The 122428-nt window shown below is 41.4% G+C and overlaps 5 protein-coding genes across 16 annotated transcripts in view; all 5 read right to left on the bottom strand.

Annotated features, from left to right (window-relative positions):
* Positions 1–2175: 2175 nt before the first annotated feature.
* ccdc120 (coiled-coil domain containing 120) lies at positions 2176–31437 on the bottom strand. Of its 6 annotated transcripts, XM_036950668.1 has the most exons (13): positions 31284–31437; positions 19554–19642; positions 18762–18894; positions 14141–14305; positions 13951–14056; positions 12750–12868; positions 10194–10298; positions 9979–10099; positions 8123–8182; positions 6315–6465; positions 3906–4007; positions 2513–3529; positions 2176–2393 (listed from the first exon to the last, which is right to left on the bottom strand). In XM_036950668.1, exons 5-13 carry the CDS (start codon positions 13997–13999, stop codon positions 2297–2299), a joined length of 1821 nt encoding a protein of 606 aa, XP_036806563.1. In that variant the 5' UTR covers positions 14000–14056; positions 14141–14305; positions 18762–18894; positions 19554–19642; positions 31284–31437; the 3' UTR covers positions 2176–2296. The 6 variants fall into 6 exon arrangements, with proteins under 6 accessions (XP_036806563.1, XP_036806565.1, XP_036806568.1 ...); XM_036950670.1 differs by lacking the exon at positions 18762–18894; XM_036950673.1 differs by lacking the exons at positions 18762–18894; positions 31284–31437 and adding an exon at positions 28524–29736 and having other exon boundaries at positions 13951–14053.
* Positions 31438–31594: 157 nt separating this feature from the next.
* mbd1b (methyl-CpG binding domain protein 1b) lies at positions 31595–49096 on the bottom strand. 5 transcript variants are annotated; one of them, XM_021569753.2, is made up of 18 exons: positions 48943–49096; positions 47203–47878; positions 44864–45007; positions 44437–44572; positions 44055–44314; positions 40465–40547; positions 40252–40283; positions 39926–40066; positions 39323–39421; positions 36877–36930; positions 36616–36636; positions 36377–36475; positions 35962–36126; positions 35567–35773; positions 34057–34134; positions 33841–33927; positions 33471–33647; positions 31595–33226 (listed from the first exon to the last, which is right to left on the bottom strand). In XM_021569753.2, the coding sequence occupies exons 2-18, from the start codon at positions 47622–47624 to the stop codon at positions 32750–32752; spliced, it is 2682 nt and encodes an 893-aa protein (XP_021425428.1). In that variant the 5' UTR covers positions 47625–47878; positions 48943–49096; the 3' UTR covers positions 31595–32749. The 5 variants fall into 5 exon arrangements, with proteins under 5 accessions (XP_021425428.1, XP_021425431.1, XP_021425429.1 ...); XM_021569756.2 differs by having other exon boundaries at positions 35567–35752; XM_021569754.2 differs by having other exon boundaries at positions 39323–39418.
* Positions 49097–56188: 7092 nt separating this feature from the next.
* Positions 56189–62026, bottom strand: cxxc1b (CXXC finger protein 1b). Of its 2 annotated transcripts, none has more exons than XM_021569751.2 (14): positions 61876–62026; positions 60758–60870; positions 60540–60640; positions 60305–60447; positions 60032–60187; positions 59784–59930; positions 59490–59597; positions 59103–59281; positions 58824–59031; positions 58544–58654; positions 58112–58161; positions 57907–58003; positions 57631–57783; positions 56189–57323 (listed from the first exon to the last, which is right to left on the bottom strand). In XM_021569751.2, exons 1-14 carry the CDS (start codon positions 61876–61878, stop codon positions 57177–57179), a joined length of 1716 nt encoding a protein of 571 aa, XP_021425426.1. In that variant the 5' UTR covers positions 61879–62026; the 3' UTR covers positions 56189–57176. The 2 variants fall into 2 exon arrangements, with proteins under 2 accessions (XP_021425426.1, XP_021425427.1); XM_021569752.2 differs by lacking the exon at positions 61876–62026 and adding an exon at positions 61309–61846 and having other exon boundaries at positions 57168–57323.
* Positions 62027–71352: 9326 nt separating this feature from the next.
* Positions 71353–81530, bottom strand: LOC110494570 (transcription factor E3). Of its 2 annotated transcripts, none has more exons than XM_036950657.1 (8): positions 80847–81530; positions 78165–78377; positions 77793–78017; positions 74770–74881; positions 74499–74549; positions 74292–74367; positions 73959–74106; positions 71353–73860 (listed from the first exon to the last, which is right to left on the bottom strand). In XM_036950657.1, the coding sequence occupies exons 2-8, from the start codon at positions 78354–78356 to the stop codon at positions 73408–73410; spliced, it is 1257 nt and encodes a 418-aa protein (XP_036806552.1). In that variant the 5' UTR covers positions 78357–78377; positions 80847–81530; the 3' UTR covers positions 71353–73407. The 2 variants fall into 2 exon arrangements, with proteins under 2 accessions (XP_036806552.1, XP_021425424.2); XM_021569749.2 differs by having other exon boundaries at positions 74499–74555; positions 80847–81524.
* A 22800-nt stretch (positions 81531–104330) lies between these two features.
* Positions 104331–122428, bottom strand: part of gnl3l (guanine nucleotide binding protein-like 3 (nucleolar)-like) — an 18271-nt gene continuing 173 nt past the window's right edge. The window contains exons 1-15 of the mRNA XM_021569748.2: positions 122424–122428; positions 122283–122323; positions 121639–121743; positions 121395–121511; positions 121209–121292; positions 120867–121002; positions 120661–120764; positions 120336–120480; positions 114066–114153; positions 113805–113982; positions 113572–113714; positions 113336–113472; positions 113076–113242; positions 104617–104791; positions 104331–104419 (exon numbers count right to left, since the gene is read on the bottom strand). The exon at positions 122424–122428 is cut by the window's right edge and continues 173 nt beyond it. Coding sequence (XP_021425423.2) covers positions 104352–104419; positions 104617–104791; positions 113076–113242; positions 113336–113472; positions 113572–113714; positions 113805–113982; positions 114066–114153; positions 120336–120480; positions 120661–120764; positions 120867–121002; positions 121209–121292; positions 121395–121511; positions 121639–121743; positions 122283–122323; positions 122424–122428 — 1693 coding nt within the window. The 3' untranslated portion in view covers positions 104331–104351. The remainder of the gene's footprint in view (positions 104420–104616; positions 104792–113075; positions 113243–113335; positions 113473–113571; positions 113715–113804; positions 113983–114065; positions 114154–120335; positions 120481–120660; positions 120765–120866; positions 121003–121208; positions 121293–121394; positions 121512–121638; positions 121744–122282; positions 122324–122423) is intronic.

Below are 122428 nucleotides of genomic sequence, written 5' to 3'. Positions count from 1 at the left end.
CATCAATATAGTTTTTTTTAATGATTCCAGTCCAAGATTTACCATGATGATACTTTATTTAAAAAATATCAATGAATGTACCCCATCCTCCTCAAACATAAACTGTACAGTATTTCTCACCCCTTTGAAATATGGACATAGGATGAAAAAAATATCAGGAGAAAAACAGATAGGGATTTCAGTCAATATGTCACAAACAATTCCAGTCAATCAACATAACTCAATCTTCAAAAAGCTACAACTAATACACCTGTAACTGTTAGTTAACACCACACTTCTCTGGCTGGTGCTGAATGGGTTTTATGACAGTTTTAATGATGTATTTCACAAATAGATACAAAATGTTATAAGTTCATAAATATACAATATATATTCTGGATAAATTCCCTTCGAGCAAAATTTATATTCATTTATGTTTTACAGACATAAGTACATCACCTGAAAAATACATTTACGACCCCCAATGCACAGCAGTTTGGTCATCAGTTTCAGGTTTAGACTAGCTTGAAGAAATTCACACACAAACTATTGAATGTGAAAACACCAACATTTAAAACCAATATAACATTGCATTAAAGGTACTTGAGATAAAAGGAATAGCTTTACCTGTAAAACATGTCAATAGATGAAGCCATGACATTAATCAGTTAAAATGAAAGATCATTCTTAGCTACTCATATGTTTCTTTCCAGAGGTATTAATTTCCTACCATTCAGGTTGTTAGTGATGCCCTTTTATAACGGTATAATCATGAACTTAAGATACACAAGAACAAACAAGCACATGTCATGGGAAGCTTATAAAAGAGCCGTTCTTGAATTGCGGTGGTATATGGGAATGGCATTAATTACTTTAAATAATTTTACCATTATGATAACATTGTGCCACCAATAGGAGTAGCGTATTACATGATACATTGGAAACGTAATCTCATACTACCACATTTATGAGTTCTGACATAAGGCCTGCTCATGCCAACAGTCCCATCCCCTAGCCCTGTTCTAGTTAGACCCCTTTTCATTTCTCCACATTAAGTTGACATCAGTTTATAAAGGAATTTAGAATCAAATCTAGCTTATTATCATGATACATACAGATCCAAATATGCGGTTTATTGTTGATAATGTTGTTACAATCTTATAAATACATAATATTATACACGACATCACAAAACTTCCAACTTGACGTAGACTTGAACATGGTAACACTTTTCTTATTTGCTCAAAATTCATACGCTGTCAACCATTTTCTGGTTTTAGTGTGTTCTCTCTTGGGGTCAATTTCCCCATCCCACTACTGCAATTGGTTAAGGCTTTTGAAGTTCATAAAGTGCCCTGAAGGAAAACATGCTACACAACTGAATGAATAGAAATTAATAGAAAGTTCATTAAACGACTGTCATAGACCTCTAAAAGTCCTCAGGTTTTTATCTGAACTTGGCTATTATGTCCTTTCACCAGCTGGACTCTTAGGAAATGCAGAAAAAAAGAGCTTGCATGAAACAACAATTTGGCAACAACAGGAATTTCTTTCATTTGTTGATTGAAGACCAAGCTTTGAAAGGATTTGTGTTCGCTTGAAAAACATGAGAAATAGCAAGCACAGTTGAAATGCGTATGTTTGATGGACAGATGAAGAGATAAGACATATATATTAATGTTTACAAACAGGTTAATTTACACGTTCACTGGTGTGTTTAAATACTTTTTAGTTGATATGAGTTCATTATATATTTTTGTAAATCACAAGACACTAAATTACCTCTTTTATATAACTATTCTTTATATCTCAGAAGATACAAAATAGTAATTTAGAATACATATACTTTATTCTGTAAAAAATTATATATTGGGAGATTTGTTAGGTTAAACAACGAGGATGTTTGTTACATGTGGCTTGGGTCTGACCAACGATAGAATACAATACAGTAGCTACAGAATAACAATATATTCTGTGACTCCTGGGACAGCTCCAGTGCAAATCCATTTCTTGCTTTGTGATCTAGGGGTCAAAAGTTGGTGGGCTCATTTTCAACAGAGGGCATTCAGATCGGCTTTACAGTCTTTTTCTGCTGTGGTTGTAATGTTGTTTTTTTTAGCTTGTGAGGTCACCTTATATCAGCTCCTTTTACTGCCCGCCCGCCCGCCCGCCCGCCCGCCTGCCCGCCCGCCCGCCCGCCTGCCTGCCTGCCTGCCTTAGCTTGTGAGGTCACCTTATATCAGCTCCTTTTACTGCCTGCCTGCCTGCCTGCCTGTCTGTATGTGCACGTGTGTGTTTGAATATATATTCAGCTACATCAGACCAAAGTGCCAGGGTCAGCACTGGGCTCCTTTGTTGTCATGTCTTGCATCTGAGGATGAATGGGCTCTTGATAGAGTGAGAACTCCATTGACCTGCCATAGAGAGGGCACAAATCATTACAGTACTCAGCAAACAAACATGATCAAAAGTACTCTAATGCGCACCTGTGTGAATGTTACCAACAATCATTCCGAAGTAGAGAAATACTCACCTTCCATGCAGTGGGTGGCCATGGAAGCTGGCTGACTGAGACATCTGGGACCTATGGAGTGGATCACCTTGTATAGACTGAGCCTGGTGCACAAAAGGGTGGGGGTATGAGAGACGGGAGACCCCTGCATCATGCCCCTTCGATGTAGTGGTAGGGTAGCCGAGGGCGTTCCTCAGATACCAGTCTCTGAGACCCTCCAGCGCCAAGGCTTTATGCAGACTCCTCGTCGAGTCCTCAGGGGTGGGGAGAGAGAACTGGGGAGGCCTGCGATTGAATGATGGGCCGGACAGCTCAGTCTGGAAGGGGTGCAGGTTGGGAATGGAGGAGGTAGTGGAGCTTGGGGTAGGGTGGGGAGACTCATAGGCAGAGAGCAGGATGGCGTCCTGCTGCAGGGGGATGAAGGGTCCACAGGACTTGGTCCGGGTGACTTTGACTCTGCGAGGCTCTGCCTGGGAGCTATGGATCACTCTGGGACTGTAGGAAGGAGTAGCGCTGGGAAGATGCACCTGGGAGTGGGAGAAGCCATTGGCGTGAGGAGGCACTGCAGCAGTGGACGATCGAGGAGAGGAAATGTCCTGCCAGATTCTACCTGTTGATTGGTACAGCTGGTGTTGCACTTGCATCCTCTGTTGCTTTCCCCAGATGTAATCCATTAGGAGCTCGTTGTAACCCCCTCCTTCTGCTGCTTCTACTCTCCCACCCATGGACAGCCGCAGGTTGGCCTGCTCCTGTCTCTCAGGACTGCCCAGGTGGATGTGCCTCAGCTTGCCATCAGTGAGGGCCTCAGAACTTTTGTAAGGCCCTCCTCTGGGGGGCATCCCATTCCTGGGGGCTGGGTCCTCAGGGAGACTGGAGCGGTCAAGCAGGGCCTCAGAACTGTTGCTCCGCCGGGCACGGGAGCTGTAAGGGCAGCCTCTGCGCTCCGAGGAGGAGCCTTCCTGGGCCAGGGGCTCCATATGTGGTACATCCAGGCTGCCAGACCACTGCTTTAGTGAAATCCCACCAGAGTCATCTGATCTGAAAGAGCGATAGAGAGCAATGAGCATTTGATGGGCTTATTGTGATAGTGTGTTTACATTATGACAATAACCTATCTTTACATTTAGATTTTCAAATGATTGAATTTGTCATATCAAAGCTATGAATACAAAAATAAGTTTAAAAAAAGAGCATGAAATAAGTCAATATGACACTAAGCACCTGACTTCTCGCAAAATAAAATCATCTTGGGAGCCTTGACTGGCATCTTGAGAGCCATCACTGGCATGTTCTGTAGCCTAATTACCTGCTGCACTCATTGGTCAGTCGGTCAGCCTCTCTGTCATCATAGTGGGTGAGTAGCAGTGGATGTGCTGCATTAAGCAAAAGCACTGGACCAGAGGAGGAATATTACCTGACATGAACACTGATTGGGGCGGTTCGGGCGAGGAAGGGGGTAGCAGGAACACTTCTGCCTTCAACATTAGATGCACTCCTTGGTAGAGAATGACTAGGGCTAGGGAAAAACATCAAAACATAGCATTAGACACAAAAAGAAGGAGTGCTTTACACATATATACAGTGTCACGGCTCCTCCTCTGCAGTGCAGGGGCGGTTTCTCCTGCAGGCAGAGGAGGGTCATTAGTGATTGGAGTCACCTGGGCTCTAAGTATTTAAACTGTCACTAATCACTTCTCTCTCTCCGCTCCTCCAGGTATGAACCTGTTTTGTTTGTTCTTTTGTAGTTTTGCATAGTTTTCACGCAGTCATTCACACACAGATTCACGCATCCATGCACTTTACATACACCTTACATTATGATACTTCCACACCTCATTCATTTTTCTTAGTTTAAAGTTAATAGTTTTGTTTACAATAAAGAACATTTTTTAATTGGCCTATACCTGTTCGCGTCCCCTCATTTTTGCCACAGGCTATGAGCCGGCCTGTGACAAGTCTTGGCCAAAAGTTTTGAGAATGAGACAAATATAAATTTTCACAAAGTCTGCTGCCTCATTGTCTTTAGATATTTTTGTAAGATGTTACTATGGAATACTGAAGGATAATTACAAGCATTTCTGTCACGCTCTGACCATAGAGAGCTGTTTATTCTCTATGTTGGTTAGGTCGGGGTGTAATTAAGGGTGGGTTATCTAGGGGAATTATATACCTACGTTGGCCTGATTATGGTTCCCAATCAGAGGCAGCTGTTTATCGTTGTCTCTGATTGGGGATCATATTTAGGTAGCCATTTTCCCCATTGTGATTTGTGGGATCTTGACTATGTTTGTGTGTAGTTGCTTTCTGCACTGTATGTAGCGTCACGTTTAGTTTATTCGCTTTATTGTTTTGTGGTTTAAGTTCTCTTCCAAATAAAAGGATGGAAACATACCACGCTGCACCTTGGTCCACTCCTTATAATGATCGTGACAATTTCATAAGTGTCAAAGGCTTTTATTGACAATTACATGAAGTTGATGCAAATAGTCAATATTTGCAGTGTTGACCCAGCTTTTTCAAGACCTCTGCAATCCGCCCTGGTATGCTGTCAATTAACTTCTGGGCCACATCCTGACTGATGGCAGCCCATTCTTGCATAATCAATGCTTGGAGTTTGTCAGAATTAGTGGGTTTTTGTTTGTCCACCCGCCTCTTGAGGATTGACCACAAGTTCTCAATGGGATTAGGGTCTGGGGAGTTTCCTGGCCATGGATCCAAAATATCTATGTTTTGTTCCCCGAGCCACTTAGTTATCACTTTTGCCTTATGGCAAGGTGCTCCATCATGCTGGAAAAGGCATTGTTCGTCACCAAACTGTTCCTGGATGGTTGGGAGAAGTTGCTCTCGGAGGATGTGTTGGTACCATTCTTTATTCATGGCTGTGTTCTTAGATAAAATTATGAGTGAGCCCACACCCTTGGCTGAGAAGCAACCCCACACATGAATGGTCTCAGAATGCTTTACTGTTGGCATGACACAGGACTGATGGTAGCGCTCACCTTGTCTTCTCCGGACAAGCATTTTCCGGATACCCCAAACAATCAGAAAGGGTATTCATCAGAGAAAATGACTTTCAATCCCTGTACCTTTTGCAGAATATCAATCTGTCCCTGATGTTTTTCCTGGAGTGAAGTGGCTTATTTGCTGCCCTTCTTGACACCAGGCCATCCTCCAAGTCTTCGCCTCACTGTGCGTGCAGATGCACTCACAGCTGCCTGCTGCCATTCCTGAACAAGCGCTGTACTGGTGGTGCCCCGATCCCGCAGCTGAATCAACTTTAGGAGACGGTCCGGGCGCTTGCTGGACTTTCTTGGGCGCCCTGAAGCCTTCACATAAATGGTTGATTTAGGTGCAATCTTACTGGCAGCAATATCCTTGCCTGTGAAGCCCTTTTTGTGCAAAGCAGGTAACCATGGTTGACAGAGGAAGAACAATGATTCCAAGCACCACTCTCCTTTTGAAGCTTCCAGTCTGTTATTCGAACTCAAGCAGCATGACAGAGTGATCTCCAGCCTTGTCCTCGTCAACACTCACACCTGTGTTAACGAGAGAATCACTGACATGATGTCAGCTGGTCCTTTTGTGGCAGGGCTGAAATGCAGTGGAAATGTTTTTGGGGGATTCAGTTCATTTGCATGGCAAAGAGGGACTTGCAATTTATCTGATCACTCGTCATAACATTCTGGAGTATATGCAAATTGCCATCATACAAACTGAGGCAGCAGACTTTGAGAAAATGTATATTTGTGTCATTCTCAACTTTTGGCCACGACTGTACACACACACACACACACACACACACACACACACACAGTGACATTACCTGATAGAGCTGGTCACAGAGTTACGGCGTGTTCTCATTTCATAGTATATCTCCACTGGGGACAGTTTCCTACAGACCTGGTGGTCTGGGCTGCCCAGACGGTGCTGGGACATGGAGCAGTGGTCTTCTGCAACACTGGGAGAGGACTCCTCTGAGGGAGGGAGAATATGGGGTTTGGTCTTAACTAGAGTCACTAACTCACAATTGACACACAATTACAGTAAACAGGTCATTCTCTTTCATTAACATTATCAGGCAGCAGCCGTGTAACTCAGAATTTGACGATGAGAAATGTGATTCTTCGCCGCTCTCATTTTCACGATCTGTCATCCAGTAACTGATTTATAAACTGTGAATGTGAAGAGCACCAAATAATACAATCTCTCTTCTGTGGCATCACAGAATAATGTAATGATACTAACTCCGCCTAGACATTTTGAGAATATTTTGCACAACTGATATACACCTGAAGTCGGAAGTTTACATACACCACAGCCAAGTACATTTAAACTCAGTTTTTCACAATTCCTGACATTTAATCAGAGTAAAAATTCCCTGTTTTAGGTCAGTTAGGATCACCACTTTATTTTAAGAATGTGAAATGTCAGAATAATAGTAGAGAGAATGATTTATTTCAGCTTTTATTTATTTCTTCACATTCCCAGTGGGTCAGAAGTTTACATACACTCAATTAGTATTTGGTAGCATTGCCTTTAAATTGTTTGACTTTGGTCAAACTTTTTCTGGTAGCCTTCCACAAGCTTCCCACAATAAGTTGGGTGAATTTTGGCCCATTCCTTCTTACAGAGCTGGTGTAACCGAGTCAGGTTTGTAGGTCTCCTTGCTCGCACATGCTTTTCAGTTCTGCCCACATATTTTCCATGGGACTGAGGTTAGGGCTTGTGATGGCCACTCCAATACCTTGACTTTGTTTTCCTTAAGCCCTTTTGCCACAAATTTGGAAGTATTCTTAGGGTCATTGTCCATTTGGAAGACCCATTTGCGACCAAGCTTTAACTCCCTGACTGATGTCTTGAGATGCTTCAATATATCCACATCATTTTCCTCCCTCGTGATGCCATCTATTTTGTAAGGAGGAGCAAAGCTGCTTCACGGTGGGGATGGTGTTCTTCGACTTGCAAGCATCCCCCTTTTCCCTCCAAACATAACAATGGTCATTATGGCTAAACAGTTATATTTTTGTTTCATCAGACCAGAGGAAATTTCTCCAAAAAGTATGTTCTTTGTCCCCATGTGCAGCTGCAAACCATAGTCTGGATTTTTTATGGCAGTTTTGGAGCAGTGGCTTCTTCCTTGCTAAGCGGCCTTTCAGGTTATGTCGATATAGGACTTGTTTTACTGTGGAAATAGATACTTTTGTAACTGTTTCCTCCAGCATCTTCACAAGGTCCGTTGCTGTTGTTTTGGGATTGATTTGCACTTTTCGCACCAAAGTACGTTCATCTCTAGGAGACAGAACGCATCTCCTTCCTGAGCGGTATGACGGCTGCATGGTCTACATGGTGTTTATACTTGCGTACTATTGTTTGTACAGATAAACGCGGTACCTTCAGGCGTTTGGAAATAAATGTCCAAAGTAGATGTCCTAACCGACTTGCCAAAACTATAGTTTTTTAACAAGAAATTTGTGGAGTGGTTGAAAATCGAGTTTTAATTACTCTAATCTAAGTGTATGTAAACTTCAACTGTATTTGTAGAACAAACAAAGATAACTGTTCAATGATTTTACAGACCAGCTTTAACAGATTCAGTTGTTATTATTGCATTTGCAGCTCTGGCTGACTCACCATTGTCATGGCACGTTGAATCTGACATGGAGCTAGTACTCTCCGACATCACTGTGTCCTCTGGAAGATAAACAAACACAACCTGTCATCACAGGCAACAACAACCTCAGTAATACATAAATAAAGATGTTTTATTGTCACATATACTGGATAGGTACAGTGAAATGTGTTGTTTTACACAGTACAACACAGGCAGGAAGTGGAGACATTGAGGAATACACCACATCAGTCACTGGCTTTATCAATAAGTGCATTGAGGACGTCGTCCCCACAGTGACCGTACGTACATACCCCAACCAGAAGCCATGGATTACAGGCAACATTCACACTGAGCTAAAGGGTAGAGCCGCCGCTTTCAAGGTGCGGGACTCTAACCCGGAAGCTTACAAGAAATCCCGCTATGCCCTGCGACGAACCATCAAACAGGCAAAGCGCCAATACAGAGCTAAGATTGAATCATACTACACCGGCTCTGATGCTCGTCGGATGGGGCAGGGCTTGCAAACTATTACAGACTACAAAGGGAAGCACAGCCGCGAGCTTCCCAGTGACACGAGCCTATCAGACGAGCTAAATCATTTCTATGCTCGGGTGGTGCCAGAATAACAACCTATCCCTCAACGTAACCAAGACTAAGGAGATGATTGTGGACTACAGAAAAAGGAGCACCGAGCACGCCCCCATTCTCATCGACGGGGCTGTAGTGGAGCAGGTTGAGAGCTTCAAATTCCTTGGTGTCCACATCAACAACAAACTAGATTGGTCCAAACACACCAAGACAGTCGTGAAGAGGGCACGACAAAGCCTATTCCCCCTCAGGAAACTAAAAAGATTTGGCATGGGTCCTGAGATCCTCAAAAGTTTCTACAGCTGCAACATCGAAAGCATCCTGATCGGTTGCATCACTGCCTGGTACGGCAATTGCTCGGCCTCCGACCGCAAGGCACTTCAGAGGGTAGTGCGTACGGCCCAGTACATCACTGGGGTAAAGCTGCCTGCCATCCAGGACCTCTACACCAGGCGGTGTCAGAGGAAGGCCCTAAAAATTGTCAAAGACCCCAGCCACCCAAGTCATAGACTGTTCTCTCTACTACCGCATGGCGAGCGGTACCGTAGTGCCAAGTCTAGGACAAAAACGCTTCTCAACAGTTTTTTCCCCCAAGCCATAAGACTCCTGAACAGCTAACCAAATGGTTACCCGGACTATTTGCATTCTGTGCCTCCCCCCTCCTAACCCCTCTTTTACGCTGCTGCTACTCTCTGTTTATCTTATATGCATAGTCACTTTAACTTTACATTCATGTACATACTTCCTAAATGGCCCGACCAACCAGTGCTCCCGCACATTGGCTAACCGGGCTATCTGCATTGTCCCACCACCTGCCAACCCGTCTTTTTATGCTTCTGCTACTCTTTGTTCATCATATATGCATAGTCACTTTAACGATACCTACATGTACATACTACCCCAATAAGCCTGACTAACAGGTGTCTGTATATAGCTTGCTACTCTTTTGTCAAATGTCTTTTTACTGTTGTTTTATTTCTTTACCTACACACATACACCTTTTTTCCCCGGCACCATAGGTTAGAGCCTGTAAGTAAGCATTTCACTGTAAGGTACCTGTTGTATTCGGCGCACTTGACAAATAAACTTTGATTTGATTTGAGACCAAATACACAGGCCATCACAGCATCGGAAAGGAGAGGAAACTGCCTCATATAAAAGTTAAATCCTATGTGTGGTGAGAGGTTGTTCAGACTTTTCTCTGTGGATATCATGGTACTGTAACATTGTGCAATATCTTTATGTGTAGCTGTTAATGGAACTCTTGCTGTATGCAGCACTACCTTACCTGTGTGACATCCCCGGTGGACGGTCCTCCTGCTGTTGGGGACATTCCTGTCTGACTCTGAGTGTCTGTACAGAGCCCCACTGAAGAGTGTTTTCATCTGCCTTCGCTGACCTGACTCATCCTGCACAAAGCAATAACTTAGTCAGTGATGTGTTGTATTAACAGACATATAGGTCCTCTGTGACCAGTGTCATAGTCTCTGAATGTTCTCTGACCTCTCCCTTGGTGTTGTAATGTGCCAGTCCAGCCCTGCGCTGTACAACAGGAGCTCTCTCTCCTGTCTCCAGGGGAAAAGCATGTGGGACCATCCCGGTCAGCTCCTGCAGATATTTTCATACTTTTTTAACCACTATTTTCATACGGCCAATGCCAAGTCAAATTTCATACTGTCTGTTATTAAATATATCAAACAGCAATAGGAACAAACATAATAAACATTTGTATCATACACAGGCTGGAGAATAACAGTGTAAATTAAAATTAGCTAGAACTAATGCTACTGTGATCATATGAACATTGGTCAAGAATAGTATCATTTGAATGGTAGTGCATCAAACCACCACATCTAATGCACTAAACAGTATATAGAGAGCATTTCCATGCATGAATAATCTTAGTCTGGAGAGAAGCTGAGACACATCTGTGTTGAATTCTAAACCAAAAATCAGGGGAAATGTGTGAAACAGCTGTGAGTGAAAAGCTGGATTTGGTGCCTGGTAAAGTATTTTGGTCTCTGTCTCTGGAGAAATCAGTCTAACATTCATATGCTTTCGCTTCATATTCTTGACTGACACTGCTCTGTAAGGGTGACTGCACTTCCTGATTCTACCTCGTTTTAGATTTGGTTTATTAAGAAATGCTCACGGCCATGACTGAATTAGAACGTGAGTTGGTTTAGTTTTTTTATTTAACATTTATTTAAACTAGGCAAGTCAGTTAAGAACAAATTCTTATTTAAAATGAGGGCCTACCCCGGCCAAACCTGGTCCAATTGTGCGCCGCCATATAGGACTCCCAATCATGGCGGGATGTGATGCTGCCTGGATTCGAACCACAGTGATGCCTCTTGCACTGAGATGCAGTGCCTTAGACTGCTGCGCCACTAGGGAGCCTAGGTGTGTGTTTTGATGTGGGTGTCTCGTGTGTGTTCGCAGGTGGGAAGAGTTAGACAATTTATTTCGGCAATTAGCTTTAGCCGGCTTGTGTACAACTGGCAAAGTTGGTTTGACTTTGGATAGCCTCCGGGGCTAGTTAGGAGCTGTCAATAAATTACACATTGTAAATGAGACAATTATTTTGTTGCTCACCTTTTAGTTCTCATTAAATGCTTTCAATATTTGTATCCATTTCTACAATTTATCATTGGTTTGAGATTTTTAAGTAATTGAAATTTGGAACCATTGGAATTTTAACATATTGTTCCATGTACATTGTGTAATTTGCAGATGGTCCCTAACTAGCCCTATAGGGATTTCCAAAGGTAACCCAAATTTACCACAGTATTACAATTGGGTCATGAACAGCTGCACTCCGAAACGCTGATTACTTGTGTGCTGCCAGCATTGTGACGCAATTACGACCACAAGTCTCACAAAACTCTGTTTTTGACGAGAATGACTGACCAAAATTATCCTATTTACACTTTGCCAATTTTGACAGTAGAATAAATGTTTCTGACTCATTTCAATGCCACTTAGGCTGTTTTCTAAACAAGAAGTTGTTTTTTAAGGGCAGTTGCTCTTTAAACTTTGCTTTTTGAAATTATATAAAAAATAAAAAAGTTGCCAAAAATGGTTCATTCATCTGTGCAGACAAACTCATTGAGTCTGATTTATAATTTCAGGTGGTTGAGGTTTACAGGGGTTGAGAGCTTGTCTGTATTGAGTCAGAAACAGAAAACAAACCTGACGTTGGTTCTTGCTTTCCATTAATCTGATAAAGCACACATCTCGATAGCATGGAGCCATTCCCTCTAACATGCTTTGAGCCCTACAATAGTTAAAAGGTAGGGGAGAGGGCCTCCCGGGTGGCGCAGTGGTTAAGGGCGCTGTACTGCAGCGCCAGCTGTGCCCCCAGAGACTCTGGGTTCGCGCCCAGGCTCTGTCAAAACCGGCAGCGACCGGGAGGTCTGTGGGGCGACGCACAATTGGCATAGTGTCGTCCGTGTTAGGGAGGGTTTGGCCGGTAGGGAAATCCTTGTCTCATCGCGCACCAGCGACTCCTGTGGCGGGCCGGGCGCAGTGCGCGCTAGCCAAGGTTGCCAGGTGCACGGTGTTTCCTCCAACACATTGGTGCGGCTGGCTTCCGGGTTGGATGGCGCTGTGTTAAGAAGCAGTGCGGCTAGGTTAGGTTGTGTATCGGAGGACGCATGACTTTCAACCTTCGCCTCTCCTGAGCCCGTACGGGAGTTGTAGCGATGAGACAAGATAGTAGCTACTAAACAATTGGATACCATGAAATTGGGGAGAAAAAGGGGTAAAATAAAAAATATTTTAAAAAGGTAGGGGAGAGGAACTGACCTGAGCCCGAAAATGTTTAAAAGGTAGGGGAGAGGAACTGACCTGAGACCTACAATAGTTAAAAGGTAGGAGAGAGGAACTGACCTGAGACCTACAATAGTTAAAAGGTAGGAGAGAGGAACTGACCTGAGACCTACAATAGTTAAAAGGTAGGAGAGAGGAACTGACCTGAGACCTACAATAGTTAAAAGGTAGGGGAGAGGAACTGACCTGAGACCTACAATAGTTAAAAGGTAGGAGAGAGGAACTGACCGCCTCCAGCAGACACACTTGTCTCAGCTCTCTCATTCGGCTGCTGAGGATGTCCTCCAGGATTTGCTTTCTCTCCTGTAGTGCGGAGATGCGCTCAGCTTGCAGATTGCTGTCCTGATCTACACACCAACAAACATGTCAACATGTTCAGTTAAGACAACAATTATACAATTATGTATGGTGTTACTAAGTACCTAATATCAGAAACCCAGAACTAAAATATTGCATACTTGTGCCATATGCTCAATTAAGTTCTGGGGGCAGATGTGTTAACAATCAAGCTTCATTTATATAGCTGATTTCAGACATAAATGTAACACAATGCACTTAACCCCCCCCCCCCCCACCCCCCCGGCAGGTAGCCTAGAGGTTAGAGCTGGACTGGTAGCAAGATCGAATCCCCGAGCTGACAAGGTAAAAATTTGTCCCTGAACAAGGCAGTTAACCCACTGTTCCTAGGCCGTCATATAAAATAATAATTTGTTCTTAACTGACTTGCATAGTTAAATAAAGGTAAAACATTTTATTTTAAATAACTAGCCCCCCCCCCCCCCCCCCCCCCCCCCTCCCCCCAAAAACAAAACAATGAAAATAAAAACATAATTATGTTTAGAGGATAGAAAAAACAACAATTACAAAAACTGAAATACTAAAAAAGCACCCTAAGGACAAGCAAAGCTAGAAAAGTGTGTTTTAAAATCTTTTTTAAATATGTCCACAGTTTCGGCCCCCCTCAGGTTCTTTGGCAGGCTTTTCCAGAGGCTGGTGGCATAGTTACTAAAGACTGCATCTCCATGCATCTTGGTCCTAGGCTTTGGGATAGTTAAAAGGCCATTGCCAGAGGACCTGAGGGACCTACTGGGTACATAACTCAAAAGTATGTCTGATAGTTATAAAACATACTACAACACAGAGCCGAAGCAAGGCGGTTGCTCCACCCCACATTCTCTGTAAGTTTTGTGCAAGTCTATGGGCCAAATGTCCCATGCCCTTCCGAAATTCGAAAGATGCAAATACCTGCAAAATCGGAAATTGTCCAAATTATCAGTGACAAAGAAATCTGTACAACGGAACAAAGTTCCTTGTTAGTCGTCACATCCCAGTCTGTTGACAGACACCACGATACCATCCTATCTTACATGCGTCTGTCCACGCGAGATTACTAAATACCAACATCTCTTTGTGAAGGTGTAAAACTCACCTGGAGACCCCACACCCATGGATGTGATGAGACACCCTTTGACCTCCATGTGGTCTGATTCGTGAGGCCTTGTTTCTCAAACCTCAGCCAATCAAAACCTCACCTACTGAGAGAGTGCACTGTGGTTACCTAATAGAAATGGCACAAATAATTTTGCATAGAGAACAGGTTGGCTTAAATATTCAAATACCTTGCAACTTCAAGCATATGTTCTCCAGGTGTCTGGTTAGCCATCTATTTTTGTTAAGCCAGTAAGAAATGTGCGTCTTCCACTGGTCCCCAAAAGTAAAGTGATCCCAGCCACCACCAGTGAGGGGAGCCACTATGCCTCTCTTCAAGTGTCTAATGTTAAATCCTGTAACAGAAAGAGACAGAGCATTTACATTTTCAGTAATGTGACTAGACACAAATAGGCCTACAGTTAACACAGAACGTGACAGACTATCAGACCTAGCCTGTCTATGTCCATTGTATGTACATTATTGAAAAAGCATGCTTTTTGGAATTTGTATGGCTTCACGTTAACAGGTTCTTTCAAAGGTTTTCTTAAGCACGGCTGTGCTGCTGTCGTAGGGACGAGGAGGAGCCGATCTGCCTGTCTGACTGACTATCTATACTTAACAAAAATTTAAATTTAACACTCATCAAAAGATTTTACTTGAAATAAATTCATTAGGCCTTAATCTATGGATTTCACATTGTCATGACGTTGGCCTGGGGGTAGGTTTATGACAGTCATAAATACCTCTTCCCCCCTTTTTCCTCTCTCTACCCTACTGATGTTACATTTGCAAAACCCTTGATTAATATAGAGAATCTGGGAACATCAGAAGGTGGGGGGAAATGAACTATAATTCTGGTAATCCGATCAATTGAACATATGCGGTGGTACTTAATGAATTTGATGTCAGTTCGGTTGTCATCTGAGACATTCTCATCAATGATAAGATGACAAACTCTACAGTGGAAAGTCTACACATCAGAGTTATTGGATTCACATGCAATTGTTGTTCAATTTAAATGTTTGAATATGAAATTATTTGTGATGGGATGAAATTTGATTTTAGCTTCTAAAATGTGAGATTTGGGTTTTCATAAGGTTCTGCTCAATCAGTGGCCCGTTCCTGTGAAGGGACATGGGCTATAAAACTTTTCAAACACGCCCTCCTCTCCCTTCCTGTATAAAGCCTTGAAGACAATGTAACCTCCTGTTCCGAGGATGTGAGGACTGTAGTATCTGGGATCTACATCTGTTTATATTAGTTACTGTGCTGTTACTAAGCAGTAATGCATTACGGCAGTGTTACGTTACTACACCTAATAGGAAATGCACATGCGCACTGGAATGCCGCGAACTGTAGAGCACGAGGGGTTTTGACTAAACGAAAACTAACTGTACTCCCGTCTCCTGCCTGGTCATTTCTCCACAACACAAATATTACAAGGACGACGGTCCGATGTCAGAATGGTTCAGATAATCCAAATGGGCGGAAATTTAGAATGCATAACATACTGTATTTACGATAGCACAACTTCACATTTTGTTCCTCAGTCTTCCCGCTCTTTCACTCAAACCCAGCCCATTTTCTTTTGTGTAACAAGCTGTCATATCTGTTCCGCCCGCTAGGGATGATTTCCTTTATGACGTAATTTGTAATCAAGTTATGATTTAATTATGTGTATGTGTAATTCTGTGTTATTAGTTAGGTATTTAGTAAATAAATAATTAAACCCAATTTTTTATTGCTGATTCAACTTGTTAGCCAGGGTTCATGCAGATAACCAATGATTTATAACTTTCAGATGAGGCTGAATTAAGATGATGATTAATATTGACTGCTATTGATGTAAAATATTACTAGGTCTTTAAGAGTTTATTCGGGAGATAACAGCTCTATAAATATTATTTTGTGGTGCCCCGACTCTCTAGTTAATTACATTTACATGATTAGCTCAATCAGGTAATATTAATTACGTAGAAATTATTTTATAGAATAGCATGTCATATCACTTAATCCGGCATAGCCAAAGACACGACATTATGATTGGGAATACAGATATGCATCTGTTGGTCACAGATACTTCACAGATACCATCAGAAAACCAGTCAGTATCTGTTGTGACCACCATTTGCCTCATGCAGTGTGACACATCTCCTTCGCATAGAGTTGATCACTGATGATTGTTGCCTGTGGAATGTTGTTCCACTCCTCTTCAAAGGCTTTACAAAGTTGCTGGATACTGGGGGGGAACTGGAACACGCTGTCGTACATGTCGATCCAGAGCATCCCAAACGTGCTCAATGGGAGACATTTTTGGTGTGTATGCAGGCCATGGAGGAACTGGGATATTCTCAGCTTCCAGGAATTGTGTACAGATCCCTGCGACATGGGGCTGTGCATTATCAAGATGAAACATGAGGTGATGAGGGCAGATGAAAGGCACGACAATGGGCCTCAGGATCTCGTCACGGTATCTCTGTGCATTCAAATTCCCATTGATAAAACGCAATTGTGTTCATTTTCCGTAGCTTATGCCTGCCCATACCATAACCCCACCATGGGGCACTCTATTCACAACGTTGACATCAACAAACTGATCGCCCACACAACGCCACACACGCTGTCGACCATTTGCCTGCTTCAGTTGAATCCGGGATTAATCTGTGAAGAGCACACTTCTCCAGCATGTCAGTGGCCATCGAAGGAGAGCATTCGCCCACTGAAGTTGGTTATGACACCAAACTGCAGTCAGGTCAAGACCCTGGTGAGGACAAAGAGCAGGAAGATGAGCTTCCCTGAGACGGTTTCTGACCGTTTGTGCAAACATTATTCGGTTGTGCAAGCCCACACTTTCAGCATCTGTCCGGGTGGCTGTTCTCAGACGATCCAGCAGGTGAAGAAACCAGATGTGGAGATCCTGGGCTGGCGTGGTGGTCTGCGGTTGTGAGTCCGGTTGGACGTACTGCCAAATTCTCTAAGACGACGTGGGAGGCAGCTTAAGGTAGAGAAAATAGCATTCAATTATCTGGCAACAGCTCTGGTTGACATTCCTGCAGTCAGCATGCCAATTGCACGCTCCCTCAAAACTTGGAGACATCTGTGGCATTGTGTTGTGTGACAAAACTGCACATTTTAGAGGGGCCTTTTATTGTCCCCAGCACAAGGTGCACCTGTGGAAAGATCATGCTGTCTAATCAGATTCTTGATATACCACACCTGTCAGGTGGATGGATTATCTTGGCAAAGGAGAAATGCTCACTAACAGGGATGTGAACTAATTTGTGCACAAAATTTGAGAAATAAGCTTTTTGTGCATATGGAAATTTTCTGGGATCTTTTATTTCAGCTCGTGAAACATGGGACATGAAACATGTTGCGTTCATATTTTGAGAGCGAAACAGCATAAATAATGTATGGAGAAGAAAAGATGGAGAAAAACCACGTGTGTGTTTAATGTCTCAATTGTCAAATTGTCTCAATTGTAATACAAAAAAAAGAATGAACCAAAAGTAACAGCAATGACCTTGCCCTGAAAGTAAGACAAATCATACTGTGTTTATACACAGTTGTACACATTCACTGAAGACAGCAGGGACCCAACATTTTATATTATGACAGCATTCTCCACACAGTGGCTCCAAAACTTGTTTGTGTTGTGAGGCGAGCCTTTGGGTTTTTCTTGTAACTCACCAAATAAACAAAAACAATATTTTTCGTCAGAAACCCAGGAACGTGGCTCACAAGTTGGTCCTGATGAATCATTTTGGAAAATATGTTGTAGGGGGGTTAACAGAGATACACTACATGATCAAAAGTGTCCTCGTCAAACATCTCATTGCAAAATCATGGGCATTCATATGGAGTCACTCCAGAGAACGTGTTTCCACTGCTCCAGAGTCCAATGGTGGCAAGCTTTACACCACTCCAGTCGATGCTTGGCATTGCGCATGGTGATCTTGGGCTTGTGTGCACTTTCTGGGCCATTGAAACCCATTTCATGAAGCTCCCAACAAACAGTTATTGTGCAGACGTTGCTTCCAGATGCAGTTTGGAACTTGGTAGTGAGTGTTGTATCCGAGGACAAATGATTTTTACGCACTACGCGCTTCAGCAGTCAGCCTACCACCTTGCAGCTCAGCCGTTGTTGCTCCTAAACATTTTTACTTCACAATAATAGCGCTTACAGTTGACCGGGGCAGCTCTAGCAGGGCAGACATTTGACTAACTGACTTGTTGGAAAGGTGGTGTCCTATGACAGTGCTAAGTTGAAAGTTACTGAGCTCTTCAGTAAGGCCATTATTTGCCAATGTTTGTCTATGGAGACTACATGGCTGTGTGCTCGATTGTATACACCTCTCAGCAATGGGTGTGGTTTAAATAGCTTAATCCACTATTTGAAGAGGTGTCCACAGACTTTTGTATATATAGTTTACCTCACACATTTCACATGGGCTCCAGTCATGGAATTGAGGCGGTCCTGTTTGCTGTTTACTAGTGTGAAGTTCCCCCTGTGTGACCTCCTATTGAGAGACACAGAGGAGCCTCTTAAACAAACAACTGTCACAGTAAAGATTCACTGTGTATTGACACTGACAGTCTGACCCAGCACATCCACTCCATTCTTATTCATATAACTTAATCTGCACTGAAGAGGACATTGTTATTGACCAAAGGGAGGTGGTTTACCAAAAATTGACCTAAATTCTTAACAATGTGCCATTCAACAGTCTAAAAAAACATGGGGATAAGGAGCAAGACAGAGATTGAGAGGAAACATGGAGAGACAGACAGGAACAGTTGGGTTTTTACCAGCAGGAACAGCTGGGTTTACCAACAGGGACACCTGGGTTTACCAACAGGGACAGCTGGGTGTCCTCTTGGAGGGAAGTGGCGAGTTGATGCCTGGAGCCATAAGGTAGGCACGGCATCTAGGATTGTTTTCCTTAACACAAACCAATCAATACACCAAGCACAGCAAGCAGTGTGAGTAGCTAGATCTCAACATTCCACAATCAGTTTAGAATGTTTATAAATAATCAAGTTAAGTTCATAAGTAATCAAGGGAAACATGGCATGAGAGGGGTGAGGACCGGGGGTGTCTGGTAAAACAACTCCTATGGTGTGAGTCAGAGGTAACTACTGACACATCAGGATGGCAGATGTGTTCTGAGAACACACATTTGTTCACAGGTACAGTAACTCAGCACTAAAATCGCATTCCTGAGTGAATCCTATGGGAAAGAAAGGAGTTTTAGAGGAAAATCCACACTCAGTAAGACCAAATTTGATGAGAGACAGATCATAGAAACTACAGGGATTAACTAGATGAAATGGACACCTAGGAGTTGTAACAATATGATAAGGCTATAGGAAGGGTTGAGGAGTAACTGATTACATGTAATCTGATTACCAAAAAACAAAATGTATTCAGTCATGATTGATACAACGATGGCGCCGGAGGGGAGGGCTGCCGTCTTATCGGCTCCAACCAACCATGCTATTTTTCGTAACTCGTTCGTAACTTGTTTTGTACATAATGTTGCTGCTACTGTCTCTTATGACCGAAAATAGTTTCTGGACATCAGAACTGCAATTGCTCACCTCAAGCTGGACGAAGAGTTCTTCAATGAGTCGGACGGGAGGGATATACTACTACAGACACCCGACTAGGCCCAGATCCCCGTGATTCGCTGGAGAAGGAAACAGAGATTTCATGGAAAAAGATCAGGGTGCCTTCCAAGGATCAGGTGACGAGTGGCTAATCTGCCCTTGCCTTCCATCCTGCTAGCTAATGTTCAATCGCTGGAAAATAAATGGGACAAGCTGAAAGCACATGGGACATTAAAAACTGTAATATATGATGTTTCACCAAGTCGTGACTGAACGACGACATTAAGAACATACAGCTGGTGGGTTATACATTCCATCGGCAGGACAGAACAGCAGCCTCTCGTCAGACACGGGGCGGGGGCCTATGCACATATGTGAACAACAGCTGGTGCACGATATCTAAGGAAGACTCAAGGTTTTGCTCACCAGATGTAGAGTTTCTCATGATAAGCTGTAGACCACACCATCTACCTAGAGAGTTTTCATCTGTATTTTTCGTAGCTGTCCACCACAGACCGATGCTGGCACTAAAACCGTGCTCAATGAGCTGTATACCGCCATAAGCAAACAAGAAAACGCTCATCCAGAGGCACCGCTCCTAGTGGCCGGGGACTTTAATGCAGGGAAACTTAAATCAGTTTTACCTCATTTCTATCAGCATGTTAAATATGCAACCACAGGAAAATAAATTCTAGACAGCCTTTACTCCACACACAGAGACGCGTACAAAGCTCTTCCTCGCCCTCCATTTGGCAAATCTGACCATAATTATATCCTCCTGATTCCTGCTTACAAGCAAAAATTAAAGCAGGAAGCACCAGTGACTTGGTCTATGAAAAAAAGTGATAAGATGAAGCAGATGCTAAACTACAGGACTGCTTTGCTAGCACAGACTGGAATATGTTCCGGGATTCTTCCAATGGCATTGAGGAGTACACCACATCAGTCATTGGCTTTATCAATAAGTGCATCGAGGACATTGTCCGAACAATGACTGTACGTACATACCCCAAACAGAAGCCATGGATTACAGGCAACATTCACACTGAGCTAAAGGGTAGAGCTGCCGCTTTCAAGGAGCGGGACTCTAACCGGGAAGCTTATAAGAAATCTCGCTATGCCCTCCGACGAACCATCAAACAGGCAATGCGTCAATACAGGACTAATATCAAATCGTACTACACCGGCTCCAACGCTCATCGAATGTGGAAGGGCTTCCAAACTATTACAGACAACAAAGGGAAGCAAAGCCGAGAACTGCCCAGTGACACGAGCCTACTAGATGAGCTAAATAGCTTATATGCTCGCTTCGAGGCAAGTAACACTGAAACATGCATGAGAGTATCAGCTGTTCCGGACAACCGTGTGATCACGCTCTCCGCAGCCAATGTGACCTTCAAACAGGTCAACATTCACAAGGCTGCAGGGCCAGACGAATTACCCAGACGTGTACTCCGAGTATGCGCTGACCAACTTGTAAGTGTCTTCACTGATTTTTTTCAACCTCTCCCTGTCTGAGTCTGTAATACCAACATGTTTCAAGCAGACCACCATAGTGTTCTTGGGCACAGCGACTAAGGTAACCTGCCTAAATGAGTACCAACCCATAGCACTCACGTCTGTAGCCATGAAATGCTTTGAAAGGCTGGTCATTGCTCACATTAACACCATTATCCCAGAAACCCTAGACCGATTCTAATTTGCATATGGCACCAACAGATCCACAGATGATGCACTCTCTATTGCACTCCACACTGCCCTTTCACACCTGGACAAAAGGAACATCTATGTGTGAATGTAATTCGTTGACTGCAGTTCAGCGTTCAACACCATAGTGCCCTCAAAGATCATCACTAAGCTAAGGACCCTGGGACTAAACACCTCCCTGGACTGGATCCTGGACTTCCTGACAGGCCGCCCCAGGTGGTAAGGGTAGGTAACAACACATCAGCCACGCTGATCCTCAAAAAGGGGGCCCCTCAGGGGTGCGTGCTCAGCCCCCTTCTGTACTCCCTGTTCACTCATGACTGCACGGCCAAACACGACTCCAACACTATCATTCAATTTGCTGATGACACAAAAGTGGTAGGACTGATCACCGACAACGATGAGACAGCCTATAGGGAGGAGGTCAGAGACCTGACCGTGTGGTGCAAGGACAACAACCTCTCCCTCAACGTGATCAAGACAAAGGAAATTATTGTGGACTACAGGAAAAGGAGGACCGAGCACGCCCCCACTTGCAAAGACAAGGCTGTAGTGGAGCAGGTTGATGTGGACGGCAAGCACACCAAGACAGCCGTGAAGAGGGCACGACAAAACCTATTCTCCCTCAGGAGAAAATATTTGGCTTTTTTAATTTGTTTTATTTCACCTTTATTTAACCAGGCAGGCCAGTTGAGAACAAGTTCTCATTTACAACTGCGACCTGGTCAAGATAAAGCAAAGTAGTGCAACAAAAACAACAACACAGAGTTACACATGGAAGAAACAAATGTACAGTCAATAACACAATAGAAAAATTCTATATACAGTGTTTGCAAATGGTGTGAGGTGGTAAGGCAACAAAGGCCATAGTAGCGAAGTAATTACAATTTAGCAAAATGACACTGGAGTAATAGATGTGCAGATGATGATGTGCAAGTAGAAATACTGGTGTGCAAAAGAGCAAAAAATAAATAAAAACAATATGGGGATGAGTAGGTAGATTGGATAGGCTATTTACAGATGGGCTGTGTACAGCTGCAGTGATCGGTAACCTGCTCAGATAGCTGATGTTTAAAGTTAGTGAGAGAAATATAAGTCTCAAACTTCAGCAATTTTTGCATTTCGTTCTAGTCATTGGCAGCAGAGAACTGGAAGGAAAAGCGGCCAAAGTAGGTGTTGGCTTTGGGGATGACCAGTGAGATATACCTGCTGGAGCGCGTGCCACGGGTGGGTGTTGTAATGGTGACCAGTGAGTTGAGATAAGGCGGAGCGTTACCTAGCAAAGACATATAGATGACCTGAAGCCAGTGGGTTTGGCGACGAGTATGAAGCGAGGGCCAGCCGACGAGAGCATACAGGTCGCATTGGTGGGTGGTACAGTGGGGCAAAAAAGTATTTAGTCAGCCACCAATTGTGCAAGTTCTCCCACTTAAAAAGATGAGAGAGACCTGTAATTTTCATCATGACACAAAATTAGGAAAAAAAATCCAGAAAATCACATGGTAGGATTTTTTATGAATTTATTTGCAAATTGTGGTGGAAAATAAGTATTTGGTCAATAACAAAAGTTTATCTCAATACTTTGTTATATACCCTTTGTTGGCAATGACAGAGGTCAAACATTTTCTGTAAGTCTGCACAAGGTTTTCACACACTGTTGCTGGTATTTTGGCCCATTCCTCCATGCAGATCTCCTCTAGAGCAGTGATGTTTTGGTGCTGTTGCTGGGCAACACAGACTTTCAACTCCCCCCAAAGATTTTCTATGGGTTTGAGATCTGGAGACTGGCTAGGCCACTCCAGGACCTTGAAATGCTTCTTACGAAGCCACTCCTTCGTTGCCTGGGCGGTGTGTTTGGGATCACTGTCATGCTGAAAGGCCCAGCCACGTTTCATCTTCAATGCCCTTGCTGATGGAAGGAGGGTCACTCAAAATCTCACAATACATGGCCCCATTCATTCTTTCCTTTACACGGATCAGTCGTCCTGGTCCCTTTGCAGAAAAACAGCCCCAAAGCATGATGTTTCCACCCCCATGCTTCACAGTAGGTATGGTGTTCTTTGGATGCAACTCAGCATTCTTTGTCCTCCTAACACGACGAGTTGAGTTTTTACCAAAAAGTTATATTTTGGTTTCATCTGACCATATGACATTCTCCCAATCTTCTTCTGGATCATCCAAATGCTCTCTAGCAAACTTCAGACAGGCCTGGACATGTACTGGCTTAAGCAGGGGGACACGTCTGGCACTGATTTGGTCCCAGCTCTCTGCAGGTCATTCACTAGGTCCCCCCGTGTGGATCTGGGATTTTTGCTCACCGTTCTTGTGATCATTTTGACCCCACGGGGTGAGATCTTGCATGGAGCCCCAGATCGAAGGAGATTATCAGTGGTCTTGTATGTCTTCCATTTCCTAATAATTGCTCCCACAGTTGATTTCTTCAAACCAAGCTGCTTACCTATTGCAGATTCAGTCTTCCCAGCCTGGTGCAGGTGTACAATTTTGTTTCTGGTGTCCTTTGACAGCTCTTTGGTCTTGGCCATAGTGGAGTTTGGAGTGTGACTGTTTGAGGTTGTAGATAGGTGTCTTTAATACTGATAACAAGTTCAAACAGGTGCCATGAATACAGGTAACGAGTGGAGGACAGAGGAGCCTCTTAAAGAAGAAGTTACAGGTCTTTGAGAGCCAGAAATCTTGCTTGTTTGTAGGTGACCAAATACTTACTTTCCACCATAATTTGCAAATAAATTCATAAAAAATCCTACAATGTGATTTTCTGGATTTTTTTCCTAATTTTGTCTGTCATAGTTGAAGTGTACCGATGATGAAAATTACAGGCCTCTCTCATATTTTTAAGTGGGAGAACTTGCACAATTGGTGGCTGACTAAATACTTTTTTGCCCCACTGTATATGGGGCTTTGCTGACAAAACGGATGGCACTGTAATAGACTGCATCCAATTTGCTGAGTAGAGTGTTGGAGGCTATTTTGTAAATGACATCGCCGAAGTCGAGGATCAGTGGATAGTCAGTTTTACGAGGGTATGTTTGGCAGCATGAGTGAAGGAGGCTTTGTTGTGAAATAGGAAGCCGATTGAAGATTTAATTTTGGATTGGAGATGTTTAATGTGAATCTGGAAGGAGAGTTTACAGTCTAGCCAGACACCTAGGTATTTGTAGTTGTCCACATATTCTAAGTCAGAACCGTCCAGAGTAGTGATGCTAGTCGGGCGGGCAGCGATCGGTTGAAAAGCATGCATTTAGTTTTACTAGGGTTTAAGAGCATTTGGAGGCCACGAAGGTGTGATATGGCATTGAAGCTTGTTTGGAGATTTGTTAACACAGTGTCCAAAGAAGGGCCAGAAGTATACGGAATGGTGTCGTCTGCGTAGAGGTGGATCAGGGAATCACCCACAGAAAGAGCGACATCGTTGATATATACAGAGAAAAGAGTTGGCCCAAGAATTGAACCTGTGGCACCCCCATAGAGACTGCCAGAGGTCCGGACAACAGGCCCTCCGATTTGACACAACTGAACTCTATCTGAGAAGTAGTTGGTGAACCAGGCGAGGCAGTCATTTGAGAAACCAAGGCTGTTGAGTCTGCCGATAAGAATACGGTGATTGACAGAGTCTAAAGCCTCGGCCAGGTTGATGACGACAGCCCGCCCCCCGGAACGCTGCTGCTACTCTCTGTTATTATCTATCCATAGTCACTTTAATAACTCTACCTACAAGTACATATTACCTCGACACCGGTGCCCCCGCACATTGACTTTGACTCTGTCCCGGTACCCCATGTATATAGCCCCGCTATTGTTATTTACTGCTGCTCTTTAATAATTTGTTATTCTTCTCTCTTACTTGTTTTTTTGTTCTGTTTGTTAGGTATTTTCTTAAACTGCATTGTTGGTTAAGGGCTTGTAAGTAAGCATTTCACTGTAAGGTTGTATTCGGTGCATGTGACAAATACAATTTGATTTGATGTTACAAGCTAAAATATTGTAATCAGATTACAGATACAGATTTTGAAAAACTAGATGGATGACTAGTTTGCCTTGGCAGCAGCTAATGGGGATCCATAATAATACAAATACTTTTAAATTCAGAAAGGATGTTTGCGAAAAAATACAATGACACCTTTCTGTTTTCTCGCATCTTACTAGCTGTCACTCAAATGGCTGAAACTCAAATTGCACGGCCTCCCGAGTGGCGCAGTGGTCTAAGGCACTGCATCGCAGTGCTAGCTGTGCCACTAAAGAATCTGGGTTCGAGTCCAGGCTCTGTGGCAGGCGGCCGCGACTGGGACACCCATGGGGCGGCGCACAATTGGCCCAGCGTCATCCGGGTTTGGGGAGGTTTTGGCTGGCAGGGATGTCGTTGTCCCACCGGGCACAGTGCACGCTGACACGTTCTCCAGGTGTACAGTATTTCCTCCGACACATTGGTGTTGCTGACTTCCGGGTTAAATGGGCATTGTACCAAGAAGCAGTGCGGCTTGTTTGGGTTGGGTTGTGTTTCCGGAGGACGCGCGGCTCTCTACCTTCGCCTCTACTGAGTACGTACGGGAGTTGCAGCGATGAGACAAAACTATACCTACCAATTGGATACCACGAAATTGGGGAGGTAAAAAAAAAAAGTTCTGTGAAAGAAAGAATCTCAAATTGCTGGCCCACTTGGGAGTATATGTAGGGAAAAACCTGGCTACAGGAAGATAGCAAAATATAGGACAAAACAAACCCGATAGCACATGCTAGGAGTTAGAAAATGGTTATGGTGATAAAGATGAGCTGTGGAGGGAAACATGCAGATTAAAACATGAACTGTACTGTGAGCACAGGCAGGCAGCCCATGTGCAGCATGCAAACCAGCCAGGAGTTTAATATTTCATTCCAGGGGGATGGACACAAGATCAAGGCTGCAGGGTAGGGCAGGCCTCTCTCTCTCTACCATGTTCACTCTCACAACACCATGTATCCTTACAAACTTATCTTATTATATGATAATATTCACAAGCTGTTGTCATGACGTTGGCCTGGGAGTAGGTTAATGACAGTCAAAAATAACTGACCCCTTTATCCTCTCACTACCCTACTGATGTTACATTTGAAAACCCCTTGGTTAACATAGAGTTTCTGGGAACATCAGAAGGTGGGGGAAATGAACTATATTTTCGTAATCCGACCAATTGAACATATGCGGTGGTACTTAATGAATATGATGTCAATTCGGTTGTCATCTGAGACATTCTCATCAATGATAAGATGACATAAACTCTACAGTGTAAAGTCTACACATCAGAGTTATCGGATTCACATGGAATTGTTGTTCAATTTAAATGTTTGAATATGAAATTATTCATGATAGGATGAAATGTGATTTTAGCTTCTAAAATGTGAGAATTGGGTTTTCTTGAGTGAATTAGGCCCGACTCAGTGGCCTGCCCACGTGAAGAGACATAGGTTGTAAACTATGAAACACACCCCTTTTCTCCCTCTACTATATAAGCCCTTGACGAAAATGTAACCTCCTGTTCCGAGGATGTGAGGACGACGGTCCGATGTCAGAACTGTTCAGATAATAACTACAGAACGAAGCCAACAGCCATCAGCGTGAGCTTTGGTTGCGATTGGTATGAACTTTGAAATCTTATTCATGACAGAAGTGATACCTCCTAGCCGTTGAGTTAGCAACAGCAGCTGCAAACGCAGGTTAGGAAGGAACAGACAGAGTATTCCGTCTACTACACAACGACGTAACTACAACGTATCCAATTGACCACCAGAGACATTATTCAAAGGACAAAGGACTCGGTTTGGCAACACGGCCTTCCATCTACCACCAACCTACCGAAGCGCAGCTCAGAGTAAATATTTATTGCATTTTCCTTTTCCAAATGGGCGGTAATTTAGAATGCATAAGATACTGTATTTACGATAGCACAGCGTCGCCCTTTGTTCCTCAGTCTTCCCGCTCTTTCACTCAAACCCAGCCCTTTTCTTTTGTGTAACCAGCTGTCATATCTGTTCCGCCCGCTAGGGACGTTTTCCTTTATGATGTAATTTGTAATCAAGGTATAATTAATTCTGTGTGATTAGTTAGGTATTTAGTAAATAAATAATTAAACCCAATTTTTTATTGCTGATTCAACTTGTTAGCCAGGGTTCGTGAGGATAACTAAGAATTTACAACTTTCAGATGAGACTGAATTAAGGTGACAATTAATATTGACTGCTATTGATGTAAAATATTACTAGGTCTTTAAGAGTTTATTCGGAAGATAACAGCTCTATAAATATTATTTTGTGGTGCCCCGACTCTCTAGTTAATTACATTTACATGATTAGCTCAATCAGGTAATATTAATTACGGAGAAAGGATTTTATAGAATAGCATGACATATCACTTAATCCGGCAGAGCCAAAGACACGACACTGTATAGCCCCACCACTGCAGGTCAGGCAAAAACCCATACTCAGCTCAGTTAACAAATTGTCTGTCCAAATACCTATTCATTTATATATTTTAGTGCATTCTACTTTAAATAATGTGATATAGGCTACTTCTGTATGTCATTGCCAAAGGGAAATTCTTTGTTATTCATAGCAACCCGATGCCTTGATACTATTATGATGTTGATGCTAGAATCAGACACCCACAGAACAGCAGCTGAAATGTGGCCTCAGCTCCAGTGCAGACAGACAGGGTAGGATCCAGTGACACACTCACTCCTGGTAGTGGCTACAACCATTGTTTACACAGCTGCTGGCTGCTTCTGTCATGAACTGTCAAATGACACAAACTCACTTCAACAGATATGCTACATATACACTAATAATAAGTAACCATTTTTTTAAAGTAACATTCTTTGACCAGCATCCTTTTTTTAGAAGAGATCTCTCTCATAAGTAAGCATTGCTGTATCACACAGATATCTTTAAAATACCGGCTCTCTTCTGTAGCTGTGCCACATTTTCTCTGTGTTTATTCATGTTACTTTCTTCACCTAACTTAATTCTGATAATAATAGTGTAGTAATGTATGCACTATTCCCGGAGGACAGTTAGGGAGACTAAACCATTACCATAACATAAGGGGTGGGGGATAGAAAGTTAACAAGACAACTGAGGAAATGTCCACAACTGGGAAGGAACTTCAATTGAAAATGAGTTTTAAATACATATCTTAGCATATGCATTTTGGCCAAAAATAATTTTTCCATTTAGTTAATTCTATAGTCATTTTAATTTGCTTACCCCTCAAAATGTCCAATGTTGGTTTTGCCCGAGATAGGTGAGTCAAGGGGCTCCAAGAGAAAGTAGGCATATGCTTGTTCTGGCTCTAGCTGTTCTCCCTGTATCACTACAATATAATTATTTCCTAATCTAAAGAATGAAGATCACAAAAGACATGAAGTCAAAAAGAGCAAATTGGTGCACTAAAAGTCGTGTTTTTAGTCGGCAGAAGGAGGGAAGCCATTTTGTTAGGAAATACAGTCCTCAGGATGTATTACGGTCTGTCTGCCTCATTCAACAAGCTAAACCTGAACAGCCAGCCAGCCACCAACTGGACCCTGTGGAGGGTTTATGGAGGGTTGGAGGGTCAGGTGACGTTCCAATATGATCTCTTCTCACTCTTTGTACCTCCCTGAACTACTGATCTTAACATGCTTATCAGCACAGCCCAGGGCAGTTTAGCACATGGGGGCTAATCCTATGGCAAGCCCAGTGTTCCCATTTTGAAACCCTTCCCTCTGCCCTTGATGGCTCGCTCCCCTATCTCGATCTGAAACAACTGTATAGGAGAAAGCAATCCAGTGATTCCTCCCCCTACTAGATATCTGGTAGGTTCAAAGTAGAAGAGTATGGACCATGTTCCCATGTCCAGGGAGATAATTAATATACTGTTTTCCCATGATCCATAATACATGAAGGGATCTCTATGTATTTCAAATCAAATGTTGTCACATGCACCAAATACTTCAGGTATAGACTTTACAGTGAAATGCTTGCTTACGAGCCCTTCAACAACGCACAGTTAAAAAATAATACAAAGAGGTCCTTGAAGTGAAAAATGTCCTCGTAATCGCTAGCGCTTGATATTGGTTCAAAAAAAATATTGACACATCACAATGTGTATGATACAAGGTATACCACTGTGCACTTTCACCTATCCAACTGAGACGGTCAGTTTGGCTGTGACCCAAGGAGATCCTTAAGTATATCCTTATGCCCGGCAGCTTATAAGTACTTTCATGGAACATCAAGCTAGTTGATCAAATTAATGACTGGCTCTAGTTAACTTGGGCTTCAAGAAAATAGTGTGCACAAACCATACCCCTATAGACAAGCACTCAAAAGGTTTACTGTCTGCCATCCACTGATTTCCTGACAATGGTTTACTTTACGTTCTGTAACATCCTCTAATTGTCATGCATAATGAACTCAAAGACCATGCAAAAAAGATCACTTCTAAAGTGATCAGTACCAAAAATGTAACACTGCATTGGCAACAACGTAGAAAATCCCTTTCTGAGAACAGCAGTGTTTCTCAAACAGACCAAAGCAACAGCAGTGAATTACCCTGAGGCACTGTCCAGGGCAGATTTGAACAAGTCCCTCAGATCCTGGCAGCTCTAGATATCCTTGTTCAAGAATGTGTTCATAATAGTGTTAATACCAGCACTGGTTAAATGTGTGTGGGAACATGCACCTTACAGAGCTCATCTCTAATAACTCCACTGTTAAAGCTGAAATAATAAACAAAGTAACCATCTTAAAAGTTCAATCTGTAGGACAGTTTTAGACACTGAAAGGGACAGATTACAAAATAATTGCTTTGGAAAACAAGCAGTAAAAATTCTACGTTGTAACTGCATTAACTATTGATGGGCCCTGTGTACTGTATGTATACATACTGTATGGAACATATATACTGTATGTATATGTTCCATATCATCCATGCATGTATGCAGCAACAGCTCGGGGAGATTATACAAATATGTCAGAAAATCCTACAAACATACAATCTTGCAGTATTCAGAATAAAATCTTGAAATCTCCTGGCAATGTAGTGTCCAACACGATATGGGAATTCATCAATGTGTCATGATGAAATGTCAAAATGTATGGTATGCTACAACCAGTAGTAATCACAACCCCAAATAGGCAGATGTTTTGGTTTTTCATGTGAGACAGGATTAGAACGCTGTGGGAAATACATTACCCTGTCAGTAGTGAGGTTGACAAATAGTATAATTAAAAAATATATATATTACTGATTAATTTTTTAAATTCTAACAGCGAGAGACATGGCCATCACCACCATTCAATTAAACCCGGTTAAATAGGCTAAAACAGCAATAGCCTACGCTATTTCTTAATTGCGCCAGGACAGACTTTGAATGCACCTTTTGGCTGTAAAGTAATCATACAAAATTATATTGCTGAAGGTTACTTGCCTGAAAAGGAAACCATTGATGAAGATTTGAAATCGCAAATTAACGAAGACGTGCCATATACTCATGGATTGTGGCTACAATATAGTTTCCGTGATGTACACGTCCCTATAATGTTATAACGAAGAGTTAATAGAGCCTATAGAATCCCATCCTTGAGAATATGACTGATGTGTGCGGAGGTCTCCATGGTGCTGTTCAATGTTGTAAAGCCACGGGAGACAGCCCGATCAAAGCCTCGCGATTATGTTCTTTGACTAAAATGTTACAATGTAGCCTAGCAATGGCCCATTCGCTATAATTTCCAGATATTGTTCTTCTGCGTATCCAATGTGGCTCCATATTCCAATTGAAATTCATCAACTGCCCTTTTCTCGCGCGTATACAACCCCCATCCTCCCTTGCGTCGATGCCTTGCGCTGCGCATCTCAAACAAACGTGAAACTGTCTTCACGGGAAATGTTGTCCCTACTTGGATAAGATATAGAATGTTTTTAATAGCATGCTTCATGTCACACATAATTACAATTTAACTCATGTTTTAGAATTACATAAATACCTTCGTTTTGCAAGAATACATGTCCAAGGCGCTCGTGTCGTCCTGCATTACTGTTTGCCATGGTCACACCTAATATGTAAATTAGTAACGCGCTTCAGCCTTATAAAATAACCAAATAGCTAGAAGACCGAGGTAGGTTTTCTTTCAGTATGGTCATTCACTGCCTCCTGTTGTACCCTCATTTTTTTTTTTTTTTTTTTTTTTTTTTTTTGAAAAAAATGTGCTTGCCTTTTATACAATATAAATTAATTTAATGAATCAGAGCCATTTGTTTGCATAAAATACTTCCCATATTTACATCGTAAACCACCACTTACTTTGGAAAAATAGGCTTTATTAAAAATCAGCAGAATTTGCTCATTTTACAAACGCATATTTCTCCATGATACCAAACCTTATAAAGAAACTATATGGAATAACGGTCTAAAGTAGAAAGAACAACACACTGACCAAAGCATAGACTGTAAAAAGAAGGACCAGAGCCATAGGAATAGAATTCACAGGTCATGACAGAATAATTTCAGTGTTCACTTTTTTCAAATGCAGATAAATTTAATGTAAAATAAATGTTTTAGAAAACAGTTTTGCAGAGAACTAAGTACTAATGCTTCAATTTGAGCACATCTGTATTTTTCAGATGTGTCTGATTAGAGCAACATCACTGTAGATACTTAACAGAATCTCCATGAGCAGTGAAAGATATAACATGCTACCGACGGTGTAATTCAAATCAAGCAAGCCGTTTGGCTGTGGTTCTCTTCAGATGATGATTAACAGTGGCAATGGGAAGATGACGCTTATAAGGATTATCACTGTCTCACCCTCTAGAAGAGTTTCTGGAACCCCTGCTCTCAAAACAACATTGGATTGGATCAGCCAACGGTTGACAGAATGTAATAATCCCATCCATTTAGTTCTTCATGTGGGACATTGGTTTCACATATTGATTAATTTATAAATCAATGATCTAATCGAACAATGTTCATGTGCTTATGATCAATAACTTGTCTGAAGGTTGCTTACGTTACCAAGATAAACCACTTATTATCTATCTACATGAGGAAATGTGGATGCACTGTGACCTTCCACATTGAGAACTAAACAAGAGAAAAATAAACAGGACACACGGCTCACATTGGGTGTCAGAGAGCGGCTGAAAGCTATATCTGTATTCTGTACTAGTAGTGCCTCAATCAACCTGAAAAGCTATTGAAAAAAAAAGCAGGCTTTAAAACCATAATGATTTGTACATTTATTTGTAAGATATACTTACGAAAAGGGCAATAAAACATCCCGTTTCAAATGTTCTTACATTTCATTGCAAAGTCCAGTGGTAAGTGTGTAAACCAGTCCTGGTTGTCCATCCCCAGCAAAGACTTGAGATGTGAGGGCAGAGGTGTGATGCTGTGTGTAGTGGCCATTTGTTAGTTTTCTCCTGCTAAGTGACCCTGCGGCATCAAATGTACTTAATAGCTACAGGATAAGGCCTTACACTTCGGACAGTGCTCTGTTTCTTTAAGTACCAGAAAGTCACAGGTCGATGCCCGCTCAATGATGATTGGAGCCTGGCTGAATGGCTGCTCCTTGGTCGGGACCCCCTGGCACACGTTGTACTTCTCCAGATCTAGCAGCAGGTTCACTACCTGGGGCACAGAGGTCAGGCCAGATGGGTGAGCTTCATACAGCGGGTGGGTGAGGAGCAGCTGTTGGCCCTGTACACAGATCTGATAGCAGAAGCCTAGGTCAATCTGGACAGTTGTGTCCACCATGTGGGAGAGCTTGGAGCACTGCAGTAGCTGTAGAATCGGGCCCTCCACCATTATGGCAAACCAGAGTGTGGGGAGTGCAGAGCTGCGCAGGGACTCCAGTAGCTTTAGCAGCTCATGGTCCTGGTCGATCCCACTTGTTCCTGCACTGTCAGCCAAACTGAAGATCTGAGTGATCTACAGAGAACATAATAGGAGTAACAGAATGCAGTTGGAATGAATTCCACTCCACTCTTACTCCAGTTGGAGATTTACTTGCACATGTATTTCTAATAGAATATCTTAACATTTTAAATCCAAGCATAATAACTCTAACACAGAACTTCCTGTAGTCAAACGAAAAAGGTCATTATTAGCCTTAAATATTGGTTACAATGCTGTAAAGTATACCTATGCACCAAAGCAGGAAGTGGTCACTTACCATAGGTGTGACCTCCTCTACTTCAGGCTCTCCAGATGGCGTTTCTACATGCTTCTCCACACTTAGCCTTCCTCCATTCATTCCACTCTGTCCATCCGGGGTTGCCAAGGACGTATTCTCACCTGGGGTTTCACCATATTGCACTGGGGGATCCGCCGGTTTGAACAGTGTGCAATACTGGGCAATAAGAAAGAGAAATACACCATAATCCAGTATAAGAAGTTAAAAGTGAAACACTGAAGAGCACACTAGCCATAGGTCAAACAATTACTAGAGCTTACCTCTCCTGGATTGTGATTTTATTATACTGCAGTGTAAAACATTGAAATTATCTTAAGCATGCAATAAGGTAAAGAGAAGGGTGACTCACTGCTGGAGAACTTAAATGGTTGAGGATATGTGGGACACGCTCCATAAGCGCATTCTTTTTGACAATTTCCATAGTCTCTTTATGCACCTGTAAAATATGAGAAATCTGTTGAAATGATTGTGTATTGGAATACTAAGTAAAAAATCATTTTTCACCATAAGGTGAATGCCATAAAAGTAAACCTAAACAAAAGCTTAACTCCAATTTGATACTAACCTGGACTGTCGGTAGCTGGTTTCTGAAGTTTTCATCCTGGGGTATGCTACTGCTGGGAAGCATAGGGCGCCAATGTGCCTACGACAATAACAGACATAAGACAGTGAGAAGAAAGTGGGAGCACATGATTTTAAAAACGTTGGTATAATTCAGTTTAATGTACACTATATAAATATACACAAACGTATGTGGACACACTTCCAAATTAGTGGATTCAGCTAATTTATCCACACCTGTTGCTGACAGGCGTAAAAATAAATAAAAAAATTGACCACACAGCCATGCACTCTCCATAGACAAACATTGTCAGTAGAATGGCTTACTGAAGAGCTTAGTGAGAGCCAAAGTGGCACCGTTATAGGATGCCACCTTTCCAACAAGTCAGTTCGTAAAATTTCTGCCCTGCTAGAGCTGCTCCAGTCAACTGTAAGTGCTGTTAATGTGAAGTGGAAACGTCTAGGAGCAACAACGGCTCATCCGCGAAGTGGTAGGCCACACAAGCTCACAGAATGGGACCATGAAGCACGTATGGCATAAAAATTGTCTGTCCTCGGCTGCAACACTCTACAGAGTTCCAAACTCCCTCTGGAAGCAACGTCAGCACAAGAACTGTTAAAAATCGGGAGCTTAACGAAATGGGTTTCCATGGCCGAGCAACCACACACAGCCGCACGCACACAAGCCTAAGATCACCATGCACAATGCCAAGCTCACCGCCATTGGACTCTGGAGCAGTGGAAACGCGTTTTCTGGAGTGATGAATCACGCTTCACAATCTGGCAGTCCGACAGACGAATCTGAGTTTGGCGGATGCCAGGAGAATGCTACCTGCCCCAATGCATAGTGCCAACTGTAAAGTTTGGTGGAGGAATAATGGTCTGGGGTTGTTTTTCATGGTACGGGCTAGGCTCCTTAGTTCCAATGAAGGGAAATCTTAACCACACAGCATACAATGACATTTTAGACAATTCTGTGCTTCCAACTTTGTGGCAAGAGTTTGGGGAAGGCCCTTTCCTGTTTCAACATGACAATGCCCCTGTGCACAAAGTGAGGTCCATACAGAAATGGACTGTCGAGATCGGTGTGGAAGAACTTGACTGGCCCGCACAGGGCCCTGACGTCAACTCCATCGAACACCTTCAGGATGAATTGGAATGCCGATTGCGAGCCAGACCTAATCGCCCAACATCAGTGCCCGACCTCACTAATGCGTTTGTGGCTGAATGGAATTAAGTCCCTGCAGCAATGTTCCAACATGTTCTCGTGGAAAGTCTTCCCAGAAGAGCAGTAAAGGGAGGGGACCAACTCCATATTAATGCCCATGATTTTGGAATGAAATGTTCGACGAGCAGGTGTCCACATACTTTTGGTCATGTAGTGTATATCAGTATTTGCATGGAATCCTGTACTCAAGACAATTACAATAATGTGACGATGACAAGGGACAACAATAAAACATTTTTTAACACAAAAAAATAGGGAAAGGCTATCTCCACATAGCAGAACTCACCGTTTCCATGGAGTGATCATCATCTTCCTGCAGAGGCTCGTCTATATCATCAGTGAAATCCAGGTCCACTTCCCGCTGCGGTGTTTTACTTTTCTTTGGGATGGTCTTGCGACTGTATGTAAAGTGAGGTCTAGGCCTGCCAAGCTGCACCCAACCCTCTTCGGACCCAAAATCAGTCTGACCCAACTGAAAGGGCAACAAGTGTCTCTGTCAAACACATACATACACATAAGAGCACCATTGAAAACATTGTTAGGAGTCCATTCATGGCATAACAATGAGTATGGCCATTGCTTAATTACAAGGACTAATTCAAAAGGGTTTGCCAAAAATTGTGTCACCCTCAAATGCTGATATGATTGACAAGTCATCATATGTGAGTAATCAACCCTTACCATGGCCTGTTTCTGGCACTGCCGCAGACGGCACTTCTGTCTCTTCTTATTGCTGCCTCCAAACTTGGGTTTGTCTATGCAGAAATCACAAGTCCCACAGTCCATCCTACTATTACAAGCTTCACACTTCCCACAGGAGCGTCGCTTACGTTTCCTTATCCAAGCCTGAAAGACAGAATGAGAAAAAAATACTGATATTAAGAAAAATATATATATTTGAACTAATACATGTCACTGTCTAGATATTCAGTGGACAGATAAAGGAGCTTGTTAGCCCAAACTGTGACCAACTTCAGATGGAGACCTCCCTAGGGAGAGCATGGTTTTTATATTTGGGGGGGGGGGGGTAATTGGCCAGCAGAGGGAACTCCTAGATAGAAGTGGGGTAGGACGTATTTCTTGAAGCAGAGCTTACCTCATAGTCAGCATCATCACCATCAAACTCTTCATCGTCATCATCTATATCGACATTCACAGAGAAATCTTCGGGGTCACTGTATTGAGGAGTGGAGTTCTGTGGGGATAATGAGTAAGATCTGTTCTGCTGTCTCCTTGGGTCTTTATTCAATTACATTCATTGTTTCCATTGCATATTCAATTAACAATGAGGTCAGGATTGGAGGAGTATTATTAGAGATGGCTGGGTATTGTTACCTGCAATTCTCCGCTGTCAATCTGCCGAAAAAATATATTTATATTCAGTTATGGGTGCTTTTCATGGAGACGTGAAGAGAACATTACAAATAAACTGCCAATGTTCACATGTGGACATGTGGGAAATGCTGCCCTTAAATTGAGTAAGCGGAATAGATACTCAATAGCCTTCATCATTTTTAATTTACATGCATTCAGATTTGTTATTTACTTTGAAAGACACAGTAGAATACACTTGGTAATAGGATTCTAGTCAATTACCTTGAAATTCGTCATGGGATGGGGATCCAACTTTTGGGGACCTTCGGGTTTGTGCTAAAATACAAAACAAATAAAAACAATCAAAATAGGATCACTTATTTCTTCATTCATTCAGCTGTTCCCTTGTTCATACAGGACACTATTCCTTTGTTTAAATGGGCTACTAAAACACAGCAGGCGTAGGCATGACAGACAGGCCGGTATCTTGGCGAGACTGAGACGAAGAGAAAGATCGACCGGCACTCCCCTCCATTCTATTGTGAAATGTCCAGTCACTCGAGAATAAGATGTAGGAGGTTCGTTCAAGAGTCTCCTATCAGAGAGATGCATCTGGATCCTGGACTTCCTGATGGGCCGTACCCAGGTGGTGAGGGTAGGCAACTAAAACTCCACCACACTGACCTTAGACAAGGTGGCATCTCAGAGGTGTGTGCTTAGTCCTCTCCTGTACTCCCTTTTAATCCACAACTGTGTGGCCACACACGACTCCAACACCATCAAGTTTGCTGACAACACGAGAGTGCTAGACCTGATCACAGACAGCAATGAGTCAGCCTACAGGGAGGAGGTCAAAGACTCCTGTGGTGGCAGGACAACAAGCATCTCAACATCAGTAAGACCAAAGAACTGATCGTGGACTACAGGAGAAAGAGGCGAGAGCACCCCCCCATCCACACACGGTCATGTATAGGTCACGACAGCACCTCTTCCCACTCAGGAGGCTGAAAAGATTTGGCACTGGCCCTTGGATCCTCAAAAAGTTACAACTGCACCCCTGAGAAGAACAACTGGGATGTCCGGCCCACCCTCTGCACATCACAGGGGCCGAGTTCCCTGGCACCGAGGACCTCTATATCAGGCGGTGTCAGAAGAAGGAACGAAAAATTGCCAAAGACTCCAGCCACCCAAACCATAGACTGTTGACTCTGCTACCGTCCAGCAAACGGTACCGGAGAGTCGTCTCTCGGACCAACAAGCTCCGAGACAGATTCTACCCCAAGCAATAAGACCACTAAATAGCTCATTAAGAATGGATACCTGGACTATCTGCATTGATACAATCTTGCACTGACGATGCACAATCACAGGATTTTTATATAACTGGTACTCTGTAGGCCAGGTCATCTGATACAGCACTCCAACTCTCCTTGGTCAAATAGTGGGACTATCATTTGTTTTTCAACAGGACAATACCCAAAACACACCTCCAGGTTATATAAGGGCTATTTGACCAAGGACAGTAATGGTGTGCTGCATCAGATGACCCGGCCTCCACAATCACCCGACCTCAACCCAATTGAGATGGTTTGGGATGAGTTGGACCACAAAGTGAAGGAAAAGCAGCCAACAAGTGCTCAGCATATGCGCAAACTCCTTCAAGACTGTTGGAAAAACATTCCAGGTGAAGCTGGTTGAGGGAATGCCAAGAGTGTGCAAAGCTTTCATCAAGGCAAAGGGTGGCTTCTTTGAATAATCTAAAATATATTAAGATTTGTTTAACACTATTTTGGTTACTATAATTCCATATGCGTTATTTCATCATTTTGATGTCTTCACTATAATTTGACAATGTATAAAATAGTAAAAATAAAGAAAAACCCTTGAATGAGTAGGTGTGTTCAAACTTTTGACTGGTACTGTGTATCTCTATTATGGTGGGAATACTTTGGAACAGATTTCCAAAATTAAAATCACTTAGTGCTGATTTACTGGTATTTTTATAGTCTTTGATGTCCAACAATTAAAATGTGGGTCCCAGAAATGTTCCACACGCACAAAAAGCTTCTCTTAAATTCAGTGAACAAATTTGGTTACATCCCTGTTAATGAGCATTTCTCCTTCGCCAAGATAATCCATCTACCTGACAGGTGTGGCATTTCAAGATTAAACAGCATACTATTACACAAGTGCAACCTGTGCTGGGGACAATAAAAGGCCACTAAAATGTGCAGTTTTGTCACAGCACAATGTCACAGAAGTCTGAAGTTGAAGGAGCGTGCAATTTGCATGCAGACTGCAGGAATGTCCAGCAGAGCTGTTGCCAGAGAATTGAATGTTCATTTCTCTACCATAAGCCGCCTCCAACGTTTTAGAGAATTTGGCAGTACGTCTAACCGGCCTCACAACCGCAGACCACATGTATGGCGTCATGTGGACGAGCGGTTTGCGGATGTCAACGTTGTGAACAGAGTGTCCCATGGTGACAGTGGGGTTATGGCACGGGCAAGCATAAGCTACGGACAACGAACACAATTTCATTTTATCGATGGCAATTTGAACGCACAGAAACAATGTGACGAGATCCTGAGGCCCATAGTTGTGTCATTACTCTGCCGCTATACCCTCATGTTTCAGCATGATTATGAATGGCCCCATGTCGCAAGGATATGTACACAATTCCTGGATGCTGAAAATGTCCCAGTTCTTCCATGGCCTGCATACTCACCAGACATGTCACTCTTTGGGCGTATTTGGGATACTCTGGATCGACGTGTACGACAGCGTGTTCCAGTTCCCGCTCTTGTCCAGCAACTTCGCACAGCTTCTGAAGAGGAGTGGGACAACATTCCACAATGAACAGCCTGATCAACTCTATGCAAAGGAGGTGTCGCGTGGCATGAGGCAAATGGAAGTTACACCAGATACTGACTGGATTTCTGATCCACGTGCCTACCATTTTTTTAAAAGGTATCTGTATTTCCAGTCGTGAAATCCATAGACTAGGGCCTAATTACTTTATTTCAATTGACTGATTTCCTTATATGAACTGTTAATCAGTCAAATCTTTGTAATTGTTATATGTCTAATTAATATTTTTGTTCAGTATACATAGCTACCTACAATACCTCCACACATTGATCTCGTACTGATACTCCTGTATAATGGCTTAGTTCTTGTGCATTTTACTCCACGTGTTACTATTTTTCTTATTTTTTAAAAACTCTGCTTCGTTGGGAAAGACTCATAAGCAAGCATTTCAGGGTAAAGTCTACACCGGTTGTTTTCGGCACGTGACAAATAAAATACAAAATGTGATCCGAGTCTGTACCTTGCGGATCGGACATAAACATTTGCGTTTCCGACAGCTGACAGGTTTTCTGGAGTCAGGGTTCAGCGCTTTTTTGCAGTTAGCACAGCTCCCACAATCCTCTGTGGTAAGGCAAGCCTTACAGTTACCACAAGGAATCCACTATAAAAGATAAGAAAATGTAGAGTATTCCCCTCCATTCAGACCCATGTTGATTAATCATCGTTTAACTATGTAAAAATGAATTAAGTAAAGGGAAAAAGTACAAAACACAAACTATAAGGAGCATGAAACGTGTTAAAAACAGAGAACTTAAGGGAGTAATTAGTTGAGGAACACTTGTTTACCTTCCTGAATCTTTGATAAACTGGATTCTTGCCTAAAGAAATGAGAGATACTGTTAACACAATCTCAAATGGAACCTTCATAAACAGTAAAAAAAAAAGGAAAAAAAAGGCACATTTACAATGTCTTAAAATATGTCAATTCTGTTCCTCTTAAAAAGGATTTTGTGTAATGGCTTTCCTTTCATCAGATTGACATGAAATAAGATGACATACCCCTGCATTTGGGGCAACAGGGATTCTTCATCTGTCTTTCATACTCAAAGCCTGTGTATGAATTATCACAAATGGTACAGACGCTGAAATAAAGAGTATTGAAGCAAGTTACCTAAGGTTCAAAGGGCGTAATATCACAATCACTCCCATGTATTCTTTGCTTATTTTACGTACAAAAGCTGTATATATACAGTGCCTTGCGAAAGTATTCGGCCCCCTTGAACTTTGCGACCTTTTGCCACATTTCAGGCTTCAAACATAAAGATATAAAACTGTATTTTTTTGTGAAGAATCAACAACAAGTGGGACACAATCATGAAGTGGAACGACAATTATTGGATATTTCAAACTTTTTTAACAAATCAAAAACTGAAAAATTGGGTGTGCAAAATTATTCAGCCCCCTTAAGTTAATACTTTGTAGCGACACATTTTGCTGCGATTACAGCTGTAAGTCGCTTGGGGTATGTCTATCAGTTTTGCACATCGAGAGACTGAAATTTTTTCCCATTCCTCCTTGCAAAACAGCTCGAGCTCAGTGAGGTTGGATGGAGAGCATTTGTGAACAGCAGTTTTCAGTTCTTTCCACAGATTCTCGATTGGATTCAGGTCTGGACTTTGACTTGGCCATTCTAACACCTGGATATGTTTATTTTTGAACCATTCCATTGTAGATTTTGCTTTATGTTTTGGATCATTGTCTTGTTGGAAGACAAATCTCCGTCCCAGTCTCAGGTCTTTTGCAGACTCCATCAGGTTTTCTTCCAGAATGGTCCTGTATTTGGCTCCATCCATCTTCCCATCAATTTTAACCATCTTCCCTGTCCCTGCTGAAGAAAAGCAGGCCCAAACCATGATGCTGCCACCACCATGTTTGACAGTGGGGATGGTGTGTTCAGCTGTGTTGCTTTTACACCACACATAATGTTTTGCATTGTTGCCAAAAAGTTCAATTTTGGTTTCATCTGACCAGAGCACCTTCTTCCACATGTTTGGTGTGTCTCCCAGGCGGCTTTTGGCAAACTTTAAACAACACTTTTTATGGATATTTTTAAGAAATGGCTTTCTTCTTGCCACTCTTCCATAAAGGCCAGATTTGTGCAATATACGACTGATTGTTGTCCTACGGACAGAGTCTCCCACCTCAGCTGTAGATCTCTGCAGTTCATCCAGAGTGATCATGGGCCTCTTGGCTGCATCTCTGATCAGTCTTCTCCTTGTATGAGCTGAAAGTTTAGAGGGACGGCCAGGTCTTGGTAGATTTGCAGTGGTCTGATACTCCTTCCATTTCAATATTATCGCTTGCACAGTGCTCCTTGGGATGTTTACAGCTTGGGAAATCTTGTTGTATCCAAATCCGGCTTTAAACTTCTTCACAACAGTATCTCGGACCTGCCTGGTGTGTTCCTTGTTCTTCATGATGCTCTCTGCGCTTTTGATGGACCTCTGAGACTATCACAGTGCAGGTGCATTTATACAGAGACTTGATTACACACAGATGGATTGTATTTATCATCATTAGTCATTTAGGTCAACATTGGATCATTAAGAGATCCTCACTGAACTTCTGGAGAGAGTTTGCTACACTGAAAGTAAAGGGGCTGAATAATTTTGCACGCCCAATTTTTCAGTTTTTGATTTGTTAAAAAAGTTTGAAATATCCAATAAATGTCGTTCCACTTCATGATTGTGTCCCACTTGTTGTTGATTCTTCACAAAAAAAATACAGTTTTATATCTTTATGTTTGAAGCCTGAAATGTGGCAAAAGGTCGCAAAGTTCAAGGGGGCCGAATACTTTCGCAAAGGAACTGTATTTTTTTTTTTTTCCAAGCTGACATATAGCCTAAACCATGATTACGTATTAGGAACGTGTTAAACTTTTAAAAAACCTCTTAGATGTAAAGTCCCCTGTATAAGGGACCTGCTTGGTTCTGGTACCGGTTCCAACAGACATACATTTTTTATAATTCTGTAGACCGCGTAGATCGAAATGGCTTGCATTGAGCGATAGCCCTGGTTACCACAGAAACAATTGTATATGGTTTTAGCCTGTGTGAAGTAGGATGTGAAATCTGAAACCACTTGCAGCTGGGATGTCCCTCCTACCATTTCATTCGCTCTTCCGACTGTCTATCACAGCCACTGACAAGGCACATGCCTGCAATCCTTACATCATAACGCAGCAGGAGAGTGGTTCATCGATATAGAACATTCATAGATCGATTTATAGCCATTAATCTAAAATGATTAATCGATTTTAAACAGAAAACTTTGTCACTGGTTGATCTTCAAGGCATTCCTAGTTGATCAACAAACATCTCTGCAGAAAAGTCAACGATAAAAGCTTGCGCACTTATTTCTTTATCGTGTTGCGCTGTTGGCAGAAGGTGCACTTGATTCAGAAGCCCTGCGCACCAGGTAAGCAAAGTGTTCCTATTTTGAACCATTAAAATTTGTCTGAAAAGACAAACTCTGCCTAATCAGTGGACCGGGAGATCTCTGGCTAAATTGAGTGCGCCTACTGCACTGGCCAATCGGATAGCTCAAATCACCATGCCTACAGAGCTTCCACAACTCTGGCACCAAGTTTGATACTAGCCTACGTAAGATTTAATAACTTTTAAAACCATGACCACTGAGAGACTGTCAAAGAATACAGCACAGAGTGAGTTCATGTTTAAGTTTTTATTCCGCAATGTCAGTTATAAAAATCTATTACAAAATGTGCATCTCCCTACTTCCACTCGCAATGCAATGTACAAGTAGTCAAGTGTATCGATAGCCCTGAGTTTTAATAATTAATATCATTGTGTCTATTTAAATATTGAGGAATATAACAACATTGGTAGGCCTGGAATATAGCCAATATGCTGTGATAATAGATTAGGTCTACTGCACAAACCTCATCCCTACACAACTGTTCTTTTTAGGATATATATATATAAATATTTTTTAAATATGACTTAAATGATCTGAGTGGTAGATCTCAGCTCGCTTTTCGAATGCGAAAGTGATCTTGACTAAGGATAGGTTTGTGACCACTGTCATAGATGGACATTAATAATATGAGGTGAAAGGTGAGTTCCTAACGAGTTTGGGAAGCCAAGCTAGAGCTCTTTGTGACATTCACAGCGGTGGGGGCTGAAGTTTTGATCAAGAGAGCCCTTCAGAAAATATGGACATTTTCTCTAACACTAAACATACAAATATGTATTTACAGTTATAAGGAAGGTGAAATATTATAGTTAGTGGTTTTATAATTTGATTATACCATATTTAGAAAGCATAAAGGTAATTTCAAGCCTTTTTCATAGTTTTGTTGAATAGGAAATAAGTCATAAAATATTTCATATTTGAATCTTATTTGTACTTCAACCTTCAAAAGTGATTACACCTCAGCAATTTTTTTTTTTTTTAATTACCAGAAAGGTGAGTATGCAGCATAACTAGTTACTGTTTATCGTCCTCTCATGATAAATAATTACTTTCAGGGATTATGTACATTACATTTTAGATCACATGTAGATAGATTGAAAATGTTCAATTCTCAGCGATAAAATTACGAGATAATATAGGAGCATTTGACTCACCAAAAGGAGGGCTCTGAACCAGCCTTCCCATTGATGGAGACTGAAAGCGCTGACACAGGGCTCCAGGGCAGTTTAGTTGCACTGTGCTTCATACCTTCCACATCATGAGCAACAGAGGCTGAACTTATCTGTGTGAGAGAGGTGTTTGGTCTTGGGGGAGTGATATGTTGGAGGTGGGGCTCTCTGCTTGGCGTGCCCATGGAGCTGGACTCTGAGGAAAAGCCACAGTCCACTGAGGTAGAATGATCCTTCTGTATGTTCTAACAGACCATGGGTTGGAAGAGACGAGATGGAAGTTGTTAGAAAATAAATTGAAATTAGTGAAGGTAAAGATAAGTTAGCATTTCAAGTGTAAATACTGGGAGCCTTTTTCTTTTATAACCTTTCTCAGGCGCAGTGTCTTGGGTTGTCCAGCACCCCTGAACACCCCTGCTTTGTAATCAAACATTGTCATGTCCAGAGTATCTGCCAGGACTTTGGAAAGCTCAACCCTACTTCTCACACGCTCATTACTCGGGCTTCGGGGAACAGAGAAGGGAAGAAAGATAGTGTGACCCATTAGTGGCATCAATAGTTTAAAGTCACCTAAAAGCATATAATACTGACATAACAAAATGCATGTGCAGTGAGCCTGTATTATTAGGTTAATTGTTTCTACCACATTTTTGTGTGGTATATTCACACAATAGGTACAGTAAGTGAGCCTTAGTAAATAACAATGAACCTTACGTCATAAGACAATATCAGTGGTTAAAAATATAAACTGGCCATTGGTCTAAAAATTTAGAGTTTTGCCAGAATGTTTTTACCTCATGTAATAAACGTCACTCTGGCCAACACTAGAACCTGAGCGACGAACAACCGCCTTGCGCTTCCACCCCTCTCCAAGTGCCGGCCAGTCCTCCCAGCCCTCTTCAGTTTTCACTCTTTTCTTCCGCCTATAAACAGAAAACCTGGCATAAAATAAAAACTAAATGTCATAGTATTGTCATCATAAGAGAATAAAATATAACTGGAAAGCACATCAACTGGCTACTTTTTGTATAGTTTGACTGGCTACATATTTGCTACAAGTAATAACATTTGGGGCCTATTTCACACACACAGCAAAATCCTTTAAAATTTAGGCTACTTCTATGTTGGAGAGTAAATGATCCAACTTCTGTATTGATTTAGTCTGGGCCTGTGAAATCCGGACATGTTATAGGGCAACGGTAACAGAGTGACTGAGATTCTGATTTTTCACTTTAAAATGTACACCACTGTTCAAAAGTTTGGGGTCATTTCGAAATATCCTTGTTTTTGAAATTAAAGCACATTTTTTTGTCCTTTAAAATAACATCAAATTGATCAGAAATACAGTGTAGACATTGTTAATGTTGTAAATGACTATTGTAGCTGGAAACTGCAGATTTTTTTCATAGAATATCTACATATGCCCATTATCTGCAACCATCACTCCTGTGTTCCAATGGCATGATGTGTTAGCTAATTCATTTTAAAAGGCTAATTGATCAATAGAAAACCATTTTGCAATAATGTTAGCACAGCTGAAAACTGCTGTTCTGATTAAAGAAGCAATAAAACTGGCCATCTTTAGACTAGTTGAGAATCTGGAGCATCAGCATTTGTGGGTTCGATTACAGGCTCAAAATGGCCAGAAACAAATAACTTTCTTCTGAAACCCGTCAGTCAGCCTATTCTTGTTCTGAGAAATGAAGGCTATTCCATGCGAGAAATTTCCAAGAAACTGAAGATCTCGTACAACGTTGTGTACTACTCCTTTCACAGAGTTGCAAAGAAGAATGCATATCTCAGACTGGCCAAAGAAAAGAAAAGATTAAGATGGGCAAAAGAACACAGACACTGTACAGAGGAACTCTGTGCAGCGTAGCCTAGTGGTTAGAGCATCGGGCCAGTATCCGAAAGGTTGCAAGATCAAATCCCTGAGCTGACAAGGTACAAATCTGTCGTTCTACCCCTGAACAAGGCAGTTAACCCACAGTTCCTAGGCCGTCATTGAAAATAAGAATCTGTTCTTAACTGACTTGCCTAGTTAAGTAAAGGTAAAATAAAAAAAAATGTAAAGGCCAGCATTGCAGAATTGCCTCTTCACTGTTGATGTTGAGACTGATGTTTGTGGGTACTGTTTAATGAAGCTGCCAGTTGAGGACTTGTGAGGCATCTGTTTCTCAAACTAGACAATCTAATGTACTTGTTCTCTTGCTCAGTTGTGCACCAGGGGCTCCCACTCCTCTTTCAATTCTGGTTAGAACCAGTTTGCGCTGTTCTGTGAAGGGAGTAGTACACAGCGTTGTACGAGATCTTCAGTTTCTTGGCAATTTCTCACATGGAATAGCCTTCATTTCTCAGAACAAGAATAGACTGACGAGTTTTAGAAGAAGGTTCTTTGTTTCCGGACATTTTGAGCCTGTAATCGAACCCACAAGTGCCGATGCTCTAGATACTCAACTAGTCTAAAGAAGGCCAGTTTTATTGCTTCTTTAAAATCAGCACAACAGTTTTTAGCTGTGCTAACACAATTGCAAATGGGTTTTCTAATGATCAATTAGCCTTTTAAAATTATAAACATAGATTAGCTAACACAACGTGCCATTGGAACACAGGAGTGAAAGTTGCTGATAATGGGCCTCTGTACGCCTATGTAGATATTCCATTTTTTTAAAATCTGCCGTTTCCAGCTACAAGTCATTTACAACATTAACAATGTCTACACTGTATTTATGATCAATTTGAGGTTATTTTAATGGACATTTTTACTTTTCTTTCAAAAACAAGGACATTTCTAAGTGACCAAACTTTTGAACGGTAGTATATGTGAAACAAAAACCCAATGATTGCAAAGCTAAACAAACCCTACAACTACACAAGGACTACTTTTAACAATTTCCACGGAACATTTTAAAGTCACATTTACTTGAAGAACAGTACAGATTAAGTTTGGTAACAGAATGACGGTTTGTGCTGTTTGTGCCGTCATTCTGTTACCAAACTTGGCATCTGCACTGTTCTTCAAGTAAATGTGTTTTGTAAAATGTTTTGAGTATGTCACTATTACCCTATAATAACATTACTAGAACAGCAGTCAATGCTAGTCAAATCAAGTGTCACATATCACTCAACATACAGGTTGTTGTTGTTCTTGACGTTCCTCTCACTGCCTGCCACGCTTCCGCTCCTTTCGCTCCCTGCAACACTCTCCTCTTCAGCATCCCCTCTGCTATTCATGTGACGCTCCCCCATAGCAAGGCCCATGTCCAAGCCCTGTGTGTCATCTTCATAATTGTCATCCTCCAGGGGTTCAAACCAGTCTATAGGGGGCTCTAAAGCAACTCCCCCTGGGATCTTCTCTGTATGGCCATGGTCTGTCATCGCAGGACCTGAGGTGGCATGATCCTGAATGTCAAGACTGTCCGAGGGAGCCAGGACCTCCAGTGGTGATAGGACCTCAGAGGTCCTCTCCATCCCATTGTCCCCGACCTCAATCCTCTCCTCCCGTTCTAGAAGTGCATCATTTGTAGGTTTGAGTACCTCTCCGTCGACCTCCATGTCTTGAGTCCCTGGCCCACTCCCTGAAATTCGGTTATTCAGCAGTACTTAACTAATTTCTGGGGCTCATGAAGCCATAGGGACTTAAGGTTCTCAAAAATGTTTTCTTGAACAATGACTTCTAAAGTACACTCTTAGGTTCACACTTCCAATACTTTACATAACAATACAGATGAGTGAGAGTAATTCAAGCAAAAACTTCACTTCAGCAGGGCTTTCCAAAACCGTTATGTCTTCCAATTGATGTATAGGACCTGGTAATGAGATTAAGTTTAAATAGATTACATTATCATCATCATTAGCTTTACACAGACTTTTAACAGTGTTTCACATGGGTAAATCCTGAATCAATGCACCCAGATAGTAATGCCATCACCAATACACCATGCTGAGCTGGACAAGAGGTTTCAACCGAGTCGAGCCACTGACGTGAACGATGACGATGCTTGACTGTCAGTCTGCTAATTGTCAGAGACAGTGAGTTAATCATATTATAGCTAACGTTATATTTTGTCAAGTTAAATCATCTAGGTAGCTAGCTGGCTTGACAGTCAGCTGGCTGGCTATAATATGGTAATTCACATGTGGTAATTTACTAGCTACAATCAGCCAACGTCAATCAATGAATTTATATAGTAGTTAGTTAACGTTAATGCTCCTCTCTGTCTGTTGGGATTATTTTAAGTGACGGCGTTCAGATATTATTTGGAAGAGAACGATATAATAAGTGATAGTAGCATTATTATACAGCCTAGTTAGTTATGCTACCGTAGTTAAATTTAAAAAAATACTTCACTAATTTTGGTTGCTAGCTAGGTTACTAACATAGTAGCTAGTTAGTTATTTTCGATGCAACCAAGAGAGCTTTGACATTGAGCTGCACAATGAAGTGTCAAAAGTCTTGGTTGCATCGCAGTTACTAACGTAACGTTAGTTAGCAAACAAGCTAACAACCCTTCACGACCACCATAACGTTATGCAAAGCCAGAGAAGACAAAACTAATGCAAATACAGGTCACATATCAAATCCTAAACAACTACCAAGATACCGCAGACAAATAGAGCAAAAATAGCTATTTGGGTTAGTTAGCTATTAGAATCAATGCTAGCGGAAGAACAGATAGCCATTAGCAGTTGTCACGTTAGCTAGCTATTTGGTTATGGTGACGTTGGTTACGAGACTACAGTGAACAGAACTAACATCCTCCCACCATTTGCACCGCTTGGTATGAAATACATCATTGTGATGAAATGACGAAGTTCAAATACAAAACGGCAGAAAATATGTTCAAAACAGTATAAAATATCGAAAACTTACTCTCGACTGTTTAAAACCCGGTAATCACCTGCAACATACCCGGAAACACATTATGCACGCATGACGGTCTGTGTTATTCGGTATCATTGGGACGTAGTTCACGTTTAAAATGGTTAGGATGGACGTCAGAATTGGGGATACGTCCCAAGGGTTGGCTACTTTCAGTCGTTAGCTAGCTACTAAAACAACTTGTCGTAACTACTCCTGAATTGGTCTGGCATTGCCAAGCCTGAACTGAAATACTAGACTTGCTACATAACGTTCATGTTTTTATAATGTTGTCCTGTCCACAATATTTAATTAATGAACATATAATGTGGTCGTAGAGACGAGGGTCTACAACATGATACCATAAATATAACAATTATGTTTTAGTTATACAAATATTTGATTTGTTCACTGTGTATGTCTGCTACTAGCAGCGCTAGCTGTTTTCTAAGTAAAATATGTGTGACTATCTGACGTTATCTGATCATCGCTTCAGCTAGCTAGCTTTCTCCAGGTTAGTTCTAAATAGGACCACCAACAAGTAAGGGTAGTTAGTTAGCTAACTAGCTAGCTGCCTTCAATACTTGGTGGCTTTACTGATAGTGACAGACAAGATCGGGAGCTGATATTAAAAGCCACCAAGCATCGAGCTAACGTTAAATGCTAACGCTACCTATGTGTGTGTCTGTCTGTCAAGTTATACTGTACAAGGAAAACGGCTTGACATGCCAAGATTTGACCATCAACCACTCTCTGCCATCAGGTGAGTATAAATGAATGATCAACCATTGTCTATATGGTGTATTTTTTGTCTATATGGTGTAGGTAGCTGGCTATAGGTGGTCATTCCCTCCACCCAATAAAGCCAGAGATGAAAGGAATTAAGATTGATCGTTAATTTGTTCAGTCATTCAATTATTCTCAATGGTAATTAGTGAGTATATCTGTAGAGAAATAGGTGGGCATGCTAAGCATGCCTGCTTATGGCCACCACTACACCTGCACAACTGGGTGAGATTGAAGCTGACAGTGTTGACAGTGACACTACACATATAGGCAGGCAGGCACAACACTTCTGCCATTCCCTGCCTAGCATGGTATGGCTCTGTATATACTAGAGCCTTCAAACTACACTTTGGACCTCCAAGCCAATTCCACTGCCTTTTTCCATTGATCCCCTCTAATCAGGGGCTGATTTTAGACCTGGGACACCAGTGCAATTAATTATGAGGTAGAACAGAACCAGCAGGCTCCAGACCTCATAGGGTAAGATTTGAGTACCCCTGTATTAGAGTATAATGACATATTTCACCTTTGTTTTTCTAGAGAGGGACAGGGGACGTGTGTAATTTGTGATAGTCAAAATGTACTTGTATTTGAGTCTGTGTGTAGATTCATCATTCTCCATAGACGCTGGATGCAGAATTACAGTCCCTTACAATCCCCCACATCCTACACATGTTCATTAGAGAAGGAAATCCCTAGACATGGAGCAGCTGCAGCAGCTAGACCACTCCCAACAGGTAACACACACACACAGGAATGGATGAGTATACATGGACACACATTGTCATAATTTCCACATAGAAAGGCTTAGTCTGCACCGAGAATCTTATGAGATTTGTGTATGTGTGAGTTAAGGAGGTGTGGGGTGGGTGGGGGCAGGCAGACTGTCGCACCTTCTGTCCTCTCTGAAGGGGTTAGTGTGTGAGGGATTTAGCCTGCTGATTCTGATGCTGCACCCTCTGAGGAAGAACATCCTGAAAAACATGACCTTTCTCTCCTTTCACTAGAACACATACATCTCAACCTCCACCTACAGTACCAGTCAACAGTTTGTACACACCTACTCATTCCAGGGTTTTTCTTTATTTTTACTATTTTCTACATTGTAGAATTATAGTGAAGAAGTCAAAACTATGAAATAACACATATGGAGTCATGTAGTAACCAAAAAAGTGTTAAACATATATTTTTTATTTGAGATTCTTCAAAGTAGCCACCCTTTGCCTTGATGAGAGTTTTGCACACTATTTTAGCATGGATTTATTCTCAGATTTTGTCTCAACATGCTTCCAGTCCATAACATAGATAGATGAGTAGTTGTTCTCTATTAATCCATTGAGTTTGCTGACTACATATTTGAAATTATTCTTTAATTGAGTCTCCAACATGGGATGAATGCCATTATACACTAGGCAGTTTGGAACCTGGATGCTGATTGGCTGAACGCTGTGGTATATCAGACAATAAACCATGGGTAGGATGCAAAAATACTTATTTACTCTTCTATTTATGTTGGTAACCAGTTTATAATAGCAATAAAGCACCTTGGGGGTTTGTTATATTTGGCCAATAGCACCGCTAAGGGCTGTATCCAGGCACTTCACTTCACGTCATGCCTAAGAACAGTCCTGAGCCATGGTATATTGGCCATATACCACACCCCCTCAGGCCTTATTTCTTATTTACTACGTATGCGATATATGTGTATTTTCAAAATGTTACATATTTGAAACAGTATGTTTAATTTTCATAGTCTCCCTCCCGTATGTGATAAAGTGCCTTTGGAAAGTATTTAGACCCCCTTGACTTTTTCCACATTTTCTTACGTTATAGGCTTATTCTAAAATGGATTAAATAAAAATAATTATTCAACAATCTACACACAACACACCATAATTCAAAACCAAAACAGTTTTTAAACCGTTTTTACAAGTGTATTAAACTTAAAGCAGATACCTTATTTACATAAGCATTCAGACCTTTGCTATGAGACTTGAAATTGAGCTCAGGTGCATCCTGTTTCAATTGGTCATCCTTGAGATGTTTCTACAACTTGATTGGAGTCCACCTGTGGTAAATCCAATTGATTGGACATGATTTGGAAAGGCACACACCTGTCTATATATGGTCCCACAGTTCACTGTGTATGTCTGAGCAAAAACCAAGCCATGAGGTCGAAGGAATTGTCCGTAGAGCTCCGAGACAGGATTGTTTCGAGGCACATATCTGGGGAAGGGTACCAACATTTTTTTGCAGCATTGAAGGTCCCTATGAACACAGTGGTCTCCATCATTCTTAAATGGAAAAAGTTTTGGAACCACCAAGACTATTACTAGACTATTACTGCCGCCCGGCTAAACTGAACAATCGGGGGAGAAGGGCCTTGGTCAGGGAGGTGACCAAGAACTTGATGGTCACTCTAATAGAGCTCTAGAAGGACAACTATCTCTACAGCACTCCACCAATCAGGCCTTTATGGTAGAGTGGCCAGACGGAAGCCACTCCTCAGTAAAAGGCACATGACAGCCTGCTTGGAGTTTGTGAAAAGGCACCTAAAGGGACTCTCAGACCATGAGAAACAATATTCTTTGGTGTGATGAAACCAAGATTGAACTCTTTGGCCTGAATACCAAGTGTCACGCCTGAAGGAAACCTGGCACCATCCCTACGGTGAAGCATGGTGGGGCAGCATCATGCTGTGGGGATGTTTTTCAGCGTCCGGGACTGGGAGACTAGTCAGGATCGAGGCAGAGATGAACGGAGCAAAGTACAGACAGATCCTTCATGAAAACTTGCTCCAGAGCGCTCAGGACCTCAGACTGGGCCGAAGGTTCACCTTCCAACAGGACAACGACCCTAAGCACACAGCCAAGACAACGCAGGAGTGGCTTCGGAACACGTCTCTGAATGTCCTTGAGTGGCCTAGCCAGAGTCCGGATTTGAACCCGATCTAACATCTCTGGGGAGACCTGAAAATAGCTCCCCATCTAACCTGACAGAGCTTGAGAGGATCTGCAGAGAAGAGTGGTAGAAACTCCCCAAATACCCAAGAAGATTTCAGGTTGGAATCGCTGCCAAAGTTGCTTCAACAAATTACTGAGTGAAGGGTCTGAATACTTATGTAAATGTGATATTTCAGTCTTTAAAATCATGTTTTTCCTTTGTCATTATGGGATATTGTGTGTAGATTGATGAGGGAAAAAAACAATTTAATCAATTTTAGAATAAGGCCTTAACCTAACAAAAGGTGGAAAAAGTCAAGGGGCTGAATACTTTCCTAAGGCACATATCTTAAGAAATATGAGATGGAACTAACCCAGTAATTACTTGTATTGGCAATCTATTTGAAGTAGCTATTCAATTAAAATCACGACCATTCAAATATTTTAAATTATCATAATTGACAATGGGTTATGATAATTTAAAAAACTCCAATCATGGCTTTATTTTAATCAGATCTGTGCATTTATAAAGTGCTTAGATGTGTCTTTCCTGCGAGACTATTTCTGACCTTTCATGAGATCCAAATGCAATCATAGTTATGTGGAATATCAATCACTGATTAGGGTCTAACCTAACTATTGCATGGGAGACATGTGCTTCTGTGTATGATGCGTGTTGCTACCAAACCGAAACAAAAAAAGTCAATACAATTTGCTTAACATTTTGAATGAATTTACTGCGTATTAACATATCACACAATTCACTGGTGACAATCTGTTTAGAAGAGGTTTAGGGATCGGAGTATCTCTCCCTGTCAAGCATATTCTGCGTGATACCATCATGTACTGATGTCCCCGACTAAAAAAAAATCTTAGTCGACCAAATTTTAAAACATACGCAGTATTTTTCCATATATTGACACATACTATGTGGTTTATTTAAATCAACTATATTCCCTGAGCTTGTCTGATGCTTTAAGCACGCTGTTTGATTAAATAATTAAGACACACAAATGACTAGATGGAGTCCGACTTTCAATTGATTTGATTGTGCCGGGATCAAACTTGCTGCACTAGTTAAAAAAAAAAGAAAAAAAAGACAACGACTATGTGACTAGCACCTGTTCTCGCTCTCTCTTCCCTGCTGCAGCATATAATTACATTACCCGACCTCCCCCAGTAAAACGTATCCCTTCCAAATAGTGCACAATAGGGCCTGACCTTAACATATTATATAATCACTTCAATAAATTGGTTATAACAAACTCTGAACACCGTAACACGTGACAGCAAAAATGGATGTAGAGGACATGACAAATAAACTCGAAATGGGGGAATGTTTACTGGTTGCTCAGGAGGAATACATTTGACTAGTGGAAAATACTGGAGATCAAGAATGTAAGGAGCAAGCTCTGCGTGCATATTATGTGTGCCAAACAGGTGCTGTATAGATTACAATATAATTTTTCTGACTGTTTGGAACAATGTTAACAACACTCAATAAATAAGCGTATAGGAGAGTCTGTTGTAATGTTGTTGTTTTTTGTTAAGCCTTTATTACAGCAAAGACTAAAAATAGTAGCATTCATCTGTGAATGCAATATCCGAAATGGAATGGTTTATTTATTGTTTAAGATAATTATTCAACACTTGCTTTATTTTATTTTAAAACTAAAATGCTTGTTTGCATTTCAAATCATGAATGACTCATATGCTGTGTGATGATATGAAAGAATGAATGATTGATACAGTAGCCCATATAAGTATTGAAATATAGGCCTACGTAAGTTACGGTATTAAGACTAAACAGGATGCACTCCAACATGCTAACCAGACCGCTCACGTGTGTACGTGCCATCGCGCGCATGTTGATTTTGTCCTCCCACACCAGACGCGGTCAGGACATGCAGGTTGAAATATCAAAACAAACTCTGAACCAACTATATTAACTTGGGGACAGGTTGAAAAGCAAACATTTATGGCAACTTAGCTAGCTTGCTGTTGCTAGATAATTTGTCCTGGGATATAAACATTGAGTTATTTTACCTGAAATGCACAAGGTCCTCAACTCCAACAATGAATCCACAGTTAAAAAGGTAAATCCGAATTCATTTCTAGTAATATCTCCTCCTTCAAGGCCTCCTCTTCTTCAGACTTTATATGGCGGTTGGCAACCAAGTTGAAGGTGCATTACCACTACCGACTGAACTGGAGTGTGGACCTCAGTTCATCTTTCAATCACCCATGTGGGTGGGTATATGCTCCTAAAAACCAATGAGGAGATAGATGGGAGAGGCAGGACTTGCAGCGCGTCAAGGGTCACCAATCAAACAAAGTTCTATTTTAACACCTGGCTATGCATACGCTCGTTGACGCGCACGAGCAGTATGGGTGCAATGATTAAATAATGTGTGTACATTTATTTTGCAACACAAGAGGTGTGGCCAACATGTTAGGCCTACAGCTTAATGGTAGTTATATAATGCTGCTATACTAAGCCTACTAATGATAATGACATTACTTATGATCATAGATTGTGGGGGCAGCTTTTGACATTATTGATCATAGTCTGCCGCTGGAAAAACGTGTGTTATGGCTTTAAACCCTCTGCTATTGTGGATAAAGAGTTACCTGTCTAACAGAACAAAAGAGGGTTTGAGTAAAGCCAGTGTGTCAATCAATGTATGTGGATGATTCAACATTATACACCTCAGCTACTACAGCAACTGAAATGACTACAACTCTTAAAGAGCTGCAGTTAGTTTCAGAGTGGGTGGCAAGGAATTAGTTAGTCCTAAATATTTCAAAAACTAAAATCATTGTATTTGGTACAAATCATTCAGTTAACCTGAAACCTCAACTAAATCTTGTAATGAATGTGGAAATTGAGCAAGTTGAGGTAACTAAACTGCTTGGAGTAACCCTGGATTGTAAACTGTCATAGTCAAAACATATTGTTACAACAGTAGCTAAGGTGGAGAGAGGTCTGTCCATAATAAAGCGATGCTCTGCCTAAACAGCACTATCAACAAAGCAGGTTCTATGGGTCCTAGTATTGTCACACCTGGACTACTGTTCAGTCGTGTGGTCAGGTGAGGGACTTAGGAAAATTGCAATTGGCTCAGAACAGGGCAGCAAGGCTGGCCTTTGGATGTACACAGAGAGCTAACAATAATATGCATGTCAATCTCTGCTGGCTCAAAGTGGAGGAGAGATTGACTTCATCACTACTTGTATTTGTGAAATACACTGTGAATGCACTGTGCTGTCTGTTTGAACTACTGGCACACAGCTCGGACACCCATGCATACCCCACAAGACATGCCACCAGAGGTCTCTTCAGAGTCCCCAAGTCCAGAACAGACTATGAGAGGCTTAAAGTACTGCATAGACCCCTGACTACATGGAACTCTATTCCACATCAAGCAACTCATGCAAGCAGTAAAATTTGATTTAAAAAACACCTTACGGAACAGCGTTATATTATTTGACAATTTGGAAGTGTTAACACAAATTATAATACCAGAGGCTGAAAAGTGTAAAGCCTTTATTACAGCAAAGCAAAGATTAAAAACAGCTGAATTTGTCAAATTGTTTACTTGACATGTAATTGTGAGGCTTGGTTCTCAATGAATCAGTAGGCTATTAAACACTCAAACAGGCAACAGAAGCAGGATCTGTTTTATTTTTGTAGATATATGAAGCCAGGCATATTCAACAGTTAAGACTGTTGAGCAGATCTAATTAAGTTGGGGTTCCCTTTCCCCTCACTTTTCTTCGACAATAAGCCAAGGGCTGTTCTCATCTCATTCTGCCTCCACTGTATTTTTCTCAACACCAGTATGCTGGTTGACTCTGCTATTATGCACATAGCAACATGGTCTAGGAAAAGGTGCCAATTCAAGAGCACACTGACATTTTTCTGAACCGTGAACAGCGCCACTATTCAACACTAGAGAAAGCGCATTTGTTTAATATTATAATTGCTATTAGCGTTGCACCATTGTTCTTATGTAATATAACCGAATATAATTTCAGTAGCACATTTCATGGACTGTGCCATCCCCACGTCCTCCACAATGGAGCAGTCCACTCAGACGTGTACAAGACACCGGTCTGATTCGTGCCCCATGAAATAATTTTTTTGCTACTGCTCGACTAATTCAATCTACCAAACAAACAATTGACCAGTCACCTAAATGGGGTCAGCTATACCATAATGTGAGTGCATGCACACACACACAGATTCTACAGCGCAGATGGCTTGACCAAGGTTTTTCCATTTGCAGGAGAGCTTGATCACAGTCTTTATTTTTGGACTATAATTAGCAAGATACCAGAAGTGACAAGACCTCAATAGTGCTGGACACAAGGAAAATATTCATTTACCATTCAAATATTCAGTTTTTCAACATCAGCAAAGGTCTTAAAATCCAAAGTCTCTGCAAAAAGATACTATAAATCTCTAACAAAGATGTACGAAAATGCCACTCAGAAATAACATGAAGATGCAGCCGGCTATCTGTCCTTGTTGCAACGGAGATCCGTTGTCAGGGGGTCGTGCTGAATGGTTTGGTGCAGCATGAGAGCAAGTAGACCTGCCCTGTTGGTCATAGCAGTCCTGACGTTGCGCTCCTGCTCAAAGAGCTCATCCAGCTTGTACCACTGTTTACAAAGACATTTTGGGAGAAAAGCAAGGAGTAATGATTAAAATAGCAAAAGTCTGAAATCAACTGTGTACTCGGTCCTTTAAAATTCCCTTTCATAGATCATATGAACTACCATTTATGAAGGTCAATAATGTTTGTTATAACCAGGGTCTTAGTCAATTGATTTTCATGTTAGCTAAAATCATGAACGGGAATTCTGGTATCTTTCTGATTCGAATCTACAGGAATGCCAATGGAATTCACCTCAACCCTGGTGAAGTGGCCCAAAATAATCGATGGATGTGGTGCATTCCACTACTAACCACTCTGACACGCTCCAGGTCCACCTCAGCTCTCCTGAGCTTCTCCCAGTTGTAGTGCTTATTACATTTGCGTTTAGAAACCCTGCAGTATTCGCCTGTTGCCTCAAACACATTACGAACTAGAGGACAGCCGCACACCTCATCCCCTGGGACCTAACCACAACACAAGAGAAGGGCAAGCGAAGCCAAGATTATACATCATAAGTCAAACAGCAGGACAATTAGTGTGCTTTATGGCAAAGTTTTTGGGCATTTGACTCGCCAATCATCACTGACCTTTGGGTCCCTGGAATGTTCTGGGCACAAAACCTGAAGCCTCTTGCAGTAGGTCTTGCTCTGGGGGTTGTACACATCGCAGAAGAGTCTTGTTGCTCTGAGAACAAAAAGTATACAGACTACTGTGGTGAAACAATATGGAAACAGAAAAGCAAGCAACAATTGATCACTTCCAGCAAACCCATTCAAAGTGCTAAACTCTTACCCTTCTATCTTTGTTGGGTACATTGAACCGAAAGATGTCTGGCTCTCATACTGTCAATGCAAAAGAGAGAGAAAACAAGAATGTTATACTGTGTCCTTTAGGAAGGAGTAAATATCTGCAACTTATATTCGTATTGCTAGTACTCTATATTAAGTTTAATTCTGTACATTTCATCCTCTCCCATATAGGATGTTGCAGACACTTATCAGCTACTGCACTCTGGATGTATACCACAAACTCACAACCAAGATCAGAGAAGCTAAATAGGAAATCTCCAGTTTACCGCGTGCAAGAAAATGGCTGCAGTCTGAAACCCTGTGGCACTACGCTAACTGAGTTAGAGGGAAGGTGTTGAAGGATACGCTAAAGCATTTTTGGGGTTGATTGATAGGCTGGATAAAAAGAATGTTGGCTCAACATTGACAGGCTCACCTTAGCATAGCATCTCTCCATATGTCGCAGTGCCACCTTTGGGTTGATAGGGTGACTGCAGGACACACAGAAAATCATCAGGTCTGTTTCTTCATTGTCCCCTTCATTCGTCTGAAACGAGAACCAAAAGAAAGACACGTCAAACCAATGTTTCACCCAGGAGGCCGCTGAAAGATTTAAGCGCAGGCTTGGAACGGCAAAACATTTCTCTAGTCGAAGAGCTCTGACCCCACTGGATAAATACCGCAGTGGCCAATAAAAAAATACTGAAGTGACTCACCTCCTCATCCTGCTGGACTACCTGCTGCTTGGCCTTAGCAATGATTCCCTCCAGCTCGTGGAAGCGTTTCTCCATGTCAGTGAGACGCATGCGTGCATTCTGCTGATCCCGTCGGATCCGCTCCAGTTGCTTCTTGCCCTGCTCCTCAGCGATGCAGGGGCTCTGCTGCCACTGCTGGATACGTTGAGGGAGTATCTCATAGAGCCGGCTAGAGACAGAATTTATTTTACATTTGATTGATTTTCTTACAGTTGCATGTGTGTGTGTTTGTGTGCTTACTTGGTAGCCAGCTTCATGCCACATTCTTCTGAGCAGTATTTTGAGTTGGCTCGTGCAGCTTCCACACAGCTGGGCCCGAGGCACTGTCGCTGCCCTCCTCCATCCCTGGCATCGCCCCTATCACTGTGCCTGACTTTGTCCTTGTGCTTCTGTTTCTGTTTGTGCCGCCGTGACTCTTTCTGATGTGCATCAACAAAAACAAATCGCAATGCACACATGTAAAATCACTGTACTTTGATGTATTTTGTCACAACAGTAATATTCCCATGATGCAATAAAAAAAGTTAAAAGCTTCAAATATTTGGTAGATGTGGACTGCAACTGCATGGATAAAAATTAACAGTAATCATTGTGTGCCTGCCAGATGTAAAAGTAAAGTTTGCTTACTTTCTTGTCAAATTTATTTTCCCGTCTCTTCACATGCTTGACCTTCACAGCTTTCTTTCGCAGGACAGGGCTGAATGGAGGCCCGTCATCCTCATCACTGAGCCATGGCTGGGTTGAACAGAAACAATAAGATAAACATTCAAAATACTTGAAAAAGTGCTATTCAAGCTAAAGAACAAGTGGATATGGGAGTGTAAGATCAACAGTAGGACAATAATAAGGATCTGTATTTTGAATGTATTTCAAATAGTTATTGATAGAATCTTCAGCCATATTTCTCATCTACTGCAATACCATGTTGTCGTCATATCCCGCTGCCTTGTACTTTTCATAGAGTTCTGCCTCACTATCGTAGTCGTCTGAATATCGTCTTCTCCGGTGGTAGGAATTATCCCGCCTTTCACGCAAATTAAACTCTTCATCCTTCACACGCAACATTTTCTGCAGAGAATAAGCAGCATTGTGTCACAGTTTGCAAGACTACACCCGTTCAAAAGATGTAAGCAAAAAAAAGTGTTGGCTTAGTCTCATTAGGAACTCACCCTGGCTCGGACGTCACACTGCCTAAATCGACACTTCTGTCTTATTTTGTTGGGACCCCCAAATTTCTTCATGTCCTTGCAGAAGTCGCATGTGGCGCAGTCCTCAGTCCTCAAGCAGGGCTCGCACTCTCCACACATACGAGCAGAGCGCTTAACCTGAGACAAACAAGAGACAAAGATATGTTTGCCAACAGAATAGTTCCAAAGACACACAATTTTAGATATACATTGAAGGAAAATGGGGACATAACATTTAGATGTAAAATAACGAACCTTTGATCCACGGCGCCTTTCAGATTTATAATCTGGAGTGCTGTTTTGTCTTTCAAATTTTCTCTCTGGCTCTCTCTGGCCCTCTGCCTCCTTTTCACGGCTCTTCTTTGGACGGTATTTTATCTCCAATGATGGGTTTTTGTCTAATCAAAAGCAACAGACATCATGTAAGGTTAGTAAGCACATGTGACTGATACCCATGTGGATGATAGTGAATGGGAAACAAAAACCTCACCTCGGCATCGCAGGCAGTACCACTGCCTGATAGCTTTGGCCATCTTCTCTGTGAGATTGATGCAGTTACCATGAAACCACTCATTACAGTTGTCACAACCACTACAAGAAAAACACAGATATGAGCCCCATGAAATTAAGGTTATGTAACATTTCAAGGTCATGTTATGATTACTTGTGTTGAAGGTGTTGCTGTTATGATCATCTGATTAAACTCACATCATGAAGCAATTGATGTCAGGTTTTCGACAAATGCAGTACACTGGTGCATTCTCGCCCTCCATACTGCTCTCAAGCCCTGGTGCGGGCTCAAAGTCTGACACTTCACTGTCCTGGAAGATAATCATCATCTAGCCAATCAGACAACCTACAGCGCCATAACGAATATTGCTTGTATTGGAGGTCGATCCGAGGATCCATTGAAAGCATAGCAGTTTCATTTTCAACCATCCTTTACTTGTCGATACTTTTTTCATTCTCGATTTGTTAGGCACTGTCTTAGACATATGTTTCCATTTGCAGATGGAACTCATAACCAGAGAATATTCATTAAAATATTAAATCCACTTTTTGCACGGAGTTCCCTCAGCATTTTAGCTGTCAGATATCTCGCATACAACCCAAACACAGATGTACACACATGCAACAAGCCATTTCTAACTCGATACAAAATAGTGGATTTAATATTCTCTAGCTTTTGGAGTTACCCATGGAACTGGACACGCCAGTGTAAGTATAGCCAAATAAAGGTTGGTTGAAAATAAATGTACCATGATTTCAATGGACTGTAGGCTCGATCTCCAGAGTACAAGCTAGTTACAGTACTTCGGTAACGTTATGCCGCTGGAGGTTCGATCTGATCGGCTAATCATCATTATTATGTCGAAAACAACTAATCGGATGGCAAACATTAATATCTAAAGTTATTATACTACGGTCTATTCTACGTCGAGTCGGACATACTAGTCTGCCCAAACTATACAATCTATTGTTGGTTAAAAAAAAATGATTTCGCATTCCAGATGGCAACTTCGCTAGCTATATCTCGCTATTCCAGATGGCTACTTCGCTAGCTATACCCTGAGACATAAAACAGATAGCGAATGCTTAACTAACAAACGGTAACAAGCTAAAAGTCTGAAAAGAGTCGGCAAGCTGTTGCATTTCCATTGCGACTGGCTAGCTACCGTTAGCTTGCTAAAAGTGTTGGCTAGCATTAGCCGGTTTAGCAAATGCGAAGACACTAATCTAGACAATTGCTATGTTAGGCAACTAACCATGAAATTCACACAAACCAAAACGCATGTATTTTCATTAATTTAGCTAACTAACGGTACCATTTGTGATGTATTTGCAATCCTCGATCAAACTTCAACGATAGTACCTAGCTAAATAACTGCTCAGGGTCGCAATCTGTGTTGACGACGCCGGAAATCAAATAATCGGCTGAACTCGGATGTTGGACCAAACATTCTTCTTCTTTAAAGTTGTATTCCATGCTATCATGGCGGTCCACAAGCAATCGTTTAATTGCATGCCGCCACCTACTGTGTTGGAATGTACGATTACTAATGATCTGCCCAATTCTGTACGACCATGAAAATAACAAAACAAATAAATCCCCCGAGTCGTATTGGTAACCTTACCAATAAAAGCTATGAAGTCCTTTGACACCACACATTCATGAGCGCAAAATTCCTGAAGAGGCCTCGAAACCATGCCAGGGCCAGCAGAAACACCAGCCCCGACATTAGGTCCACTTACTACTAGAGCAGCCATAGCAGCGCCATCATTCCACACTGTAGTTCCACCAATCTGTTTTACAGCCTCTGTATTGATACATCATGACTAATTTTATATATCTGAGCCTCTCTTGCCTCTCTCTGCACCTGGCATCCACCAAATGCAGTTTGGTGGATGCCAGGTGCAGAGAGAGGCAAGAGAGGCTCAGATATATAAAATTAGTCCCTCTTTTTAACTTAATATGAATTTTCTTTGTTCTTTCTTTGTTGTTCCTTTTACATACAGTCCATTATGTACAATTGCACTAAGTATGTGAATAATGCAAGATTTTAAATCCCAGCAATCTTTAAAATGACATTCAGGAGCAAAAGGTTATCAACAGTTGTTTTTAATTCATAAACAAAAGATTCATTGGAATATACAATTTGAGTGGAATATCACTAATAACAATAAATAACATTGTAATATAACATTTCATAACAATAACAGTGTAACATTGATGTGGATACTCTCTTATGCTCTGCTATTGCATTATTGTAATTTGTACATACAGTGCATTCGGAAAGTATTCAGACCTCTTGACATTTTCCACATTTTGTTATGTTACAGCCTTATTCTAAAATGGATCAAATATACTTTTTCCTCATCAATCTACACACAATACCCCATAATGACGAAGCAAAAAAAGTTTTTGAGATATTTTAGCAAATCTATAAAATAAAAAAAACTTAAATATCACATTTACATAAGTATTCAGACACATTACTCAGTACTTTGTTGAAGTACCTTTGGCAGCGATTACAGCCTCGAGTCTCCTTGGGTATGATGCTACAAGCTTGGCACACCTGTATTTTGGGAGTTTCTCACATTCTTTTCTGCAGATCCTTTAAAGCTCTGTCAGGTTGGATGGGAAGCCTCGCTGCACAGCTTTTCTCAGGTCTCTCCAGAGATGTTCGATCGGGTTCAAGTCCGGGCTCTGGCTGGGCCACTCAAGGACATTCAGAGACTTGTCCCGAAGCCACTCCTGTATAATCTTGGCTGTGTGCTTAAGGTCATTGTCCTGTTGGAAGGTGAACCTTCGTGTCAGTCTGAGGTCCTGAGCGTTCTGGAGCAGGTTTTCTTTGAGGATCTGTCTGTACTTTGCTCCGTTCATCTTTCCCTCGATCCTGACATGCCACCACCATGCTTCACCATAGGGACCGTGACAGGTTCTCCAGACGTGACGCTTGGGATTCAGGCCAAAGGGTTCAATCTTGGTTTCTTCAGGCCAGAGAATCTTGTTTCTCATGGTCTGAGATTCTTTAGGTGCCTTTTGGCAAACTCCAAGCGAGCTGTGGCTTACATCTGGCCTCTCTACCATAAAGGCCCGGTATGTTTGTCCTTTGAAAGGTTCTCCCATCTTTTTCTATTTAATTTTTATTTAACCTTTATTTAACCAGGTAGGCCAGTTGAGAACAAGTTCTCATTTACAACTGCGACCTGGCCAAGATCAAGCAAAGCAGTGCGACAAAAAGAAACAGAGTTACACAAACAAACGTACAGTCAATAACACAATAGAAAAATCTATGTACAGTGTTTGCATAGATTTTCACAGAGGAACTCCAGAGCTCTGTCAGAGTGACCATCGGGTTCTTGGTCACCTCCCTGACCAAGGTCCTTCTCCCCCGATTACTCAGTTTAGCTGGGCGGCCAGCTCTAGGAAGAGTTACTAACTGGGACTTTGGGACTTTCAATGCTGTACAAATGTTTGGTACCCTTCCCCAGATGTGTGCCTCGACAATTCCTTCGACTTCATGACTTGGTTTTTGCTCTGACATGCACTGTGAACTGTGGGAACTTATATAGACAGGTGTGTGCATTTCCAAATCAGGTCCAATCAATTGAATGCACCACAGATGGACTCCAATCAAGTTGTAGAAAGATCTCAAGGATGATCAATGGAAACAGGATGCACCTGAGCTCAATTTTGAGGCTCATAACAAAGAGTCTAAATACTTATGTAAATAAGGTATTTCTGTTTTTATTTTGAATACATTTCCAGAAAACGTATTAAAACCTGTTTGCGCTTTGTCATTATGGGGTATTGTGTGTAGATTGATGAGGAAACAATTTATTTAATCAATTTTAGAATAAGGCTGTAACATAACAAAGAATAAGGGGTCTGAATAATTTCCAAATGCACTGTAGGATACAAATTGGATATTTTTATATTTCTTTATTTAACTAAGCAAGTTAGCTAATAACAAATAATTATTTTACAATGATGGCCTACCCCGGGCCAAACCCTCCCCTAACCCGGACAATGCTGGGCCGATTGTGCTCCGCCCTATGGGACTCCTGATCACGGCCGGTTGTGATACAGCCCGGTATCGAACCAGTGTCTGTTGTGACGCCTCTAGCACTGAGATGCACTGAGATGCAGTGCCTTAGACCACTGCGCCCAAATAAAGCTACCCCCAGTAAAATTGTAGCACAACTCATGAGCCCACCTCCTGCACTGCTCACACCTAATCCTGTGACTGAAAACAGGGGGAGGAGAGATACCAATTGTCAAGCTCTCTCTTAAAAACATAGTTAGCTATCTAACTATATGGCATAAAATGCTGTGTAAAATAGCTAAAAGGCTATAAAGTAATTTTATCTGTAAATCTATCAGTCACTAGTGGAAACATTTACAACTGCAATTAAGTTATGTTATCTTTTTAATGTATTTTACAATAAGACGATCTGGTAATAAGGTTGCTAGCTAGCACTCCTAGCAGCTTATTCTAACTAGCTAGCAGGCTAGCATTTACTGCCAATGAGGTTACTAGCTAGCAAGTTATTATAAACTAGCTCTAACTGGGCTAGTCATTGTCTAAATGACAGGTAGAAACACATCCATAATCATAAAGGGGTAACTAGCCCGCAGGGGCCAGTTACCCCCAAGTAAGGAGGGAAGAGTTGCCCCCAACACACTCATCCAACATATTAACGTTAACAAAATATTATCAACATTTTAACAACAAATTATCAACAAGTGGATTATTTCTCTTAAGGCTTTCCTACCTGTATATGTAAAAAATAATTATAGATATACGTTAACTTCATTGGAATATATCTACAACTTTGTCAAAATTTAGATCAACTTACCATAAAATCGTTTTGTTGAAATATCTCCAAAAGTTGTGATGACACAGAGGACATTTTTTGTTGTTGAGGAAGAGCAGTGGCAGCAAAACACACCTGCCTCTTTAAAGTTTTATGGCAGACTACACCTATTGGTGTATTACAGCCAACTCCTGTAATGGGTCTTCTTTTCTGATATTATGCTGGTCCACAAACAAATGCTGTGTATAGTTGCATGCTGTTTTGGTTATATATAAGACAAATAATTAACTAAATAAAACTAAACTAAATAAACAAAAATACAACTCAATGTACTCCTTTATTCAGATTCAACTACCAATGCCCCTCCCTACAGGCCTGAGAAGAAAGACAGTATTCTTTGCAATGTTTTGGCTGTAAAATCCTGGAAACCCAAAAACCTTTCAGCCACAGATACTATTATGTCCAGTTTCTTGGACCTTTTGTTCATTTGTGCAATCCAATTAACCACGTGCACAATAAACACCATAAAATCCACCTTCTTCACAATCAGCATTTCAGTTTCCCGCAACAGTTGAACAACACTCTGACCAACCTTTCTTCTTCTTATGGCAGACTACACCTATTTGTGTATTGCCGCCACCTACAGTACGGGGACACGACAAAATATAAAAGTAAATCAAACAACCATCACACTCCTTCAGTCACATTCAAATCACGTGCCGGTGAGAAACGAGTCATGGACAGGATTCCTTGTAATGCCTCTGCAGAAAAAGTCCCAAAAAACTCACAAGGATGCCTATTTTCTCAGATTTCCTCCATTTTGCTGATAACCAAAGTAATAAACATCACAAATTCCACTTTCTTAACATGCAACATGTCAGGATCCCTCTGTTAACAAAGAATATGATCTGGTGTCTCTACTCCTACTGCCATTACTTCTTCAACTTCACTCCTTTCTTCCACTCTTCTCAATGATAGGAGACATTCTGGACAGCCCTTATTCTTGCCACCTCCATCTTCTTCACCCTAACAGGAAACTTCAGAAATTCGGGTGCATGTTCACCACTACATTTGCTGCATTTAGGCTCAGCTGGCACATAATTCTCATCCTGTCTACATACACTTGATTCATGACCAAATAATTTACATGAAAAACAATGCATGGGTTTGGGCACAAAGGCTCTCACAGGGAATCTCACATAACCCAATTACACGTGAGAAGGGAAAAAAACAATAGAATGGATGGAGTGGGCTTTCTTCTTCTTCTTCTTTGGGATTGAGTTGGCGGATCACATCCAAATTTCAAGGTGCATACACCGCCACGTGAAATAGAGCCCTAGACCCCACTTCCCTCCCCCACAAACCCCAACACCATCTAGCCTCTCCAACCCTTTCACACAATCTCTCCCTATCTACGTCATACAATTCACAAGATATCAACACATGCTCCACCATTTCCTCCACTAAACACTCATCACACAGACCTGTTTCATGTCTCCCTTTCATCCCCAACGACATTCAAACATTTATAAACTCAAACTGTAGTATACTCCACACAACTTCCTCTCTCCTACATCCCATACTCCCCACCTTTTCCTTCACTGACCTATGCACATGATAAAATTGCCTCCCCTTACAACTAGCATCCCACTTCCTTTGCCAAAAATCAAGCCTTTTTGCCCGGATCAGGGACTTAACTTCCCTGCGGCCCAGCGGGACTTGAAAATCTACCCCTTCTCTCCTCATAGCATTTATAGCCCCCACATCAGCCTTCTCATTACCCTCCACACTCACATGGGCGGGAACCCAACAAAAGCTGACCACCACTCCCATCCTCTCCAATCCCATGAACAGCACCATCATCTCCACAAGCAAATCTCCCCTATCAACCTGCCAGACTTCACACTACTCAACACTGCAGCTGAATCAGAGCAGATCACCACTCTGAGGGGTTTCACCTCCTCCACCCATCTCAAACTTATAATAATGGCCATCAACTCTGCTGCATACACTGACACATAATCAGTTAACCGCTTCTATACTCTAACATTGAAATCTGTGATATTTACCCCTGCCCCCACCCTTCCATTGATTGGATCCTTTGAACAATCTGTATATATATTTAAAAACGAATAAAACCAAGTATCTATATATCTCTCCACACACCGTCTCACGTCCTCGCCCCATTCTCTCCTGCCCTCAATCATGTCCACATCTACACTTGGTTTTGAAAATAGCCACGGAGGAAGGTTCCTCAATGCAATTGCCAGCCCTTTCTCTCTGTCCCCCAGTACATATTCTACCACTTTCTGCCTGATTGTCCACCCGTATGCGCTCTGCTTACCCTCTCCTCGTTCCCAGCATTCCCCAGTTGCCGTGACTGCAGGATATCTTGGTTGGCGTCTATCATCAAGACGTCACTAAATGGGGTGCATTCCAAATATGAAACGTTTCACCTTGTTGACTTGGTTAGATTTAAGATAGCAGCAATACATCCCACATAGTTATTGTTTCTGAATCGAGTATCCAGACATATTAGTCTCTAATCTCACCTCAACTCATCTCTCATTTTATCTCATCAGTCAAGAACACCCCCATCTCTTTTCTCTATCTCTCTCTCTCTCTCTCTCTCTCTCTCCCCACCACACACACACACACACACACACACACACACACACACACACACACACACACACACACACACACACACACACACACACACAAACACAGACATAAGGGAGGGGAGCATGAGGGGGAGGGGATAGGTAGTCCACAATGTTGTTTAGGTTGTTAGTACAGTAGGCTATATCCACTTTCAACTACAATGCCAGAGAGCTTCTCTCCAACCTCAAGCTTCTAATGTAAGTACGTTTAGTTTATTACATAATATGTAATTATGGTGGCTACATTGCAAAGTTTTTATTTATCTATTAGTACAATTAATTGTATGTATGATACTGTGCGTGATACTGTGTGTGATACTGCTGTCCTGTACAAATTAATTACTCTCAATCAATTTAGAAATAGATTCACAATAAGTAAAACATATTTGCTATGCATTTGATCAAACCCATACCATTTTCAATATTTAATTTAATATAATTTGACATTATGTGTCTTGAGAAACATGAACATTGAATTGCTTCTGAATGTGATGTGGATTCTACACTCGTTCCTTGTAGTCAAAGCAAAAACAAGTATTTTGTATATTCATTTTTTAAGTATGTTTAAAATACATGATATGCATGGGTTAAGTTTGCAGGCTGATCAGGCCCATATATCCTGGGCCTGCTGGTCAAGACTGGTACCTCAAAGGGACTCCTGGCCAGTGAAGGGGGTTGTGCAGATGTATAGGTCAATTCCTATAATTACAAACCTCTCAAAACCCTTGCTGAAAATGGTGTGCTCCTGTACTTTCATTAGGATGTTAACATTTCCTCACCCCGGCCAGTATCCAGATGTCTTTTCCAAAATAGAGATTAATAATAGATTAATAACCATGCTATTTCTTGCATATCTGTACATTTCCCCCAGGTCCTGATTTTAAGTGAAAGTACTTAAAACTGCTGACTGAACCCATTTAGTGAATGGCTGAAATATCCTTTGTCTCTTTGTTGCCTTTTAGATTTCAAATTGATTGTGCTGCTTTGGAGACACCGAATGTTTCTTAACTGATGCCATGGATGGGAACTGGGAGTCTGGAGAAGTGAATTCAGAGAGATCACAGTCCTGCTATGTAATACACGATCTAAGTGCACAAAATGCTTCCAATGGATCGACAGTGGACCACACAGGTACTTCATGTGCTTCAGACAGCTAGTCTTTCAAAGTGAATGTTCAACATTATCTGGGGGATGCTATGTATTCTCATAGCTATGTGTTATGTTTTCTTCCCCTCACCCAGGAAACTAATATTGCACGTTGTAACATGGTATTTTCTTCCAAATTACAGCATCTTTGACAGAGGACAGCACTTTCACCATGAGGACAGTCAACCATCTTTGACTGATGTTTCTGCCAATGAGAGTTCCTGCCTGCTACCTATTCATTCTACATTACTGACAACAAGATTAGGTATCACGTTGAATGAAGATTGAAGCAATCTGTACACAAGAATGTTGTACAAGATGACATTGCATTAGCTGAAAGTGTAACCACTTATTTATCAATCTAATTTCATATCATATTCAGAACCTCCAATTGATGAGCATTCTGAATTTCACCACCAGAACATCCATAGTACCTTACTAACGGACAAGACAAATGAAGCACAACAATGGTCTGTGGCAAAAGAACAACCACAGCCCATTTCCCCACAGTTGACCACCTCAAAGCATTGCCCACCATACCAAATGAGACCGCCACCCACTTCAATAAGGAAGAGCAGCTACAAAACCTCTGCTGTCCAGATTAACCAAGTGGATGGAGATGGTGAGAGCCTTTTCTGAACGTGAAGAAACAAATTACTTCCAGATTTAAATGTAGTTTTGCATTTATAGTTTTGTACTTTCCTCTTTACAAATGCCTTCCAATCCATGTTTCCCTGCTTCCTGTCTTTTCACATCCTTAGACCTATGTGCCTCCATTCTCTTGGAATGTCTTTTCTCTCAGCCTTGGGACTGTTTACTGGCCACGGGGAAAGGATGCCATGCCTGTGCCTCATCCCTGTGTTCCTCCCTTTGCTCCAGTGTGCTGCTGTCAGCCTGATTCCCTGGAACCTTTGCTGGACATGACCCATCACTGTGCCTGCTGTGGGTGTCTGGATGCCCACTGCTGCCCGTGTGTTGTTTCAGGTTTTGAGTGCTGTGTCTGTGATATCTGCATGCAAGCCACAGAGTGTGTGGATCTAGGCATGGAGATCTTACAAATGCTCTTCCACTAACCTGGTTAGTGTCAAACGATTATGAACACTGTCAAGAGTCAGAGATTGTAGAGATGGTGTAGGGCCAAACTCAAAGGACAGAAATGAATCTGCTGTAATGACATTTAATTTAGATCTTGGGGGAACTGACAGTCTACTTGGTTCTTTGCATTTCTAAATCTGCACTGGCAACATGTTTTTCTAACCAATGGCTCAAGGTGGACCACAAGGTGAAAGAGAGCTAACCACATACACACAACTCGGTGATACTTTATTGCTGATAGGGAGTGAGACTGTTGAAAGAGAGGGTACCACTGCACTCTAAGTATAGTTAATTGAGAGTAGTGATTAACTAAACCCTAAATCTGCTCATATACAAATGTACATTTACTTCAGAGCAAAGTGGTGAGTGAGGTGGGGGTGTGGTAAATTATCTGGAGTTCTTGGCAGCAAGGAAGGCATCAGCATTTGAAAGGACAAGCAAAAATACAATGTTAATAGAAGGATGGTAATATTATGGACAATCGACTGTATGAATTCTACTCATGTAAAATATTGGCAGGATAGGGCACATTTACAGTATGGTTTGATATTCAGAAGTTTACATTAACAGAATTTACAGAAAATTTGTGTTGCTATCCTTGATATTCAAGAAAAAATTATTTATAATGGAATAAAAGCCATTAAGTCATTCAAATGAATCACCAGAAACACTCTCTCTGGACAATTGCACTCATGTATTGAATATGTATATTTTTAGGTGATTACACTGTACACTCCCCACCTTAATTTTATTACAGTAGTTGGGGGGAAATAAAGCTTTAAGCCTCCTAGCTCTGTCATGCAATCTGCGAAAATCCAGTACAAAGCTCCTGCAAAGCTAGGAGGAACCACAACACTACCATATTGCTTTTACCCATTGAATACATTCCAAATCCAAGGGCCAGTCTGAGAAAGCAGAGGTTATGCAAGAAAAGCATATTTGGAACAATGAAGCCCAACCAGAGACACAATGCACTCTGAAAACCCTTTTTCCATTGTGAAATATCGTGATTAAATAGACCAAGCATGAAACTGTAATTGCATCACTGCAGTGAAAAGCATTCAACATAGGGAAATATTTTTTCCTGATTTTTATTTAGTTTAAAATAAACAAACACACCAGACAATAGTGTAGATTTAGACAGGTTACTTATCTGAGCATAGAAAAAGCTAGTAATTCAATACACATTCAAATATAAAAGTGTCCAACAACAATATATTCCCTTTAAGGCTGTTAGAGGTTTGCATTCCAGTAAAAGCAGAACCATAACTGAAAATCAGAACAAAAATATATATTTTTTCTAAATGATTCAAATTATAGGATCTCATATCAAACCACAGCTACATTCAAGTCACAGACAATGAATGAAAAAATTTAATTGTGTGTCAAATCGCCAGTTGGCAACCCATCTTTTAAGGGATTAATTGACACAAACAAACACTACAACTTGCAATAGAAACAGATAATCAGATAGATATTGCATTGTTTGTCTCAAACATTTTCATCTCCAGAAAAAAAAGCCTGCGTTAGGAGAGTACACTGCAGGGATCTTCCTTGACATGGAGGAAAGGCACAATTGTTTCAAGAATGACAAGCATCTGGGAAGCATCAATGGCAATAGATAAAACAGACATGGAAACAAATTCCTAAACATATACAGGTAATGAATGTACTTTTCTTTGAAAAACTTGTCAATACAAATTAAAGAAAGAGTATGAAGGCTAGAGGAGTGATAACCATATACAGATTTCAGTCTCTGGGAAAAACATGGGGAATGTTAGACAGTCCCATGACCATACACATTTTCAGATTAGAGGACTAAGGAAAAGGTAGTGGAAGTAGCGGCAGGGTAGCCTAGTGGTTAGAGCGTTGGACTAGTAACTTAAAGGTTCAAGTTCAAATCTGAACAGGCACTGTTCTTAGGCCGTCATTGAAAATAAGAATTTGTTCTTAACTGACTAGCCTAGTTAAATAAAGGTAAAAAAATAAAACATGTAAAAAAAGAGTTAGAGGCCAAGTCTATGTGACTTGGCCTTGGAAACCAGCTATATAAATCTTATTTAACATTATCATATCATCACAAATGACCATCTCAGAAATAGATTACTGCATACAACCCAGTACATGTTTTTGCAACACAAACACACATGTAGCATGCAGTGTTTCAGAGATTAACATACGTTAAAGCTATACGTCCATTTACTATATAACAATATATAACACACCCATATTATGACTTAAATATATTACCATTCTGTGAAAGGTGACCTGCTTTGGCTAACTAGCTGCAGTAGCTTTTGTTTTACTTCTCTCCTTCTCTTGGTCATTGTTAGTTGAGTTACTGGCCAGCTGTACAACCATTCAACAGACAAAAGCGTTAAAAGTAAATGCATAGACAACAGAAAAAGTCACAACAACATGTTTTGAAAGTAAATTAAAGATACAGTAAATCTAGATTTTTTTTTTTTTTTACAGGTTATCAAATATGTTTTTTTAGACAAACCTTCCGAGATGTGTAAAAATAGACAGACTTTAAGCTAACAAATCCTGATTCAAGTCAGTTAAAAAATATCTCAATTCAATAGCACACCCGTTATGTAGTTCATGCCAGTTTCACTAAATAGATACAAGAACCTCATTGCTCTCACAAAAGTTGCAAAGTGCACAAAGTATACGCTCTATAAGGACCAATAACGTACTTGATTAAACCACCACTATTTCCTCTTTAATTTCTCTACAGGGAACTCTTGGTTGAGTTGAGTCTTGCAAGAAACAGAACAAAAATCAATGTCCATAGTCCATATCCAAAAACTAATTTTACTATTTTCTATTTGAAAATGATTGCATTACTATTGATTCATGTACCGAAAAGCTTTTTTCTTTTTCTAAGATCAGGGACCGATATTAACTTGGTAAGAGAGGAAAGGATTGTCATTTATTTTGTACTGATGCATGATTCAGATCAAAGTCCTGTTTAGTTAAACGATTGGCTGTTTGTTTTAAAGCAGAGTCCAGTGCCATATGCAGTGTTTTAACTGGGGGCTCTTATTTTCCTGTGCTCCTCCTCCTTCCCTAGCCCTCTCATTCCCTAAATCCCTTCTCTCTCGATCAGCTTGACGCTAATAAGACCCTTTACAAGTCCTCCTCCATGCTGAAGCTGCTCCTACGACTGCTGGTCTTTGAGGCACCTGGTGACACAAAAAACAGTGGGTCCACCCTCTCAGGGGACTGTGTGCACCCCTCATCCATGACAATGTCCCCCAACCCCACGCCTGGGAACAGCCCAGCATTGGAGGGGTCATCCAGCTCGGCAAAGCGCAGACTGCCCAGGTCGAGGGGGCTGCCTATGGTCACACCCGCAGGGGAGTCAGAGGAGGGTGGAGAGAGGAAGGAGGTAGGGATGGGTTGTGCCATGGCTGCATCACCCAGGCTGAGAAAGGTTTGGGAGCAGGCTACTCCAGTTCTGGGCCCAAGTATATGACCTCCCTGCTGAAGGTGCTGCTGCTGGGGGAAGGAGGGGTCTGAACTCAGACCATAGGACATCGGGCTGGAGAGTCCATGAAGCTGAGCCTGCACTTCCAACTCCTTCACAAAATAACAATAACAGAAATAAGGGAACATTAGTAGCAATCACTAAATACATTTTATGATAGCATTTCTTACTTTTTTCTCCAAAAACTGACCTGGATGCGCAGCATCAAGCAGTGGTTAGCATGTTCCAGCTTCTTCTGACGCATCTCTACCTCCTTGGCTCTCTGCTGCTCCTTCTGCAGCTTCCTGATGTAGTCCACTGAGGCCTTCAGAATGGTGCCCTTATTCCAGCGCAACTCCCTACAGCCATGAGAGAAGGTTGTTAAAGAGGAATATCAAATCTGTTCCAAATTGAATATTGCTTTTCATGGCCAAAATAATAACTGTAATTGAGATTTCCTATAATTATTTTGTGTCAATAGCACAACTGATTAATTCATCCAAAGTAAATGTCCTGAATAAGAATTAAAGAATGACAAACTCACGAGTCCCTTGAATGGGGTATTATGGACCCCAGCTCTGTTATGCGGTCATTGATGTTAAACCTCCGCTTCCTCTCAACTGTCAAGAGAAACCATGTAGACAAAGAGATTGAGAAATTAAACTCACTGCCACTCCAAGAGGAACAAGAGTTGGCTAGCATCATAGTGGGGTAAGAACAATACAGAAGTGAGTAAAAAGCTTTGACTCACTGAGGTTATGGTTGTCTTTCTTCTGTCTCTCTTTCACCCGAGCTTTGTTATCTGCATCTTAAACATAACATATACTTTGGAGGTGCTGCCGTGCAATCTAAAAACCAATTATCTTACTATTTATACAAGTTACAATTGAACCTTCCCCTCTCAATAAAATGGAAAGTTACTTAGGACATTACATAAGAAGTGTATAATCCAAACAAACATGCTCATCTCCAGAGCTATATAAAATAAGGATCAGGGGCCTAGTAAAGGAAAAAGACTATACCAGAGTATTCCCTTTTAATATTGGTTAGATCCACAGGGCAGGAGTTGCTGACAGTGTGGGTAGGTACTGCCATTCCAGGACTATGGTTAACTTCCAGGAGGTTCCAGGGGAGCTGTAAGAAACAGGGAAACCCCTGCATTAACAACAAAGCAAACAATGTTGAATACTAACAACCTGGATGAGCTTCTTGAGGAAACGAATTAAACTAAAATTAATTAATTCACATTTTGTATTGTATTACATTTTCTTATCCTTTGTGTACCAGAATACTATACTATACTATACTATTTAAGTATCATAACTGTCAAAACAAAAGGATAATGGTAGTTCAACACCCTATATTCCCAAAAAATCTAATTTAAAAAAATCTTTATGTTGTCTGTAGCTTGTGAGGTGTGGAAACTACTTGCTGCTTTTCTGTATTTTGTTTTATTGCTTTATGTGTTATGTTGCTGTCTGCGTGCTATGTGTTGCTTGTCCTATGTTGCTCTGCATGTGCTCACTGTTTGTCTGTATTGTTATTGCTTTTAATAACCTGCCCAGGGACTGCGGTTGAAAATTAGCCGGCTGGCAAAAACCGACACTTTTACTGAAACATTTACTGTGCACTGTTCCCTGTATTTTTTTAAAAATAAAATTAAAATAACATGTTTATGTACTAACATCTCTTGTAAGAACTATCCTGGTAGAAATAGAACATGTATAAGCTACACCATATTGTATTACTGTACTATATTTGACCTACAAGGATACTAAATTACTATATCACAGGTTGGTTGGCTTATAAAGAACATAACTTCTAGCAAGTCATCGCAATTTCGTATAGGCCTAATAACCTTGTAGAACCTTCGATTAACAGTTATCCAAAAGCATTAGCGCATTTGAAACAAACAAATCTGATAAGTGTTGAGGTAGGCTATAAATCCTGATAAATGTGAGAGAAATGGCTAAATGTCCATTCTCCTTAACAATGCCATTTTGCTACCTTACAACACGATTGATTTACCTCAATGTTCTCGCTTTTTTCCCCCCATGCTCCTGAAGCAAAACCAAAATCCTAATTTTCTGATGCCGGGCGCAATAACAACTTGACTGTTAAAATAGTTGCAGAATTTTCAGAACCTTCTTTACATTGTCCACCATTCCAACTTCACACGCTGCCATGCCCTGCATGCTTTGTCCTACTCTCCTCTCTCCTGGTTGCTACCCCACCCAGACAACACTGGCTTGACGAGTCCTAGTGAAGTGCCAGAAGTGTATGTTTACTCCTACAGCACCACCGAAATCCAGTTTGAGAATATCAACAAAGACAACAGATATAGCAAGATAATTCCAAGAATGACAGGCTGGTTGTTAATTGCATTTCACTGAATGATTGGATTAGCCCAAGTGCAATGGACAAAAACACTGATAAATACACATTTCCACATACTGTACTAGGCAGCTGTAGCCCCAATTCAATTAATGTCATGAAATCGTCACTGAAACTTGATTCAAGGCTGATGATATCATCAATTACACCATCTATCTGGAAAGATACACAGACACCCAATCAATACATAGAATAACTTATCAGCTTCATAGAACACCCAATAAAAGAGACTTCTGAGACTTACATTTCCCTCACTAACTCATCCCTCATCAACTATCTGAGCAGCTAACCAATCGTTGCGCTGTACATTGTCCATCTGTAAATAGCCCACCCAATCTACCTACCTCATCCCCATATTGTTTTTATTTACTTTGCTGCTCTTTTGCACACCAGTATCACTACTTACAAACCATTATCTGCTCATTAATCACTCTGGTGTTAATCTGCTAAATTGTAATTACTTTGCTAATATGGCCTATTTATTGCCTTACCTCCTCACGCCATTTACACACACTGTATATAGACTTTCTTTTTTTCCTACTGTATTATTGACTGTACGCTTGTTTATTCCATGTGTAACTCTGTTTTGTTGTTTCTGTCGCACTGCTTTGCTTTATCTTGGACAGGTCTCAGTTGTAAATGAGAACTTGTTCTCAACTGGCCTACCTGGTTAAATAAAGTTTAAATTTAAAAAAAAAAAAAAAAAAATATATATATATATATATATATATATATATATATATATATATATATATATATATATATATATATATATATATATATATATATATATATATATATATATATATATATATATTTTAAATATGAAACGTTAAAGGCCAGCTTGAATTTACATATATTCAATTATTTATTTGAAACATATAGGGGAGGAACACTGACACAAATCAAGTCATTATCTTGCCCTTATGAAGCATCATTTCAAAGCAAAGGCGTGTGTGTAAGAGAGGTGCAGATATCATTAAGCTGCCAGTGTAGTATTTAACAGAAGACTGTGACACCAAGCCAACAAGGGCAAGATAACAAAGGCATGCATCCTAGTTGTGAGACCTCAAGCATGTCACAACAGAACAAACAAAAAAGTAATTAAGAAATAAGTGACCAGCAGTCTAGACATTTAGCCTAAACTTTCATTGAAAATACAGTACCAGTCAAAAGTTGAGGGTTCGGAGGGTTTTTCTTTATTTGTTTTCTACATTGTAGAATAGTAGTGAAGATATCACAACTATGAAATAACACAAATGGAATCATGTAGTAAACAAAAAAAGTGTTTAAAAAAAATAGAAATATATTTTATATTTGAGATTCTTCAAAGTAGCCACACTTTGCCTTTCTTGCAAGTTCCAAACCCAACAATGCAGTAATCAATATCAATGTAGCACTAAAAATAACATAAGGTAGAACAAAAACACATGAGAAAGTAATATGCTATATAATGTTTCTTGCAAGCCAATGTGAGTGGTGTATTGCAGTGTAATGGTCTTCAGTCATACTACATACATTTGCATTTTAGACATTTAGCAGCCGTACTTATCCAGAGTGACTTACAGTAGTGAGTGCATACATTTTTCATACTGCTCCCCCGTGGGAATCGAACACAAAAGCTCTACCAACTGAACCACATGGGACATACCTCCTCTTTGTTGGATCCCAGGTTGTGTGAAGCCATGGAGCTGTTGGTAACACTGCGGGCTATGGGATCCATCTCAGGGGCAGAGCTAGACAGGGCCAGGGGAGACACACCCAGGGTCTGAATTGCCACCTTATTGCAGAGGGTGGCAGAGAGATGCTGCTTCACCTGCTGCCTCTGAGACTGCTGGATGTGAAACTTGGTGGGGTTCTCCAGGTGGGTCTGCACCTATCAGATTGAAAATGTAGAACATGTCAGTCAAACAGCGAACAGAGAATGACAACTTAGTATGGAGGTTATACGCAGCAATTTAATGGTGTAGCAAGCCATGCTGGTGTAGTTCCTCTGGAGAAGCCTTTAGAAGTGGAGCCTCACCTTCAAAACCTCCACGGGCACCTGTGCGGAAAGAGGGCGAGCAGCTATTGGGGGCAGAGTGACAGCGACAGCAGGGGTGGAGTCAGTTGCCCTGAGCTGAGCCACAGAGGCCTGCTCCTGGGCCTCCTGTCTCTCTTGCTCCTGGGCTTGTTCTCGCATCAGCTGCTGCCGAAGCAACAAGCGTGACGACATGGCTCAGAGTTCGGTTGCAGCCTGGATTCAAAAAGGAGAGGGAAGAGAGGTGAGATGTCCAACAGGACAACGACCCTAAGCACACAGCCAAAACAATGCAGCAGTGGCTTCGGGACAAGTCTCTGAATGTCCTTGAGTGGCCCAGCCAGAGCCCGGACTTGAACCCAATCAAACAACTCTGGAGAGAACTGAAAATAGCTGTGCAGGAATGCTCCCCATCCAACCTGACCAAGCTTGAGAGGATCTACAGAGGTATTGGGAGAAAATCCCAATACAGGTGTGCCAAGTTTGTTGTGTCAAACTCAAGAAGACGCTAATCTGTAATTGCTGCCAAAGGTACGTCAATGTAAAGATTCTGAATACTTATGTATAAAATTATAAATTATTATTTACATTTGCTAACATTTCTAAACTTGTTTTTGCCTTGTCATTATGGGGTATTGTGTATAGATTGAGGGGGGGAAACAAATTAATAAATTTTAGAATAAGGCTGTAACATAAAATGTAGTAAAATTCAAGGGGTCTGAATGCACTGTATATGCCAATACTCTCATCACAGTAAGAAGTGAACAATTCTGCCTCTCCAGCTAGTGCAGGATCAATGAGTTTGCCAGCTAACTTGTCCAAATATGTGGCCTACTGTATTAGCATCAAATAGCCCCCGCGATATGCAACAAATATACACAACAAAGGCTAACTTTTTCAAACAGAAATTTGCATCCTGTAGCACAAATTCCAAAAAGTTTTGGAACAATGTAAAGTCCATGAAGAATAAGAGCACCTCCTCCCAACTGCCCACTGCACTGAGGCTAGGAAACATTGTCACCACCGATAAATCGGAGATAATCGAGAATTTCAGTAAGCATTTTTCTACGGCTGGCCATGCTTTCCACCTGGCTACCTTCTACCTCGGCCAACAACTCTGTACCCCCCGCAGCAACTTGCCCAAGCCCCCCCCCCCCCCCCCCGCTTCTCCTTCACCCAAATCCAGATAGCTGATGTTTTGAAAGAGCTGGCACAATCTGGACCCCTATAAATCAGGTGGGCTAGACAGTCTGGACCCTCTCTTTCTAAAATAATCCACCGCAATTGTTGCAATCCCTATTACTAGCCTGTTCAACCTCTCTTTCGTATCGTCTGATATCTCTAAAGATTGGAAAGCTGCCGCGGTCATCCCCTTCTTCAAAGGGGGACACACTCTAGGACCAAACTGTTAAATACCTCTATCCACCCTGCCCCGCCTTTCTAAAGTCTTCAAAAGCCAAGTTAACAAACAGATCACAGACCATTACAAAAACCACCGTACATTCTCCCCTATGCAATCTAGTTTAGGAGCTGGCCATGTGAGCACCTCAGCCACGCTCAAGGTCCTAAACAATATCATAACCGCCATTGATAAAAAAACAGTACTCTGCAGCAGTCTTCATCGACCTGGCCAAGGCTTTTGACTCTTTCAATCACCGCATTCTTATCGGCAGACTCAATGGCCTTGGCTTCTAAAATGACTGCCTCGCCTGGTTCACCAACTACTTCTCAGATAGAGTTCAGTGTGTCAAATCGGAGAGCCTGTTGTCCGGACCTCTGGCAGTCTCTATGGGGGTGCCACAGGGTTCAATTCTCAGGCCAACTCTTTTCCCTGTATATATATCAATGATGTCGCGCTTGCTGCTGGTGATTCCCTGATCCACCTCTATGCAGACGACACAATTCTGTATACTTCTGGCCCTTTTGACACTGTGCTAAACCTCCAGACAAGCTTCAATGGCATACAACACTCCTTCCGTGCCCTCCAACTGCTCTTAAATGCTAGTAAAACTAAATGCATGCTTTTCAACCGATCGCTGCCGGCACCTGCCCGCCCGACTAGCATCACTACTCTGGACGGTTCTGACTTAGAATATGTGGACAACTATAAATACCTAGGTGTCTGGCTAGACTGTAGACTGTAGTCCTTCCATGCTCACATTAAGCATCTCCAATCCAAAATTAAATATAGAATCAGCTTCCTATTTCGCAACAAAGCCTCCTTCACTCATGCCACCAAACATACCCTCATAAAACTGACGATCCTACTGATCCTTGACTTCGGCAATGTCATTTACAAAATAGCCTCCTACACTACTCAGCAAATTAGATGTAGTCTATCACAGTGCCATCCATTTTGTCACCAAAGCCCCATATACCACCCACCACTGCGACCTGTATGCTCTCGTTGGCTGGCCCTCGCTTCCTGTTCGTTGCCAAATCCACGCCTTATCTCAGCTTACTGGTCACCATAGCATTTAGACTCTCGAGGCAAACGATCAGAACTAAGTTAGCCGTGACAACTGTTAATCAGAATGCTTGATTGAGCCCAATAATATACTAAAGAAGTCTACTCCATTAGTCCAAGGAATTAAACGTGAATAGATTCTCAACTGAAGTACGGTTCTAGAAGCAAAGCCCTCTACTTTCATGTCACACTTCCAGAAATGCAAAATATACACTTACTTTACACAGTTGAAAGTTGACCATTTTTCAGTTACAATATGTTTGTGGCATCCTTCCGTTACACACAGGTGTTCAGAGATGCCGATAGCTAATTAGCACAGGTAGTCGCCGACTTTGTAAACAAGCGATGTAAAATGGAAATATGGCCGTGTAGAAACGCTAGCCATAAAGTCTATAGTTATTTAACCTTTTTGTGTTTAGAAAATTATTTTTCACGGATATCAAAGTTACGTTCCATATTTTTTCCAAAACTGTATCGCTTGCGAGTGGTACTTGCGTTCAGACAGAGCTTCCGCCACAGTCTGAGCGGGCACATAGGATATAACGTTACATTGAATTAATTAACTAGTTTGATTCCAGTTCAATAATTGAATTGTATTTGAAATCACTTGCAGTGACTGATTAACGTTAGAAAATTAGCAAAAAGTGAAACGGGTTCTACTGGCATGACAGGCTGCCTAGTTAGGCCATACCGATGTTAGCTAGCTAAGGTTACAAAATAATGAATTAAGACTGTCGTTATGCAAAGATCTTCCTGTGCCCAGGCGTTGCTGACGCCTGAAACCATTGCAGAGCAGCGTTGCTGACGCCTGAAACCATTGCAGAGCAGCGTTGCTGACGCCTGAAACCATTGCAGAGCAGCGTTGCTGACGCCTGAACCATTGCAGTGCAGCGTTGCTGACGCCGGCCAGATTTGACATCGCATGGAAACGTTAGTTAGGTATTTTACGTATCAGATAACCACATACGCTATTGCAATCTGTCATTCACTGACACGACAAAAAAATAAATAAATATTTATTTCAAATATTTCAGAGAATATCAGTCACCATTGTGGCAGAACAGGCTAAAGTAGCTATATTTGCTTGCTAACGTACAGACCAGCTAGTTACCATATCGAGACAGGACGTTTTGTCAACTTGACGAGTTTAAAAAAAATAACTGACTGGATAATTCGTTATTTGTCAGCTCTGCATTTCGCGTTCAATATCGATTTCTGGCGAGCCAGCTCTCGCTAATAATGTGCTGATTGCGGAATGTAAAATTAATTCAGAAAACATAGCAACGGAGTTGGCTTGTCAATGATGCTGCTGTACGTCAGCAACACCTAATTTCAAACGTTCTGTTTAATGTCATCAAAATAAGTCCCTCCTTTTGGTATATGAGTAAAACATCACAGTACACTTGTTATTACTGTCGTTTTCCAGGAAGAGCCATTTATTTATTAAATGAACCCGACCCAATATCAAATGTTACTTATAACCAAAACTACACTGTTGTAACGACATTGTCCTGTTCGGGAAAAAAGTAAGCCAATTTAAATGCTGGTAGGTGAAAAGGCTTTCCAAAAGTTCAATCAGAAATGTTTGGGTGAGACAATTTGAAACACGATATAAAGCAATTTGTGGTATTAGAACAGCAACTTAAAATGTCTAAGTTTACTTAAACTATTACACAGTGGTTGCTTCAGTAAATTAAACCAATAGTCTCCTAAATAGTTTGCTTCTCAAATCAATATTTGTTTTATATGCACAGAACACACATGGACTTCGTTGAAACACTTTAAAGACACACCCTCTTCCACTTACACTCGCCTTATGACCTTGGGGGAATCCCCGTCGTCATCTTGGCGGGCATTCCAAATGATTAGCCAAGCAAGGGAATGTTGCAACATAAGCCCCCCAGCCCTCGTTTTTGTCAGATTTGTGAGTCTACAATTATGTTCGCTCCATGGCCTGAAGCTCCCCATAATTCAATTCTCAACGATTGTACATTGGTTAAGAAAAGTCCGCCAAAAATGTAAACCTCAACGTCAATATGGAGTCAACATAAAAGTAAAAACAAATAAGTTAAATTGTGCTACTAATGCACATGACGGCACAAACACGTATCGTAAAACATTTTCCTTCTACAGAAGTCCTAGCTAGGCAGACTGAAGTTAGCAAATTAATTTGCTAGCTATCATACAGTAGGCATACATTCATAATTATATATTTAATGTACAGTAGACATGCACTCATAATTGACAGTAGCACTAATAAAGCGCCCACAAGCTACCGGTAGCTGAAAACTTTTTATGTTTTATTAATAACAAATCAATACATAAAGCACATGAGGGAACACAAGCATACATAGATTACAAACAATAGACAATCGAGCTAGGGGGTACAATATCACATTACAATTACACAAGTACCTTTAAGGGACATGCATATACTTACAATTCTAACAGCTTTTTTGTTAGTAGAGCATTTAACCGTCTTAAAATACAGTTCAATTTATTTTTGTAGGGTACGAAAATGTGGTTTTCTGTTTGTAAATGTACATTTGTGTATATTAAATTTGACCAAAAGAATAATGAAATTAATTACATAAAAATGATTCCGCTTATTTCTATTGTATGTAAAGAATCCAAACAGTACATCTCTCCACAATAGTGTAAAATCTTCATAAATGTGTTCAATTATAAATCTACTGATGTCTTGCCACAGTTTTCTTACATGCATACAATGCCAAAAAAGATACAAAACTGTTTCTGGGTGGTCATCACAAAAGGAGCCATTTGAGTTGATGTTTTCCTTAAACTTCTTCATATAGTGGTTGGCAGAATAATATTTATGAATCATTTTAAAGGAAACTTCCTTAATTTTGTTAACAAGTAGGTATGTGTGTGGCAACATCCAAACTTTTTTCCAACAGATATTATCAATAAATCCATTCCAATAAGGCATGACATAAGGTATGTCAACATGTCTCAGCCTCCAGTATTTATGCTGCAGTAGTTTATGTGTCGGGGGCTAGGGTCAGTTTGTTATATCTGGAGTACTTCTCCTGTCCTATTCGGTGTCCTGTGCGTTCTCTAATGCCCCAGGACTACCTGACATGATGACTCCTTGCTGTCCCCAGTCCACCTGGCCGTGCTGCTGCTCCAGTTTCAACTGTTCTGCCTTATTATTATTCGACCATGCTGGTCATTTATGAACATTTGAACATCTTGGCCATGTTCTGTTATAATCTCCACCCGGCACAGCCAGAAGAGGACTGGCCACCCCACATAGCCTGGTTCCTCTCTAGGTTTCTTCCTAGGTTTTGGCCTTTCTAGGGAGTTTTTCCTAGCCACCGTGTTTCTACTGTTGCTTCTACACCTGCATTGCTTGCTGTTTGGGGTTTTAGGCTGGGTTTCTGTACAGCACTTTGAGATATCAGCTGATGTACGAAGGGCTATATAAATAAATTTGATTTGAACATCCTGCTGAAACAAGGATCGTATCGCTCTGTTGTTGAATGGACCAAAATATACATTTATTTCCTACTGATGAGTCAACAGGGTCAACAGAAGGTAGGCTCTGAGGGTCAGGTCTTGACATGTTCCTGAATAACATAGCAACACCTGAGGGAATGGCATCTAAAACAATTGCAAAATCTTTAAGTGTTACAGGGACCTTGTAAAGTGATAACAATTCTTTATAACTGAGTAAAAGACCCTCTGCATTTACCAGTTGGCTCACCAATAGGATATTACTTCGGAACCAATATTCTAAAAACGGAGAGGTATTTTTATACAATATATCCCGATTATTCCATATATAATATCTGTGTGGAGAAAAATTGTGTTTATTAATTAAGGACCATGACAAGAAAACCTGCCGATGAAAAGCAGAAAGTTTCACTGGAACTTTGTCAATATTATAATTGCAAAACAACATGAAGTTAAGGCCACCAAAAGTAGAGAAGACATGATGAGGAATACAATTCCAGATAGAAGTGGGTCTTCTTAGGAATTGTTTTATCCAATTGATCTTAAAAGTATTATTTAAAGTAGTAAAGTCCAGAAAATTCAGTCCACCATTCTCATAAGTGTTCATTACAACAGTTTTCCTAATGTAATGGGTACGGTTTCTCCAAAGAAAGTTGAAAAGCATCTGGTCTATCTCCTTGCTTATTTTACGGTCAAGATATAAAGATAGAGCACCATATGTTAGTCTAGAGATACCTTCAGCCTTGGTTATTAGGGGACTCTAACTTTTAAAGATAAGTCCCTCTGTAGCCATTGATTTAGCTTCTTCTGGGGGTTTTTAATAAGAGGGTTAAAATTTAGTAAGCCTCTAGACTTCTGATCCTTTGTAATGGTTATGCCTAAATATGTAAGTTCTTCTTTTACTGGAATACCATAATATGAAGGTGTCACACAATCTTTGACAGCTATGAGTTCACATTTATTAATGTTAAGATATAGACCAGATGCTTTGGAAAAGGATTGTATCACATTGATCGATATGGGAATTTGTTTTAATTCCTCTCTTTAACTCAAATCTAGGTGAGGTGCCATATTTCAATTTGATAGAGCTGTTACCATTTGCATAGAGAGTTTTAATAGCCTTACAGAAAAAAATCCCCAAAGCCAAGTCTCTCAAGGGAGTGGAAGAGAAACTGATGCTCTACTGTGTCAAATGCTTTATAAAAATCTAAAAATAATATGAAGCTGTCCTCAGTTATTAGGTCTGAGTAGTCAAGTACGTCTAATACTAGTCTGACATTGTTAGAAATATGTCAGAGGTCAGCTGGGGACCTCTGAGAAAGGGAAGTTATCTTAATGATCATCTTTTCCTCCTCAGCTCTTCTGGTCTTAGCAAGATTACTACCATATTTTCTAAGATATTTGGACACCTCAAATTTAAAGAGCTCCCAGTTCTTGCAATAAGATTTTTCTTCACAAACCCTTTCCCAAAAGTGTGAGAGCAGATCTTTAACCTCAAATGTAACTATATCATTATTTAATAATGAGCTATTTAGCTTCCAGTAGGATGCTCTACCAAGGTTCGTATCAGGGGTAAATATTTTGATATCAATGTAAATAGCCCTATGGTCTGTGAGGGGAGTAGTACAAATATTTGTAGTAACACACTCACTATCAATACATTTGGATATAAGCCAAAAATCTATTCTGGATTGTCTGGAGCCTGTTTTGTTACTCCAAGTGAATGATCTTTCGGCCGGAAACCTCTCTCTCCATATATCAGTAAGATCAAACTTTTCCATAAAAAGTATTAAACCCTAATTCTGATTGGTTGGCCTACCTGGGGGCCATCTATCAGTTGAATTATCTATTGTAATGTTAAAGTCCCCTCCTATCAATAATAACGAATTGGGAAATTTAGATAACCAATGAAGTATATGTTTCTCTATAGATACAAGCAACTCATCATTCTCATGTTTGGTGTTGTACCCGTAGAAGTTTACAGTCATGAGTGTAATGTCATTGTAACTGATCATTCTCATGTTTGGTGTTGTACCCGTAGAAGTTTACAGTAATGAGTGTAATGTCATTGTAACTGATCATTCTCATGTTTGGTGTTGTACCCGTAGAAGTTTACAGTAATGAGTGTAATGTCATTGTAACTGATCATTCTCATGTTTGGTGTTGTACCCGTAGAAGTTTACAGTAATGAGTGTAATGTCATTGTAACTGATCATTCTCGTGTTTGGTGTTGTACCCGTAGAAGTGTACAGTAATGAGTGTAATGTCATTGTAACTGATCATTCTCATGTTTGGTGTTGTACCCGTAGAAGTTTACAGTAATGAGTGTAATGTCATTGTAACTGATCATTCTCATGTTTGGTGTTGTACCCGTAGAAGTTTACAGTAATGAGTGTAATGTCATTGTAACTGATCATTCTCATGTTTGGTGTTGTACCCGTAGAAGTGTACAGTAATGAGTGTAATGTCATTGTAACTGATCATTCTCATGTTTGGTGTTGTACCCGTAGAAGTTTACAGTAATGAGTGTAATGTCATTGTAACTGATCATTCTCATGTTTGGTGTTGTACCCGTAGAAGTTTACAGTAATGAGTGTAATGTCATTGTAACTCATCATTCTCATGTTTGGTGTTGTACCCGTAGAAGTGTACAGTAATGAGTGTAATGTCATTGTAACTGATCATTCTCATGTTTGGTGTTGTACCCGTAGAAGTTTACAGTAATGAGTGTAATGTCATTGTAACTGATCATTCTCGTGTTTGGTGTTGTACCCGTAGAAGTTTACAGTAATGAGTGTAATGTCATTGTAACTGATCATTCTCGTGTTTGGTGTTGTACCCGTAGAAGTTTACAGTAATGAGTGTAATGTCATTGTAACTGATCACAAGACAAATAAAGTGACCAAAGGGGTCACATTCCGAGTGTAGAATATTACCACCAAAGGTATTTTTCATTGTAGTGACACCGGCGGAGCGTTCAGATCCATGGGAAAGCCAAATATCGTTGCCCCACTGTGACCTCCAGAAGTTGGCATCAGCCAAAATTGAGTGAGACTCTTGAAAAAAGCAAAAATCTGTTCGAAATTGTTTAGCAAATAAAAATAAGGCCTTGCGCTTCACACTGTTTCGTAACAGCATAGCATTAAGAGATAATATAGACAAAGACAAAACAACAAAGATTATATAAAAGTATAAACTGTAGTAGGATGAGTCAAAGACGTAGGAGCAGTGAACGTAAACGATAAGGAACCGAGATCTGCACCATTTCAGGGGCCGCACAGAGTACATGGAGGGCTGTGCGGCCCCCAAAGAAATGCCACCCCACACCATGACATTTAATGTTTTAGTCTTTTTTTAAGATTCAGGTAAACCATGTGCAGCACCAGGAATCCATGTACTCGCCAGAGGTAGCCTGGCTGCCATTAGGTACCGAGATGAGATCCTCAGACCCCTTGTGAGACCATATGCTGGTGTGGTTGGCCCTGGGTTCCTCCTAATGCAAGACAATGCTAGACCTCATGTGGCTGGAGTGTGTCAGCAGTTCCTGCAAGAGGAAGGCATTGATGCTATGGACTGGCCCGCCCGTTCCCCAGACCTGAATCCAATTGAGCACATCTGGGACATCATGTCTCGCTCCATCCACCAACGCCACGTTGCAGGGACTGTCCAGGTACAGGGACTGTCCAGGAGTCCCGCCACCTCATCAGGAGCATGCCCAGGCGTTGTAGGGAGGTCATACAGGCATGTGGAGGCCACACACACTACCGAGCCTCATTTTGACTTGTTTTAAGGACATTATATCAAAGTTGAATCAGCCTGTAGTGTGGTTTTCCACTTTAATTTTGAGTGTGACTCCAAATCCAGACCTCCATGGGTTGATAAATTTGATTTCCATTGATAATTGTGTGATTTTGTTGTCAGCACATTCAACTATGTAAAGAAAAAAGTATTTAATAAGAATATTTCATTCATTCAGATCTAGGATGTGTTATTTTAGTGTTCCCTTTATTTTTTTGAGCAGTGTATATACTTGTGTTCCCACATGTACTTCCTGTATTGATTTGTTGTTAATAAAAATAAAAATCATTCAGAAGAATCATCAGAAGTGTCCACTTAATTTGAGGGCTGAGGGGATAGGGTGTGTCTTAAGTGTTTTGACCACCGTGGTGGTACACCGTTCAATTGAGGACAGACTAACTGAACAAAGCCATCTGCTGGTGTGTTTAGGTGAAATGCTACATCTACGTAGAACTCAGCTGAATGCTACAGTGGTGGCCAAAAGTTTTGAGAATGAGCTTGCTCAGGAATGGCAGCAGGCAGGTGTGAGAGCATCTGCACGCACAGTGAGGTGAAGACTTTTAGAGGATAGCCTGGTTTCAATAAGTGCAGCAAAGAAGCCACTTCTCTTCAGGGACAGACTGATATTCTGCAAAAGGTACAGGGATTGGACTGCTGAGGACTGGGGTAAAGTCATTTTCTTTCCGATTGTTTGGGGCATCCGGAAAAAAGCTTGTCCGGAGAAGACAAGGTGAGCACTACCATCAGTCCTGTGTCATGCCAACAGTAAAGCATCCTGAGACCATTCATGTGTGGGGTTGCTTCTCAGCCAAGGGTGTGGGCTCACTCACAATTTTACCTAAGAACACAGCCATGAATAAAGACTGGTACCAACACATCCTCCGAGAGCAACTTCTCCCAACCATCCAGGAACAGTTTGGTGACTAACAAGACCTTTTCCAGCATGATGGAGCACTTTGCCATAAGGCAAAAGGGATAACTACGAGGCTCGGGGAATAAAACATCAACATTTTGGGTCCATGGCCAGGAAACACCCCAGACCCTAATCCCATTGAGAACTTGTGGTCAATCCTCAAGAGGCGGGTGGACAAACAAAAACTCACAAATTCGGACAAACTCCAAGCATTGATTATTCAAGAGTGGGCTGCCATCAGTCAGGATGTGGCCTCAAAGTTAATTGACAGCATGTCAGGGCGGATTGCAGAGGTCTTGAAAAAGAAGGGTCTACACTGCAAATATTGACTCTTTGCATCAACTTTATGTAATTGTCAATAAAAGCCTTTGACACTTGTAATTATACTTCTGTTGTAGCGGCTGTTGGAAGGAGAGGACCAAGGTGCAGCGTGGTAAGTGTTCATATTTATTTATTGAACTGAACACTAAATACAAAAATAACGAGAGAATAAATTAAACCGAAACAGTCCCATAAGGTGCAAACACTGATATGGAAAACAACTACCCACAAAAACCCTGTGGGGCAAAGCTACCTAAGTATGGTTCTCAATCATGGACAACGGTAGACAGCTGTCCCTGATTGAGAACCATACCTGGCCAAAACAAAGAAATACAAACACATAGAAAAGAACACAGAATGCCCACCCAAATCACACCCTGACCAACCCAAAAATAAAAAGCTCTCTACGGTCAGTATTCCATAGTAATATCTGACAAAAATATCTTAAGACACTGAAGCAGCAAACTTTGTAGAAATTAATATTTGTGTCATTCTCAAAAATTATGGCCACGACTGTACACTTGTTTGTACGTAGAACCCTAACACACATGGTGTAATGTGAGGAAATAGGGAAATGCATGCCTGCAGAGTACCTAGCTGCATAACCGCAAATTGCTCACTATTTGAATCATTACAAATGACGTGTTTGAAATTGGATACTCACAAACTAATGTGGCTATGGAATTATATGAATGAAGCGATAATGAATGACCACCAACGCTATATGCATGACTAATTATAATTGGCATGAAATTTCATAGCCATAAATAACTATAACTTAAGGTACCGTGGAGCCATGAAGAAGGCTGATTTATTGAGCCTAATGTATGAAAGGCAACCTAGTTGCTGGAGAGAGTGTGGGTGGATAACCTACACCTAGCATGGCTGCTGTGGTTGTGGCCCAATTCTGAAAGAATGGCCAGTGTAACATAGACGTTGAAAAGTACAGTTTTATGCAGTAGAGATTTGATACGCTAGCCAGAACCAGACAAGGCAAGATAGGAGGGGTGAGCGACAGAGGATGATGTGGAGAAGAGGTTGAGCGAGAAGTTATAGTAGCATAAGGACAGGATTAAGTGTTTATGCAAGCTATAATAGGTGCAACCGAAACCCGTAATCAGGAAAAATTGTGATTAGCCTTGATTGCGACGTGATGCAACCACTAGGCCAATGAGTTGAGGCCCCACTATTTATTTACCATTATCTGTAATGTAATAATTTAAGAGTAATAGCCTGCAAACTACTAAACTTGAAAATCCCCCAATTGCACACGGACCGGTAGTGAAACCCTGACTGATTTAATTTATTTTTATTTAACCTTTAACTAGTAAAATTGGTTAAGAACAAATTATTATTTACAATGATGGCCTGCCAAAAGGCAAAAGCCCTCCTGCGGGGACGGGGGCTGGGATTAAAAATAAATCAAATCAAAATATTGGACAAAACACACATCACAACAAGAGACAACAACACTACATAAAGAGAGATCTTAAGACAACAACATGTCATGGCAGCAACACATGACAACACCTGAGATGTGCCCGAGATCATCCAGGCACAGTCCGAGATGATCTGTTGCAACATGACCATAGGAAACTATAGGTACAGCCATGAATAGGCACCTGAGCAAGTGCCGCATGAATAACTGTCCAATCAAGGAAATGCACTTGCCAAATTAACTCTGCGTACTAGCATCAACTTGGTGGAAACCATTGCAGAGCAGCCTTAATAAATTGCTACAAAGTGGTGACTGTGGGACCAACCATTGTTAGTTGGGTTGGATTGTTATTGAGCTTGTAATAACAATGCATAGGAGTGATGATATAAACCCTATGTGGAGACAACTAATCCAGCTATAGTCATTTGGATGTACATTTAATTTGAAGATACTGAAAAGGTGAATGACACAACATCGAAGATAATAGCTATGAGTTAGCATGACGTTAGCTCACCGCTTCGAAAATGAAAGTACTAGAATACGCTATACTTCCAAATAAAGATACGATTTGACAAATCGTCAACTCAATGGTGTCATAAATATCCAAATGAGTTGAATGAGCACTCAAGTAATCTTGAAGCTTGGAGCACTGGCCCCAGATATGGAAGGCAGCAGGCCTATTGCTGCAACTACTTTGGCTTTAAATAATTTCTTAAATAAGAGATTTTGTAGCTAGCCCAGCCCCAGAAGTGACTATTTTTATCAACAGTATGCAAGAATTTGCTATGTGTTGTCTTAGGAATTCAGCATTCTCTGTGTTGGTCTTGCCAACCTCCATTGTCACACCTCTGAGAAGCAGAGGTAACATCATGGAGGTCTGATATCTGATTGGAGGTTAACTTTACAGTAATAGAATTGGTCAACAAATCAGGTTTTGAATCCAAACAACTCAGATGCTTATAACATATGAATTGTTCCTTCTCTTATTTGTTCCTGACCTGCTTTGGTGAGATTTTCTTATTCTCTCCACCCCATTGACTTTTGGGGATGGCCTTTTAGACCATGGTTTCTCTCTCTCTTTCTGACCATGCTTAGAATGCCTTATAATGCTTGTTAATGCCTTGTAACTTAAACGTTATGAATTGCATGTGAATCGATTCATTTTACAAAGTAATTACATACACTTGTATTTAGAATCCATTCTCAGACATTTCTTCATTGTCTATTACTGTAACTCCACCATAGTCTCTTGCATATTGCAAATTATCATTATGGAGTCAAACATTTTAATAGGCTAATTGCTTAGGCTTATTTGCAAGTCGCATATTATGTATGTATAATATCAAATTACTACCACTACAATCTCAGTTAAATAAATAAATACAATTGATCTCGTCTTTTCCTACTAGCACGGACTTTGCTGATAACTTCTGTATTGAAGAAAAATGTACTTACCACTGTGATATGTAGTTGTCTCATCTAGCTATCTTTAGATTAATTCACTTACTGTAAATCACTTTGGATAAAAGTGTCTGGTAAATGACTAAAATGTAAAAATGACAAGAGACATGATGTCCCAGAGTGGGCTCCCGAGTGGCGCAGCGGTCTAAGGCACCTCATCTCAGTACAAGGGGCTTCACTACAGTCCCTGTTTCGAATCCAGGCTGTATCACATCCAGCCGTGATTGGGAGTCCCATAGGGCGGTACACAATTGGCCCAGCGTCGTCTGGGTTGAGCCAAGGTAGGCCATCATTGTAAATAAGAAATTGTTCTTAACTGACTTGCCTAGTTAAATAAAGAAATGCTCAGCGGTGACATGTTTAGTGACGAGAGCTTGTGAGCAACTTCAAGTTGTGCAAGGCTTAAGTTATCAGTGGTATGGCCGTGCGACAACCAATGAACGATGATCACGTTGATTGGAGTAGAATGATATCCGACAGGTCTATTTGGAAGATACAACCATGAAGGGAGATCTGTGATTGGCACTAGTAGTTGTGGTATGACCGCCCTGACAGGCAAAATCAGAGGCTGAAGCATGCATGGAGAAGCATTCTCCCGATTCAGTCCAGGAAAGATGTAGCTTGGTCCTTTGAAAGCTGAAGCAGCACTTGTAACGATAAACCCTTTTAATAGAATGATGACAAGCATAAAAACTACCAGGCAACAAACTGCAGCTGACAGCCACAATCCTTAATATATTCCCTTCAATGACTAGCTTCGCTAAATGGCCCGATCCGGCAAGCTTACAATAAACCATGCAGCATTTAATGTAAGCTTGCATGATCAGGCGGCATTGTGAGGCTAGTCAATGACAGCCCTGCCACTTGGTTTACTATTGGGAGGGCTGGAGAATATAACTATGATTCTAGATGAAACTGGGTGCAATACCGACATAACATATCGGCAAATAACATAACTTTGATAAAAACTTTGTTGACGACAATGAATAAAAATACCTAGAGTGACAAGAAAATAGGCAGTAGTAGGCATACTGAGCTCATGAAACATGAAAGAAATAGTCCCCACTGAAAAAGTATTGGATAACATAAGTGACATTGTTAAGCATCACTGTGAAGTAGGCAAGTCGCAAAGAAAACTTTCCACTGGGATTCTCTGCCTCTAACCCTATTACAGGGGCTGAGTCACTGGCTTTACTGGGGCTCTCTCATGCCGTCCCTGGAGGAGGTGCGTCACCTGAGTGGGTTGAGTCACTGATGTGGTCATCCTGTCTGGGTTGGCGCCCCCCCCCCCCCCCCCCCCCCCCCCCCCTTAAGTTGTGCCGTGGCGGAGGTCTTTGTGGGCTATACTCAGCCTTGTCTCAGGATGGTAAGTTGGTGGTTGAAGATATCCCTCTAGTGGTGTGGGGGCTGTGCTTTGGCAAAGTGGGTGGGGTTATATCCTTCCTGTTTGGCCCTGTCCGGGGGTGTCCTCGGAGTGGGCCACAGTGTCTCCTGACCCCTCCTGTCTCAGCCTCCAGTATTTATGCTGCAGTAGTTTATGTGTCGGGGGGCTAGGGTCAGTTTGTTATATCTGGAGTACTTCTCCTGTCCTATTCGGTGTCCTGTGTGAATCTAAGTGTGCGTTCTCTAATTCTCTCCTTCTCTCTTTCTCTCTCTCGGAGGACCTGAGCCCTAGGACCATGCCCCAGGACTACCTGACATGATGACTCCTTGCTGTCCCCAGTCCACCTGGCTGTGCTGCTGCTCCAGTTTCAACTGTTCTGCCTTATTATTATTCGACCATGCTGATCATTTATGAACATTTGAACATCTTGGCCATGTTCTGTTATAATCTCCACCCGGCACAGCCAGAAGAGGACTGGCCATCCCACATATGCTCTCTCTAATTCTCTCTTTCTTTCTCTCTCTCGGAGGACCTGAGCCCTAGGACCATGCCCCAGGAATACCTGACATGATGACTCCTTGCTGTCCCCAGTCCACCTGACTGTGCTGCTGCTCCAGTTTCAACTATTCTGCCTTATTATTATTCGACCATGCTGGTCATTTATGAACATTTGAACATCTTGACCATGTTTTGTTATAATCTCCACCCGGCACAGCCAGAAGAGGACTGGCCACCCCACATAGCCTGGTTCCTCTCTAGGTTTCTTCCTAGGTTTTGGCCTTTCTAGGGAGTTTTTCCTAGCCACCGTGTTTCTACTGTTGCTTCTACACCTGCATTGCTTGCTGTTTGGGGTTTTAGGCTGGGTTTCTGTACAGCACTTTGAGATATCAGCTGATGTACGAAGGGCTATATAAAATAAATTTGATTGAATTTGATTGAAAACAGGAGCTGCCTCCACTATTCCAGTACCATTTCAACTTCAACATCATCAAATCACCTACAGTTCATTCAGAAAGTATTCAGACCTTTGACCTTTTTCCACATTTTATTACATTACAGCGTTATTCCAAAATTGATTTGTTTTTAAAATCCCACACAATACCCCATAATGACAAAGCAAAAACAAGTTTTTAGACATTTTCCTGTTTCCATTGATCATCCTTGAGATGTTTCTACAACTTGAGTGGAGTCAACCTGTGGTAAATTCAATTGATTGGGCATGATTTGGAAAGGCACACATCTGTCAATATAAGGTCCAACAGTTGACAGTGCATGTCAGAACAAAAACTAAGCCATGACGTCGAAGGAATTGTCTGTAGAGCTCCGAGACAGGTTTGTGTTGAGCCACTGATCTGGTGAAGGGTACCAAAACATATTTGCAGCATTGAAGGTCCCCAAGAACACAGTGGTCTCCATCCTTCTCAAAAGGAAGAAGTTTGGAACCACCAATATTCTTCCTAGAGCTAGCAGCCCAGCCAAACTGGGCAATCGGGGGAGAAGAGCCTTGATCAGGGAGGTGACCAAGAACCCGATGGACAGAGCTTCAGAGTTCCTCTGTGGAGATGGTTGTCCCATCTCTGCAGCACTCCTCCAATCAGGACTTTATGATAGAGTGGCCAGATGGAAGCCACTCCTCAGTAAAAGGCACATGACAGCCCGCTTGGAGTTTGCCAAAAGGCACCTAAAGACTCTCAGACCATGAGAAACAAGATTTTCTAGTCCGATGAAACCAAGATTGAACTATTTTGCCTGAATGACAAGCATCAAGTCTGGAGGAAACCTGGCACCATCCCTACGGTAAAACGTGGTGGCAGCATCATGGCGTGTGGAAGTTTTTCAGCGGCAGAGACTGGGAGACTAGTCAGGATCGAGGGAAAGATGAACGGAGCAAATTACAGAGATCCTTGGTGAAAAGCTGCTCCAGAGCGCTCAGGACTTCAGACTGGGGTGAAGGTTTACCTTCAAACAGGACAACAACGCTAAGCAAACAGCCAATACAATGCAGGAGTGGCTACGATACAAGTCTCTGAATGTCCTTGAGTGGCCCAGCTAGAGCCCGGACTTGAACCTGATCTGGAGAGACCTGAAAATGGCTATGCAGCTATCTGACAGAGCTTGAGAGGATCTGCAGAGAAGAATGGGAGAAACTCGCCAAATACAGGAGTGCCACACTTGGAGTGTCATACCCAAGAAGAATCAAGGCTGTAATCACTGCCAAAGGTGCTTCAACAAAGTACTGAGTAAAGGGTCTGAATACTTATGTTAATTTAAAAAAAAAAGTTTTAATACATTTGCTAAAATATCTAAACTCTGTCATTAAAGGGGTATTGTGTGTAGATTTATGAGGGGAAAAAACAATTTAATATTTTTTTAATAAGGCTGTAAGGTAACAAAATGTGGAAAAATAAAGGGGTCTGAATACTTGCCCAGTTTAAGGCAAGAAACAGCCATGCCTTTATCTTTCAACTTTTTCAAATCGTAGTCTCTGTCAGAGTCGTGTGTATAGGTGGCAGGGTGCAGGAGAGTCAAACGGCGTGTAAGTGGAGTCTTTTAATAGAAGTCCACTTAACATGCTCCAAACACTAAATACGTACATACATAAACGAACATGGGTACGAGAACCCGTTGCGCACCTATACAACATAAAACAACACTTGACATAAAACAATCTCTGACAAAGACATGAGGGGAAACAGAGGGTTAAATACACAACAGGTAATGAATGGGATTGAAAACAGGTGTGTGGGAAGACAAGACAAAACCAATGGAACATGAAAAATGGATCAATGAAGGCTAGACGAACAAGGAGAGGCAACGACTTCGGCAGAAGTCGTGACAGTCTCACACCTCACGTCTCCTAGCCCATAGGCTTATATGTTTTGATAAGGTTTGTATCACAACTAAAGTGGCCAAATAACTTCTTAAAATGAAGCACATTAATCCATTTTACAACAGGTGATATGTATGCCTAATTGGCATACATAAGCAGCGCGTGACTTTCAAGTTTGGTGAAGATAATTTTCACCATAAAAATTCAGCTTTAAAATAAAAGCATTATATGGGTAATTGCATTTGCGTCACATATGAGAAACGTGTTTTCCTGCTAATGGAACGTTTGCACTTACCATGTGCGCAATATGAAGAAATAGCCTAATAGTTTATCAACATTTTAAGCTAAACGTTATGATTTGTTGTGTCAGGCTCATTGCTTAAAACAGTTTTTTTTATGCTAGTGGTTGTATTAAATGTGTTATTTTTCGCATCCCACAACTGTCCTAGACTATGTTTGTAATATATCAAATCAAATTGTATTTGTCACATGTGCCAAATACAACAGGTAGATGCTCATTTACAAGCCCCTAATCAAAAATGCTATAAGAAGTTCAGGAAAAAAAGTGTTAAGTAAAAATTTGAAAATGAAAAGTAACAAATAATTAAACAGCAAGAGAAAAATAACAATAGCGAGGCTATGTACAGGGGGCACCGGTTAGTCTAGCTCTTGAGATAATATGTACATGTGGGTAGAATTAAAGTGACTATGCATAGATAATAAGCAGAGTAGCAGCAGCATAAAAGAGGGGTCTGGGTAGCCCATTGATTAGCTGTTCAGGAGTCTTATGGCTTGGTGGTAGAAGCTGTTAAGAAACCTCTTGGACCTAGACTTGGCGTTCCGGTACCTCTTGCCGTGCGGTAGAAGAGAGAACAATATATGTCTAGGGTGGCTGGAGTCTTTGACCATTTTTAGGGCCTTCCTCTGACACTGCCTGGTATAGAGGTCCTGGATGGTTGGAAGCTTGGCCCCAGTGATGTACTGGGCCGTACGCACTACCCTCTGTAGTGCCTTGCTGTCGGAGGCCGAGCAGTTGCCATAGCAGGCAGTGATGCAACCAGTCAGGATATTCTCGATGGTGCAGCTGTAGAACCTTTTGCGGATCTGAGGACCCATGCCAAATCTTTTCAGTCTCCTGAGGGGGAATAGGCTTTGTTGTGTCCTCTTCACGACTGTCTTAGTGTGTTTGGACCATGATAGTTTATTGGTGATGTGGACACCAAGGAACTTGAAGCTCTCAACCTGCTACACTGCAGCCCCGTCAATGAGAATGGGGATGTGCTCGGTCCTCCTTTTCCTTTGTCCAATAATTGAGGATAATTGAGGATCAACGTGTCGGATGTGTTGATATCTACCCTTACCACCTGGGGGCAGCCCATCAGGAAGTCCAGGATCCAGTTGCAGAAGGAGGTGTTTAGTCTCAGGGCCCTTAGCTTAGTGATGAGCTTTGAGGGCATTATGGTGTTGAACGCTGAGCTGTAGTCAATGAATAGCATTCTCACATAGGTGTTCCTTTTGTCCAGGTAGGAAAGGGCAGTGTTGAGTGTAATAGAGATTGCATCATAATATTTATTTCTAGCACATAATAGAATAGGTCAACTTTTGTACTATAGGGGATAATAGATTGACATAGGCGAGTGCTTTTGCTGTTTGTTAGGCCTACACATCTTCTTGGCTGACAAAGTAAATGTGGGTAGTTCTTCCAATATCTTCAATATGCGCCTCGGAATTGAAGGACGCGAACCGTTGTGTCCCCGACGTGTTTGTCTTTAACTTGTAGCCTGTGAGAAAGACCATTAGATAATTCTGTAGTCAAGGTATCAATTGAACCATCCATTCTTACTGATCATTAAGGTATATTCTTATCTTTAAATATGAATGGATCTGAAGTTAAACCGAATCAGAGTTATTGGACACTCAATAGAAGCCTGTTGGAAGATGATAATTTCAAGATGGATGCCAGATATTATACAAGACAATTGGAGGAAAGCCCAACTATTTAAGTCTTATGGGAAACATTGGGAATTAATGAAGCATGAAATAAGACAAAGAGCCATGAAAAGAGGTAAAGAAATTGCTGAACATAAAAGATTGAGGGAAGATAAATACTTTCTCTAATCTCTATGGAGGACCTTGATGAAGAGGGAAAGGGTCAGTTATTCTCTTTACAACTAGAAATGGACCGGATGTATGAAGAGAAGGCAAAAGGGACATTTGTAAGATCAAGGAGATGGTTGGAGGAAGGTGGAAACAATACTAAATACTTTTACAATTTAGAAAGAAATCATTCTGAATTTACATCTATTCATAAGCTCAATATAGATGGCAAAGAAAATGAAAACCCCAAAGATATTTCAAAATATGTTTCAGAATTCTATGGTAATCTTTATACCAGTAATGCCTGTCCTACTAGTGACATATCTACCTTTCTAGACTGTCAGAGACAGTGCAACATTTAGAGATGAAGACTTCCAAAAGTCTTGTGATGAAATTATTTATATTAATGAAATTAAAAAATGTATCAGCAAGTTAAAAGAGAACAAATCTCCAGGGAATGATGGCATTATCAGTAAATTCTATAAATATTTTCAGGAGGATATTATTGAATTTATATTTAATATTTTTAAAGAGGCAATTGATTTAGGGGTCCTGTCTGTTTCTATGACGCTTTGCCTAATTTCTGTAATACCCAAATTAAACAAAGATTATATGATGTTAGAAAATTGGAGACCAATCACATTAATGAACAATGATTGATACTGATGCAGGTACCCTTTGCAGATGGTCGCATGCGGTTGGACACATGGAATCATTTTCGCAGTATCCTCAAAACCGTGTCTTTTTGAAAACTGCTACAGGGACATAAGCACAAAAAATGCTGCTTGGAGACAAGTGTCCACGAGAGTAGGATTGCCAGGTCAGTTTGGTAATGAGCTTGTGCTAGATGTGGCTAGTTAGCTAACCTAGCTTGCTAACCCAGCCAATGAGGTGTGTGTGAAAGAAATAGTCAAATAAATTATGCTAGTTACTACCCCTGATAACTTTACCAAATAATCATGTTTGAAAGAGTGTGAATGCTAGATAAATAGTAATAGAAATGGTAGATACTACTGTACCCCTGATAATTTGGTCAGATAGCTATCATGGACATGTCACCTACTGTACACATAGACACACACATGGCTATCTAATAACTATAGTTATGCTAGGTAATGGTTTGGCTTATCATGTTCATGTCTATGTAGAAGAAGACTAGGAGGAAGTGGAGAGGACTCAGGGAAAGGTATCAGAGAGAGAGAAGGGCAGAGAAAGAGAAGAAGAGGTCAGCAGCTTCAGGCCAGCAGCCTTGGTGCTTCTGCCACATTCCTTCTTTTCTGGATCCATTTATTGTGCCTATGGCAACGAGTGGCAATTTTACAGCCAGACCCTCTACTACGTCATCCACAAGTGTTGTCGCTACCGGTGCATCAAGACCCTCAACGTCACCTACAAGTGCAACCATCGCCTCCACCGGTGCAGCGAGACCCTCTACAACGTCTACATCATCCACGAGTATGACCACCACCGGTGCAGCGAGACCCTCTACAACGTCTACATCATCCACGAGTATGACCACCACCGGTGCAGCGAGACCCTCTGCAACGTCTACATCATCCACGAGTATGACCACCACCGGTGCAGCGAGACCCTCTACAACGTCTACATCATCCACGAGTATGACCACCACCGGTGCAGCGAGACCCTCTGCAACGTCTACATCATCCACGAGTATGACCACCACCGGTGCAGCGAGACCCTCTACAACGTCTACATCATCCACGAGTATGACCACCACCGGTGCAGCGAGACCCTCTACAACGTCTACATCATCCACGAGTATGACCTCCACCGGTGCAGCGAGACCCTCTACAACGTCTACATCATCCACAAATATGACCACCACCGGTGCAGCGAGACCCTCTACATCTACATCATCCACAAGTATGACCACCACCGGTGCAGCGAGACCCTCTACATCTACATCATCCACAAATATGACCTCCACCGGTGCAGCGAGACCCTCTACAACGTCTACATCATCCACAAGTATGACCACCACCGGTGCAGCGAGACCCTCTACAACGTCTACATCATCCACGAGTATGACCACCACCGGTGCAGCCATGGAAGATGATGAAATGTAGGAAGCACCTCTGGATCTAGGACCACATGAGATTATTATGAACCTCACGGAAGTGACCACTGAGGACCTCGTTGAACAGGATGTGGCCATGGAGAGAAACGAAGAGGAACAACGTCACACCAAGCGTCATCGGAGGTACCAGCCCCCAGATCCACTCAACTTATTATAGTTGAGATCCACTCAACTATAATAACTACAACCTAAAACTTCTTACCTGGGAATATTGAAGACTTATGTTAAAAGGAATCACCAGCTTTCATATGTTCTCATGTTCTGAGCAAGGAACTTAAACGTTAGCTTTCTTACATGGCACATATTGCACTTTCACTTTCTCCAACACTTTGTTTTTGCATTATTTAAACCAAATTGAACTTGTTTCATTATTCATTTGAGGCTAAATTTTATTGATGTATTATATTAAGTTAAAATAATCATCATTCAGTATTGTTGTAATTGTCATTATTACAAATAAATCAATTGGCCGATGAATTGGTATCGTCTTTTTTTGGTCCTCCAATAATCGGTATTGAAAAATCATAATCGATCGACCTCTAGTATACACATCACTCCACAGTGCGCTTTTAACAGTTATTGGCATGGCCAGTTCTGAGGTTTTGCCTCTGGTGGCAAGTATCTGGAGCCAAAAAGGGTACCCTATGGCCAGAAGTAATAAATGCCAACAAGTTACCTCATTGGACAGAAAGAGATTTAGCTAACTCTAACCATATGAAACCTTAGAGGTGTATACTACAAAGTAGGATCAATGAGTTAGCCAGCTAACATTAATAAACAACCAGAAATAACTTGATTTTATGATTGTACATTGTGTTTTGGATTGTTGAATCAGTTAGGCCATGCCCATTTCAAGCTTTAGCTTATCTTTTTTTAAAACAAATATTTCAGAAAATGTGGACGTTGGCTGGCTAACTCATTGAATCTGCTTTGTCGAATACCCCTCAGCACTAGCTGGAGAGGTGAAATTGTTTACTTCTTACTGCGATGAGAGTGTGGCCATATATGGTCAGATTCTCCTCAGACAGACAGCTGCTACCTATCTTGCGTCTACGATAAAGAGCCCAGCAAGTCAGAATGTTGAACAAAATCTCATTTCAACTTTGCTGGTTCATCGAGGTGTTGGAAATATAATTTTGTTCATTATTCTAAATTGCAATGCTTTTTATCTTAGGTTGAGGTATACAGTCAAAGCATACAAAAGCCAGAGCATTCGTACATTTGGGCGATTCCATGCCAGCATAGCACAAAAATATTTTTGGTACCTCATTGTTCTGGCAATTCTCACATAGGAATTTTACTGGGAGGAAGGATGTTTCACATGCTAGTTAAAAATTTACAAACCATTTTTTTTATCATGATGAAAGTGACAATCTTTAGACCACTTTCAACAAAAATACCTTTCAATATACATCTACAATAACTAAACTCAGCAACAACAAAAAAAAGTCCATTTTCCAGGACCCTGTCTTTCAAAGATAATTTGTAAAAATACAAATAACTTCACAGATCTACATTGTAAAGGGTTTAAACACTTTTTCCCATGAACCATAAACAATGAACATGCACCTGTAGAAAGGTCCTTAAGACACTAACAGCTTACAGACAGTAGGCAATTAAGGTCACAGTTATGAAAACTTAGGACACTAAAGAGGCCTTTCTACTGACTCTGAAAAACACCAAAAGAAAGATGCCCAGAGTCCCTGCTCATCTGCTTGAACATGCTGCAAGGAGGCATGAGAACTGTAGATGTGGCCAGATCAATAAATTGTAATGTCCGTACTGTGAGACGCCTAAGACAGCGCTACAGGGAGACAGGATGGACAGCTGATCGTCCTCGCAGTGGCAGACCACGTGTAACAACACCTGCACAGGATCGATATATCTCCGAACATCACACCTGTGGGACAGGTACAGGATGGCAACAACTGCCCGAGTTACACCAGGAACGCACAATCCCTGCATCAGTGCTCAGACTGTCCGCAATAGGTGGAGAGAGGCTGGACTGAGGGCTTGTAGGCCTGTTGTAAGGCAGGTCCTCACCAGACGTCACCGGCAACATCATCACCTATGTGCACAAACTCACCATAACTGGATCAGACAGGACTGGCAAAAAGTGCTCTTCACTGACAAGTCGCGGTTTCGTCTCACCAGGGGTGATGGTCGGATTTGCGTTTATCGTCGAAGGAATGAGCGTTACACCGAGGCCTGTACTCTGGAGTGGGATCGACTTGGAGGTGGAGGGTCCGTCATGGTCTGGGACAGTGTGTCACAGCATCATCGGACTGAGCTTGTCGTCATTGCAGGCAATCTCAATGCTCTGTGTTACAGGGAAGACATCCTCCTCCCTCATGAGGAACCCTTCCTGCAGGCTCATCCTGACATGACCATCCAGCATGACAATTCCACCAGCCATACTGCTCGTTCTGTGCGTGATTTCCTGCAAGACAAAAATGACAGTGTTCTGCCATGGCCAGCGATGAGCCCAGATCTCAATCCCATTGAGCACGTCTGGGACCTGTTGGATCAGAAGGTAAGGGCTAGGGCCATTCCCCCCAGAAATGTCTGGGAATTTGCAGGTGCCTTGGTGGAAGAATGGGGTAACATCTCACAGCAAGAATTGGCCAATCTGGTGCGGTCCATGAGGAGGAGATGCATTGCAGTACTTAACGCAGCTGGTGGCCACACCAGATACTGACTGTTACTTTTGATTTTGACCCCCCCCCCCCTTTGTTCAGGGACACATTATTCCATTTCTGTTAGTCACTTGTCTGTGGAACTTGTTCAGTTTATGTCCCAGTTGTTGAATCTTATGTTCATACAAATATTTACACGTTACTTTTGCTGAAAATAAATGCAGTTGACAGTGAGAGGTCATTTCATTTTTAGAAATGGAAGTTTAGAAAGAGAAAGTCAGCGCGTCACAGTGACCCAAACAACAATTTCTCACTCGGTGCAAAAAGTGGATTTAATATGATTCTGAATATTTCTTTGTTATCGGAATCAATGCTACAACAAGAAGAAGTTAAGACACCGGTTTGTTCCAAATCGAGAATGAAGAAAGTATTGTCATGTAAAGGTGTGTCGAAATATTAGAACCAAATGCATGACCTTAGAGACCAACTTTAGATTTGCCGCTGAGGTTCCAGTTCACATGGCTACTAATATGTAATTTAAATAAATATTAGATTTGACCTAATCTAGATCTAGGTTTCTAATTGAACTGCTTAATTATAAAAACTAGATTAGTTAATCTAAGGTTAAATCTCTATGACTATGATTAGTGACACGTGTCATAATGGATTCACCATAGCAATATGTTCTAATTCTATGGAAACAAACCAACACTGGTCATTGCTAGTTAGCAAAGTGAGTTTTCACTTCAGGCTAAGGATGAAATTAATTGCACTTTGCTGTCAAATAAGTTAGCTGGCTAGCTGAGTTTAACAAACATAAACCACAGGAGATAAAATTGTTAAATCACACCAAAAATAAAAGCATATACACTAATATTTGCTGAATTTAAACCTTCTCCAGTGGTAGTTTAGATTATACTAATTTAACATTAGTAAAATTGTTTTTAAAACAATGGAGCAACAATATTACATTTTATCCTGGTTTAAAGTCAAAATGTAATCTAATCCTTCTAAAGTTAAGTGGGAGTAATTTAAAAATAGGATTAAAGTTTGGTGCAACAAGATTAATAAATAAACTGGGTTTAATAAAGGTTTAAGAGTTAATCCATGTTGGTACAACCCACCCTCAGTCTTGATATGTAAATGCTGATATACGTTATTGCACATCATGCCTACCACTAGGGGATGTTGTGAATAAGGTTGATGATACTGACTGAACAGAACTAAATAAAAAAACAAAAACACCCCGTTTTAGATTACCTTTTATTTTTCATATATCTGAAAATGCAAAGTTCATTGCCGTCGTCAGGCTGTCTGAGAGTTTGGTAGCAATTTTGTCTGAAAAGAAAATAGTGAGAAAGGAGAAATTGTATAAACTCACAGATCAACATATCAATTACAGAAGTAATGGTAGAATAAAAACACCAAAACCATATTGAAGTTAAAAACCTCAAGGTAACAAAATATGGTCGTCAAGTGATCTACAAACCAAGGATTTATACAACAAATTGTTTGTTTTAAAACGTAAGACATACCAGCTCTTTTCTGTTGCTTCTTCCTCTTCTTCCCAGCAGCCACGAGTGCTTGGCCCTGCTGAAGAGGGTCTACATTCCAGATATCCTTTAAATCGAGGGTCCTGGGGGCAGCAGCATCAACTGAACCACCAGTCTTTGCCCTTGGTGCTTTTATCTCCACAGTCATAGGTCCAAACTAGTGTTAAAAAAAAAAAAAAAAGACAAGATGTACAAAACACTGATACCACCTTCCTAATATCGAATTCACCTGGTCAGTATGTCATGGAATGAGCAGGTGTTCTCAAATGTTTTGTACACTTAAGATGAAAGTCCTTTGATGAATTGCATTTAAGTGGAACTCAGCAAAAGTCATAATAACACTGTAAAACTGGTATCATCTGGGTTGTGTTAAGTAGTCATGAAAATGGGGAGTTGCTTCAGGGACATTGGCAACTAAGTTTAAAGCTTTAATTTTTTTAAACTTTTCTTACTTCCTGCTTTGGAATGGATGTGTCAATGTGTACAGTCGTGGCCAAAACGTTTTGAGAATGACAAATATACATTTTCAAAGTCTGCTGCCTCAATTTGTATGATGGCAATTTGTATATACTCCAGAATGTTATGAAGAGTGATCAGATGAATTGTAAAGTCCCTCTTTGCCATGCAAATGAACTGAATCTCAAAAAAACATCCCCACTGCATTTCAGCCCTGCCACAAAAGGACCAGCTGACATCATGTCAGTGATTCTCTCGTTAACACAAGTGTGAGTGTTGACGAGGACAAGGCTGGAGATCACTATGTCATGCTGATTGAGTTCGAATAACAGACTGGGAAGCTTTAAAAGGAGGGTGGTGCTTGGAATCATTGTTCTTCCTCTGTCAACCATGCTTACTTGCAAGGGAAAATGTGCCGTCATCATTGCTTTGCACAAAAAGGGCTTCACAGGCAAGGATATTGCTGCAAGTAAGATTGCACCTAAATCAACCATCAACTATTGAAAAAGCGACAGTCCCAGGTGATATATTATCGATTATATATTCTAAAAACAACCTGAGGATGGATTATAAAAACGTTTGACATGTTTCTGTGGACATTACGGATACTATTTGGAATTTGTCTGTGATGTGGTGACCGCTCGAGCCTGTGGATTTCTGAAGATAACATGCCAACCAAATGGGGGTATTTTGGATATAAAAATAATCTTTATGGAACAAAAGAAACATTTGTGTAAGTAACTGGGAGTCTCATGAGTGCAAACAGCCGAAGATCAAAGGTAAGCGATTTAATCTATTGCTGTTCTGACTTTCGTGACCAATCTACTTGGCTGCTAGTGTTTAATATTTTGTCTACTGAGAGATGTTCTTACATAAACGCTTGTTATGCTTTCGCCGAAAAGCTGAATTGAAATCTGACACACCAGGTTGATTAACAACAAGCTAAGCTGTGTTTTGCTAAATTGCACTTGTGATTTCATGAAAATTAAATATTTTTAGTAATTTAATTTGAATTAGGTGCGCTGCAATTCAGTGGGTGTTGATGAAAATGATCCCACTAAAGGGATGGGTGCATCAAGAAGTTAACCCACTGTTTCTAGGCCGTCATTGAAAATAAGAATTTGTTCTTAACTTGCCTTGTTAAATAAACTTGTTTTTTTTAAGTATAATTGAGTGCACACTGTGTACACATGTATATTACATACAGTACCAGTCAAAAGTTGACACACCTACTCATTCCAGGGGTTCTTTTTTTTTTTTTTTTTACTATTTTCTACATTGTAGAATAGTGAAAACATGGTATCATGTTGTAACGAAAATCTTTATTTTTAGATTCTTCAAAGTAACCAACCGCCTTGTTGACAGCTTTGCACACTCTTGGCATTCTCTCAACCAGCTTAATGAGGTACTCACCTGGAACGCATTTCAATTGACAGGTGTGCCTTGCTAAAAGGAAATTGGTGGAATTTTTCCTTCTTCATGCATTCGAGCCAATCAGTTGTGACAAGGAGAGGTGGTATACAGAAGATAGGGCTATTTGGTAAAATACCAAGTCCATAAGAAGAACAGCTCAAATAAGCAAAGAGAAACAGTCCATCATTACTTTAAGACATGAAGTTCAGTCAATACAGAAAACTTCAAGTTTCTTCAAGTGCAGTCGCAAAAACTATGCTATGATGAAACTGCCTCTCATGAGGACCGCCACATGAAAGAGTTACCTCTGCTGCAGTTCATTAGTTACCAGCCTCAGAAATTGCAGCCCAAATAAATGCTTCAGAGTTCGAGTAACAGACATCTCGACATCAACTTCAGAGGAGTGCGTGAGTCAGGCCTTCATGGTTGAACTGCTGCAAAGAAACCACTACTGAAGGCCACCCAAAATAAAGAGATGTGCTTGGGCCAAGAAACACGAGCAATGGACATTAGACCGGTGGAAATCTGTCCTTTGGTCTGAGTCCAAATGAGATTTTTGGTTCCAACCGCTGTGTTTTTGAGACGCTGAACGGAGGATCTCTGCATGTGTTGTTCCCACCGTGAAGCATGGACGTGGTGGTGTTATGGTGCTTTGCTGGCGACACTGATTTATTTAGAATTCAAGGCACACTTAGCCAGCATGGCTACCACAGCATTCTCCTGCAATTCACCATCCCATCTGATTTGTGCAGTGGGACTATCATTTGTTTTTCAACAGGACAATGACCCAACACATCTCCAGGCTGTGTACGGGCTATTTGTCCAAGAAGGAGAGTGATGGAGTACTTCATCATATGACCTGGCCTCCACAGTCACCCAACCTTAACCCAATTGAGATGGTTTGGGATGAGTTGGACCGCAGAGTGAAGGAAAAGCAGCCAACAAGTGCTCAGCATATGTGGGAACTCCTTCAAGACTGTTGGAAAAACATTCCAGGTGAAGCTGGTTGAGAGAAAGCCAAGAGTGTGCAAAGCTGTCAAAGGCAAAGGGTGGCCACTTTGATGAACATAAAATACACTGCTCAAAAAAATTAAGGGAACACTAAAATAACACATCCTAGATCTGAATGAATAAATATTCTTATTAAATACTTTTTTCTTTACATAGTTGAATGTGCTGACAAAATCACACAAATTATCAATGGAAATCAAATTTATCAACCCATGGAGGTCTGGATTTGGAGTCACACTCAAAATTAAAGTGGAAAACCACACTACAGGCTGATCCAACTTTGATTTAATGTCCTTAAAACAAGTCAAAATGAGGCTCAGTAGTGAGTGTGGCCTCCACGTGCCTGTATGACCTCCCTACAACGCCTGGGCATGCTCCTGATGAGGTGGCGGATGGTCTCCCGAGGGATCTCCTCCTAGACCTGGACTAAAGCATCCGCCAACTCCTGGACAGTCTGTGGTGCAACGGATGGAGCGAGACATGATGTCCCAGATGTGCTCAATAGGATTCAGGTCTGGGGAACGGGCGGGCCAGTCCATAGCATCAATGCCTTTCTCTTGCAGGAACTGCTGACACACTCCAGCCACATGAGGTCTAGCATTGTCTTGCATGGTGGTTGTATGGTCTCACAAGGGGTCTGAGGATCTCATCTCGGTATCTAATGGCAGTCAGGCTACCTCTGGCGAGTACACGGAGGGCTGTGCGGCCCCCAAAAGAAATGCCACCCCACACCATGACTGATCCACCGCCAAACCGGTCATGCTGGAGGATGTTGCAGGCAGCAGAACGTTCTCCACGGCGTCTGTCCACATGTGCTCAGTTTTTTGGGTTAACTGCCTGTTCAGGGGCAGAACGACAGATTTGTACCGTGTCAGCTCGGGGGTTTGAACTTGCAACCTTCCGGTTACTAGTCCAACGCTCGAACCACTAGGCTACCCTGCCGCTCAGTGTGAACCTGCTTTCATCAGTGAAGAGCACAGGGCGCCAGTGGCGAATTTGCCAATCTTGGTGTTCTCTGGCAAATGCCAAACGTCCTGCACGGTGTTGGGCTGCAAGCACAACCCCCACCTGTGGACGTCGGGCCCTCATACCACCCTCATGGAGTCTGTTTCTGACCGTTTGAGCAGACACATGCACATTTGTGGCCTGCTGGAGGTCATTTTGCAGGGCTCTGGCAGTGTTCCTCCTTGCACAAAGGCGGAGGTAGCGGTCCTTCTGCTGGGTTGTTGCCCTCCTACGACCTCCTCCACGTCTCCTGATGTACTGGCCTGTCTCCTGGTAGCGCCTCCATGCTCTGGACACTACGCTGACAGACACAGCAAACCTTCTTGCCACAGCTCGCATTGATGTGCCATCCTGGATGAGCTGCACTACCTGAGCCACTTGTGTGGGTTGTAGACTCAGTCTCATGCTACCACTAGAGTGAAAGCACCGCCAGCATTCAAAAGTGACCAAAACATCAGCCAGGAAGCATAGGAACTGAGAAGTGGTCTGTGGTTATCACCTGCAGAACCATTCCTTTACTGGGGGTGTCTTGCTAAATGCCTATAATTTCCACCTGTTGTCTATTCCATTTGCACAACAGCATGTGACATTTATTGTCAGTGTTGCTTCCTAAGTGGACAGTTTTATTTCACAGAAGTGTGATTTACTTGGAGTTACATTGTGTTGCTTAAGTGTTCCCTTTATTTTTTTGAGCAGTGTATATTTTGATTTGTTGAACACTTTTGGTTACTACATGATTCCATGTGTTATTTCATAGTTTTTGATGTCTTCACTATTATCCTACAATGTAGAAAATAGTAAAAATGTAAGAAATCCTTGAATGAGTAGGCGTGTCCAAACTTTTGACTGGTACTGTATGTGGTGGAATCCACTGGTCATAAAAAAGTATGGAAAAGTGTGTGTTGGTGAAAACAAGTAAAAATGATTCAAAAAGATTTGTTGTTTGCCTTCCTCCTCCCTGCGCCTGCTGTTTCAACATAGCACCAATAACCTGTCTGTCTCCAGCTTTTCTCGCACTCTTGACCCTGTGTAGTGTGTGAAACTAATGTCTTGCGGGAACATGCAAAATGGTATTTCAACACATTGTAAAAATGCTGTATTTTACCACACCCTACCCCATCCAGGTATAAATTAGGGAAGGGAGACAACAAATAAATAGCTTTGCATGTGTGGCTCCTTACCACAATCAATCAGTATGGCAAACATTCTCTGCTCAGAGAGCCTTAGAAATAGTTTTTGCAGAGAGAGAAGACTTCGGAAAACAAAGAATTTTCAGAATTTGAGGATCATGTCACTGTCAATTCAGAGTCTGACAGTAATTTGAAAGAAGAGGGAGAGCTTGACCCAGTAGGAGAAATATGGATGTCAAAAACTTGTGAAATTGAATGGTCTTCTTGCCCAAGTAATGAGACATGGCTGCCAATGTGATAAGGATGCAACCAGGGCCAACGCAGCGGTTACTTATGTGCAGGACATAAAGTCTTTTGAACTGGTCATCCCAGACGCCATCCGGAAACCCATTCTGAACTGCACTAATTTGGAGAGAAGGTGTGCTTTTGGAGAGAGATGGAAGTAGATGGACCCAACTAATTTAAATTCATACTTTGGGGTTCTTATCTTTGCTGGTGTTTTCAGATTAGAGGTCTACCGATTAATTAGGGCTGATTTCAAGTTTTCATAACAATCGGTAATCTGTATTTTTGGGCACCGATTTGCCGTTTTTTTTTTTTACACCTTTAACTTGGAACGTCAGTTTAGAACACATTCTTATTTTCAATGACGGCCTAGGAACATTGACAACATAACAATGTAACAGCAATATTTAGACTTAGGAATGCCATCCGTTAGATAAAGTACAGAACGGTTCCGTATCTCACTGACAGAATAAACGTTTTGTTTTCGAAATGATAGTTTCCGGATTCTAACATTTTAATGACCAAAGGCTTGTATTTCTGTGTGTTATTATGTTATAATTAAGTCTATGATTTGATAGAGCAGTCTGACTGAGCGATGGTAGGCACCAGCAGACTCGTAAGCATTCATTCAAACAGCACTTTTGTGCGTTTTGCCAGCAGCTCTTCGCTGTGCTACAAACATTGAGTTGTTTATGACTTCAAGCCGATCAACTCCTGAGATTAGGCTGGTGTAACCGATGTGAAATGGCTAGCTAGTTAGCGGGGTGACCGCTAATAGCGTTTTGAAACGTCACTCGCTCTGAGACTTGGAGTAGTTGTAGCTCTGCAAAGGTAACGCTGCTTAGAGGGTGGCTGTTGTCGTTGTGTTCCAGGTTCGAGCCCAGGGAGGAGCGAGGAGAGGGACAAAAGCTATACTGTTACACTGGCAATACTAAAGTGCATATAAGAACATCCAATAGTCAAAGGTTAATGAAATACAAATGACAGAGAAATAGTCCTATAATAACTACAACCTAAAACTTCTTACCTGGGAATATTGACGACTTATGTTAAAAGAAACCACCAGCTTTCATATGTTCTCATGTTCTGAGCAAGGAACTTAAACGTTAGCTTTCTTACATGGCACATATTGCACTTTTACTTTCTTCTCCAACACTTTGTTTTTGCATTATTTAAACCAAATTGAACATGTTTCATTATTTAGTTGAGGCTAAATTGATTTTATTGATGTATTATATCAAGTTAAAATAAGTGTTCATTCAGTATTGTTGTAATTGTCATTAGTACAAATACATTTGAAAAAAAAATAATGGGGGAAAAAAAAAATTGACCGATTAATTGGAATCGGCTTTTTTTGGTCCTCCAATAATCGGTATCTGCGTTGAAAAATCAGTCGGTCGACCTCTATTTCAGATCTAATGGAGAATCCCTGTGGGATGCAGAAACTGGCAGAGAGCTTTTCAGTGCAACGATGTCTCTGGAAAACATCCACATTATTTCCAGGATTATCCGCTTATTATCCGAGACACCAGACCAGCCCGGCGGCAGAGAGACAAGCTATCTGCAATTAGGTGAGTGTGGGACAAGTGAGTGGACCGCCTTCCCCTGTTTTACAACTCTGGGCCCAACGTTACTGTTGATGAGCAGCTTTTGCCATTTAGGGGCCGCTGCCCCTTCAGGCAGTACATACTGTATAAACCCACAAAATATGGAATCAAGATCCAGGCTGCCTGTGATGCTGCTTCATCATATGCGTGGAACATGCAAGTGTAAACAAGGAAGCCAGGCGGAGGAGCCCCTGAGATTAATCAGGGGATGCAAGTTGTCCTGAACTTGACACAGGAACTCCGTGGCCACAACATCACATTCGCTAACTTTTTTTTAATTTTATACTTCGCACAAGCTGGGACAGGAGCACTTGACAATGTTAGGAACAGTACAAAAAAAACAAGCCAAAGCTCCCACCTCAGCTGGTGAACACACAGAACAGGCCTATCAATTCCTCTAAATTTGTGTTCACAAACGACATGTCCCTAGTCTCCTACGTACCAACGGCAGGTAAAAGGGTGGTTCTCATGAGTACGCTGCATAGGGATGGGAGAATCTGTGTCCAGGAACATCAAAAAACACAAATCATAATGGATTACAATGCCACAAAAGGAGGGGAGGACAATTTAGACAAGCTGGTGACTGGCTACAACTGTGATATTCTTCAACATCTTGGCGTGGAACGCATTTGTCATCTGGATGGCGTTGAACCCAGATTGGAACAGAGGGAAGAAGACGGCTCTTTCTAGAAGAGCTGGGCAAGGCATTGGTGAGACCTCAAATCCAGAGGCGGCAGCAGATCCCAAGGACCCCAGCTTATGCAGCCATCATGAGGGGGATTCAGGAGGAGGATGCTTGTTGCCCGCCTCGCAAAACCAACAAAGCCAATACCGAAAGTAAGTGATGTTGTTGAATGTGTATGTCTCTCCTACCTTGGCCTGCTGTAACTATGTATGTGAGTGTGTGTGAAATGTTAGTAAAATTCCTGAACTAAGTGTTTTCATCATTCTAGGTTGCAGCTGGTGGCAACAAGAAGCGCTGCGATGTGTGTGGACCCAAGAAGGACAGGAAGACAGTACACAGGCATCAAGTGCAAGAAATACATTTGCAACACACACACAGTAGAGAACTCTGTCCCTCATGTGGTGTGTAGACCGGCCTTAATGTGTGTTCAATGGGGCTCATTTATCATTTACATAAAATAGAGTATGTAAAATGTATCCTTCCAAATTGTTCAGTTCAAACCAATAAACATCAAGTGATGAAAACATGATTTTTCTACCCGTCTTGATTATAATTGATTTGTTTACAAAAATAAATATGATCTAGCAGAGGTAAATGGCAAATATTAACCATGTATCAGATATAACCATGTATGCTGTCTATATTGCTTGTAATTGATAAGTCAACATCTAAGTATTAAGTATTTGTACGGCATTGTTTTCAAAACCCAATAATGTAGTGAGTCCAACAGACCCGCGAACATTAGGTGAATAACAAAAACATGACCACCACACAAGAGTTAAGAACTAAAAGGTCTAAAAAAAGTACCACCGAATCAGTTTAACTTGTCAAGTAAAAGCACTGCAATACCTCTGGGTCCTGATCATCATCCATGGATTCAGTTTCATCCTTGGACTCAACCCCATCCAAAGCTCCACCTTCCATTTCCAGGTCACAAGGTGGTTCTTCTTGACCACCCTGAGTCATCCCAGCAGTTGCCATGCAGAAACCCATTTGGACATCAGTGCAAGACGACACTACAAGAAAAACAAACATTTAGCACACTCTTTTTATCCCAACATAACTTTTTCAATTACTAGGTAACTGTCAAATGTGTGCGTGTATCCTACCAGCTAGCACTTCCTGGTTTCCCTTCTCTAGTTCCTCCCAGTCGAAAGCTTTGCCCATCTCTGCCACAATCTCAGCACTGATATGAGTGGGAAGAGTGTGCGTCTCCGGAGGGTGTGTAAAGTAGCTGATCCTACCCCTGCATGAAAGTAAATGAAACAGAATAATGGGACTTTAGGTAGGGAAGGTGTTGCTTTGAAAACCTCATATAATAAATGTTTTTGCAGTTTTCACCCACCCTGTCCAGTCCATTAGGACACTCTTTGCCGCCTTGTCATTATCAGGCAGTCCTCCCTTCCTCAACTTGCCCTGTCGCTGTGCCAACAAAGCCAGGAATTCGAGAGCTGTGTGGAAGTCTGGAACACCATAGTGTTCCATGATCTATTGAAAAATTAAATGAAATATGAGAAAATGGACGTAACATCTGTCACATCATTGCAGTGAATATGCCGTTAAATAATCTTTGGGTACCTGTGTCTTATTGCAGCGTCTTAAGATGGCTTCGACTGGAGGTAGAGGGTCTACAAGCTGCTCAATCTTTACACAATTCCGAAGGATCATGGCCGCGTCAGTCGTCGAGGTTGCCATTACAATGCCGGGACAATCTAAAAGCTTGATGTGCTTGTCCAAGTGTATTTCCTGAAGGCACCTAAAAGCCATCATACAGGTCAGTCACGCAAGGAAAGAACATGTAGACCTAGACATAAATAAAGCCAAAAGCGTTGTACTTACTTGGTTACACCGGGTGTGGCTCCAACATTGCATGCACGTGCCCGCTTCAAACTGTTTATCAGACTGCTCTTTCCAACATTGGGAAAGCCTGAAAAAAAGAAACCATTCAAAATATTGCATAACTTCAAACCTTTGCCCAATTTGAAAAGTCTGGAATGATGTGGCCAAGATCCTTCAAAATTGTGTGAAGATTGAGCAGATAGCCTAGTGCTTAGGAGCGTTGGGCCAGTAAGTGAAATTTTGCTGGTTCGAATCCCCGAGTCGACTAGGTGAAGAAATGTTTTTTTTTTTAAAGTGCAGTTGAGCAAGGCACTGAACCCTAATTGCTTCTGTATCAATAAGTGCATTGACGACGTCGTCACCACAGTGATTGCACGTACATACCCCAACCAGAAGCCATGGATTTCCAGGCAACCCTCACACTGATCTAAAGGTAGAGCTGCCGCTTTCAAGGACCGGGACTAACCCGGAAGCTTATAAGAAATCCTGCTATGCCCTGTGATGAACCATCAAACAGGCAAAGCGTCAACACAGGAATAAAATAGAATCATACTACACCGGCTCTGACGCTCGCCGGATGTGGCAGGGCTACAAAGAAAAACACATCCGAGAGCTGCCCAGTGACACGAGCCTACTAGATGAGCTAAATAACTTCTATGCTCGTTTCGAGGCAAGTAACACCGGAACATGCATGAGAGCGTCAGTTGTTCCCAGGCGACTGTATGATCACGCTCACCACAGGCGATGTGAGTAAGACCTTTAAAAAGGTCAACATTCACAAGGCCGCAGGGCCAGACGGAGTACCAGGACGTGTGCACCAAGCATGCGCTGACCAACTTGCAAGTGTCTCCACTGACATTTCAAACCTCTCCCTGTCGGAGTCTGTTATACCAGCATGTTTCAAGCAGACCACCACAGTCCCTATGCCCAAGAACATGAAGTTAGCCTGCCTAAATGACTACAGACCCGTAGCACTCACAACAGTAGCCATGAAATGCTTTGAAAGGCTGGTCATGGCTCACATCAACACCATTATCCCAAAAACCCTAGACCCACTCCAATTTGCATACTACACCAACAGATCCACAAGTTATGCAATCACTATTGCACTCCACAATGCCCTTTCACACCTGAACAAAAGGAACAATTATGTAAGAATGCTGTTCATTGACTACAGCTCAGCGTTCAACACCATAGTGCCCTCAAAGCTCATCACTAAGCTAAAGACCCTGGGACGAAACACCTCCCTCTGCAACTGGATCCTGGACTTCCTGATGGGCAGGCACCAGGTGGTAAGGGTAGATAACACATCTGCCACACTGATCCTCAACACGTGGGTCCCTCAGGGGTGCATGCTCAGCCCCCCTCCTGTACTCCCTGTTCACTCATGACTGCACGGCCAAGCACGACTCCGACACCATCATTAAATTTGCTGATGACACAAGTGGTAGGCCTGACCACCGACAACCGCCTATAGGGAGGTCGTCAGAGACCTGACCGTGTCGTGCAAGGACAACAACCTCTCCCTCAACATGATCAAGAAGAGGACAGGGCTCCAGTGGAGCAGGTTGCGAGCTTCAAGTTCCTTGGCATCCACATCATCAACAAAGTAACATGGTCCAAACACACCAAGACAGTCGTGAAGAGGAAAAGATTTGGCATGGGTCCTCAGATCCTCAAAAGGTTCTACAGCTGCACCATCGAGAGCATTGTGATGGGTTGCATCACTGCCTGGTATGGCAACTGCTCGGCCTCCGACCACGAGGGACTAGAGTAGAGGTCGACCGATTATTAATTTTCAAAACCGATACAGATAATTGGAGGTCAAAAAAAAACAGCACGCACCGATTAATCTGCCGATTTATATATATATATTTATATATATATATATATAAAATAATGAATATAATACTGAATGAACAACCTGATGGGTCATTTCGCGTGACGTATTGACTGAAAGAAACTGATTTGAAGACAACAAGTAATGACATAATTGTGCACCAATGATTTGTCCGCCGTTTCGTTGATTGACTGTATTTTAACCTAATGACCACTGATCGTCTTGAAATCTAGCTGGGTAGATAGCCAATGAGCTGAGGTAAACGGCAATAGGTCATGTTTATGTGTTGCAAGACCAACCCATGTAGTAAGCTCCGGCATAGAGTGTAATTCGCTATTGAAGTTTCATACCGGAAGGAGCAACACATTACACACAGCGTTGTTTCGCATATTCAGCTGTTTAGATATCAATCATTATGGCGACTAAGTCAGGTAAAGCGAAATCTAAGTCTAGATATACAGATGTACACAATTTTAGAATAAATTGATTGGGAAAGTGAGACAGATTGTTGTAGGACGATTCATTTAGCGATTCCCAAGTGGAGGAATATTTTTTGAACGGGAGAGGACATCGTTTTGGACTGGTAAGTTTCTCATGCTAATGCCCTTGTTTGAAATGAATAATCTAAAATATTAGCGATTTTTTTTTTTACATTTTAGAAGCAATATATAAACATGTAATGTCATGAAATGTGAGATGCACGTGTCTGCCGCCCCACCCCAACCCACATGAAATAGCCTATTTGAGGCTGTTGAGGGGAGGGCAGGCCCACAACAATGGCCAAAGTGAAATGGAGACAGTAGATACAGCTGGACTGTTGTAATATAATAAAGACAGTAGATCTAGCGGGTCTGTCATAATATATTCAACCTTATGTTCCCTGTACTCATAAATATAAATATATATATATATATTACCTATTGATACAGGGCTCATATGTGAAACTATTCTAACTGAACATTTTCTTTCACAGTGACACTGACTCTGAATGGCAGCCCCCAGTGCCAAGGTGTCCATCCCCCACTGAAGCTGGTTCATCCAGCTCCTGCCACAAGTGGTGTTCATCTGCCCAAATGTATTTCTCCAGGCATGGATGTGCCTCAGGGCCAAAAGGGCACAGCATGGAGGCGTCACTGTGTTCTTTGCAAAATTAAGTCCCCCTATCACCTGCGCCACATGCTTGGTGACCCTCTGCTTTACAGCAGAAAGAGACTACTATGGCACCTGGCATCAGCAGCACAATATTGTGTAGAGCTTTGGCAAAGTGGGCGGGGTTATCTCATGCCTGTTTGGCCCTGTCCGGGGGTCTCATCAGATGGGGCCACAGTGTCTCCTGACCCCTCCTGTCTCAGCCTCCAGTATTTATGCTGCAGTAGTTTATGTGTCGGGGGGCTAGGGTCAGTTTGTTATATCTGGAGTACTTCTCCTGTCCTATTCGGTGTCCTGTGTGAATTTAAGTGTGCTCTCTCTAATTCTCTCTCTTTCTCGGAGGACCTGAGCCCTAGGACCATGCGTCAGGACTACCTGGCATGATGACTCCTTGCTGTCCCTAGTCCACCTGGCCCTGCTGCTGTTCCAGTTTCAACTGTTCTGCCTGCGGCTATGGAACCCTAAACTGTTCATATTTACTCAAGGTGCTGTCCTGTTCCATCTTCTACAACTACTGTGATTATTATTATTTGACCCTGCTGGTCATCTACGAACGTTTGAAAATCTCGGCCATGTTCTGTTATAAATCTCCACCCGGCACAGCCAGAAGAGGACTGGCCACCCCTCATAGCCTGGTTCCTCTCTAGGTTTTGGCCTTTCTAGGGAGTTTTTCCTAGCCACCGTGCTTCTACACCTGCATTGCTTGCTGTTTGGGGTTTTAGGCTGGGTTTCTGTACAGCACTTTGAGATATTAGCTGATGTACGAAGGGCTATATAAATACATTTGATTTGATAGAGGACTGAGGGTCTTCCAAATATTGAAAGTGTGTAAATAGTTAGCCATGTTATTTTGTAAATTTATATATTTCTTTCTTCATATTCCCCCCCCCCCCATATTTTTTCTCTCCATTTTTTTTGGGGGGGGGGGGGGGGGGGGGGGTGTTAGAATACCATTTTGTATATAGTTATTTGTCTCAAAATGTATACCTTCACCAATTTGGCCACTTGGGTACATTTGGGCTACTTGTGTGGGACACCTGGGTGACTTCATGATAAATGTCATGTAGCACACTCATTTTGGAAGTTATCAATCTGAAACTTTGCACAAGTACTGTTGCCCTCTTATGTTTTTCACTGAAATTGTCCCCATCATCCTACCTGAATGTTTGTTTTATCTTGTTCATTTTAAAGATAATACAATGAACAAAAGCATACGTTTTTTATTTTTGTATTATCTAAACCAGATCTATTGTGTTATATTCTCCTACATTCCATTCACATTTACACAAACTTCAGTGTTTCCTTTCAAATGGTACCAAGAATATGCATATCCTTGATTCTGTGCCTGAGCTACAGGCTGTTAGATTTTGATGTCTTTCAGGCGGAAATTGAAAAAAAGAAGAGGGGGGGGGGGGGGGGTAGCTCGAAGAGATTAATATAATACATAAAATCTATTTAGTCTCAACTAAATAATGGAACATGTTCAATTTGGTTTAAATAATGTACAAACAGTGTTGAAGAAGCAAAAGTGCAATATGTGCCATGTAAAAAAGCAAACATTTAAGTTCCTTGCTCAGAACATGAGAACATATGAAAGCTGGTGGTTCTATATTCCCAGTTCTTCAATACTCCCAGTTAAGAACTTTTAGGTTGGAGTTATTATAGGAGTAGAGAAAAGTCTACTATCTCTCTATACCATTTGTATTTCATATACCTTTGACTATTGGATGTTCTAATAGGCACTTTAGTATTGCCAGCCTAATCTCAGGAGTTGATAGGCTTGAAATTATAAACAGCGCAGTAGAGCAAGCATTGCTAAGAGCAGCTGGAAAACCCAGTAAAGTTTGAATGAATGCTTATGAGCCTGCTGCCGCCTAACACCGCTCAGACTGCTCTATCAAATCATAGACTTAATTATAATATAAACACAGAAATAAAAATTGGTCATTAATATGGTAAAATATCATTTCAATTTTTTTATTTTTTTATTCTTTCAGTGAAATATGAAACGGGAGGCAACCAAGTCTAAATATTGCGGTTACATTGCACAACCTTTAATGTTAAGTCATAATCATTTAAAATTCTGGCAAATTAGTTTGCAAAGAGCCAGGCGGCCCAAACTGTTGCATATAACCTGACTCTGCGTGCAACGAACGCAATAGAAATGACAATTTCCCTAGTTAATATTGCCTGCTAACATTTATTTTAACTAAATATGCAGGTTTAAATTTTTTTTACTTCTGTCTATTGATTTTAAGAAAGGCATTGATGCTTATGGTTAGGTACATTCGTGCAACGATTGTGCTTTTTTTGCAAATGCGCTTTTGTTAAAACATCCCCCGTTTGGCGAAGTAGGCTGTGATTTGATGATAAATTAAAAGGCACCACATTGATTATATACAACGCAGGACAAGCTAGTTAACCTATAAATATCATCAACCATGTGTATTTAACTAGTGATTATGTGAAGATTGATTGTTTTTTAATAAGATAGGTTTAATGCTAGCGAGCAACTTACCTTGGCTCCTTGCTGCACTCGCATAACAGGTGGTCAGCCTGCCACGCAGTTTCCCCGTGAAATTCAATGTAATCGGCGTCCAAAAATGCAGATTACCGATTGTTATGAAAACTTGAAATCGGTCCTAACTAATCAGTCGACCTCTACTACAGAGGGTAGTGTGTATGGCCCAGTACATCACCGGGGCCAAGATTCCTGCCATCCAGGACCTCTATACCAGGCAGTGTCAGAAGAAGGCCCTACATTTTTTTGTCAAAGACTCCAGCCACCCTAGTCAAAGACTGTTCTCTCTGCTGCCGCACGGCAAGCGGTACCGGAGAGCTAAGTCTAGGTCCAAGAGGCTTCTAAACAGCTTCTACCCCTAAGCCATAAGGATCATGAACAGCTAATCAAATGGCTACCCAGACTATTTGCATTACCACCCCACCCTTCTACGATGCTGCTACTCTGTTAATTATCTATGCATAGTCACTTTAATAATTCTATCTATATGTACATATTACCTCAATACCGGTACCCCCTGTATATAGCCCGCTATTGTTATTTACTGCTGCTCTTTAAGGATTTGTTATACTTACCTCTTACTTTTTGGCAGGTATTTACTTAAATCTGCATTGTTGGTTAAGGGCTTTTAAGTAATTATTTCACTTTAAAGTCTACACCGGTTGTATTCGGCGCATGTGACAAATACATTTTGATTTGAAGAAGCTCTGGATAACAGCGTCTGTTAAATGACTAAAATGTACATTTAAAATGTACCCACCAACCACACCAACAGTGATGGCTGTCTTAATGTCCAGGTTGCGGCAGTAGTTCCCCAAAAGTTTCATCAGGCATTCTGCACCCACACAGGCACTGCTACCTAGGAGCTCAGCAGTGGCCTGGGTAACAGGTACATTGCTTCGCTTCTGCAAATTGAAAACACAAGTATAGTTACTAGACCCTAACTGAAAAAAGTTTCAGTTTATCTAGTACATAGATCCTTATTGCTTAACAGCAAAATATAAATATTTTATGTAACTTAAATTAATTTCAGTAAACTATCCTGTCCATGTTCTACATATGCTGTTCTGAATAGTCTGACTCACCAAATTCTTGTTCTGTTGTTGCGTTGAGGCTTTGAAAGCCACAGTGGGAAATTCATTGCGAAGATACTTGATCCATTTCTCCACAATCTCCTTGGACACCAGGTCTAAGAGTACAGTGGAAAGACATGTTTGTCAGTTAAAGATAATATGGCACAATGGTTTCTAATGTATAAAACTATGCATATTAATGAATCTCTCACACTCACCAATCTTGTTAAGCACCAGGACTATTTTCTTGTCAGTGCCACTCTGAATTACAGCCTGCTCCACCTGAGGACAACGGCAGCCAATAGGGTCACGGGCATCCAGAACCTCCAGAATCACATCAGAGGCCTCAACCACCTTTTATACAGAACAGGGAATACAACACATTGTTATAATATCAATTATAAGCACTACACACATGTAACCTTCTCTAAAAGATCAGCTTACTTGTACAGAAATGTAATGTAAATAAATGGGTATCACTCAAGTGCAATACTGCAAATTGTTACACACGTGCTACTGTGCACACTCACAGACTATTGCACTAGATAAAGAAAAGTTACCTTTTTGAATTCCCTGTAGTACGCCTTTCTTGAATTCTCATTTTCAAAATTGACATGCTTCTCTAAATTCTGCATCTCAGTTTCCTGCAATCAGAAAACACAAAAACACTAATGACAAGCTCTCTCATTTAATGATAAAAACAGCATTGGGAAAGCTCTTTCTATAACCTACACTAGTTAAATTACCCTCTGCTCAAACTCTCTTTGTCGCTCTAGAACATCTCTCTGAAAACCATCCAGACTTCTCCTCTTCATCTGCTCCCGTTCTCTTGACAACCTCTGCTTTTCTTGGAGCTCCTGAAGCTGACCATGGCAAAGAGAGCAACACATTTTAAATACCTATAAATCAATTGCCAATCCAGAAGAATTGTGCTATTGTCATGACATAAATTAACAGTTGTAATAAAAATAAATGTGTATCATGGTTCACCCTTTTCTTCCGGATTTCTTCTGGTTTTCCATACTCTTTGGGATGGCGTGCAATGGACAGCTCTGAATGCATTTTCCCTCCTTGAGTCTGTTGTCCATCTTTCCCCTTCAATTTAAATTAAATAACCAGTGAGATATGGCCACCGACGTTAACATAACATAAGTAGCTAAACTATAGTTATACTGCCTTGTTCAGGGGCAGAACGAGAGATTTCTACATTGTCAGCTCGGGGACTCGTTCCTGTAACCCGCCCCGTCTACTTCACACCGAGTCGGACAAAGGTATTATATTGGGCTGCAGAGACCTTTCTCAGGTCATTTACTATGTTTTTGTCAAAAGCTGAGTTTTTCTGAAGTTGTAGCAATCGATGTTGTACGCCAAAATGGGGTCAGCTGCCTGGCAGATTTGTCCAAAGTGGTTACAACAGGCTAGCTAGTCGCCGCAATTAGCATCATTGTGTATTGCTACTATGCTCACCAGCGACGCAAGTGAAATTCAAATTATATTGTATTCAACATTATGGCTTGCGCACTGTTCTAAAATATAATCTATTGCAAATTGTTCGACTATGACTAACATGTTGTTGTTTATAACGTTACAATCTAGCTAACGTTCCGATTAGCAAGCAGGCTAGCTAAACATACCTTTTGTTTTCCTTGGAAAAGTACTTTCGCTCGCTTTTGTTCTGCAAAACCCACAACAACAAAATAAGTTACATCAACCTAGCTACAATGTTGATTAAATGTTTAAACTATCAAAGTCAAATAACACATGTATTTACGCACTTCTG

This window comes from Oncorhynchus mykiss, chromosome 17 (assembly GCF_013265735.2).
Source record: "Oncorhynchus mykiss isolate Arlee chromosome 17, USDA_OmykA_1.1, whole genome shotgun sequence".
Taxonomy (NCBI): Eukaryota; Metazoa; Chordata; class Actinopteri; order Salmoniformes; family Salmonidae; genus Oncorhynchus; species Oncorhynchus mykiss.
Note: the sequence above shows the minus strand (reverse complement) of the source record. Positions and strands in the feature narration are given on the sequence as shown.

What these genes read in the sequence shown, in the direction of transcription:
- ccdc120 (XM_036950668.1), bottom strand. Translation starts at nt 13,999, where the DNA reads ATGGAGGTCAAAGGGTGTCTCATCACATCCATGGGTGTGGGGTCTCCA. An exon ending in AAGTGTGTCTGCTGGAGGCG is followed by an intron (nt 10,299 to 12,749) that starts GTCAGTTCCTCT and finishes AAATATCTGCAG; the next exon opens with GAGCTGACCGGGATGGTCCC. An exon ending in GGCCACCCACTGCATGGAAG is followed by an intron (nt 2,394 to 2,512) that starts GTGAGTATTTCT and finishes TCTCTATGGCAG; the next exon opens with GTCAATGGAGTTCTCACTCT.
- mbd1b (XM_021569753.2), bottom strand. Translation starts at nt 47,624, where the DNA reads ATGGAGGTCGACGGAGAGGTACTCAAACCTACAAATGATGCACTTCTA. An exon ending in CTGTTGCCCCAAATGCAGGG is followed by an intron (nt 40,284 to 40,464) that starts GTATGTCATCTT and finishes TCATTTCTTTAG; the next exon opens with GCAAGAATCCAGTTTATCAA. An exon ending in ACCATTTAAGTTCTCCAGCA is followed by an intron (nt 33,648 to 33,840) that starts GTGAGTCACCCT and finishes CTTATTGCCCAG; the next exon opens with TATTGCACACTGTTCAAACC.
- cxxc1b (XM_021569751.2), bottom strand. An exon ending in AACATTCCAGGGACCCAAAG is followed by an intron (nt 57,784 to 57,906) that starts GTCAGTGATGAT and finishes TGTTGTGGTTAG; the next exon opens with GTCCCAGGGGATGAGGTGTG. An exon ending in ACCTGGAGCGTGTCAGAGTG is followed by an intron (nt 57,324 to 57,630) that starts GTTAGTAGTGGA and finishes CTTTGTAAACAG; the next exon opens with TGGTACAAGCTGGATGAGCT.
- LOC110494570 (XM_021569749.2), bottom strand. Translation starts at nt 78,356, where the DNA reads ATGTCGTCACGCTTGTTGCTTCGGCAGCAGCTGATGCGAGAACAAGCC. An exon ending in TATTAAAAGGGAATACTCTG is followed by an intron (nt 74,556 to 74,769) that starts GTATAGTCTTTT and finishes GTTATGTTTAAG; the next exon opens with ATGCAGATAACAAAGCTCGG. An exon ending in GAAAGACAACCATAACCTCA is followed by an intron (nt 74,368 to 74,498) that starts GTGAGTCAAAGC and finishes TTCTCTTGACAG; the next exon opens with TTGAGAGGAAGCGGAGGTTT.